At 51.0% G+C, this 103,511-nt stretch overlaps 5 protein-coding genes across 12 annotated transcripts; 2 read left to right on the top strand and 3 right to left on the bottom strand.

Annotated features, from left to right (window-relative positions):
- Positions 1-6,869: 6,869 nt before the first annotated feature.
- Positions 6,870-26,307, top strand: ASPHD2 (aspartate beta-hydroxylase domain containing 2). 3 transcript variants are annotated; one of them, XM_030582386.1, is made up of 4 exons: positions 6,870-6,924; positions 12,194-13,331; positions 17,425-17,538; positions 19,866-26,307. In XM_030582386.1, exons 2-4 carry the CDS (start codon positions 12,446-12,448, stop codon positions 19,871-19,873), a joined length of 1,008 nt encoding a protein of 335 aa, XP_030438246.1. In that variant the 5' UTR covers positions 6,870-6,924; positions 12,194-12,445; the 3' UTR covers positions 19,874-26,307. The 3 variants fall into 3 exon arrangements, with proteins under 3 accessions (XP_030438246.1, XP_030438244.1, XP_030438245.1); XM_030582384.1 differs by having other exon boundaries at positions 19,764-26,307; XM_030582385.1 differs by lacking the exon at positions 6,870-6,924 and adding an exon at positions 7,265-11,864 and having other exon boundaries at positions 19,764-26,307.
- On the bottom strand, positions 21,308-47,407 carry HPS4 (HPS4 biogenesis of lysosomal organelles complex 3 subunit 2). 2 transcript variants are annotated; one of them, XM_030582378.1, is made up of 14 exons: positions 46,901-47,079; positions 45,723-46,438; positions 44,246-44,336; positions 43,185-43,328; positions 42,045-42,152; positions 40,812-40,928; positions 40,594-40,688; positions 38,333-38,405; positions 37,234-37,270; positions 36,398-36,494; positions 34,863-35,793; positions 31,278-31,410; positions 29,927-30,035; positions 21,308-27,726 (listed from the first exon to the last, which is right to left on the bottom strand). In XM_030582378.1, the coding sequence occupies exons 2-14, from the start codon at positions 45,761-45,763 to the stop codon at positions 27,555-27,557; spliced, it is 2,148 nt and encodes a 715-aa protein (XP_030438238.1). In that variant the 5' UTR covers positions 45,764-46,438; positions 46,901-47,079; the 3' UTR covers positions 21,308-27,554. The 2 variants fall into 2 exon arrangements, with proteins under 2 accessions (XP_030438238.1, XP_030438237.1); XM_030582377.1 differs by lacking the exons at positions 45,723-46,438; positions 46,901-47,079 and adding an exon at positions 47,243-47,407.
- Positions 47,408-47,519: 112 nt separating this feature from the next.
- SRRD (SRR1 domain containing) lies at positions 47,520-55,467 on the top strand. Its single transcript, XM_030582387.1, has 7 exons — positions 47,520-47,656; positions 51,158-51,198; positions 52,221-52,483; positions 52,560-52,658; positions 53,098-53,249; positions 54,490-54,535; positions 54,963-55,467. Exons 1-7 carry the CDS (start codon positions 47,538-47,540, stop codon positions 55,143-55,145), a joined length of 903 nt encoding a protein of 300 aa, XP_030438247.1. The 5' UTR covers positions 47,520-47,537; the 3' UTR covers positions 55,146-55,467.
- A 944-nt stretch (positions 55,468-56,411) lies between these two features.
- TFIP11 (tuftelin interacting protein 11) lies at positions 56,412-66,344 on the bottom strand. Of its 2 annotated transcripts, none has more exons than XM_030582375.1 (13): positions 66,227-66,344; positions 65,577-65,779; positions 64,521-64,674; positions 63,671-63,827; positions 62,993-63,120; positions 62,285-62,437; positions 61,058-61,567; positions 60,247-60,353; positions 59,835-60,003; positions 59,362-59,605; positions 58,858-59,000; positions 58,335-58,500; positions 56,412-56,874 (listed from the first exon to the last, which is right to left on the bottom strand). In XM_030582375.1, the coding sequence occupies exons 2-13, from the start codon at positions 65,771-65,773 to the stop codon at positions 56,519-56,521; spliced, it is 2,484 nt and encodes an 827-aa protein (XP_030438235.1). In that variant the 5' UTR covers positions 65,774-65,779; positions 66,227-66,344; the 3' UTR covers positions 56,412-56,518. The 2 variants fall into 2 exon arrangements, with proteins under 2 accessions (XP_030438235.1, XP_030438236.1); XM_030582376.1 differs by having other exon boundaries at positions 66,247-66,341.
- A 1,006-nt stretch (positions 66,345-67,350) lies between these two features.
- On the bottom strand, positions 67,351-98,935 carry TPST2 (tyrosylprotein sulfotransferase 2). 4 transcript variants are annotated; one of them, XM_030582382.1, is made up of 8 exons: positions 98,852-98,918; positions 81,296-81,381; positions 80,475-80,542; positions 75,790-76,706; positions 72,931-73,129; positions 70,405-70,455; positions 69,409-69,455; positions 67,351-67,809 (listed from the first exon to the last, which is right to left on the bottom strand). In XM_030582382.1, exons 4-7 carry the CDS (start codon positions 76,635-76,637, stop codon positions 69,426-69,428), a joined length of 1,128 nt encoding a protein of 375 aa, XP_030438242.1. In that variant the 5' UTR covers positions 76,638-76,706; positions 80,475-80,542; positions 81,296-81,381; positions 98,852-98,918; the 3' UTR covers positions 67,351-67,809; positions 69,409-69,425. The 4 variants fall into 4 exon arrangements, with proteins under 4 accessions (XP_030438242.1, XP_030438240.1, XP_030438239.1 ...); XM_030582380.1 differs by lacking the exon at positions 81,296-81,381 and adding an exon at positions 80,699-80,774 and having other exon boundaries at positions 98,852-98,912; XM_030582379.1 differs by lacking the exon at positions 81,296-81,381 and having other exon boundaries at positions 98,852-98,935.
- Positions 98,936-103,511: the final 4,576 nt, after the last annotated feature.

The following is a 103,511-nucleotide window of genomic DNA, read 5'->3' as shown; positions in this document are numbered from 1 at the left end:
CCGAGTCTAACACAATAATCTTGCATGCTGGAGCTGTGCATTTAAAGCAGGCTGTAATGGGAAATAGGAGGATAGCCTCATTAACAGCTGTCAGACGAATGTGCTGGAGGGGGAACCGAAACTGATGCTCAAACATGGAACGCTCCCAGGGGAGGCAAATTAGGGTTATTTTTACTCACAGATTGGGGTGAAGAGGAATAAGGAGAAAAATATCAATGTTCTCAGTTCTCCAGGGTGACGTGAAATAGGAACTAATCTCCTGCCTTGTGCCGTGGCTTAGCCTTTGTTCTGACACCAGCAAAAATGGGGATTGGCCTCTGGATTCTCCTTCTGTTTCACACTTCACCTGAAGTGGAGAATCTCAGAGCATTTATCTGCCAGCAATCTTGTAGGCAATGGGGCCCTGTGCTGGGTCCAGGAAAAGCGACTGCATGGCTACAGGAGTCCCCCACAGGTCTAGTGGTGATGGGAGATCTCCTGGGACCTCATTTCCCCCAAAAGGGTTGTGCTGCATTGGTACAGAGGTCATGGCAAACTATGCAAGGTCTCAGCTGTATGTGCCCTGCACACCTCAGGCAACTGATAACTAACTGCCTATAACCCCTGGAATTCAGTTGCACCAGGCGGGACCCAGCTGCTCTACCTAGAGCAAGTGGTGCCCGTCCTCCTCCTCTGCCTGGGGTCTCCACAGAGAAAGCAGAACCTGACATAGAAACAGCAAAATGCTGGCCTACAGAGCCACCCCAAGAGCCACCAGGGGGAAACCCTTTGTGGGGAGCTGAGGGAAAGAGAACCAGTAAAGAGATGCAACTGGCAGGTGGCTGGTTTGTCAGCCATGTCAGCAAAAGCCGTGGCTTAGGAGGAACCTTCCCTGCAGACTGCAGAGAGGCATTCAGCAGATGCTACCCCTGTACAATTCCTTTGCTTTAAACAGCTACCCCTTAGCCGGGGCTGAGGACAGTTCATTGTCTCCTGCATGTCGGACACCTTGTGGTTTTACCCCTTATTAATCTTTGGCAGCTGTTTGCCTCCTGCCTGAAAACCAGATCCTGCCATGCAAGAGGCTGGGTGTCTTGGATAGACTGCCTCGGGCTTGGGCAGCTCTCTGCAGAAGAGCAGTGGCTGTCGCTGTCTTTAGCAGGTGTACTTTGAAAATCCCACTTGCCATAATGAGCATGAGCTAAGCATGGGCCTCCCACCACTCCACCAGGGCATCAGTCAATGGAATAATCTTCCACTCACTCCTTCACATGCTCACAAAGCTTCTCCTGACAGACTGCCTAAAGCCCCCCCCACCTTTCATAAATTCATCCAGTTATTCCTAGTTACTCTCCCCCAATGTGCTGCCATAGTCAGCAATCCCACTACCCCCACAGTGGTGTAACTTGGGCTGCCAGATGCTTTGCCTAGGCATCATCCAGCGAAGTGACGTATTTAGCTTTTCCAGTCATTCCTTCATAACAGCCCCTGGAGTGTTTCCGTCATTCTTCTGCAAGAACCCTCTCATCTGCCAGTATCTCATCCCAGAACCGGATGCATGGCCTCATTACAGCTCAGGGGCTGACACTGGAGCATTTAATTCTTTCCCCTTCTGCCCAGCATCCCCAAATACAAATAAAAGTACAAACATGTAGATCCAAAGTAATCCCCACATTCCAGGCACGGGGAAGAAGCTGCAACCAGCCCTGTAACTGCCAGCCCCTATGAGTAGGCTCCTTCCCCCCTCCATTCCTCCCAGATCAGCTCATTCCTCAGCAAGCATTGCTTAGGTTAGCTCCATTTCTAGCTAAAAGAAGGAAGTCTCGAGGAGCCCAGTGACCCTCCCACAGTTAGGTTCTGCCTGCAAGAATTGGATTTGCTTTCCCCACCCAACTGGAGCCTGAATGGCTGGTGGTGCTGCTCAGGCTAACCAAGTGCACCTGAGTGATCTAGCAGCCATGAGTTACTAACTGAACTCAGCTACCAGCCACTTTCAGCAGGGCGGGGGCCAGTACTGCTCCCAGACACTGAAGGAGGCCATGATTCACCCTGGCCTTATGCCTGTTTTTCCAAGGTGCTTCAGTGAGCACCTGTGGCTCCCACTGACTTTAGCAGGAGTTATGGGTGCTCAGCACTGCTGAAAAGCAGGTCCAAGGGGGTCTCAAGTTGGGCTTCCCAAAACAGAGGCCCCAGACCCTGGGGCTGCTTTTCAGACAGTGGCTGCAGATGAGTCTCATTGTTCCCTCCATACTTCCCAGGCAGCTTAGTGAGTAACAGCCACCAGTACACAGGGACTAAAACAGGCAGTTGGGGATGAGGTGCCCTAGGGCAGTGACTGAACAAGAGATGAGGCTGAGAAGGGTTTAACTCCTGGTCACGTCATGATAAAGTCCTTAGGAAGAAGGAGGATGGGGGTGTGTGCTGCTGTAAGAAATCCATGCAATGCAAACAACAGTCTCCTAAGTACTAATAAATCACACTACAGAAAAGCTCCTTTACAGGTGCTAGTAGCAAGTTCCTTATCCTCTCTGGCCGGTCCACTAGAGGCCCCATCACCCAGCCTGAGTCTGTGCATTAGCCGCTGCAAGATGGAATACGATCTTCCCCAAACCCTGCCTCCTCGGGCAGCCCCAGTAGGTGTGAGTGAGTCTGCCACGAAGCAAGGCTGTGGACTGCGTTGCTAGTGGAAACGTCATACCTGTTCTTCAGGGTGCTTTGTAATGTTCATCCAAGTGACTCACTGAGGGAGTGCGCCCCAGGATTCGATCTGCTGTGAGTTATTCATATTGGCTGCTGTGCCGGCTCTTGGGATGTTTACTGTATGAGCACAATGGTTTAGTTTAATGGAAGCTGTAAGGAAAAACAAACAGGAAGGACAAACAAAGGCCACTTCTCCACAAACTCTTGAGGGTTGTTAAGCAACAATGCCCAGATCATTATCTGTGGATGATTTTACCTCCTCCCTAGCCAACCCAGAAGGGCAAAAGCCTGGGAACAGTCAAGATCAAAAGGACTATGGCAGTTTAAGAAGGAACTGAGAGGAAGAAAGCTGTTCGGGGGTGGGGTTGTTTGGGAGAATCAGAGTAGGACACAGGCACCTGCTCACACATCTGAAGAAGCCAGGTTACGTTGGGGAAAGATAAACCTTTACATACAATAGACCTGCGTAGAGGTTCGTTGCTGTTTTAAAATCCTTTTTTCTCTAGTGTTTTGGTCCTACTGCTAAACTATACAGTGCTTTTGGTGTAAGACAGCTGTTCAGTGACCACAAACACCACTGGTCACAGCCACCCAAGAAGTGCAGGTGCCAGAACTCCGTGGGAGGGCTGGGTAAGCATGGTGGATACACAGGGTGCTGTATCCCAGGGCCTGGTCTAAGAGTGGGAGATTGCCGGAATTCCAGCCCAAGAGAGGTGAAGGCACCAGGCTTGACACCTGAGGGGATGCACTCAGAGACCAGAAGGGACAGAGGTGCAGCTAGCCCTGTAACTACGGCAGATGGGACAGCGGGGGATTGGCATGTCTGGGGAAAACTCAACTAGAAAAGTACCAGGATTGTCCATTCATGCTTCAGGCTACACCTTGTCTTTCCCCTTTTTCCTACCTCATGTTACCCAATTGTCAGAGCGGGGTAAGCTCCTGTATGGACTGGCTTGGTTGGTCCCATGCTGAAGCACCAGATTCTGATAAGTACTTGGGATTGGAATCATACCGTTTAGGAGTCTATTTGGAGCTAGAATTTCCTAAAAGTGAAGGACTCAGAAGTCAGAATATGTCCAGATTGTCAGTGAATGCATAACATCCCCCACTCACCATGCATCATCCATAGGGTTTGAACTCAGGTTACGTCCAGACTACACGCCTTGTCGGCGGGTAGCGGTCGATTTCTCGGGGATCAATATATCGTGTCTCATCTAGATGCCATATCTCAATCCCTGAATGCGCTCCCCGTCGACTCCGGAACTCCACCAGTGCGAATGGCGGTAGTGGAGTAGATGGGGGAGCCGCGCATGTCGATCCCGAACTGTGAGGACCCAAGGTAAATCGATCGGAGATACTTCCACTTCAGCTACGCTATTCACGTAGCTGAAGTTGCATATCTTAGATTGATCCCCACCCTTAGCGTAGACCAGCCCTCGGGCCCTTCAGCACAGACCTCTGTCATGTGAGAACTGAGATAAAGGAGGAAGCACATTTGCTACCAGGAACATAAAAATTGCCAGAATGGATCAGGCCTATCGTCCATCTACTCCTGTATCTTGTCTCCAACAGTGACTGGCACAAAGTGCTTTAGAGGAAGGAGCAAGGAACCCCGCAGCAGATACTTGTGTGATTATTTACTCACTCGGGAAGTCCCCTTCTAGGGATTTATCATTTAGAACTAACTGTTACAATACTGTAAAAGCAGCAAAGAGTCCTGTGGCACCTTATAGACTAACAGACATATAGGAGCATGTGACGCATCCGACGAAGTGGGTATTCACCCACGAAAGCTCATGCTCCAATACGTCTGTTAGTCTGTAAGGTGCTACAGGACTCTGCCGCTTTTACAGATCCAGAGTAACATGGCTACCTCTCTGATACTTGTTACAACACTGAATATTCTTGATAGCCTCCAGTCCCTCTCTGAATCTAGCAAAGTTCTTGACCTTGACTATGTCCCGTGGCAGAGGGTTCCACAGTGGAATCACACACTGAGTGAAAGTATTTCCTTTCATCAGTTTTGAATTTGCAGCCTTTTTGTTCAGTTGAACATTCCCTGCCAGCTGAGCTCTTACATGCTAGGTGGGTAGGCACTAGAAAGACCTCCTCAGTGCATTACATGCGCAGGGCAAGTGGAGTCCCAGGCTGGGCTCTACTACTCTCAGGAACATCAAAAGCTGCCCATGATGTGGTGAGACCAAGGGTCCAGTAACCACTCTGGCCATCTGGCTCCCAGTGCCCATCGCTCAGGTCCCCTCACGCAGTCAACTGCGGACGAATTCATTCCGACAAGCCACCGCTGGGACCTGTTCCTGTTCACTTCCAGCCTGGGGCTCAGGCCATGGTTGATATAGGACATGGCTGCTGTGCACTGTTCTGCCTAGACCTGCCAAGCCACATGCCCAGGGCCTACTGGATCTTCACACTCACAGCTTTGTGCTGGGGATTCCCACAGCGACTCCTCCCTGGATGCTGTGGTACCCCCCTCCCATGGCTCCCTGCAGCCCCAAAGGGGACAGTGTCTTGCAGCCAGGGGATGGGCTGGGAGCCAGGAGACTGGGGTTGTGTCCTGGAGGGAAAGGGACCCACTCACTGGAAAAGCTATTGTGGGGCTGGGCTCCTGCTCCCCTGTGGGACTCGCTGTCATGGGCAAGGAGCGTCACAGGGGAGCCCAGCAGCTTGGCCTGCCCTACAGGGGCTGTTCCATGGGTGAGTCAGAGAACAGGAAAATTAGGCTGATCTCTACCCCAAAGGCGACTGTGGGGGATGTGAACTGAGCTCTGCCCCCAGGGGGTGGGATAGAGGGAACGGGGATGGGGATTCTGAACTCTGCTGGGGGGGGGGGGCAAGAGCAATAGGGGGCCAAGCTCTGTCCTCGGGGGGGGGGGAATAGGGTAGGGGGAATGAGGGGCCGAGATCTGTTCCTGAGGGGGAGGACAGGGGTAATGGGGGGCTGAGCTCTGATGGGGGGGATAGGGGGAATGGGGGGCTGAGCTCCACCTGGGGGGATAGGGCCTGGGGGAAGGGGGGGCCGAGCTCTGATGGGGGGGGATAGGGGCAATGAGGGGCCAAGCTCCGCCAGGGGGGGATAGGGCCCAGGGCAAAGGGGGGCCGAGCTGTGATGGGTTGGGGGGGGATAGGGCAGTGGGGGGCCAAGCCCTGTCCCTGGGGGGGATGGGGCAATGGGGGGCCAAGCTCTGACGGGTTGGGGGGGGATAGGGGCAGTGGGGAGCCGAGCTCTGATGGGGGGGGGATAGGGGCAATGGGGTGCCGAGCTCCGCCCGGGGGGGATAGGGCCCAGGGCAATGTGGGGCTGAGCTCTGACGGGGGGGATAGGGCCCTAGGCAATAGGGGGCCAAGCTGTGATGGGTTGGGGGGGGACAGAGGCAGTGGGGGACCGAGCTCTGCCCGGGGGGGGGTAATGGGGAGACGAGCTCTGATGGGGGGTATAGGGGCTGAGCTCCGCCCGGGGGGGGATGGGGCAATGGGGGGCCGAGCTCTGCCCGGGGGGGGGACCCATGGGGGGCCGAGCTCTGCACGGGGGGGGGATGAGGCAGTGGGAGGCTGAGCTCCGCCCGGGGGGGCAATGGGGGGCCGAGCTCTGATGGGGGGGATAGGGGCAATGAGGGGCTGAGCTCCGCCCGGGGGGGCAATGGGGGGCCAAGCTCTGCACGGGGGGGATAGGGGCAATGGGGGGCCGAGCTCCGCCCGGGGGGGCAATGGGGGGCCGAGCTCTGCACGGGGGGGCAATGGGGGGCTGAGCTCCGCCAGGGGAGGATGAGGCAGTGGGAGGCCGAGCTCCGCCCGGGGGGGCAATGGGGGGCCGAGCTCTGCACGGGGGGGGGATAGGGGCAGTGGGGAGCCGAGCTCCGCCCGGGGGGGCAATGGGGGGCCGAGCTCTGCACGGGGGGGGATAGGGGCAATGGGGAGCCGAGCTCCGCCCGGGGGGGCAATGGGGGGCCGAGCTCTGCACGGGGGGGGGATAGGGGCAATGGGGGCCGAGCTCCGCCCGGGGGGGGCAATGGGGGGCCGAGCTCCGCCCGTGGCCAGGTCCCAGGGGCTCAGGGAGCTCCCCGAGGTCTGGGCCCGGCGCCGGAGCGGAGACGGGGGGTGTCGGTGTCGGCCCCGCCCGCGCGGGCTGCCTGCCGGGAGTTGTGGTCCGCGCTGCCGGCGGAGCGGGCTGGAGCCGGGGCCGGGCCGAGCCGAGCCGAGCCGCAGCCCGGGAGCGGCCGCGGGCGGCAGGTTGGTGGCGGGCGGCGCGGGGAGCCCGGGGGCTGCGGGGGAGCTGGGCCCGGCCCCGCTGCGGAGCGGAGCCCGCGGAGCCGCGCCTCCCTCCCGGGCCGGCCGCGCAGATGTGGGGCTCGGGCAGCGCCCCCCGGTCACCCCCGCCCGGAGCCTGGCCGGCTGGGGGGCTGCCCCCCCACTCTGTGCCTAGGGCAGGGGGCGCCGGCTGGGGGGCTGCCCCCCAACTCTCTCTAGGGCAGGGGTCGCTGGCTGGGGGGGCTGCCCCCCACTGTGTCTAGGGCGGGGGGGCTGGCTGCGGGGGGGGCTGCCCCCAACTTTGTCTAGGGCAGGGAGTGCTGGCTAGAGAAAGATGTCCATGCCTCAGGGTCCCCAGCCTACAGCAGGGGTACTGGCTGGAGGAGGACTCTGCCCCCAACTCTGTGTCTAGGGTAGGGGGTGCTGACTGGAAGGAAGGGGCTGCACCCCAGGTCCCCCCAGCACAGTGTCTAGGGAAGGAGGCATTGGCTGGAGGAAGATGTCCATGCCCCCAGGGTCCCCAACCTAGGGCAGGGGCACTGGCTGGAGCGGGGTACTTGTGCCCCCAGGGTCTCTGCATGGTGCCTACGGCAGGGAGCCCTGGCAGTCAGGCAGCTCTGAAGCAGGGGGTCAGGGCTGCCAAGGGATACCCATCAAGGCCAGGGGGTGGCTTGTCCTGTCCGGGTGTTAACCTGGCAGTGCCAGTGCCCTGCCTGAGGCAGGGGGAGAAGTGGGAGCTGGGGCTGCCAATACCGTAGGTGCTGCCCTGGTTGATTGTCTCCTGACCTCCTGTGCCTCCAGTGAGGGACACCGGCAAATGGGGCAGCAGGTTGGCCGACAGGTGCCCCAGAGCAAAGGAGAAGGCTGTGCCTCATACTCAGGCTGTGGTTTCAGATTCCCACGCTGAACGAAGGCTGCAACGCCTGCTAACAGGGTATCAGGGTCGTGACCCGCCTTCTGGCAAGCAGCCACACCAGCACAGGTGGCTGCTGTAACCCTGCATTGTACCGGAGCATCTTCATGCCTGGGGGTGATGCTAGTGAATCCGTGTCATGCATTCCTCCATCGGAGCTGTGGGTGCCTGAGACTGGTAGCTCACAAGACAGGTGTCAATCTGCTTTTCTGCAGTGGATGCAGGATGTTAATGGGGCCTTAATATTGGCCCTGCAGGTGTAAATCAGAGGAAAACCCAGAAGAGAGTTCCTTTAAGCTGTTGTTTGAGGCTGGAGAGTTGTGAATGTGTCTGCCGTCAGCATATGTCTTGCTGAGGCCTATCATCCCATGCTTGGCTGGGCACTTCATGACACCAGCACAATAGAGACGTTTTGAAAAACAACCCTGCTGTTTCCAGCACTGTGGTAACAGACAGCCTTCCCTGCCTCACCCCAACCCTTGTTTATGGTGAGGAGGTTCCCTCCTCACAGCGAGAACAGAAGATTCCTCGAATGCGGGGTCTGGGACAGCATAGCAAATGACGACAAAATGCTCTTTGCTCCACGGTGATCAGATCCAGAACCCACCAAAGTTGAGACCATGCTTGGTGCAAAGGCCAGTCTGTCTGAAAACTGCCTATCGCTCCCATAAGAATCCTTTAGTTTAACTTCTGCGGCCTCTAATCCTGCCTTGATTTGTTATGTAACGTTTGACAGCAAAGCTACATTTTACAACGTGTGCAGCTTCCATGTAATTTTAAATTGATTGTCTCTATTTTGAACTGATTCTGTGGTTTATTATTAACTGATGCTGAAGCTGCTGGATCTCAGGCCACCAGGTGCCTTTAATTAATAGACTGAGACTCAGTATTAAGGTAGAGAACTTGCAGTTTCATTGGATGCATCCAGCCACCCCTTAGGCAGTGGTTCCTGTGTGGTCACCCGGTTTTAGTGGTCCCAAATCCTGTTCTGAAATAGAAAGGAGGTTCTCCTGGCCTACCAGCGGCACACATGCTTGGGAAATGGTTCTGAAGGCATTTTCTGCTGAGCAGGATGCTCTATTGGGGGTGTGGCTGAAGGGTTATCCTTGAGGGGCAGGGCTACAGGTGACTTTTCTCTGTGGTGAGAGCGATGCCCATGGGTTCCGGTTTGGGTGGTGTCTGCATGGGATAGTGCATTGTGATACCTGGAGCAGGCACTTGTACCAGTCCAGGGAGAGGCGTGTTTTTAACTCTGTTGATCAGACTGTGACAGTTAGTGGGCATGGGTGGGGATATGCTGCCAATGGGCCACTGGGGCATAAGTGTGCCAGGCGATCACCCTGTAGTAGTCAGATGGACACCCCCGCCCTTTGCCTCCTCTGGGATATTAACTTTATCAACCCATTTGTTAAAGAAAAGCTTTGCAGTTATCTTTAACCAGCAACTTCTGAAGATGTCACCTTGAAACATAACAAAAATGCTTTCAGTACAAATCCCTCCTATGCCAAGTGCACCTGCTCACCACACACCCCAGGCAGCCCCTGAACACAATTACTGATTTAAAGCCAAGACCTGTGTTCCGGGAGTCAGTATTTCAAAGGGATACAACTTGTGCCTGCTCCAGCTCATCACAATACACAGTTCCTTTGCAGACACTACAGAGATGCCATATGCACGCTGAGGAATTCCCATTAAAGCCCCGTGGCTGCACACAGTGTGAAAACTGGGAAACAGAATGGATGGAAGTTAGTTTTGCTAATGTACTTGTTCTAAAAGTGCCTTTTTCTAGTTTGGTTTAGAGCTGCCTCAGCCTTGTGCCCAAGCCTGCCAGGACCACAGCAACAGCATCACCGGGCAGCCAAAGCACGTAGCCTGCTAGGCCATTTCAGCAAGGGATAAGCAGTTTGTGCCTTACATATAACTTGCTTTGGAAGATAACAGCACAAACACCCTCCTGCTCCTCTGTACTGTTTCACCACTGCTGGCACAAGAACCTTCTCCCCTGCAACTTTTGCCAGACTCTCTCTCTCCATCTACTTTAAAATATTTTCAGACAGCCCATCTCTCATTATGTACATCTACTGGTGGCTCTTACATTTGGTTGAAGCTTTGGGGGGATACAGTTTGTACAGAAAATACTATTACAAGATAAATCATCTCAGTATAGCTGAGTAAAGTTATCAGCCACTTTATCCTCCAGCTGCTTTATGGCATCTAGATGGCTAACTGCAGTGGATACACGTCCATTCTCTGCTCTGGTACTGCACTTCCTTTCCCACTAATAGGAGTTACATTTTTGAAAACCCCAGTTGTGCTTGTGCCTTCCTTCCCCCATCCCCTTCCTGCTCCAAGATTCCCAGGGAGAGAATTCAGAGCAAACCAATGTGATAGTCAGAGTTGTTCTCTCCTGTTAAAGGGAACACTTACACTCAGACCCACTTTGTAAAGTCTCCATTCCATTTTTCTATCTGGTGCCTTCAAAAGATCCTTGACAAAAGTACAGGAACAGAGCAGCCATCTGGCCTGGAACTTTGTAAGTGTTGACCTTTAAAAACCTTGGTTCTTTGTTAGTTTGCCAAAATAATTCTCAGCTGCCCCTCTCCCTTGGTGTGATAGTATGAAGGGGCATAGCCTTCCATGAATGCACCTAGGCATCTTTTCAGCTTCCATTTACTGAACAGGGGCTGCAGCCCCACAGGATGTTTAAAGGGCAGGGAACTGCGATCGGCCTGCCTAAGCCAGTAACTGTGTGTTGTGGTGGAGAGAGTTACAGAGTGGAATAGCACCTTCGGCCTGGCGGAATGGTTGGACTTTGGGGGCAGTCTGGCACAGTGGGCCCTAGATTTGCCCTAACCCCAAAGTGCAGAGAACCCCAGTCCAGGATTATGCATATTGTGGCAACTCCCAGAGGCCCCAGTCAAGATCACTGCCCCGCAGTGTGGGGTGCTATATAAAATATTATGTATAATAAGATAGGTCCTGCCACAAAGAGCCTACAGTCTAATTAAAGACAATGCAACAAGCGAGTAACAGATAGAGGAAATGGGGAAGGAAGAATAGATGGCGGCAGAGACGTGCTATGGGCACACACAGCAGGATGGCGTCAGAGAAATTAAATGAAACTGAGATTTTTAAAATAAGATATAAACAAAATAGGTCTAAAGTCTGATTACCAAGCAGGTGGGAATGAGGTTCCTATGACCCAGTTCTGGTGTGAACCCTTGCCCAGGGTGCACAGCAAACCCGACACCTCATTGGCACTTAGATAAGTTTGGTTAATTAGATGAAAAGGAAAAAAACCAACCTTCACCCCTCACCCACACTCACCAATTTATTCTTCTGCCCTTTCTGGTGTCCCCTGGTCACAGCAGTGCCCAGCTCTGTCAGAGTGACCGTTCGTTCCCGTGGCATTTCTAGCCCGCCCAAAGCAGGCAGTATTGGGATCCTGTGAAAGAGCCTCGTGACTTCTGCAGATTACAGCTTTGGGTACTTCCTGAAGAGCACAGACATCAGGGGTTTGTCCGAACAGACCCTCTGATCTTTGAGGAGCTCACCTGTTTGGTAACTTCAATCCCACTGCTTTGCTATGCAGAGCCACGGAGCGCGGTCTGCTCCAGGGCGTCCCTCTCCCTGCTGCCCTACAGGGGCACTCATTTCCACTTTGTGTGTCTAAAAGGAGAAAGGCTGGCGTTCCACCAACATGGATTCTGTTTAGTAACCACCTGAGCGGTATCATCTGTTCTCAGTGGAAAGCGCTCTATTCCCTGAAAGGCGTGTCATTTCAGAGCATTTAGATCAAGGTATAATCTGTGATGTGGTACGAGATACATCTGTTAAAAGAACATTTCCAGCTTCAACCCAGCTATGCATCAACCAGATTGTAGAAGTGATGCTGTAGCAGGCAGGAAGAACGGATCGGGGAGCAGCACTGGTTACTGCACAGCGCTCCAGGAGAGAATGGACGAATGTGCACCAGTAACGAGGACAGGAGGGACAGAGGCTTGGCTGGGTAATTACGTGATGCTCCCCCAATCGGGTTCACGTCCTGGAATAAAATGTGGGTGGGAGGGATGGAGAAAACACAGCACAAGACAATGTCCATCATCTGGTTAAGATACTTGGGAGGGTTGGGTAGGGGCCTCATTTCCTGTTCTATCTTTATTGGTCCAAATACTTTCACTTAAATGACCCTTCCTCCTTTGCTGAGTTCCTGCAGCTTGTGGAATGGGATGCAGATCTCCTGCTCAGAACAGCAAGCAGATGCTGAATCCGACACACAGTGAGTAATTCCAGACTGAAAAAGCCCTAATGCCCATCTGGGTTCTTATTTTTTTTCAGACCCTGCCTATCTGCTGCCTTTGAGAACGAATGACCTCAGAACGTTGGCAGGGATGCCACAGCTGATGCTTCACTAACGATAACAGCACCATAGGGCTTCCTGGTCCTCTGAGGCACAGGCCTTGTCAAACATGTAGATGTGAACACTAACAACTCGCCACTCACTAATGCAGTGCTTGTAAGTGGCCGGGGAGCAGGTACAACTGTGCTTCCCCATGGCAAGCCCTTCCCTCCGTGCCCCTACTAACCTGCATGGTGTGGGTGCCTTTAGGAACCACGAGGACTGATCACCTGGCCCTTTTATACACCTCTAAGAACAGCTTCACAAAAATGTCTTTGGAGTGGCTGATGGACTGGAGCTGGTCACTGGATGGACTCCGGGACTTTATAGCTACAGGGATCCAGTCCTTCCGGGACTGTGACACCACTGCCCTCAGTGCTGTTGCTTGCCTCTTGGTGCTGTTTGTTTGGTACTGTTACCACGTTGGCAGGGAGCAGCCCCGCACGTATGTCACTGTGAATTCCCTCATGCAGAGCTCTGATGCCAGTGGCTTACAGAATGGGTATGCTTACTGCCACTCCCCCGAGTGTGTGCGCTGCACACGTAATGACGGGCTTAACCAGAAACTCTATCACAATCTGCAGGAATATGCCAAGCGCTACTCCTGGTCCGGCATGGGCAGGATCCACAAGGGCATCCGAGAGCAAGGGCGCTACCTAAACAGCCGACCATCCATCCAGAAGCCAGAAGTCTTCTTCTTACCAGACTTACCAACAATGCCCTATTTCTCACGGGACGCTCAAAAACATGACGTGGAGTTACTGGAACGCAACTTCCAGACCATCCTGTGCGAATTCGAGACCCTCTACAAAGCCTTCTCAAACTGCAGCCTCCCGCAAGGATGGAAAATGAACAGCACGCCCAGTGGGGAGTGGTTCACCTTTTACCTGGTGAACCAGGGCACGTGCATTCCCAAGAACTGCAGGAAATGCCCACGGACGTATCGCTTACTTGGGAGCCTCCGCACCTACATTGGCAACAATGTCTTTGGGAACGCATGCATCTCTGTGCTGACCCCGGGCACGGTCATTGCGGAGCACTATGGACCAACCAACATCCGCATACGATGCCATTTAGGTATGTATCCAGCAGAAGCAGAGAAGAGCTACAGGTATTTTTCCTCCTCCTTTCTTGCTAAAACTGAGAGCAGTTCTTCCAGGGCTGCGGAACTCGCTGAAGAGCCTGCTGTATTTCAAATTCTGGCACATTTAGTCTGTTCTCATCCAAGTCTGAGGAGGATTTAGAGACCATCCTATGAAGGGGAAAAAACTTATACAAGGATTAGACCTGTATAATAATAAGGCTTATCCTAAACCAGGATAGTCGCAGAGGGGTCATGATGGCAGTCTAAAGGGGAAGGAGGGAATAATTCAGTCTCGGAAGATGCTGCTCAAGGCGCAGTGGCCCGGAGCTAAGGAAGGAAACGAAAGCTCAGATTTTAGGAAACTGGAGCCAGAGAAACTGGGCAATAAAGAAGCGACTCTCTGGGTGAGGGAGCGTCACTGCAAACACTCCCGAACCAGTGAGATTAACTGTTAGGATGGATGGAAGGGTCGTGCACGAGGCTTAGCTTTTCTCTCTACTAGCTCTGAGCCTGCTCTCAGATTGCACACGACACCAAAGCCACTGAGGAGCCAGACATTGGTATCTGTGTCTCCAGGAGCAGATCCTGATGTTTTGCTTGCACCATAGGAATGTTATGTAGGCCAGAGCTCCCACTGGGTGCTGCATCTTCCCTGCGAAATGCAGGAAGGGCTCCGGCCACCCCATTCTGATGGGAACTCTCCATGGCCTCTAGCTCAGCAGCCAGGGGGATTTCTCCTCCCCTTCCCCCCCCCACATTTTTTTCAGACCTTTTAAAATGGTACTGATAGACAATGCTTAGCTTGACTGCAGGCAGGGAGTGGGGATAGGGGACGACACACTCACTGCCTGGGAGGCTCTGACGTGACGGGGCCTTTCTGGGCTGCCCCAAACACTCCAGCTACTTCCACCTGACCCATGAGGGAACTCTGAATTGGCAGGGAAAGTGGCAAACCATGGCTTTCGATACCATCCCTCCTGGGCCACGTGCACGAGAACAGGATCTTAGTTGCTTCAGAGCCTGTGCCCCTCCTGCAGCTTCATCATCTGGAGTGGGGCTGCTGGTAGTGACTCAGGTTTTGCTGCTGTGAGATGACTGTCATGCAGAAGGGTCTGCCTCCATGCAGCAGCCTCAGGGGGCAGCTCTAACCAAAGCTGCAGGAGCCTGTTTTTGTGCACATCAGCCATCCTTTTGAAAAGCAAGGAGAAGAGAGGCCCAGACAACATCTGGCCTCTGCAGATTTGTCTCCGAGCAGAGCCCAGTAGCTACAGCTCAAGAAGCTGAAAGCCTGGATTGCTGACAGTTCTTGGGAGCCCTCTAGCCCTTGGGAGAGCCTGGCTGGGAAAGTGTGTCTGCTGCGCACAGCCAGGTTTCTGGAACATAGAAAGCAATAATATTTGTTGTGGGGGAAGAATCTGCTTGTGGCCCTGCTGGCACACCCCACACGACTGGTCAGCCACCTCTGCCAGGCACATGCACACTGGCACTTGCGTGTTAAGTTAGAGGCAAGCTTCGAAGCAGCTCTCTTGCCCCAGAGCTTCACCAGATCAGCTAGAGCCATGCTCCCCTTCCTTAGGCTAGCTGGAGAGGAGGAACAAGTAGGGCTCTTCATCAACTTCCCCATCTCCTCTCCTCTGGAAGGGACAGGCCGAGGCACCTAGGAGCAATGCAACTATTAGACACCACCTGCCTAGGCTTCCACTTGCTCAGCCTTGCTGGCTGTTTATCCCCTCCCAGAAAGTCAGGGCCACAGCGAGGGGCCCGGCTATTGGCACTACCCAACCCACCTTTGTCAGGCCTTGGCCCTGGAGTCCAGGCCTCACTGTGCCCCCAGGGTGGGAGCCACGTGCCCAGCACTGCCTCAGGCTGGCCTCCAGGCTTCTGAACTTTAGCTCATCTGACTTGTGCACAAGCGAAGGGCCACTTGCAGTTTAAGCCGGTCTGCCCAGAGCCACTCGGCAGGGGAATAGCCCAGCAGGGAACGGGCTAGCTCTGACATCGGGGAACCAGTGAGCAGGGCAGCACAGCCTGGGTTGTGGGCTCGCTGGTGGCTCCCCTCCACCTGGAGTTGAACAGTGGGGAAGAGTGCACCGGTAGGGCTGGGCTATTCTCCCCCTTCCCTTTGGCATTTCCCAGACTCCCACTCCACGCGCTCTAAGGTCTGAGCACAGGCCACTGTGCCTAGGTCAGGGCACCCCAGAGTGCTCTTTCCCTGCCTCAGTGCTAAGGTCCCAGCTCCCCCAGTGGAGAGCAGAGACTTGTGTGTGTTTAAAGCCCCCTGGGAGACCCTACCTTGCTTTTGTGCACTGGTCAGCTTGCTGTGGCGCCCCGGTGTGCCCTGCCTCGAGGAGCCTGCCACTGGGGGACCTGAACCTCTGGTTAGAGTCAGCTTCTTGCACCATCTCTAGGCACAGGTTCCCCGGCTCCCGTCCCTGGATGCCCAGTGCCAAGAGTGGTGCATTGCATCAGCCTGTCCCCTACAGCCCAGAGGGGGTCAGCCAGACATTGCTAACCCAGTGCCCATGCCATGATCAACTCTCTTCCTCATGCCCATCTTATAGGATGGAGCTTCTGCACTCCGGACAGTTTGTGTGGAGGGAACCAGGTTTTGTTTTGCAGTCTGTGAAACATACATCAAAGAAACATAAACAAGCCTCGCTCTCCTGGGCGGCTAGGAGCCCCTGCTGTGCCCACGTGTTTTTGGCACCAAAGTCAGTCTCCTGCTGTGGGTGTTCTGAATGCCTGGGGCTCTGAGCAGCAGCGGAACACATGCCATATGTTACCATTCGAGACTCACAAGTCTCCCCCCAGTTATACACAGTCTATTGGCCCCATTGTAGCAGCTTGATCCCCAGTCTGTAATGAGGGACGTTACTTTCACAAACCAAAAGGTATCCTCAAGGAGCCAGCTGCTTGCTGGGGGGCCTTGGTGTATTAATATCTCAATAAAAGCACAGGTTTCTCAGTGGCATTGGTCAGTCCATAATAGCCAGTTTAGCTGGGGCTGCCTGGATTTCTACCCAACTCGGTATATGTAAGGCCACTGTCACCAGAGTATCTGAGCACCTGGCAATCATGACTGGATGTTGTCCTCATGGAACCCCTGGGAGATGGGGCACCGCTAGCCCCATGGTACAGAAGGGATCTGAGCCACCAAGCAGATTACATGACTTGGCCAAGGGCACACCGGGAGTCTATGGTTGAACCAGGAACTGAATCCAGGTCTCTCGAGAGCCCCAGTTCAGCGCCCTCCCCATCAGACCAGTGGAGAACATCTCTGCTTCCCTCACACTTCAGATCCAAAGCCAGATAAATGCCTCAGGATTCCTGTGCCTTTGCTTTGGGCACTTTGCGGCCTCAAGGCTCCCCCCAAGGAAATGTGTCTGGGTATCACGCTAGTTCATGGCAGGCACTGAATACAATCAGCCTTCAGTTACCACACAGGGTTGTATGGCTGTCAGGCACTGGACTGAGGGGAAAGCAGTGCAGGGAGTGAGGGAAGCCCTTGCTGAGCTGGGGGGAGCCAGACCTGGGATTGGATGTGGAAGCCCACCTGGGCACTGAGTACGTGCCTGAGTTCCAAGCACTGCAGGTGGAGTGCAGCATTTCTGTCAAGCCGAATTCTGGTTCAGCACCAGCCCTGCTCAGAGCTATATACGTTTGGGACACAGAAGGAAGCGGCTCCTGACTCTTCACCCCCACTGCAGCACAAGCCACATCACCATTCACCACTCACATGCAGCTCACTGCTTGGATTTCATTCCTGGGGGTGAGAGTTAAATACCTCACAGGCTCTCCGAAATGTGGCTCGCTAACACGGCCATTAACTGCCAGGGCAGGCTGCGCTGGGCAGCAGCTTGTGTCTACGCACTGCACCTCCCAGCTCTGGCTTCAGGCTGGTGAAGCTCAGCATGATGGGAAAGTGATGCAAACTCCAGGGCTTGGCCCTGTATTGCCATCTCTCAGCCCATGGCTCAGACAAAGGGTTCCCCTGGTCCCTAAAGAAAAGGGAGGCCTTGGCCACCTAGAAACAGCTCCCCTGACCAACACCTGTCCTCTTTTGTCTCCTGTGTTTCCTGCCTGAAGGTCTGAAGACTCCCAGCAACTGCGAGCTGGTGGTGGGTGGCGAGCCCCAGTGCTGGGCTGAAGGCCGATGCCTCCTGTTTGACGATTCCTTTCTGCACACTGCATTTCACGAAGGCAAGTACAGCATGCCCAGCTCCTGCCAGGCTCACGCCTTCTAGACACCCCTGCCGCCTCACCTCATCTCACTCAGCTATTGAAAACATGTTTACAGTCAGGCTCCTCCAACCCCAGGAAGGGAGGGGTAAACTGGGGCAGGTACAGCAGCCCCTCCTCCAAGGCCTGGAAAAGGTTTGGATCAATGATTTGGCTTTCCCTTTGTCTCCCTGCACTCAAAACCCTGAGAAAAGGCAGGAGGTCGGTCCTAGCCAAATAACCAGAAGGAATCTCAATGAGGCCTCTTCCAGATTCTGCACCCAGCCCCCTCCCGCAAAGAGGTGTTAGGTATTTCTCCAACCTAAGTCTTTTGGGGCTTGCACATCACTAACCCCCAGCTGCTCCTGAAGAGGGGTGGCGCACACACAGCTTCCAAAGAGCCCTGGGCCCTCTCCACCTCACAGTCAGCTGCTTGGCCTGACTTGTGTTTGTGACTTTATTTCAGCCTTGCAAAATTGTCACAAGCCTTTACCAGCCCAGGCCTGAGGCCTCTTTGTCTGTCTTTCCCATGGTGACAGGGAGCATGAAAACCAGCATGTTGCTCTGCAGATGGACAGACGGTTTTGCAAAGCTGCTATAATATAAATGCAAAGGGTAGCTGTGTCCTGATTCCCCACTTCCCCAGAGCAAGGTTCCTTGCCTCGGAGCCACCCAGTGCCACACAAGCCACTTTTATGGCAGCTAACAGTAACAAACAGCATTACTGACAGGTCAGGATGTGGCAGATGGTGTGAAGTGTTTGATATGCTTTGTGCCAGGTAGTCTCTTTGCCTCAGTACAGGGAGGGAAGCTCAGACTCTACCCACTACATCCCACCCAGCCTCAGTGAACACTCTTTCCCAACCAGTTATCCAGATCTTCTGCCATTTCCCAAGTACTCACACTTGGAAGCAGGAAGCAGAGTTTCCTGGTAGGTCTGGTCTGACTCCTGCTTCAGGCACAGGTGCTCCTGTGGAATCTGTCTTCTCCTCCTGGGGTCAGGTGTCCTCTGACTCCTCCTCTCTGACTTCAGGCTGGTGCAGCAGGAGTAGGGCTGGGTCTGCTGCTGGAGCTCTCTTTCCCTTGCTCAAGCCTGGTTTGTGCGCTCATGGTGCTCACTGCCCCAGGGGAAGGGATGGGAGCTCTGTACCTGATTTATGTCCCTTTCCCCCCACTTGGGCAGAGCTGCATCTCAGTACTGTTTCACTTATGGGCGCTCTGCTGAATGAACATGTATGAGTGGGTGATGGCATAGGAGCAGCTGTCATGTGTTTTACACAGGGAGTACTTTGGGGAGAGTGGGTGCTGCTCCCCACATACACTCGCCTGCAGCAATGGGAAAACAGCCCATTCCCAGAGACCTGGGGGATTGCCAAGGACAGATTAGCATGCTGAGGTTCCCAGGGCATTGCTCATTTTATGGGACTGGTCTTGGGACAAAGCAAGGGTCTTGGGATTTGCATGCTAAGCAGCACCAGGTGCACTCAGGGTTTGGCTGGGAAACCTCCAAGGACATTCGCTGTGGTGCTGATGACTCAGTAGGGGGCACCTTTCCCACCCAGTCAGCACTGAACCAATTCCACCAGCTGGGGCGGGAGGGGGGGCACTGTGCTGCTGGCAGGGCTCTGTTTCAGATGAGAGCCTAGCCAATGGTCAGTAAATAACTTCTGTCCCTTTCGGTTGGACACAGATGGCACAGCGGGCACAGCGCTAGCACCTCACTGGAATAGACACTCTCTCCCTACCCCCCAGCGTTCTGGCCATAATCTAGAGGGTCATTACATGCTGCCTCATTCAAATGCCCTATGCAGTTCCATGGACAGGTGGAGTTTCACGTCGTGTTCCCAGTGGTTCTATGGCACTGCCGGGCATTGTACACGTGGCTGAGCGTACCCACCCCTGTGGAGTGGAGGAAGCAGGGCCATGGTGCAACCATTAGCTTGAAGCTGTTGGGCTCCCTGTGGCTGAAGGACCCTCTCAAAAGTCTGGGGTGGCAGATGAGGCCAGGGGCCCTGTGGTACAGACTCGTGGGGTGGGGGCAGGGGCAGAGCCATCTCTGTTGCCCCATGAGTACCCAGTCACTGTATCAAGAACGAGAAGGGAGATGTGTATGTGGGGGTTCCTGAAGCCAGCACAGTGCAGCACCGTGGCCTGAGCACCAGGACCCCTGCTTGTGCCTCATGGCTGGGCTCTTGTGTTCTGTGTAGGTCCCCCCGAAGAGGGCCCTCGTGTGATCTTTATGGTGGATTTGTGGCACCCGAATGTTGCAGCTGCCGAGCGCCAAGCCCTTGATTTTATCTTTGCTCCAGGACGATGATCGTGCTTCTTTGCCCTAGTGGGTTTAAGGGCAAGTGGCGGGCCTGCCGGGGCTTTGCCTCATGCAGCTCCACTGCGGTTCCATCTCCACCCGTGGAAGCCTCTCATAGCACATCCGGTGTTGGATTTTCCCCTCTCGGGGGTTATTGTAAATGGAAGCTTCCAGCTTGCATTAACTTACAGTCTCTTTCTTTCCATCATTGCTTCAGGGATTTCTTTCCGCCATGAGAGTGCATTATTTTCACTCCGTGATTTAGCTGCGGTACCACTGTAGTATGTGTTATGTTGCTACTGTGTTTGCAGTGTTCAGACTTAAGAGTAACAAAATCAAGGGTGTTTGAATGTAATAATGTAACATTTCTTGTGGTCACCAAAAAACGTCAGCAAAGTGCTGTGCTCAGCCTGTCTTTGTCACTGTTTACAGTCACCGCGTGGACAACTCGGAGAGCCAGATGGAAATGGCCGAGGAGCATGGTGGTTTCCCTGCTCCTTTGTGCAGAATAACTTCTCTGGGGCAGAGAGCGTTCAGACCCATTGCAGACCCAAAGCTGCCGAGGGTGATGGTGCTTTGCAAACACAAGCTCTGTGCTAGCACATGGCATTGGGGCCAGAGGCTTTTAAAAACATTTTCCTCCAGTGTGTGACTAGCACGGCAGGTGGCTGCCTAGGGCTGGGATGATGGCTCCAGTGCATTCAAGCAGAAGGTGTCTGTCCCTGAGCCTGCTGCCACAAGCCCTTGCTTGGGCAGAGTGGCTGGGAACACACCCAACAGCAGTTCTGGTGCTTTCAGCTGAGCTGAAAGTGACCAAGGGGCTCCGCCCCAGGCAGCTGAGTAACAGACTCTGCCAGGGAGAGTTACACAGAAACCTGAACCTTAAGTTTGACTAAAGGTGTTTGTTAATTGGCCTAAAGCCCTCATAGAGCTGTTAACTTGCACTCTCAGAGCCCTGGGCTGGGATATACACGCCAGCTGGTGGGACGAAGGGATGAGTTGTATGAAAGTAGAGAGTAACCGCATGAGTTGCCCAAGCACCCAAGGAAGTTGATCTGCGTCTGGTTCTCAGTCTTCTCTCCCAGTGCACGGAATGGTAGAGCGTCAGCCTGCCCTCCGCAGGCGGGGTTTAATAACTTCTCCTAGTTCTAGAGCAGAAGTGAAATAGTCTTCTGCCTACCTGTAAGAGTTATGTCCACCAGCTCAACTGTGTGTTTTTCTTGGAGAGTATCTAATTGTCTGTGTGTCTCAGTACAGAGCTAATGTCAGGTGTATAATGTGTAACGCAGCATGTCATGTATACAGCCAAATATACTTACTGTTCTGACTGGAAAGCAAATGTGATGACAGGTAACTGCTGGAGGAGGAAAATGAGTCCACAAGGGTCCCTGGATTACCCACTACTGAATGATGTACAAGAGAAAGTATACACCTGACTTCAAATGAGTTTTCTACACAGATTTTTTCAGTGATTAAATTGCAAGATAAGGCAGAAGTTTCAAATACATGAAGTATTTTTACACAAATATCTTAAAAGAATATGTGACGTGCATGATTTCTACGCACATTGAATACTTTGTGATAGAATTACAAAGGAAAGGCTGACCCGGTAACTGTTACAGTTTGGTGCCATTCGTACCAGTACATAAGGAAGACTATCAATAAACAATTGTGCTGAAAAATCGAACAGGCTGTGTGCGTGCTGTGGGGGTGGGGCGGAGGAGGTCCTCCACTTGCCACTGAGATGGCTCTTTTGCAGTGAAAGCCTGGGACTTTGGATCCTTGCTATGGTGCTGGCAGGTGGGAGGTATTGTACTAGGGAGAGAAGCAAGACCAGATTTGGAGCAGAAGCTCTAGGAGGAAAGACTACAGGGAAGCAGGGGTGGCTAGGACAGAGACAAGGCTGCCACGCGGGGCTACACCTGTACCGAGATGCCGTAAAGGGGACAGAGCAGCTGTCAGAAGAAACAGACAGATTTAGTCCAATACCGAACACTGCTAAGAGGAGCATGGGCTAAGGAGCAAGCTCAGGGTAGGGCCAACACTGCAGCTCCCCTTGAGCTGTGCCAGGCGAGAGCAGACACCGGTCAGCCCGCTGAGGCGAAGCCTAGATACCACTGACTGGCACAGAACTGTCCAGACTAGCGCCAACTGTTTCAGAGGAGTTGGTTTTTGGAGGAGCAGGAAAACCTCCAACCCCCATCTTCATCAGTGCTGAACAGGGCTGATGTTTGATTGCAACCCTTCCAACATGCAGGATGGCAGCCACAAGGTGGGGTTTGCTGTTTGGGGCAGGAGCAGGGCCCACAGCTCCCCTCCTCCACGTGCTGTGGTGCTGCTGCTTAGCAGCTGGTGCAGGAACAGCACATCCGGCGTCAGGTCCCGCTGCCAGCACTGTGGCTGTGAATCCCAGTGCGCTGCTAGCTAAGTGCCAGGACAGGCATGTGAGGGCAAGTGAAGCAGGACAGCAGCAACTCAGCCTGCCCCTGGAATTACCTCGAGGGGCTGTGGGAAATGGTAGCAGGGCCCAGGGCAGGAAGTAATTCAATCTATAGCAGTAAATAACTCTTGTTTCACTGCTGCCCCAGCTCATCTGAGCACATTTGCACCTGTTACCCTCTGGCAGGCCACCCCACATGCACCAGCCCAGACACACTCAGAGCGTGTCACCCTCTGGCCTCCTGGGGCTGTGGCTGGCTCAGCCTGCTGCGAGCTACAGTGACTCTCGGGGGCAAATGCTGGGAGCCCCCCGTCTTCTGCTGGGGAGCACCTGCTTGCCTCCCTATCACCCCCCACTGCACTTATTCCCCAAATGCAAGCCGTTGCCCCGCCCACGGCCAGCTTCCCCAAGGCCCTCAGATTGCCGGGGAAGCTTGTACTCAGCTTGACGTGCCTAGGCACTCTCGGCAGCATAGCTCAAACCCTGCCATTCATGCCTAGCTGGGCGCCTCAGATGAGAGCTGGCCATGAGTGCCCAGTATTCGCTTGCACTGGCTGGGCAGCCTGTGCCAGGACCTGGGACTCAGGACGGAGCTGCCAGTGTGGAGTGCGCCCCGTACCTGGCTGCCACAGCTAAGAGGTTACACCACCCTGCCCAAAAGCAGCAGTGCCCATGGACGTAGGGCTGTGTGAACTTCCTGGACAGCCGTGGTACAGTCCAGCACCCTCCGCTACACCCCCCACCCCCCAGCTCAGAGAGCTAGTACCATGCCCAGCAGGAACGACATGACCCAGCCCTGGAGCTGCTGCCCCGGCAGCCTCTGCAGAGGCATATGGCGTTACACAGTCAGGGCTGCAAATGGCCAGGCGCAGCGCAGCTCCAAGGGAAGCTCAAACAGCTGAGTGGATGGAGAATTCCAAACTTTTCCACTTGCCGTTCAGGGAGGGTGAATAGCAGCTCTGCTTCAACAGTCACCCAATGCCTGTGTCCCAAAAGATCCAAACGGACACGAGAATCACTGTAATCCAAAATGCAGCCAGCTCTAGGGTAGAACACGGCAGCAGCACTACTACATGTCAGATGAGACTATACTGCTCTTCAGGATTCCAGCATCCACTATACCATGCTAGTCACCACCAATACACGTACCAGCATCACCTGACACTGCAGGAGAGCAGAGGGAGGCAGAAGGCAGTTACTCGACTGGAATCCAGCAGGGCTGATGCACACTCTTCTTAGAGGCATCACTGGCAAGTCTGCCCGTGCCTGTTAAATTTAATGACACTCAGATGTGCACCAGCCCTGCCTGTCCTCTGTCAACTGCACAGACGAGGTCAGACACCATGTCCGTCAGAAACCAGCCTGAAGTCCATGGACCCTGAAGTCAATGCAAACTGCAGTCCAGGGACTGTGTTGTGAACTGGCAGAGTCGGACAGATCTAGCGGTTAGCGTTTGGAATTGAATGCCAAATCTGACTTCCACCCACCTGCTGTGTGACCTTGGAAAGTCAGCCCCTCCCTGCATCACTGACCACTGAAACCACCCAGGACTTGCATTTCAGTTCACTAGGCAAGGGATGGGCCTAGCTCCCTAGACAGGTTCCACTGCTCCTTGTGTTTGGGGCCAGGAGGAAGGCTACAGACTGAGCCCTCTGCCCTGAGAGCAGCCTATTTCCCAAGGGGCAAGGACCCAAACCAAGCCCATCTCATTCTCCCAAGAGCACACACACCCATCGATACAGTGCCTGGCTGCTGGGCACTGCACATTACCACAGAGAGCGTCAAGAGCCCATGGCTTGCCTCACCCTGCACTGTGGCCCCGAGCAACAAACCCATTCGCAGCCTCTTCTGAAGGCCAAGCCACTGAGATGTGGGGCTCGTCTGCTCCCAGTTGGGTAGGGCTCAAATGCACTCCAAGAGGCAGAAAATTGCTGCTGGACCCACCTGCCACAGCCTGTGACTTAAAGCAACACCATGGCATGTGCCTGAAGTGTGCAGAGCATCTCAGCGACAGCCACACAGAACGCAGTCAGCAGCAGATGCAGAGCTAGAGGGCAGGGGAACTTGCCAGCTACCCCAATTTGTGTTCTCCATGCTTAGAGGAAGGGCCACCAGCTTGCAGGGAAGGGTTTCCCAAAACTATTTGGGGAAGCATGTCCAGCCCCCTGCTACACTGCTTAAAGTCCATCAGTGGCCTTGGGTAGGGGAAACCTTAGGAAGCAGCTTGCTACATTGCTGGTCAAGCATCTGTTACTGAACAGTGAATGATCCAAAGTACATGGGCAACGAGGTGAAGTGTCACACACATCACTCAGCTCCAGAGGCACCAGGCCCATTAGCACTGCTCCCCAGGCCGGGAAGCACTCGGACCACTCTCTGTCCTTGCAGCAGCTGCTTTTTAGTGGGTTTTTTAAACACCACTATTTTTTCCTTTTCTCGAAGCACAGCAAACTCCAACTCGACAACCCAGCGTTATGCTGCTGCTGAGACAAGTGTCCTCTCCATAATCACATGCCTGGGATGGGCCTCAGACACAAGGAGTAACGGAAAACAAGGGCATCACCGCTCTGAGCGTGGCTGACAGATGGCACAGCAGCTTGTAGCAGACGATTTCTGAAGACAGCAAATTAATGTATTTACTTTGTTTCCTTACTGTGCAAGAGCTCCCGTCTGTCTCTAGTCAGGCCTTTTACACAGCCTCTCTCCAGGGCATCGGTCCCTGGCTTTTCATAGATCTCAGTCACCCACTTACAAAAACTTCCAGGGTGGGAGGCTGCATGAGGGAGTATTCTGACAATCCCTAGCAGCTCAGCTTGCTGTCACACAGCTGCTTTGGCCAGACTCAAAGACTTCCCTGCCTCATGCCTCAGAGAAAATCTGGCTAATTTGTTGGGGAGCAGCAAGGCTGTGGAAAGACACAGAGTGACCAATGTCTGTGCGGCATCAGGACACCATTTGGCTGAATACAGGCAGCAGCCCTTCAGCCCAGAATGTCAGAGGAATGCTGCCTGTGGCGCTAGGGCTGAGACAGACACAGGATTCTTTGCTCACCTGCAGGATGGTCTGTGCTCTTTCTGGCTCCAGGACGTGAACAACGTGCAGGCTGGTTGCAGTGCAGGGAGAAGTGCCTTGGCACTGTGCCGACCTCACATCAGTCATCACTGCACGTGGAAGATCAGCTTTTCAGCCCATGCCAGGAACCACAGCAGATTAGCTGCTGCTAACATTTCTACACAAGGCACTTTCTACTCCAACTCTCCCAGCTACTGGACCAGTGTTAGTGGGGAGCTTGGCAGTGTGTGGAGCAGAGAAGCCTGGCCATGGTTACCTGGCTGCCCTCCTGTCTGCTGAAATGCTTTTCTGCTGACAAAGTGGGAGCCAGACTCCACCACACCCAGCAAGCCAGGAGCTGATTCTTCCCAGAGCTCACTGAGCCACTCAGCTAAGGGCTGCACAAAGATGCCCTGTCAACAGGCAACAAGGAAAATGGGGAGGGGGCCCCACTGGAAATCATGGTTGTTCCAGCAGAGCCTGAGCCTGGGCTGAGATTCACCGGGGCAGCATTTACCTACCTAGCTCAGAGGGGAAGAGAGCAAACAGGACTGGCCAGAGCAAGGTTCCCAGCACAGCTCTGGTCCGGCACCTCAGTCCTGGCCTGCAGCCTATACCAGCAGGCCAGTAACACCTCTGTCCACACCCACTGCCACACAGTGCTGGGCTCCCACACTCCGCCACGCCTTCAAGAGGAAAGGCCACCAAAGAGTGAGTTCAGATGGTGTCTAAGCAGCAGACACACCCCACTGAACTTGCACAGAATGAGAGTGCAGCGCTGGAGACACGTGGTACTATGGGAGCCCACTGGTCAGCCAGCCACCAGAGTTAGAATTCACAGGTGAGAGGACTGTGCAATAAATAGGAGTCTACCAGTAGTGACTAGTAGTGAATGGATGAGTCCTGGGGTCTCCTCTTTATTTTACTTTTTTATTTCAACTGCCACACAGATGTTCATGCACAGAGCAGCTGCAATCTTTGAAATGGTCTCAGAGAAACGACAGGTGTCAGTCACATAGCTCAGGTCTACGCTGCCGTAATTGCTAATCAGATGCAATCCAAAAAGTTGCCAAAAATGGAGTTCAGTTTGTTTCAGCAAAGATGGCAGCTGCAGAGGAGCTGTAAAGCTTTTTGGCGTGACCAGCTAATGGGCTCTCGCCTTTTCTGCAAATACAGTACAGCGGAATTCAGGGAGGTAGCACGAAAGCAAGGAGGTACGGTCAGCTTTGGCAGGAAAAGCTTCTCCATAGGAGGACTGGCAGACAGACAGAAGTCCTGGATGCAGGTACAGCGCAGGGCTGGGTTCTGCACCACAGGCAGCGAATGCAGCATGTTCAGGCCTGTGAACTGATATCGTAATGGCACTCATGGAAGGCAGGGATGCTGCAGGGAGTCTGCAGGTTACAGTGGGTTTCTGCTCTTGGTGGGCAGTCTGAAGGGACAGCGTTAAGCAGCTCACCAAAGGAAGGAATGCTGAAGACAGATGGAGGGAGTAGGAGACCTCCCAGACATTGCTATTATAAAACCCTAAGTGCTTCGTGTTACTGCGAGAGAGTTGTTTGCTCTCCTTCTATTCCTGTTAGTCTGACACTAGGCAGAGCACTGTAAATTCAAGGTGAGGCACTACCTGGTGACAGGATCATTTCCGTAGCTCCAGAGATGTAAATAATTCTAAGTCTGACTGACTAGGAGCGTAGGCACAGGAATCCCACAGCAAGAATCAGGCCCCGACAGACATCTCACAAAGCAGGTATTGCACAGCAACCTGTCACCATGTGCAGCTGAGAGCAAGCAAATTGTTGGCTTTCAGTCAAGGCACTCCAGGTGCGTCACGCGAAAGGAGGCAGAGGTGAGTCATGAGCAGCACTGTGCCACTGCAATAATCTGCCTCCTTAATTCTTTGGAAACAGTCAACATTTCCCACCATCCCTCGACAATACAAAGTGGCCCCATAACAAGCGCACAGCATGCTGGGTTACCTGGCAATACAGACCATCACCCAAGGGCTGAGCACTCAGTGGCTCCAGGTTACTCACTGTTTAACCAACCAAGGATATGACATGCAAATAACGCTTTGTGCCCCCAGGTTCTTTGAAGAGCAGCTGGCATGGAATAAAAGTCTTGGCATCTTAGCTTATTAGAGACAGAGCATCTTCTGGCTTGGATTTGGGCAGGCCATTCCAGGGAGTCAAACCACCCTCAGAGTAGATTCACTCCATGCTTCAGCAGCTTTTGTTTGGCCTTGCCTGGTAAGCTGAACGCACTGTCATGAGGGTTGGGAACCCCTGAGTTGCGCAGTGGGGTGGCCAGCTGCTGGAAGAACGTTTCCTGGACCGGGTTCTGGCAGGCATAGACAGCAGTGGAGGCGTTCCTATTGGGGCAAGAAGGAGAGCAAAGGTCAAGGCTCTGGTAGGCAGAAGCAAGCACCCTGATGTTCTTTGCAAGTTCCATGAGAACACATGGGGGCATGACGCTAAACAGCCAGCTCCTAGGACTAGAATAAAGGGTGCGCTCAGAGGCACGGGCAGCCCTGACTGGCTCTCCTCCTGCTGGCCCACTTCATCAGAGCAGGGTGCATCCATGTCTGACAGCGTGAGCAACAAACGTTGGGTACTAAACCCTGGGAAAACAAAACAAAAGGCTGACAAGGTGCCCCGCCATCAGACAGGTCCTGATCTCCTCCCAGAAAAAAGCCCACCTCCCCTCCTCACCCTGTCAGCTGGGATTAAACCTTCCAATGCCACAGCTACACCACATATTCACCCCTCCGAAGCATTCATTTGGCTAGCTGGCAGGCAAACCTAGCACACCGAGGGCTGATGGATAAACACTGCCCACATGTCTCAGCCTCCTTCTCTGGAGAAGTCAGAGTCCCTATTGCTGGCCGAGAGCAGCTCCCCCGCATAGTACCCCTGAAGCGGGGAGGTGCCAGCATGAATATGTCAGCCAGCTGTTCCAAGGGACACTATGCCCCAAGGCTGGTCTGACTCAGCCAGCCAGTTCGAGGTGGCAGCCTCCCTCTCCATGGGGTCTGTAGCCAGCGAATGATGTGGTCTCTCTGCGCATGCTGTCCCCATAGTAACAGAGTCCTGGATTCCGAGGCCAGAAGGGACCATTGGATCATCTAGTCTGACCTCCTGTACAGCTCAGGCCAGAGACCTGCCCCAAAGTCATTCCTAGAGCAAAGTGTTTAGAAAGACACACAGCCATGATTTAAACATGGCCAGTGATGGAGACTCCACTCTCACTTGGAGAATTGTTCAGGGGGTAACTACTATCACTGCTAAACATTTACACCCTGTTTCCAGGCTGATTTTGTCTAGCTTCAGCTTCCAGCCACTGGATCATGTTACCTTTCCCTGCTAGCCTGAAGAGTCTCATTAAATATCTGTTCCCCAGAGGTACCCACAGACTGATCAAGTCACCCCTTCACCTTCCCTTTGTTAAGCTAAACAGACCGAGCCCCTTGAGTCTATCACTAGAAGGCAGGTTTTCTAACCCTTCTGTAACTCTCGTGGCTCTTCTCTGACCCCTCACCCATTTATCAACTGAACGCGCTGACCCCACTGGTGGCAGCCATGGCAGCTCAGCATGTCCCCAGCAGAGGCCTGGGCTGGCTCACAGTTTGCTGCCTGAAACCATCTAATACACATGGGTTGGTTTGTTACAGTGGGGACAGGCCACTCACCCACACCTGTGTAACTCAATTGCCTGGATCCTCCTCCTTCCCACAGTGCACTGCTGCTCTCACTGTGTGCATCCCCTCTGGGCAGGGGCAGCCGAGGAGAGCTGCTCGGAGTCTCCCAGGACGGCCAAGGCAGCAGAGTAGCCCTGGGAGTGCAGGCATGGCTGTGAAGGCCAAGCTGTTGGTGTGGATGCAAACAGAACCAGTTCCTTGGGATCAGTTACAGGACAGGCTGGAGGCAGTCACTGTGACACTGTGAAAGGCTCTGACTGCAATAAGACCATCTTGCTTGCAGCATCAGAATTTAGTTTGCCACACACATTACAGCTTGTTTCCAACCCAACAAGTCTTGCACGAAAACAAATCTAGACTGCCAATTTCAGGCGCCTCTGGCTCTAAGCCAAGACCCACGTTTACTAGGAACAACTATATTTAAAGCTGTAGCTTAGAACCTTATGATGCCAGGAGATGGCAACATTCTATCACTACGTCTTCATCCAAACCTTTGGCACTACTCACTCTGCTGGGAAGCTCAGGCCTAGAGACACAGCACCTGGCCCAACTTGTGAGTGACAAATCAAACGGCTTGTGTTTAATTACTGAGCTTCAGGAAATGGTCTTTGGTGGGAGGCAGCTCTAGGATTATGGAGCATGCAGAAGAACACAGCGAGCCTCAGAACAGAGTTTGTAAGGTCGCCTTGCCTGGCTCTCCTGGGTCCTACAAGGAGCTCATGGGCCGGGATTTCCAACCAGCACTATTGTGCCTCTTGCAGACAAGGAGCTTCAAGCCCCTCATCTAAAATGCAAGTGTGTTCTGAAGTGCTCCCTGCTTTCCTCCGAGCGGCTCTCGTGGCTGAGGAGAGGAGGGGCACCAGGCAGCCCTTACCTGATTATCATTTCAGAAACAGTCGGGAGCTGGTTGAAGTCAGCATGGATCAGGCTAGCAGCTCTCAGGAAGTGCTGATCCTGAGCGCCCAGTACCTGGGGCAGGTTTGCTGCAGAGAAGGAGGAGGGATAGGTTAGGAAGCTGCCTGGGCAGGGTAATTTGCCCCAGCTGGGTCCGCAGGAGAGGACGCTGGATTTCTGCACCCTGCTGGGGCGGTCGGAGAACAGAGCCAAAGGAAACCCCATGTGACAACACTGGCATGATGGGGATGAAGGTGTGTTACTGGCTCACAGTGTGCTCACGCACTGCACAAATATAAAGCCAAAGTAATTCCCCGAAGAGACTGTGATACAAGAGGCATGGACAGAACGGAAAGGTGACCAGGAAATCTTCAGGCAGAGATTGCCAAGACTCATTTGGGTCTCTCTCTTTCCTAGTCCCTCTCTTCTGGGCTGGAGAAGGCGTGTGGTGTCTGTGGGGCTGGCAGGAGAAGGGAGACACAAGGATGGACTGGAACGAGGAGAGGTGGTCTAGGATCTATACATTGGCCTAAGGGGACATCTACACAGCCCAGGCTACAGTCTCCGAGCCTGGCTTGACAACTAACACTGTGTAGACAGTGCAGCTTGGGCTCTGAAGCCTAGAGAGTGGGGCAATATGCCTGTCTGAGCGGTAACATCTACAAGGCTGTTTATAGGACCGTAGCTGAAGCCCTGCAAGCCAGAGTCTGTCAACCCGGGCTCTGAGCCTTGCTGTCATGGGCTGCTGCTCGCTATGTAAGATGTCAGTCCCATATCACTGTTCCATCAGCTGCTTCCTACATCCAGCATCATCCCTTCTCACAGCCAGAGACTTGCTGACAAGTGCCCTTTGCTGCTATACTCAGGAGCTGGGAGGGAAGTTACACCACTGGGGGAAGAGATGCTTTCGAGACATATTGGTGATCGAGCCCTCAGGAGATGGTCAGGCAGAATCTTTACTGCCCTGGAAAGGACACTGCCCAGAAGCAGATCCCTTCCCACTCTCCATTGGCACTTAGCTTGAGCCTGATGTAGGTTGATCACTGGCGATCAGAACTTCTGACTGTGATCATGGTGTATAAGGCACAGGAAGAACACACCCCACACAAGCAGGGCAGAGCTCTGTGCCAGTGGGATCTTAAACCCAGCAGGAACCCAGGCTGTTTTTGAAGGAAGGATGAGCATGGCTGTGCTAACTGCAAACAGTGTTTCAGGCAAATGTCTGGAGATGTGAACACACAGAAGTTAAAGCAAAGCCTACTTTCACATCTAATCCTCTTCTGGGTGTGCTGCAAAACGGCAAGCCTAGAACCATGAAGACAGGCCCTCACCTGTGAGTACGTTCTGAATGCAGTCGTAGTGAGTAAAGCTGTAGGTGGCTTTGGCTGTTGAGGAATGGTCTTTCGGCAAAGTCTCCTTCAGGTGAACCTCCAGGCCATTGAGAGAAGCCAGACTGCTGTGATACTGCAAATAGTGCAACACAAATGTGCATCAGAGCAGAGTTCACTGTTTAACAAGAGCTGTTAACTCACCTGGACAACAAACATGGATGACATGCAAACAACCCCAGGGACTGCGAGAAGGACTGAAATGCTGGGTCTGATCCAGTCCAGGTTGCCAACACCTGGAAGCATTATCACCTCAAGCCTGTGTGGTGTTAACTGGTGGATCTCCGTCCACTCACTGGGCCACAGCTCAGTGATACAAGCGTTTGGCAAAGGACACTGCAGCACCAATTGCCATTCACCAATGGAAGGATGCAAGACTCTGAGTTTACTACCGTCCAGTGCTGTTCTATGGGGCTCCCATTTTCACAAGGCACTGTCAATTACTTTTTGTAGCAGTAACCGAATAGCCTATTGATTCCTGGGATGGCACAAGCCACCTGCTACTGTAACTGAAAATTAGCGTTAGGTGGGTTACAATGTAATACAGTTGAACTGTGTTTAATTGCAGAACCAGGTGGTAGATGTGCCCTGTCCCTGGATGTCCCACTGCCCCCACTCTCCCTCCAGACAACAGAGCTTTTCACAGTTTCAAAGGTGGTTTCAACCCTCCCCCCACTGAGCTGGATGAGCTTCTGGAAACAGCTCTTCTGCCCCCGACTCCATTCAAACCACAACACCTCAGACTAAGGTCCTCTACAAATAACTCCCGGGCTACCACTGATCCCAAGAACACGCTGCCTCAGACTGGGCATTAGCTGATGGGACTGCTGCCCAACAAGGCACTGGAGGACCCCTCTGTCTCTTACTGCAGTGGGGTGCACAGACAGGCTGAACTGCCTGGATGAGGCAAGGTGGACAAGATCTCCCACTGCAGTCTGCTGGTTGTCAAGTGCTAGGAAGATTAGTTTTCTAATCCCCAAGGCTGTCCCTGTTCTTTCCTCAGCCGCAGGGAGGATTAAGCCTCCATTCAACATGCTGGTGATACCAACCCTGCTCCTGACCCTCCTGGTCTCAGAACAGGTTCTCTTTTCTGTACAACAGAATGAAGGGATAAACGCAAAGTTGCTTCCAATTGTCTGCACAGTGAAAGACCTTGCATGACACTTTCTGCTCTGTTCCGAGGGTCTGTGTTGCAGAAACACCCTCCCACCTCAAATAGAATGCTCCACACTTCCTGTGCCTATCAAGCTACGTGATTAGAATGCTCTGGCCTTCTCTGGTGTCTGCATTCAAAGGCTTTCACAGAGCAATCCACGCACTCATTCATTCAGGCTCCATGCCCCTGGGAGCTGGGTGTTAGTCTATTTTACAGATGGAGAAATAGTACAGAGAGACTGAGTGGTTTGCCAACAGTCAGAGAGGGTGATGGAGCCAATGCTAGGACCCAGGAGTGCTGACATACAGTCCCCCAATCCCACCTAAAACAGCAGCTGGGAGGGTGCACTTCTGCCAGCAGGGCCCAACATGTATCCTGCACCTACAGGAAGGGTCCAGCCAAAGGGACCCCATCACATCAGATCTGGCCCAAAATTTAGACTATGTAAAAATAAGCTCTTGAAGCTGCAAAGCATAAGATCAAACCCAACGTTTAAATGATTCAACTCCAACAGGAAGAGCTTTGGTAAACAGCTCTCTACAACATCCGTCACCCATCCAAAACAGCAGTGCAGAACTGCAGGAGAGCCAGAAAGGGAAACGGACTCGTCCGTATTCACCGCCCAACAGAAATGCAACCCACCCAGCTTAAATAGCACATATGGGGATACTAATTATTCGATGCCTCCCACTCAACCACAGGCTTTAATGCTGTGGGTAAGGCACTTTGGACCCCACACAGGCCCCATCTCTTGCGTTAAGAAGTTTTGCATGGACTCCAAGGGGAGAAGTGGGTCAGGTGTCTCTTCAGCTAGCAAGTGGCAATTTAAAAACAAAGGCACAAAGGGGCAGAGTTAGCTGGGCCTGCTTTCCCTTTCAACTGCTCTCTCTCTCTCTCTCTCTGAAGAGTGAGACAAACAGACCAGGAGGCAGTGGGGAGCAGACAAAGGTCTCCAGCCAGCCGAGTTGTGGCCAAGCAGGATAGGATCGGAATTGCAGAGCTGTGGAGCTGGTGAACACGCACTCCCTCAGAGCCATCTGCAGGACTGCAGTACCAGATTGCAGAGCCACAGCATCCCTGGCAAATGGGAATCAGAAGCGAGGCTCAGATACCATAGGTGGGGTGGCATCTGCCTGAAAGCCAGCACTGCCCTTGCCAACCACTTGGCTGGTTTTGCAGCATATCCCTTTCTTGGCGAGTCACTCCTCATTTACTGCACTGAGGTGGTGCCCCTGTTTACAAGGTGACAACCAGAAGGTCACAAGTCCTGCATCTTATTGAGCACAGCTCAGAATGAAAACAGCAACTGACAGTGGGGGCTGGCTTAACAGTCTGGGCTGGAGTCTGACCGCTAAAGAAATGAGCTTGTTACTAATGGACAAGGTCTCTGTGGAAGGGAGCAGCACAGAGTCTGTAGGGCTAACACCCAGGCTAATGCCTTAGGGAGATGGCATCAGCTGGTGTCCCCTTCCCCAGCAGCCCAGAGCATTTCACTGGATCTCACCACTAGACAGTACAGCCTGCACACTAACCAAAGCCAGCAGAGGGAGCGAGAGAGGTATATGGCTTTGGCACTGGATCCTGGTACCCCACCTTGCTGACGCTGAGTGCCCTCATGATGCCCTCTGTTCATGTGTCACGGCTCCCCTGTAGAATGACACCAACCTGCCAGGTCCCGTGGGTAAGGAAGTCAGCTGCATGGGGCTTTGAGCTGTCACCATTTCAAACACTGTTTCTTTTTAGATGGACTCACCACCAGACACACAACTCTCTGGTATCTCAGAGAATCTCAGGGTTGGAAGAGACCTCAGGAGGCATCTAGTCCAACCCCCTGCTCAAAGCAGGACCCCAACTCAATCATCCCAGCCAGGCTTTGTCAAGCCTGACCTGATCTCTAGAGTCACAAGCTGTAACGTGGAAGGTGCAAATTAAACTTCAGAAGCAGGGCTAGCTCTCTGCTGCTGCTCTCCCTGCATGAACACCGGGCAGGTGGTTAAACCCTCCCAGAAGAACACAGACCAGGAATCCAGCATGAGCCATCTTGTGATCTCTATTTGGGAACACTGGAGCAAGGCTGGCTATTTAGTCAGCGGTTACAATTACTCAGTCACAGCAACATTCATACTTTGCTCACCTATAAGCACTAATTAGGGAAGGTCTGGACCCTTGTGAGGTAAGCTAGAGGAAGCTGAAGCACATGGAGGTAAAGGAACTTGTCTCCAAGGTCACAGAGTAACCAATGGGAGAGCTAGGAACAGGATTCAGGAGTCTAACTCCCATTCTTCAGCTCTGGCCACCATCCCACACTGCCACAAGACAGGAAGTATATGAAACATTTTCTAATGTAAAAAGGCAACCTTCTTCTTACTTACCACATCTTCAATGGACCCCTGGTCATCCTTAAACTGCTCCTCCGCCAGCAGCAAGAGCACTAACTCTTTAATTCTGTGAACATACAAGATCATCTTAACCAGCTTGGCCTGCTTGCCTGACACTGTGCAATCTACTGCTGCTAGACAGTCCATCCCGGTAGTTACTTGCGTAGGCAAACTGTTCTCTCTGCCCTTGGGAGAGCCTGGGCCTTCTGCAGTGCCACTGGGTAGGCTCCCCTGGACTTCAGCAACAGGAAACTGATTCCTACCACAATCTTCAGCAGGGAACTTCTGCCCCACCCATACAGCACTGGGCAGAGGCTCCTGCTCGGAAGCATCATCCCTGGCTGCTGCATCTCCTCTTTTGAAGGTTCTGTTTTGGCTGCTGGTGTCTTGACTGGCTACACTTGACAGATTGTCACGTTTGCTTGAGCTGCTTCTCCTCCTCGTCTCTTTGGATGGCCAGCAGGTGGGAAGGCTGCCACTGGCTGTGTGACGCCTCTGGAGGCTGCGGCATTCGGACTTCATCTGCTCACTGCTTCCAGGTTCCGTACTGCTTCGACCCTCCTGCCCCACGGCACAAGGCTTTGGAAAGTCAAAGGACCCTGAGGCTGCACCTGTGTCTCGAGTGCACTCTGCAGCAGGCAGTCTGGAATTGCTGGGCAGGGCTCCCAGCTCTCTCTGCGATGGAGGGGATGGTTTCAGGGGGGTAGAACTCAACACTGGGCTTTTGCTGCCTGGGCTGCTCCGTGCTCCAGCTGGGGGATTCAGAGCATCCTTTGCTCTGGCCGCGCCTGAGGCCTCTGTGGGGGGCTCTCTCACCACCAGGGCATGCTGGCCTCGAACTTCATCAACCCGGGCCGAATCCGAGAATGCCCGTGAGCGGAGGGTGTTCTTAGATCCTTTAGGGTTTGCTAGAGATGTGGGCAACCTAACAGGAGACAAGAGTAGACACTTGGTTAACCAGTGAGTAGCAGTCACTTGGGGAATTGGGCCAGGAATGATCAGAAAAATAAACCACCATCTCCTGTTCAAAACCTGATCCACCATCCATTGGAGACTAAATCCTGTCCCAGGACTGGAGGGGCTGGCTGATCCCATACGTTGTGCTCACCTCCAATTCTAGCATCCTCACTGTAAGGTTAGGTAGGGAGTGAGGGACGTGCAGAGTAGCACAGTCCCATCACCTGCCCTGGGAATGCGGCTCCCTTACACTCAAGCAGAAAGCACAGTGGGCTGAGAGATGATAGCACAGTCAGGCAGTCTGAGGCAGGGAAGTGGTTTTGCTTCACATAGAGCACAGCAGCAGAGAGCAGCACAAGTCCTTTCCTCAGAGGGTGGAATATGGACAGTTAGAGCTATCCAGCGTGACAAGCAGACACCGGTAGTTTTAACAACTTGACAGTACCCCCTTATCTGGGGCTCACATTATTCTTAGGGGAAATGGCAGCAGAAGCTGGTGAGCCCTGGTTCTGCAGTGGGATGAGCTCAGCTGCTGAAAAGACCCTTTGCTACATCAGAAATTCACATCCTACCTAGTCATCCACTCTACTGGAAAGTCCCGGAGTGCGGTGGCTTCGTCTTCCGTTAGGAAAACTGGAACGATGCAGACATCCTGAGGCAGTGAGGGATCTGCAAGAGCAAAACCGCACGCAGACCCAGCGAGATGAAATTAAAATGTTTGTACAGATACCAAAGACGCCCTGTGGGAGGAGAGGAAGGAGGCCTCTGGCCAAGGCCTGCAGCCTGGGTGTGTGGGCTATGGCACAGGATTAACCAGGCAGCCTTTTCCTGATCACCTTAGCAAACAGTGCTAGGAACAGTTGAATACCCTGTCACTTTTCTGACTGTCCCAGAGACACCGCAGGGGATGCAAGGAGTGGGCAGAGGAAGAGCTGCCTGACACGAGCTGAACATTCTCAGCTCTAACTCAGCAAAGGGACTAGGGACAGAGTCAAGAAGTCAAGTCACTGTTTGGAACTCGAACTCCCGCCTTACGCCCTAAGCTCTGCTTTCATGGTTTCATCACTGACCAAGTCAACACACACCACCGTGTGGGACTGAAGTTACACACATCTGCTGTTAAGGAGTCCACACAATCTGTGGGAGAACCTGCCCCTAGATGAGGAAATAGTGCCTAGATTCACCTCACGGTACCCACTTCACACGCTCTGGGCGGGAACTGTCCTACCCAAGTGGATGCACATGGAACTTTAGCTGGGGCTTTAACAGAAGCAGCATGAAGATCTGCCCTGCAATGTTTTAATTGCAGTAGAGGGTAAAATTGGGCTCTCTGAGGGAAACCAGGCCTGGAAAGGGCCGTATGCTCCTGGGATGCTGCTCCCCATTTACACTGTCTAGTGTGGCTTACCATGTTCCTGCAGCACCTCCCCGCCTCCAGGTACGCTCTGAAAGTAAAGCATAGTTATCACTGGCCTACAGTAAGACTGTGCTCAACATTAGCCACCAGGCCATCACACAGGCCCAATCCCAGGGTCCCTGAAATCACTGGGGATCTTCCCACTGGCTGCAGTGGGCTCTGGATCAGGCCCTGAGGGCAATACCGTGCTAAGGCTACTCATGGTCTGCAGTGACTTACTCCTCCAGGAGCCATGCTGAGCTCCGTGGAGCTACCCAGAAAGCAAACATAGGATACAAGATGAGGGAGAGTATCACAGCCTCACCCAGACTGTCTCTGCATGAATATGGCAGGGCACAGTCCTTGTTCATTCCCGGAACCAATGTCAAAGCAGATGCAACAGATGCTTTCCTAATCCCGTGGCATAATGCAACTGCACACAGATCTGCAAGCATGTGGTCTCTTGAAAACTGTATCAATTTAGTAGCAAACAGAACAAGTAAACAAAGGGATTACACATGAATAGCAAACGCTGAAGACAACTTACCATCAGATTAACATATTAATAATAGCAGGGTAAAGTTAAGAGTTATTTTGATGCAAGAGCTGGGATACTCACCTAGGAAGTTACTATACAGAACAAGGAATAGGTCTATTTATTTAATATATTCTTATCAATCAAATTGTGTTAGGCCATACATTTACAATTCAGCAAGGGACATTTTCCATGTTCCCATTATTATTTTAAGAACAATGAGCACTGAATTAGCTATGAGCATTTCCCCCTTGTTTCTTGGGAAGAAGAACTGAAATCACATAATAAGCATTTAATTTTTCAGCCCATGTAAGTGGTGATCTCTATGTTCATTCATTCTGCATGCTGCTAAACAGCAGTCTTGGGCCAGGTTCATCGCAGGGTGACAGGAAAAAGATCCCAAGAGCAGCAGCACTGACTTGATTCCTGAGTGTCAACAAGAATTTTGAATTTCATTAGACAGTAGAACCATTTAACATCAGCATCAAGCAGCCCCGTAAGTGCTGGCTGGACCTATGGTGCGAGTAACACGCAGATTAGGTCCTGATGCTGCTGGGCTTGGGTTTACCACCATACCTTGTCTGCAGCTTCAGTTCCTTGAAGGAGAACCTTGGCAGTGAGAGGAGGTGGAAGCTGCGTGCTCACAATCCTAGCAGGGTAGAACAAACACAACCAGCCCTGAGCAGAGTCACTTGCTGAAGCTCAGGCCCCCTTCCCCGTTAGTTTAATGGAGCAGGCAGGTGCAAGGTGCCACTCCAAGTGGGCAGCCACAGATGTTCAGAGCAGAGTTTCAGGTGCTGCTCAGATCTGTTTCATGCCTATGCAGTCCCAGTAGGATCCAAAGCCTACACTGTATCATCTCTCCAGGGCTGTGGTTCTTGCTCTCACAGCCCCAGTACACTCACTGGGGGGAGCTGTGCTCTGCTCTTGCCCCACCCTGACAGCAGGTTCCAAACCCCCTTCTGCTCGCACACGGACACCCCAGCTGAACCAAGGGATTTCATGGAACTGAGTCACACACTGACAAGTATGTTCTGAGGTCAAACTAGCACCTGCAGGCAGCAGTAACGGCCCGTGGATCTGCGAGGCCCTGAGACACTCCTGCGAGTCCCAGGGCACCTCCTGGAGACGAGTAAGGGGAAGCCACATTCCCCTAGCAAAGCACACAGGAACTCACTGCACGCGCACAACAGTCTGTGCGCAGGGCCCAGATCCCAGTGCTGCTAGGATGTGCCTATGAGCTGACAGAGCATTCTAGGTAATAACATAGAGAGTCCTACCCAGCACCCCCTGTCCTGCAAACCTGTGTCTTTTTGTCCCCTGCACTGGGGGCCTCCTCACATTGCATGACACACAAATGTTCCAGAGAACTTCCTGTGGACTGACAGGCCATGGCAAAGAGGTTCCAGGACAAAACCAGACAAGACAATAGATCGGGGCTGCCGGCTCTCGGGGAACATTTTGTCTGGCGGGCAGGTGAGGGGATGGGGTATTTAATGTAAAGTACTATAGACAGGTGGGCAGGGCAGCCCTTTAAGGATAGTTTGCTGTTATTGAACACTGGGGCAGTTCCACACTGGATCAGCAAAAGCAAAACTTGCCTGCTGGGTATTTACCCTTCGTTGGGGGGCCTGGCTTTGGCGAGTGAAGAGTAACAGTGATCCAAGGCAAATAAAACCCTGGGCAGACAAAGCCCTCCCCATTACCACTGCAGAGCTGGGCAAGGGTAGAGGAAAGGAGCAGGAAAAGCAGCACTAATGCTGTTGTGACACAGGCCTCTCCGGCAGGCACACCAGCAAGCCCAGAGAAAGGACCAGCCTGGTCCCTTCACTTATCCCCAGCAGAGATGCAGGTTCTGCAAGAGACTCAAACACAAGGCGCTCTCTCTCTGTGGCACGGGGGTGAGGCTTGCAGGTTCCCAGGGGTCTGTTTGGGAATTCCTAGAAGATGTTGCAAGGAACTTGGTGGCCAAGTGGCCCAGAGTCTTTCTGGTTTGCACAAGAGAAGAGCTTCTGCCCACGAGAAAAATCAATACGCTGGAGAAGACGGAGGCACATATCAGTGATGGGACCACATGGGGAGTTCAAGGGCTCTGCGCAACTCACACATGCCTGCAGGACACAGCACATGAACGTAAGGCCCAGTTTCAAGCCAGACCTCCACTCCCATAAGGGTTTTGCACTTGCAACAAGATGCCTGGATGCTAAGAACTACAAGGCAAACATCACCCATGTGATTTGCTGTGCGTGTGAAGCCACCCCTATAAAAAGGATGACCTGGCTCTGAGATCACTCAGACTTGGTCAGATGCACTTACTGCAAAGCAAGTTTCCACGTCTTGCCAGATATGTCACTGACACACATGACACAGAGGTCTTCTAGCAGCACCCAAAGAAGGACTTACTGACTTCTGCCACAAAGAACTGCCTGAACTCCCTAATCCCCTGGCTCTGTAGGATGTTCTCTGTCCCCAGAGGCTCTCTTTGCCCTGGCCCAATGCCACAGCTGTAGAGTCTTCAACTGTCCACAGATAATCTTTGGCTGAATAAAGCCAGCATTTCTCATCCCTTTTCCTGCATCCATTTCGGTCAGTGTGGATAGTGTCACCTGGCCAGCAAGCTAGTCATTTTAAGAAAACAAAATCATTATTGGCAAGGCAGGGGAACAGCAGGCTAAGAAAGGGGAAAGGGCAGATCTGAGGTACAGTCGCTGCCCCTCCTCTGCCGAGAGTTTGGGAAAGCAGCACAGGACTGTACAACCCAAGGAGGGGATTGCCTGCAGTCGACTCAGTTTGAGAACTGACGATCTGTGACTGCCTGGAAGTCCTTGGCTACTCACCGGCCTTTGTAGAGGATGCAACCTGCCAACACTTGGGGCGAACGCTGGCAGGTCTGCAAGATGAGAGCTGCTTTCAGTAACAGCAGGGGGTCCACCTGTGCAGAGAGAGGAAGACAATTAAACCATCAAACCCCAGGGAATAATCCAAGGAGCGAACAGAACTAGATAGGGCACGTCTCAGTATAACAAGCTAACCCTGCAGAGATCAGGAGAGCTACCTTGGTTTTGTCCAAGTTCCAAAGGGAATTGAAGATCTTGTGCAGGTCACTGGTGTTTTTCTGAATATGTTCGATGTACTTGTCCCACTGCGTGCTCAGCTCCTCCCAAGAAAACACCTGAAGAAGAAAGAATCCCCATGGTTAGACAACGCATGGCTGGAGTCGACACAGGATCCATAGTGCCCAAGGTGGTTAGGTGTCATTAGTTCAAGGAAGCATGTCTCTAAGCAGCAACTCTTCAATGAAACTTCAACCAAAACCAGGAACTGAATCCAGTCTGCCCAACAGCAAAAGCCCAGCCTAGAGAGGATTTACTGTTGCTGGACGAGAGAGGGCAGATAGCACAGGCTGGATACCATAGAAACCCTGCAGCTTAGCCCTCAATCTCAGCTGTCTGCACTGTGCTTTACATTATTGAAAAGAGAGACCAGGTGGAGAAAGACCCCTCCAACCTGGGATGGGATGCTGAGAGCCTCACTAGACAGACAGAGGGAAGAGAGAGCTCAGACATGATCCAGTTCACCCTCGCAGTCCAGTGACAAGGGGACAGCCCATAAGACCCCAGTGTCCAACATGGATGGCAGCAAGATGAGTGCATGTGACTTTCGGTTGCACCTTGGCATGCAGCAGCAGTTTGTCCTGGGGCAGGAAGTTGCCAGACTTTCTCTACATGCCTCTGGAATACTGCATTTAGATACCATTCCCAAATCTGAAGGTATCTAAGAGGCAGAAAGATACGCAGAAGTGAAGCGAGGCTAGAGAAACAAAGTTAGGTTTGCGTAGCTAGGCTGAGGGGAATGGAAACCACCTGCACATTATTTGAGAGGCCTAAATTCTAAGGAGCAAGAGGAATGATGTACACTGGGGTAGGGACAGTGAGGGGACAGGATGAGGGAACAAGAGAAGGATACCTCAGGCTGAACACGAAGAATCTTCCTTTGAGGGCATATGTGGGGTCATCTCCCAAGGGAAGTGGGGAGAACCTCATCACTTGGGACGCCGATGACAACAACACAGAAAAGAGATTCTAGGCACTGATCTTGCCTTGTGGAGATGGAACCTAAGGACTTTCCTAGCTCGCGTTCCTGTGATCTCAGAGCTGCACTGGTGCAGGAGGGGCAGAGGGAATATGCAAGTCTCCACATAACTGGGCAGGCTTCAGCCGTTCCCAGAGAGGTTCATGCCCTCATCATGATCAGGGAGAAACCCTCAACACTGTTAATCAGCAATTACCATGTAAGCATGACACACAGATCCATTGTAAAATCTGAAGAGTCCAATCAGTAGATCCAGAAATTGTCCACAGCTGACATCAGGGAGTTCAATGGTACAGCCCAGCACCTTCAACACACAAGGTTACAGAAAAAACGTTCCTGAAGCAGCCAGGTGACAGGAGAAGCAAACAGTTGCTGCACTCCCCAAAACTCAGTTTGGGAAGCCTCCTAGGTAGCCATATATCTGGGGAAAAGCAAGGGGCAATGCACGAGAGCCAGGGGGGTCCCTGGCAGCAGAGGTAGAAAGCCAGAGCTCAAGACACACACTTTCCATTCCCTCACAATCTCAGGGCCCTGACCTCTAGTTTAATGGCTGAGAGCATTGTCCCCAAATGGAATATTTCAAGGCTCAATTCACTAGTTAATGAACTCGAGAAGAGGGTTTCCACTTCTTCCACCAGGGAGCAACGCGGTGCATCAAACTTCTCAGAATCCATGAAAGTATCTAGACTGTTGGGAGGGTTCTGCCTGTTCGGGAGAGCTTCCTGCTGCGTGGCTTTATCCCACCTGAGTGGGTCTACCCACTGAACGAGTGGAGAACGAGCCAGTTCTCAGAGCATGTGACCACATCACATCAGAGAAACCAGATCTGTCCCTAAAATGAGAAGTCCACCATCACCGCCAATGAACTTTGTAGCAGGGAATGAGCATCCCAAGCTCTTTGTTGTAAGCTACATTCCATGGAGCTCTGTTTTCACACTTCTCCGCTGGCCCACAAACCCGCTCTAGCTGTCGAATCCTACAGCTGCAGGTCTCTGCTGAATGCTGCCAGGCCATTGCCACTAGCACCCTAAGAACATAAGACCGGCCAAACTAGACCAGACCAAAGGTCCAACTAGCCCAGTATCCTGTCTGCTGACTGTGGCCAATGCCAGATACCCCAGAGGGAATGAACAGAACAGGGAATCATCAAGTGACCCATTCCCTGTTGTCCATTGCCAGCTTCTGGCGAAGAGGCTAGAGACACCATCCCTGCCCATCCTAGCTAATAGCCATTGCTGGACCTATCAAACAATACAAGTACTTAGTTTGATACAATAGCAGATACTTTCTCTTACTATTCGAGCTCCTCACATGCCTCCTGTTCGCTGTAACTCACCCAGAGATACTCTCCATCCACCCTTACTGCAAACTTGAGCTTTCTCAGCCGAATGAGACTGGGGGGAGCACTGGAGATCTCCGTTACGCAGCGCACCACTCCTGCAATCTGTCCACACAGCAGTTCCTGCTGGTCAAGGAGAGTCTGTGAGAGGAGAGGGAAGAGGAAAGAGTGAATTCTGTAGCATTCCTGGCAAGCTGGAAAGGCACACATTTACACAGAGCATGATGGAACGGGTGATGATAAAGTAACCGACTGTGTTTACTATACTATATGGAACAAAGGCTTGATAACACCATGCAAAATGCACTGCCTTTTCATCCCAGTCTGAGGCTGAAGTCTTATTTAAGCACTACCAAGAGAACAAGAATTAGTGAGTCTTATCCCTAGGGGATATTTGTCCATATCCCCACCATAGAATGGGGCATTATGAAGAGGCCCATAACCGAAATAGCAGAGTGCTAAAGAACAGTGTAAGGTGCGCTGCACAGAGCCATATAGAGTATGTCTACACTGCAATAAAATCCAAGGGCTCGGAGTCTTAGATCCTGAGAGAGCTGGCTCAGACTGCAGGGCTAAAAACAGCCATGTAGACACTCGGGCTGAAGCCTGGGCTTGGAGACCCGCCCCCCATCCCTGGGTTTCAGAGTCCAGGCTCCAGCCTGAGCCCCACCCTCTACACTGCTATTTTCACTCCCACAGCCTGAGCTCCATGAGCCTGAGTCATGTGACCTAGACCAGCTGTGGCTGTGCCATGGTCTTTTACTGCACTGAAGGTGAACCCATAGGGGCCTAAGGCTGGAAAACAAGAAGTGCTGTGGATCAAGACTAAGGTATGTTGGCAAAGGTGCACTATACATGGCCTTAAAAATACAAATAAAATATAAAAAGTTTCTTTATTTTTAAACACCAAAGTTACAAATTTAACAAAACCTAGATATTTGCAAGCCCCACCATTCCAAGAACAGAAGGTTGGCTTTGCATGTACTTTAGAGTTGCAAACAATTTTATATATACAGACAGACAGACATTTGGGAAAAAAATCAAAAAGCAGGCATTACCTGAGAGGGATAAAAGTAGCAAATGCCAGCTCTTGTGGGATCCCCTTCTTCCTTTACCTTTGAGCCATCATAAAGGAAAAAGTAGTTCCACCTGCAAAACCAAAGTATTGACACGATGGAAGATATTTGCTGTCTCCAACCAAGTCAAATTGATATTTCTTCCCACCCCCAGTTCTCTCAAGCAGATCTCTGCTATTTACGATGCAATACACAAGTGTTTAAAAAAAACAGGAATGGCAGATGTGCATCATTCCTGGATGGAGCCTCACCCGCTGATTTTGGAGATGGAATCGGGGTGGAGAAGGAAGACTCTAAGGATCTGGGCTATTAAACTGTCCAAACTTTCTGGGTTTAAAATAGAGGACAGGAAATCTGTGCTAAGCCTAGAGAAGAAGGATCACATATCCAGGCCTATTTTCCAAGTCTGATAACACAGAGCATTGATCACTACGTATTTGGGAAAAATTCTCAACTACACGCAGCTCGGAATGGTTTCCAATAACTTAACTGGCTCTTACTTCATGGTGAACCATCTCCACATGTGCAAAAAAGCACTAAAATGGGAGGTTCCTCCTGACCGGTGACGGTCTTAGTTTTGGGTCCTTACTGATTTACTAGACATCTTTTAGCTACTGTTTTCATTGGAAGCTGCATATTCCAGTCATAAACATTGTGCACAACAGCCCACAAGCAAGAGTGCTAACTAAATCTCATGAAGTCTGGAATGAGACAACTGTGCAATTCAAAAGGTAAAGCTAAAGAACACAAGTTATTCTCCACCAAAAAGCAGAGACTAAACTTGTAAAAGCAGCAAAGAATCCTGTGGCACCAGATGCATGCATCTGAGGAAGTGGGTATTCACCCACAAAAGCTCATGCTCCAAAACGTCTGTTAGTCTATAAGGTGCCACAGGATTCTTTGCTGCTTTTACAGATCCAGACTAACACGGCTACCCTCTGACACTAGACTAAACTTGGGCTCTTAGAACATTCCTGGAATGCCCCACCAGTGAGACAGGAAGGTTGGTAAGGTATTGCTTTAGAAATCAGATCTCAGTTCTATCCTTGACTCTATCACAGATTCCCTATGACACCTAAGGCCAGTCGTTTAATCTCTCTGCCTCAGTTTCCCACCTGTATAATGGTGACAATGTCCCTGTGAGGATAAAATTCATCAGTGTTTATGTGGCATTCACATATTACTGGGATGAGCACATTAGAGCCCATAATTGATAATCCTGCATAATCCATAATTGTGATCCTGCAGCAACTAGCCAGAGACTGGGGGATTCTTGCACCAACACCTCAGGGAGTCTCTCTCCCATTCTGATGGCATGTGGGCACTATACATGACTCAAACATGCTAGGATGATGTGCATGCACATCTGTTGGCCTGTTGTTGACAGGCCCATTCTGGCCTCCATGTCAGTCTTGCAACATTCCCTTGCAACTCTAGAGGAATGATGAGTGCTACTCACCAAGAAGCTGAGTTTGGTTCTGATAAAATGGGGCTGGCCATTTACATCAGATTATCTTAATCATGTCTTGTTGCCCTCACTTTCTCCTCTGAAGCAACTGATGCAAACAACTCATTTTTTTCAGCAGTAAATGTATTGTTCCACAAACGCAGACTGTGGGAACTTCAGTGGGTTTTGGCTTTACGTGATGAATATGTTGGAGATTTTCTTAAAATACTGATGTCAACAGTGTTCCTTGTGGCTTATTTACATAAGGAGTAAATCCACCAAAGTGCCTTCATTTTGGAGATTTATCCCACAACTACATGGAAACCTTGCAGAGCTTAGGCAACGTTAAAGTCTCTTCAAAACTTGTGCTCATCAATTCTGAGACTGAACCAACAAAGCTACTTTATGAGAATGTTCCAAACAGGAGGAAAACCACCTTAGTGCCTCCAATGAATGAGAAAGCTCAGAAAGCATGAATATGGTCATCAGAAACAAAGAGCTACAAGAGGCAGATCTCAAGACACTACACTGATTCTTTCAAGTTTATTATTTTGTATTTAAGTAGCTATCTGTGCAAAAAGTCATCACTACACAGAGATTACTCTCAGAAGAGCTCCCATTTAGGGACCTTCTGCTGAAGATACAGTTCCTTGAATATGTCTTTGCTTGTGCGATACAAAGCTGAATGGTTTCCTGTGGTCTCCAGTGTTGATGTTGCTCTTCTAATCCTAGAACAAAGAATGAATGGATTAACGCTCCGATGCCTTTGCTCAACTGACACGTGATCCTACAGAGAGCAGCTGACAAGCATTCAACAAGAAAACTAACTTGTGCATGAGTGACACATGGGACAGAAACAAGCCTTCCATTTAAACAGCAAAATTACATTTAATACATTTGGAATATCACCTGGTTATATCTGGGCTTAATCATGTATGTCACTGACAATCTGATAGAAAAGATCCTAACAGGAATACGAGGAGCTAGGAAAATGATGGAATAGCTAATATAAGGGCTGCACTGGTCACTTAACTGAACCAAATTTGATTTTTTATCTTAATAACAGGAACACAGGGATTGCTATAGCAGATCAGATCAGTAATTTAGTTTGCTATCCTGTGTACAACAGTAGCCAGTATCAGATTCTTCAGAACAGGCACAAAACCCCTGTAATAGAAAAGCCTGCTCACAGGAGAAGTTTTTTCCGAACTCCCGTTAGTTAGTGGTTGCCCTTCGTTGCTGTCTCTCATCCAAGGGCCTGAAAGGGCTCTGTCAAAAGTTATGCCTCACGGCACGATTGAGGCAAGCAGGAGAGGCACAGTACACCACGCCCTTCCCCCCTCCGGGGTAAAAGCGTTACGGCCCGAGGGGGACAGGAAGTGAAGCGAGACCCGAAGAGCGCAGTTCGGGGGCAGGACGGAGTTAAGCAAAGCGGAAGGGTGAGAACAGGGGCCTGACGCCCCCACTCTGGGTGCCGGTGACCCAGCGGAACTCGCCCATCAGCCCAGACTCGGGCACTGCTCGGAACTGACCCAGCGGGGAGACGCGCCCCGGCGGCACCACTGACCCCGAGGTGTCCGCTCCGGCCGGACGGGGGCGCTGCCGGGAGACGAACGGCTCCGCAGCCCGCGGGAAAGGGCAGTTCGCCGCCCCCGCCGCGACTCATCCGCAGCCTCGGCAGCTCCGCTGCGGCCGCAGCCCCGACCTGAGCGAAGCCACTTCCGGGCTGGGCCCGCCGATCACATGATGCCGACACGTGACCGCCTCCCCTACGGGTCCCGGGCGGGCACAGCGCCGCGCGCGCCGCGCTCCCTCCAGCCGGCAGGGATGGAGCAGGCCGGGCCCTGGCGCTGCGCGGGCCGCTTGAGGCGAGGCCGGGCCCGCGGGCAGCGGGCGAGCGAGGCTGGGCCCAGCGGGGCGGCGCAGCGGCGGCTCCGGGAGGCCCGGTGAGTGCGGGGCCGCGGCCAGCGCCGCTCCCAGCCCGGGTCATCGGCGGCCCCGGAGCCCCCCCGGCCCTACAGCCCCTCCCCCCTCCGGACACCTCCCCCCCCCGGGCCCTCCAGCCCTTCCCGGCCCCTCCCCCCTCCGGACACCTCCCCCAACCCCGGGCCATAGAGCCCTTCCTGGCCCCTCCCCCAGCCCCGGGCCATACAGCCCATCCTGGCCTCTCCCCCCTCCGGACACCTCCCCCCCCGGGCCCTACAGCCCTTCCCGGCCCCTCCCCCCTCCGGACACCTCCCCCCCCGGGCCCTACAGCCCTTCCCGGCCCCTCCCCCCCCGGGCCCTACAGCCCTTCCCGGCCCCTCCCCCCTCCGGACACCTCCCCCCCCCGGGCCCTCCAGCCCTTCCCGGCCCCTCCCCCCTCCGGACACCTCCCCCAACCCCGGGCCATAGAGCCCTTCCTGGCCCCTCCCCCAGCCCCGGGCCATACAGCCCATCCTGGCCTCTCCCCCCTCCGGACACCTCCCCCCCCCGGGCCCTACAGCCCTTCCCGGCCCCTCCCCCCTCCGGACACCTCCCCCCCCGGGCCCTACAGCCCTTCCCGGCCCCTCCCCCCCCGGGCCCTACAGCCCTTCCCGGCCCCTCCCCCCTCCGGACACCTCCCCCAACCCCGGGCCCTCCAGCCCTTCCCGGCCCCTCCCCCAGCCCCGGGCCTACAGCCCCTCCCCCCTCCGGACACCTCCCCCCCCCGGGTCTCCAGCCCTTCCCGGCCCCTCCCCCCTCCGGACACCTCCCCCAGCCCCGGGCCCTCCAGCCCTTCCCGGCCCCTCCCCCCTCCGGACACCTCCCCCAGCCCCGGGCCCTCCAGCCCTTCCCGGCCCCTCCCCCCTCCGGACATCTCCCCCAGCCCCGGGCCCTCCAGCCCTTCCCGGCCCCTCCCCCCTCCGGACACCTCCCCGGGCCATACAGCCCTTCCCTGACACCTCCCCCAGACCCGGGCCCTCCAGCCCTTCCCGGCCCCTCCCCCCTCCGGACACCTCCCCCAACCCCGGGCCCTCCAGCCCTTCCCGGCCCCTCCCCCCCCGGGCCCTACAGCCCTTCCCGGCCCCTCCCCCCTCTGGACACCTCCCCCAGCCCGGGCCCTCCAGCCCTTCCCGGCCCCTCCCTCCTCCGGACACCTTCCCCCCCGGGCCCTCCAGCCCTTCCTGGCCCCTCCCCCCTCCGGACACCTCCCCCAGCCCCGGGCCCTACAGCCCTTCCCGGCCCCTTCCCCCTCCGGACACCTCCCCCAGCCCCGGGCCCTACAGCCCTTCCCGGCCCCTCCCCCAGCCCCGGGCCTACAGCCCCTCCCCCCTCCGGACACCTCCCCCCCCCCCGGGCCCTCCAGCCCTTCCCGGCCCCTCCCCCCTCCGGACACCTCCCCCAGCCCCGGGCCCTCCAGCCCTTCCCGGCCCCTCCCCCCTCCCGGGCCTACAGCCCCTCCCCCCTCCGGACACCTCCCCCCCCGCGGGCCCTACAGCCCTTCCTCACCCCCTCCTCCGGACACCTCCCCGGGCCATACAGCCCTTCCTGGCCCCTCCCCCAGCCCTGGGCCATACAGCCCTTCCTGGCCCCTCCCCCCTCCGGACACCTCCCCGGGCCATACAGCCCTTCCTGGCCCCTCCCCCAGCCCTGGGCCATACAGCCCTTCCTGGCCCCTCCCCCCTCCGGACACCTCCCCGGCCATACAGCCCTTCCTGGCCCCTCCCCCAGCCCTGGGCCATACAGCCCTTCCTGGCCCCTCCCCCCTCCGGACACCTCCCCGGGCCATACAGCCCTTCCTGGCCCCTCCCCCAGCCCTGGGCCATACAGCCCTTCCCGGCCCCTCCCCCCTCCGGACACCTCCCCCAGCCCCGGGCCATACAGCCCATCCTGGCCTCTCCCCCCTCCGGACACCTCCCCCCCCCCGGGCCCTACAGCCCTTCCCTGACACCTCCCCCAGACCCGGGCCATACAGCCCTTCCCGGCCCGTCCCCCCTCCGGACACCTCCCCCAGCCCCGGGCCCTCCAGCCCTTCCCGGCCCCTCCCCCCTCCGGACACCTCTCCGGGCCCTACAGCCCTTCCTCACCCCCCCTCCGGACACCTACCCCAGCCCCGGGCCATACAGCCCTTCCTGGCCCCTCCCCCCTCCGGACACCTCCCCGGGCCATACAGCCCTTCCTGGCCCCTCCCCCAGCCCCGGGCCATACAGCCCTTCCTGGCCCCTCCCCCAGCCCCGGGCCATACAGCCCTTCCTGGCCCCTCCCCCCTCCGGACACCTCCCCGGGCCATACAGCCCTTCCTGGCCCCTCCCCCAGCCCCAGGCCATACAGCCCATCCTGGCCTCTCCCCCCTCCGGACACCTCCTCCAACCCCGGGCCCTACAGCCCTTCCCGGCCCCTCCCCCAGCCCCGGGCCCTACAGCCCTTCCCGGCCCCTTCTCCCTCCAGACACCTCCCCGGGCCATACAGCCCATCCTGGCCTCTTCCCCCTCCGGACACCTCCCCCAACCCCGGGCCATACAGCCCTTCCTCACCCCCCCCCCCGACATCTCCCCCAGACCCAGGCCATACAGCCCTTTCTGGCCCCTCCCCCAACCCCAGGCCATACAGCCCTTCCTGGTCCCTCCCCCCTCCGGACACCTCCCCCAGCCCCAGCCCATGCAGCCCTTCCCTGACACCTCCCCCTGTTCCGGGCCATACAGCCCTTCCTCACCCCCCCGCCAACACCTCCCCCAGTCCCAGGCCATACAACCCCTCGTTCCCCGCCGACACTTCCCCCAGCTCCGGGCCATACAACCCTTCCTCACCCCCTCCCCCGGACATCTCCCCCAGCCCTGGGCCATACAGCTCTCCTCCCCCCCCTGCCCCAGGCCAGGCTCCCCCCCCCCGGACACCTCCCCCTGCTCCAGGCCATGCCGCTTCCCCCCACGACATTCCTCCCTGCTCCGGGCCACGAAGCCCTTCCTTCACACACACCCCCCCCGGGCCATACAGCTTCCTTCTCTCTTCTCCCTCCCCCGGCCACCTCTCTCTTCTCTGGGCCATGCAGCCCCTCTCCCCCACAACATCTCCCCCCTGCTCTGGGCCATGCAGCTCTTCCTTCGCCTTGCCCCCCCAACACCCTTGTGCCCTGCCATACCCTGCCCCGCCTCTGGGCCATACTCCCTGGCAGCTCTTCCTCTGCCCCCCCACCCCCCAGCACCCTGGGCCAATCCCCCCTACACCTCCCCACTGCCATGCATCCCTTCCTCTGCCCCCCCCCTTGCCACAGGGCCCCAGGACACCCCCCCCTGCCCCGGCTCCCCCTCCTCTGAGCAGCCCCCCAGGCACACAAGTGGGTCCCCACCAGCTCAGCCTGACTCTCCATTCACCCCGCTGGCCCAGGCCTGGCTCCTCCTGCCCTGCTAGGTTGCCCCAGACCCATTCCCGTCTGCATGGCCACCCTGCCCCCGCCGCCGGTGACAGCTGCCCTTTCCCTCTCCCAGAGAAGAGTTGCTGAGCTCCCCCTTCTGGGCCTGCGGTCAGAGTAAGTAGAACCCGCTGGAGTCGGTCACTGCAGGCTGGCCCGGTTCTCTCACTGCCTGGTGCTGGGTTGCTGGCTGGGGAGAAGAGCCTGCAGCGGGAACTGATGGCTGAACTAGGAACCGTGTCCCTAGCCTCTCTTTGTCAGAGGGTGGAGATGGATGGCAGGAGGGAGATCACTTATGTTCTTTAAACCAGGCCCAGGCTCCTTCCAGCCCAAAACTCCTGTAGCTGGCTGCTGTGGTGGAGTGGCCCCATGGAGAATGGGAGATGGCTAATGTGTGATGGTCCTGCTTCAGACTCATGTCACCAGCAGGACAGGTTGAAATGAGTGCACTTGAGGGCTAGATGTAGAACTGACTGAGCCCATACCTTTCTCCTGCAGTTTTTGTTTGACTCTGTCATCTGTGGGGTCACTTCTGAATTTAGACCACAAGCTCTTTGGGCCAGGTTCTGTACCTTGCTTCATTTCTGTGAAGCACCTACCATGTTTTTGGCTGCCCCATAATAAAAAAACATGGACACAACTGAGAAGCCAAAGAGATATCGCCTTTATCACAAGCATAAGGTTCACCTTTGCTCATCTCCACCTCTGTAAAATCATGTCTAAGGGAATAAAAGCATGATAAATGCTCCCCAATGGGATTATACACCATTTGCAAAATAATCTGTTCGAAAGTTCTTGCATGTGGCTCTATTCTGCAACTGCTCTTACAGGGATGTGCTAACTTATTCACTGACTCAAACTGTTTGGGGTTGGGAAATTAAGAGGTTTTCCTCAGTTGCTGCCCATCCATCTATTTTGTGCCCTACTCCCTGAGACAGTGAATCACATCAATATTCTTTCTACCAGGGAGAACTGGGATGGTCCCAACAGCGCAGTGAGTGGGGTTTCCTTCTGGAAAAAGTGTGCGCTGCCTCAGCAGCAAATGTGAGGTTTAAAAGATATACATTAGAACAGGACGTATATAAGCACATCTCATACTTCTGCATTTCTGACACCTGCCTGACATTCACTTTCTCCAGGAGCCATCCAAGAATCCCTCAGCAAATGCTTAGTGCAAGGGGAAGAAACACCAGGGTCTATGTCAGAAGTCCTGTGTTCATTTGAAAACCTGCAACTCGAACCATCCCATCGGTCAGTTACGAAACCCAGTTCGCATCCAGGAGAGGCAGCTTGCAAAAGCGGTCACTTGCGGTGTGTATGTTATGGCATTGGAAGCTTTTCCTCGTGTGTCATTTCTCGCTACCAACTAGCATTCTTGCTTTTGTTACTGGAGAAGTTACAGGTAAGAACTATACCCTATGTTTAAATAGCTGGATACTTGGCCCTGTAACTTCTAACACTTTTTTTCTTTCTTGCAGATTCCCAAAAGTCAGTGCTATATTTTTGATCCTTTATTTTCCGAATTGGAAATTAGTGTTCTGAATCACCTCGGTGTAACAGTTGTCCTGGAGAATGAGGTAAGGTGGATTAAGGCTGGGATCTCTAAAATTTAAGTAACATTTATTCAAAGAACAGAAAAAAGGCGCACTCCAGATAAATTAAAAACAGTCCTTCCTACATGTGCATTTGATGCAGACATATTGCAGGGTTTTTGCCTTTCACTTAATTCTAGTCTGGTCAATGCAAAGTTTCTCCTGTAGCCATTTTATGGTTCTGACAGAGGGTCTAAGTGTCACATTTTAGTTATGCAGCACTTCTATGAAAGTGGCATGTTTCCCATGTCATCCACTTTTCCCTGGGAGATGCGTTGGAACTTTCAGCCAGCCAAGAAATCTGTTGGGCTTAAACAACGTTGAGCACTTTTAAATGACCTTTGAGTGCCACTGAGTGGGCCCTAGTGCTTACAGAACCAGGGAAGCTGATCGAGTAACCTTAAGGAATGCTGTTTATCTGCAGGAGGGAAAACACCACATTCATGAATTCACCATCTTTTATATGATCCACTGTGGAAAAGCGTTGTATAACAACCTGCTCTGGAGTAACTGGTCTGTAGATGCACTGTCCAAAATGATCATTATTGGAAACAGTTTTAAAGGGATTGAGGAAAGGTAGGTACTCAAAACAATTAATGTCCTCCCATCTAAGGCAGAATTTCATTCACTAACTCTCACTATAACAGTAATCCTTTATGCTTACCTGCTTCTGTGATATCTTCACAAACACTGGACGAGCTGTCTTTTCATACAGAACTTAAAATCATCAGTGCAAATGTCTTCTGCAGCTTAAGGTTTTAAGGTTCAATCCATCAACAAAGCTTTGACTTGCTGCCAAGTCTGTGGCCTTTCAGATAAGATCTAGTCAATTAAACTTCCATGCACCCTGCTTTGGGGATTACAACACTGCTGAGGTGAGAGGCTCTTTTCTGTGACAATTTGGGAGGCCTCTAGCTTCCTGTTCTTGAGACTGGGCAAGGTTCGGTCACCGGAGCAGTGCAGGTCTCAATGTTTATACATTTCTCTTTTCTGCTTGTGGGCAGGCATAGCAGGAAAGATTAATAATGTATCTGTGATTGAAAACAGATCCTAAAGTGTTATGTTATAAACCAGTTTTAGCCACAGAGCTAAACCTTGCTCCTCTGGCTCATGGGATGTGGCCATTGATTCAGTTGGAACAGAACTAGGCTTCAGTGGGCATGAGCAGGCCCCTCCAGTGAAGTCTGGGAGTGTCTACACTGTACCTCCAAACTGACTGTTTTGCAAGATACAAGCAGCATCACAAGGGCAGATAAAGAAATTGTTTATCCTATTACATTACCTCAACCTTCCCCACTGGAGTTGCCAGATGTCTAGACCACTCCTTTACTACTCCTCACACTGGACAGGTTATGGGCGAAGATCACCACCTGGAGAGCAAGACCATGTGCTTGTAAACTTGTGACATGTCACTTTCTAAACATGCAGCCTCTGCCTTATTGCTGACTTTCTCTGTGACTTGTTCTTTTTCTCCATACTCCTGTAAGGTCTGAGCAGATCTCAGAATAACCTGAGTTCATTACAAACCAATATTTAAATGTGTTCAAAATTGCCCCTTGTACAGGCCCAGTTGCTTTTGCTAGTTTTCACATGCACACACAAATAAGTAGTGAGGTAGACTCCATCAAGCTAAACTAAGCATGATGCTAAGGGCTTCATCTGTGCTTTCCTTCCAATAGACGCTTCACACATTCTGTACAACTTGCCTTGTGTGTTAACTAACTTCCTGTTGACTCTTAATACAACATGCTTCCAAAACACAAATCAAACAGTAAAGTCAATTGGTTCCAGTACTAATGTTTGTCTTTGTTTCTAGGTTGTTGGCAAGAATATTAGAGCGAGATTATTTGTACATAGCAAAGGTACAATTTACTATTTTAACATGAATACATTATATTGGATAGTCACCTCAGTCTCTAGATATTGAAGATAAATTAATGAGAACAGTTACATAATTTGTGATAATCCCTTTTGTTGGTTCTCCCATGCCAGAGCAGTGCTTTTCAACCTTTGGTAGTCCACAGATTGTTTGAGGTTTCACACCTCAAATAAAAAATGTTTAGGGGTCCGTAAATGGGAAAAAAGACCACTGTGCTACAGCTAAAGGGGTCTGGCAGGAGCCCAGCTTAGCTGTTTAAGGGCTGGATGATGCATTGCATGCAAGATTTTAGCTTGGCTTCCCGGAGTTTCATGTGTTCTAGTTTCCACACATTTTACCAAGATTGATTTTGATTATGGAAACCATGTTCTATTGTATCTTGCATAATTATGCTCTTCAACCATGTCTAGGTTTTAAAAGGGACGGAGGAAGCTGCATTTCCAATTCATCCTCAGTATATGGATATATTTAATGACACCTCCATCCACTGGTTTCCTTTACAAAAACTCAAGGAGCTCCCAACAGAAACATGGCAGTTTCAGGAAGAGCCAGTGTACCAGGAATGTGATGACCTGGAGATTATCAGGAAATAGGACAAATGGAGTTGTTTCATGCTAGGACCAGACTGAAATGGAACCTTTAATTACTCCCTGGAGTTTGTGCCTGTTTTTACAGGGCTACATTCACTTATAGTAAGGGGATGTTAAGTTCACTTACCACAACTATCTATATAAAGTGGGGGCTGGCTAACACATTTAGCCAGAAATCTTGAAGGCAGCAGCAGTGTCTGCAACCAGAGCTTAATGCGACAGATTTTTCTCAGAGGTAGTGACCTTTTTTAAAAAGTGAAAACTGTATGTTAGCTTACACTCTATTTATTATTCACTAAATAAAGTCATATTAGTTCTTTTTTCATTTTGCTTAACATCTGTGTCTTGTGCTTTAAAAAGTGACAGGCTGTGTTGAACTGACCAGTTCCTAGAAGACTGGGCCTGCTTTCTATAACCTCCCCAGAAAAAGGCTGGCCTTCAGCGAGGTAGAAGTTTAGATCTATATTTTGTATCAGCCCCCCTACAGAACAGAGAAAATGAGATGTTAAGGGGATCTCAACCACAGTTAAAAATACTGCATCAAGAAGCCATGGACTACAGGGGGCCTTTCCCTGTTCACTGCCTTGGAAAGTCAGCTATTGACTGCATTCTTGCATGATGATCCAGATCTTGAGTACCTCTAGACAGGAAGAGTTAGGCCTAAAACAACTCATCACTAGTATATATACAGATACTGAGCAAGTTCTTCCAGGCAGATGTCCTTTAAGTTTGCTGAAGCATCACCACCCACCCACTCTGAGGCCTGTGTATGAAATTACCTATCATAAGGCTTTGCCTGTAGGATTCCAGTGCAAGGATGAAGCTAAAACCAGAAAGAAACACTGAGTTACCCACACACTGAATTGGAATTCAGGAAGCATGATTTCGTCAGCCAAGCAAGTTGCAGAAACATTTTTCTTGAGGGTTTTATCGGTGCAGCTGTTGCCTCATGGGGAAACTGAGTTAGGTGACAGGTTTCAGAGTAGCAGCAGTGTTAGTCTGTATCCACAAAAAGAACAGGAGTACTTGTGGCACCTTAGAGACTAACAGATTTAAATTTGTTAGTCTCTAAGGTGCCACAAGTACTCCTGTTCTTTTTGAGTTAGGTGAGAAATTCTTGATACGCTTGCTAATCTAGTTTAAAGTGTGACAACTGTTTGTATCTCTCACTCAACAGCACCTTTTAAATGCTAACTTTACCAACATGTGCTGTCTGAACAGCACTGTTAAAAAAAAATCTTACAAAGGAACTGAAAAATCCGTCAGATCTACAACGTCAAGTCACCTCTTTACTGTTAGTCACACTAAACAGCTGTTAGCATGTGAATCCTGACAATACTTTCTATGTACAATGCTCCTGGCACAGAGGAGGATCCTTATTTAGCCATATCAATGAGACTCTGAAGAGAAGTTGGCACCCATGTCTTTTCTCCTTGTACAAACACAACGCCCCTGTCAATGTAAATCACAATTCGTCCAAATGTGTACAATTGTTTTCCTTCATGCCGCTTCCCGATCACAGGCATGAAGACGATATTGTGTTCTTCTGCTTTTGTTTGAATGAGGTCTTTAAAATTCATTGGCACAGAGCTAGCAGCCATGCCTATGCCCCGTTGGGCCATGTTCTCAGCCTCTCGCCGCTCCTGCATAGCTTCGTACTGGAAGTCTTTCCTCCGCTCTGTGTGAGTGAGATAGGCAATGTTTTCCCGAGCACCTGGTTGCATGTAGCCACCTGTTTGAGGAAAAAGTGAAATAGGTGAAGGCAAGGTTCCAATCCATTTTTGAACAGGATACAGTGATGAACCTAAATGCTGAATGTCAGGGGTGCAGCATACACCTAGTCCAGTGGGACAGAGTCAGAGGGGCAGTCGTAAATGCTGTTGTGCATCTTTTACAGTATTTGATGCTAAAGAGATAGAGAATGTTTCACCTGAACATCCTGCTAAATCAATTCTATTGAACTATGACAAATGGCAAGATTTAAAACAAGCCTTTGTCACTGAATCTCGCCAGAGTGTCTAGAACAGCTTGGACATGGACGCTTGTAGGAAGTTGCTCCACTGCAATGCCATTAGATACGGAGGGAAATCTGGGCAAACATGCCATGCTCCATCCAAACCCCCAAGTCCCTGCAATCAGACCAGCTGTCTATTAGCAGGTTAGACAGAGTGACTGCTGAGAAGCCAGGCAGTTCAGTAGCCTTAAAGAGCTCAACATCAATCATCAATTCCACACACAGAGAGAGGCTTTATGTCACTTGGTGGCTGTTCCGAGTACCATGCTAGGAGTGTCTGAGAGGCGGTGAATTCCCAGTATGGTACAATGTATGCCTATAGCTGTGTATCTGGTTCATTATTTTACTATAGGAATATAATGCAGCCTTCAAGACTGACTCTTCTGTACTGTGCCATGGGCCCACAGTCCTTCCACAGGACTATACAATGACACTTTAAAAGAAGCAGGGTAAGAAGTTGATTCACTGCTGAGGCAGGACACACACAGGGAAGTGGGTTTCGGAGACAGTTTATTCATCTCTTAAGTTCTGCACTTTTATGTGTCTAGTTCTCCCTCTACAATCCTGTCAGCTGCTAACAAGCTGTACTAATTCCCAAGAGTACTTCCTACTGGACGCTTCCATAGTGCTGGGAAGAAGCACCAATTTTCACCACAAAGCTAAGATCACAGACTGTAGCTTTCGAAAACAAGTATTTGAACAGTGGCCCCTCAGGGATGGTGGCCCTGGCCAGTTTGCCAGAAGCTGGGAATGGGATGGATCACTTGATGATTACCTGTTCTATTCATTCCCTCTGGAGCACTGGCCACTGTCAGTAGAAAGGATACTGGGCTAGATGGACCTTTGGTCTGAACCAGTCTGGCCGTTCTTATGTTAATCACTGACATACAAACACACAGATACAAGACATCTAATATCTCTATACCTCTGCCCTTTACATATGAAAACAGCAACTGTTCCAAAAAAATTATAGTTCAGTCAACTGCAGCTATCAGAAGAGCAGTCTAGTGCCACACATTTCTGGAACAGAAGCAAAAGCATTTTTACATGAGTGGTGGCAGGATCTATGGAAATTGTAGTTAGCAGGGGTTCTGACTGAATGCAAGAATCAAGTACTGCTATACTGGGAAGCACCAGTTAGGACAGAAATGGTGAAGCCTTCACAACAAGTTACTTACCGACATTGGAAGAGACAGCCCGGTTCATGATATCAAGAGCTTCATTAAATTTGTCCTTGATCGATGGATGTGCTAACACCTGGTCTGAGAACATAGACTTCCAACCAAGGTACCACTTGGTGATCTCTTCATAATTGGGGCTATTACTTAGCCAGGAGCACAGCACCTGCAAAGAAATTGAAAAACACACATCAATGGGGTGGCACAAACATGGATCAATGCCTCCCCCCAGTATCAGTTAGTTTGATTCTAAATGTGCTTATACTAAGAAGAAAGGACTGTAAATCTGTGTCTGCTAAAGAAGCACAGTCTCCATCACTAAGAAATGTCTGCATTTAACATTCAAGCCATTTCTGCCATGCAATTTACACTGGGCAGGAATTGGAATTCTGAGCTGAACCAATAAAATATTTCACCTGGCAACAGCCAGAGAGCCAAGTCCCTCACAGCCATTCACCACCACCTTATCATTGGTTTGTTCTTTAAAGCAAACAGTTCATTGGTTAGTCTCTTAACTACACACCTGCAGCCATTTGGGGAAGAAGTGTTTCTCCAGAATTCCAACAAGGCTGGACACAGAGACCATCCCCTCCCAGTCGATCACCCAGTAAAATGCATCCATATGCTGCTGGTGTGGGTTGATGACGAGCTCATTGAGACACATCCCTGGGGACAGAAGAGAGAAGTCAGAATAGGAACTGCTCTGCTGGCACACTGGCTGCTTTAAACTGCAGGAAGTACTTCAACCTATTCAGCTAGCAGTTTAAGTGGTCAAAGAGGACTTAAATCAAAGATGCTGCCTAACAGGGTTCAAACTCTTTAAACTGTTTGGATAATCTGAATAGCTACAGAAGCCATCCTTGGCTCCAAAAAGGCAAGTATGCTAAATCTCTACTGGGTGCTACTCTCTGCTAGAAGCATCCATCTTAAAACAGTACACTGAGTTTTACTTTAGGCTAGAGAGACTTTAAACCAGTTTGGATGGCATCAGCAGGGTTGTGGGTGACTGTTCTTTGGCTGGCCTCACCGAGTTTAGGCACAATGTTTTTGACCATGAAGGCCTCCCAAGATCCTGGTGTAAACACTTCTTTCCAGGGCTGAAGGATCAGTTTGGCTGAGGAGTCACTGGGGTGCCATTTCTGCAGTGCATTTGCCAACTTGTTTCGGATTGGAGAATATAATGGCTCTAATCGAGACTGCATCAGTGGAAGCCAGGGGTGAATCCAAGAGTGGATTGGGACAGTGTCTGTCAGAGGGTTCCAGTTTTCAACCTTGAAACAAACAAAAAGTTACTGCAATAGAAATAAATCTACCCAGTGACTCCTAAGCAGCTGAGCCCCTCTCCACCAAATGCACGCACAATTATAATGAAAGCATCCCAATGTTGTTAATGCTGCCCTGAGGCTCCAAAATGAAAAAGTTATCCAATATTCGTAACTCACGATGGTTTGAACATTGGTTCAGAGTGTGGCTTCAGGGTAAATGGACCTCTCATCTTACCTCCTTCTGTAGTTTGGGGAAGATAAGCTGATCCAGAATATTATCCAGTATCCAAACAGGAATAACATGCACCCAGCTGTCCAAGAAATCTACCATTGGTCCACAGTTTCTCGGCTGCCACTGTGTTATTATGTTTCTTACATACGGCATCCACATTTCCCACATGAGCCTGGAAGAATCAAAGTCAAGATTAAGCTACAGCCTAGGTCTGGTAGATGTTAAACATTTGCTTTGTCTTTTATAGAGGACTTCAGGGAATTAAAAAGGCTACTTTGTTTACATTTGACAGCTGGATTTTAACAGACACTTCAGTTCATAAAAGGGCATCATCTGGAAAGTGCATTTCCACCCACTTTTCTCCATCCCAAGAGACCATCATTTGAGAGTGTTGCATACAAGTACCATTGGTTACCTGTGAAAAGCATCCGTTGCTAGATCCTGCCCACTGTGCGATAACAACTGATCATTTTCTAAAAGCCTTTTCCACTTAGCTATAATTTCTGTGCCATACATACAGTCCTGAAAAGAAAAAATGAGCCAGGGCAACATTTACTACTTTCATGGTTGCCTATTAGCATGTAAAGCAGAGGGGTGGTAATGTGCTGAGGGAGAGAGACCTTTTCCCTGCCTCCCCTCTGCCGACAAACTGATAGGATGTGGCAGTCAGTCTCCCATCAGGGTATAACCCTGGAGTGGATTTAATATAAACCAAAGACACCAGGGCAAGGAGAAATAAGATTTGTAAACGCTAAAGCTACATACTACAGATATGATACTGTATGTTTTATCTGTCCATGTGCTAAATGGCATGACTTGCTGGACAGCACACCCTTTCATTGCCAAGTTAGGCAGACTTCCCATGCAATAAAAAGAAAGGGACCTGTCTCGCCATTTACTGTTTCTTCTGAGCCACCACCAGCCTCTGAAAATCAGGCCCCTTGATAATGGGTCTCCAGGCAGGCACCCAAACACTGAGACTCTCACAATCTCCAGTCACTTTAGAAAATCTTGGCCTTCAGCTTTAGCAAGTAATGTCAGCAGCTCTCCTGTTCTTAGCAGGTTAAGAGTGCTCCCACATTTTGCATGCATACATTTACTGCAACAGACCATGAACAAACTGTATGATTTCCTATGGTTGTTTAGTCAACTTTTCAATCAAGGCAAACTACAAAAATCGTTTCAGTCCTAACTGATAAAATACTGAAGCCAAACCCAGTACTCACCTTGAGGGGATCCCAGTTCTTGAAGTAATCTTTCATGAGAGGAAAGACGATAGCTACTGCTAGGTCCACTCTATCGGACATTCTGTATTCCTCATAATACTTATCTTGGAGGGTCTCAAAAATCTTTGCACATTCTTCCAAGGTAAGTGGATTGTCACAGTTAGGCTGCATTCGCCTCTCGCATTCCTCCACCAATTCCAGGACCTTGCTTAGGTTGCTAATTGCTGTCTCCTCATGCGAGAGGATTTCAGACATCTTCTGTATCTCATGGGTCAGGTTGACAACCATGTCTCTCTCATACTGCAGCTGCCGGTCATTCTGGATGATCTCCTGCTCTGTGATATCGATGAGAAGTTGCAAGTTGTGCTCCAGTTCTGGCAAGGCAAATGCTTGGGGCTTGGAGTCTTTGCCCAGTGGTTGCTGAGGATTGTCATCTGGGATATTGTGCTTATGGCTGATTTGACTGTAACTGTAGTAAACCCTTTGTTCCCGGCCAGTCATGTCTATAACCTTCCAATAAACAAAAACAAATGTGTCTAAACAGCCAGAGTTCAATACTACTATTCAAAGGAAACCCATTACCCAGGATTGAGACTGGAAGCTATCCTGGTAATTCAGCAGCTTCCAGTTGTTATTAACATAACCAAGTTATTTGAGCAAGAAGACTGAAACTGAGGATGCAGCAGTTTGGGTCTCTCTCAAAAGCAACTGCACTCCATGCAGTTATAGCCTCGCTAAGGATTTGGTGTCACAGGAAATTAGGAGCTGGAGGCAGAAATAAAGAGCAGAGAAAAGGTCTTTTCTATCTGCCTGTATCTGGAGAGAAAGGATTATGTTTTCCCCTCTACTATTGCACAAGACCATAAATACAAGTCACTTTATAACGTAAGAAACTGCATCTGGAGGAAAGTCTTAAGCAATTCTGTTACCTCAAGAACTGTGATTTCAGACAAACAGACCAAGGACAAGTCCAGTCACTATCCCTCAGGGGTTGAGAATTTGGTTCTCATTAGCCTGTCAATAACCAAAGCTTCTGATTCTTAAGTACTCCCAGAACCAGCACTTTTGCTGAAAGAGGCAACAAGATCCTGCCACATGTTCTGCAGATTTTCTGCTAAGTATCTTCATTCTGTCTTGTATGGATGATAATGAGGATAATGCACACCTTAGGCAGATGCGAATCTCCTAGAGATTTAAACATATCATTGCTTTGGATATTGGTCTTACCTTAACTTGGGATAGTTCCTTTTGAGGAGTTGTGAGCTGCTTGCCAAGCCTGCCTTTGGCCTTCAATTCTTCTACTGTCTTGTAGGCATATTTGGGTTTTTTCTTGCCTCCATTAGGATCCTTCCTCCACTGACTGAGCTCTTTCTGAAATTCCTAAATAAAAAGCCAAAATCAGACCAGAGATTCAGGTTGCTGGATAGCCATGCAAGTCTGTCATAGGATTCTTTACACAAGAATATTTCAGCTCAGGTCCTTTAAAGAATGCAGTATATAAAAACAGTGGGCAAAGATTAAAGCTTAATGGCAGGTTACTGGCTGAAATTCTGTGGCCGAGTCAAACATATTACAGATTGTCCTAATCAGTACATTTCTGGATCTTATTCCCAGGACAGAGGGAAAAAAACCCTTCAAATGTTCCCATTAGCCCAGCCAAACAAACAGGCGTTACAGTCCCAGAGCATTAGCAAGTCAGATTCCAGCAGCAAGGGCAAAGCCATTAGCATAAGTCTCTCTTTCAAGGGATAGGGAGAAAAAACAAAAAAAACCACAAGGAAAGGAATGGAATCTGTAACTTCAGCTTCCTGCATGCCAGTGAGCTGAATGGCTTCCCCGACATGGGAGAATGCCCTAGTACTGCACATTGCGATAGGAGTCTTCAACACAGTGGGAGCCCTTAACCCTGTGACACAGACAGACCAAGAGTCATACCTCTTCAGCCTCTTCCTCGGAGTCAACAACAGGGAAGTCCTGCAAGGACTGACTGGTTCGTTCAGAGCCATATGCTCCCAAGGCCCCTTTGCCTTTCCTTTGCTTGGCCTCAATCGGATTGATGATACCTGGGGGTGGGGTTCAGAACAGTCTGTGAATGTCAGCTAGGAAGTGGGGTCTAACCATTTGAACAGGAAAAGCTGTAAATAGGTCACCATAGGAAAGAGAGAGTTATCAAACTGGCACAGATCATCCAGTCTGGCATTCTGTCTTCAGCAGTGTCAGTATTTTGCAGTTACACATTGTTATTGGTGGCCCTAAAATTTTCAGGCACTTTTAAAAACCTGATATAGCATGTTCCTCTGACCACCGATGCTAATGAATTCTATACACTGCACAAAATAGCATTTCCTTTGATTGTTCCAAGTTGAATGCCTTTTAATTTAATCTCCCTCCAATTGTCTCCTCCTCATGTTACATAATCAGAGATTGTGCACTCTCCCACCATATGTCAATTTCATCTAATTACTGCTGTCATTATTTAAAACTAATACAACTGGATTTGATCTTGATGATCCAACTTGTCTGAAGAAGAGGTGGGCAAACAAGAACCAAGTGTGCAGTTTCCTTAAAGAATCCCCATCTCAGGCCCACGCTCTTGGGGAAAACACACAGTACCTTGAGCATTCTTTCCAAGCCCTCTGCCAGGGACATAACCCATTTTCTGAAGAAGCTTCTGCCCTATTCCCTTTGTGTGTCTCTCCCAGCTGCCGAAGTCCATGAAAGATTTGGTCCCTCCTATAAATCCTTTCTGGCTGGGTTTGAAATGACCACCCTGTTAAAAAGAAAAAGAAAAAGAAACCAATACCAGATAAGTGATATAATCACCAAGCTCCTGGCCATCTGTCTCAAGATGAGACTGCCCCTGAGGAGCCTCAGCAGCCTGCACTCTGTGCTGCTCTTCGAACTCTCTGTCAGAGAGCTCCCCAGGCCCACTGCTGGAGTTGGGGGTTTGTAGCCCCGTTCCCATTATGGGCTGATCTGTAAGGCTGTATTGTGGGCGGAAATAAGTTGGTTCCGGATATTTTGCATCTGAACAGTCGAAAAATGGATTTGGATTTTTAATCCATTTAACTGGTAATTTGCTTATGCTAATCACATTTAGTTCTGTGAAAAAAAATTTGAAAAAATATTTATCATTGATGGGTAGAAGCAAAAGCTGGATATTCATTTACTTCAACCTCATTCAACTCAAAATGAGTATTAATGAAGGGAAGGGGCTTAAGAGGCCTGGGGAGGAGTGAAGCTCCCAAGAACATATGCAATCCATCAAAATACACTAAGAAAAGCCAAGGGAAACTCCTCCCTCCACTGCAAACCAGTATCACAAGTGGCTCTGTAATCTTACTCAGCCATTGTTCTCCCTTCTCAGCTGCTGTATTACTGAGCCAGTACCTAGACTGTACCATGGCTGATACTCCGTAAATAACTTAAATAGGTCTGGTAGGTAGTTTTATGAATAACTCACTGTTTTTAATTTCTTTGGTACAAACTCTTTAGGGAATTCTTCCTGCTTAATGGGCTTCTCATCCTCATCTGAATCTTCTTCTATCACTTCCTCAGCTGCAGCTTTTCTTAGTCCCGCACTGATGAAATTAACAGGGGCTGAGTAGTCCCGAGAGCTGCACAAAAAAGGGATTTCACGGTCATGCTGTTGTAACACTGTTCCATTGAATCAGAACTTGAAATGCACACACTCAAAAAAACCTTGGTGCAGATTTTCCTGATTTCAAAATAAACACAGTGTTAAGAAATAGCATTACAAGCTGTTAAATTTAAACTTCTGATATTTCAGCTATGGAAAATGTTGGTTTTGAGTGTGCACGCAAGGCTCTCTCTAATGAGTTGTGACCTAGCACGCTGGTGATCTCCCTCACAAACCACTTACTAACCGGGCAATAAGGAAACAAGTCTTGGAACCAAACTACACCTCTACCTCGCTTTAACGCTGTCCTCGGGAGCCAAAAAAACTTACTGCGTTATAGGTGAAACTGCGTTATATCAAACTTGCTTTGATCCGCCAGAGTGCACAGCCCCCTACCTCTCCAGAGCCCTGCTTTACCGCATTATATCCGAATTCATGTTATATAGGGTCACATTATATTGAGGTTGAGGTGTATATATGAAGAATTCAGTCCATTTGATAACACACTGAACTAAATATTAACCCCTCTCCTCTCTACACAGATACCCTCCAAAGCCATTACAATCTCAAACTGGCCACAGTAGCACAATTTCTTAGAGAGCTTCGCCTTCTGAATCAGGCTCTTTACATCAAGTCACTGAGTTACATTTATAGGAAAACATACAAAATCAAATATCCTATAGAACATGTAATGGAGTCGCCCTTTGCAGACTGACAAAGAATCAAATGAAAAGTGAGAAATCGGTTGGTACTGCATTAAGGAATCAGTCTCTCATTTGGACTGTTATTTTAGCTTATCGGCTACGCTAACAACAAAGAGACGATTCTGTGTGTTCACAGTACTGCCAAAGCTTGCAGGGCACTGGTATCTGCCCGTACCGTTTGCCTCCAAAGCTGGGCCTCTCGTCGTCCGAGTCATGCTCGGCCCACACGCCATAGGTGGCCTCCTCCTTGGTCTGCCAGTGGCGCTGGCGGTTGGGGTTGAACTCGTTCTGCAGGTCCCAGTCCGTGATTTCAAATTTCTCCATCTCCACATCACCATCATCATCTTTGCCGTAGAGATGGGACATCGACATGATGGCCTAGGAGAGAGCAACAGCCCGGGAGAGTCAGCGAGCTGGCAGCAGGGTGGGCACGATGACCGGGGGGGGGGGGCAGGGCACTGCCCATGCGAGGCAGTGACACGAGAGGGGGTGGAAATGGCAAATCCCATGCAAGGCGGTGAGGGGGGGGAAATGGCACAGCCCGCGCGAGGCGGTGACACGGGGGGGGAGGGGCAGGGCACAGCCCGCGCGAGGCGGTGACACGGGGGGGAGGGGCCGGGCACAGCCCGCGCGAGGCGGTGACACGGGGGGGGAGGGGCCGGGCACAGCCCGCGCGAGGCGGTGACACGGGGGGGGGAGGGGCCGGGCACAGCCGGCGCGAGGCCGTGACACGGGGGGGCAGGGCGCTAGTGACGCCCCGTTACGGGCAGTGGGGGCAGCGCGAGCACAGAACACTGCGGCGGGGGGTGAGGGGCCCGCGTCTACCCTGAGTGCCGGCCGCTCACCGCGCCGGGAGAGCGGGCTCCGCCTGGGGTCACACGGGCCTCGGGACTCCGGCTTCCCGCCAGCACTCGGCTCCGCTGCGCGAAGGCGACCAGCGCTGCTGACCCGGAAACAGGAAGCGGGGGCCTTTACTTCCGGGCTGCGCCGCGATTGCCCAAGCCACGCCCCTGACCATAGAGACATAGAGGCAGAGCGGCCAGCCCAGCTGTCCGTCCTGGCCTCGCCTCTCTATGGTGCTGGCGGACTGCGGCGGGAGGCGGAGCAGCCTGGCCCAGCCCCCCACTCCTGAGCGGGGGGGCCAGGGGGCCCCAGCCTCTGCCCCGGTGCCACTGCACGTGGTCTCGCACCCACCGGCCGGGGGCACCCGGCTGCCCCCGCACGTGCCCCTGCCCCCTCCAGGCCTATCCCAGGGACACACCCCCAGCCAGGCTCACCGGCGAGGGGCACCCGGCTGCCCCCCAGGGTCCACGGGCCCTGCCCCCCCACGTGCCCCTGCCCCCTCCAGGCCCATCCCCTGGGCGCACCCCCCAGCCAGGCAGGCTCACAGGCCGGGGCACCCAGCTGCCCCCCAGGGTCCACGGGCCCTGCCCCCCCACGTGCCCCTGCCCCCTCCAGGCCCATCCCCTGGGCGCACCCCCCAGCCAGGCAGGCTCACAGGCCGGGGCATCCAGCTGCCCCCCAGGGTCCACGGGCCCTGCCCCCCCACGTGCCCCTGCCCCCTCCAGGCCTATCCCAGGGACACAACCCCCAGCCAGGCTCACCGGCCAGGGGCACCCGGCTGCCCCCCAGGGTCCACAGGCCCTGCCCCCCCACGTGCCCCTGCCCCCTCCAGGCCCATCCCCTGGGCGCACCCCCCAGCCAGGCTCACAGGCCAGGGGCACCCAGCTGCCCCCCAGGTTCCCACAGGCCCTGCACCCCCACATGCCCCTGCCCTGGGTCACACAGGCCTGGCCCCGCTCCAGGCCCATCGCCTGGGTGCACCTCAGGAGAGTGAGCAGCGGCATGGGGGCTTGGCCCAGCACACCTGGGACACTTTCTTCTGTACTGGAGAACACTCGCATCACAGGAAATAAACCAGACTGAGCCATGCCTGAAACAGAACGGCCTCATATATTAACTCTTCAATAGATTCTGTACGTTACCAGTGAAGGAATGATAGACAGCAGGTCTCTGATTGTCACTTGTACAACAAAGGCTCTATGCGGTTATTACACCTATTTCTGGTTTCAAATTAGAGGACAAAATTACAAGACAATTTTAATGCAACTTTAAAAAGTTCTCAAGTAACTGAATATAAAATCTCATTCCAATGCACTTCTAAGGTTCAGTCCGAAAATTCATTTCCACAGATTTTTCTCTTTACCACAGAGTGTTCGGAAAAGGTAGACAACTGGTACTTGAAGTGTGAAATGTCTGACCTTTGCAAATAAATGCAAATACATTCCTGGTACAGCAGTCACATTTTGGCAATATTAGTAGCAAGCAATATGCTTGGATAACAGATTTCCACTTCTGCATTTGCAAATTCCTTCTCTGCTGGGCAATGAAAGGCCACTTGCAACTTCCTGCAGGGGGAAAAAGCATTTGAGACAGAGAAATGAGCTATATACCTAACACAGCAAATCTATGATCATTTGTACCCAGGGCTCTTACAAATGACTTTGAGAGAGACCTACAAACTCCCAACCAGGAACCAAGACTGGTGCTACATCTACACGGCAGAGCCTATTCCTCAGTGTAGATGCACCGCATACAGACAAGAGGAGAGCCGCCACTATAGGAACTCCTCAAACTGCTGCTTCTCTTGTCAGCATAGCTCCGTTTCAGAGGGGGGAGGGATTCAAACCCCTGACTGACAGCACTATGCCAGTGTAAGCTGGAAGAGTAGACCAGGCCTAATATACTCTCTGTTGCTGTTCAACGCTTTTGTTTCCTTTATCACAATCATTATGATGTTGATTTGTGTCTCAAACTCAGAACCAGACAACATTTCCAATTCAATGGACATTTGAAATGTCAGGCCATGTCTACACTAGCACTTATGTCAACACTTCTGTCGCTCAGGGGTGTGAAAAAATACCCAACTGAGTAACAAATTTTGATGGCATAAGTGTTCACATGCACAGTGCTATGTAGGCGGAAGACGCTCTCCCTCCCCCCAACATAAAACCAACTCAACAAGCGGTGGTAGCTATTATGCCAATGGGAGAGCTCTCCCCCATCAGCACTACACGAGGGCTCGTACAGCTGTGCCGCTGTCAACTTGTAAGTGTAGACGTGGCCTTAGATTTTACAAGTGCTCACAATTATTTTTACAACACAGTGTAGGGATTATTGTGTAAAAACATGGACCTTAAGCTTTGTCTCAGAAGAAGAGGGGAAAGCAAGAACTACAGAGATGTTCTGCTTGTTTTGTTTCGTTAATTAAAAAATAGTCTGACTTTTTTTTATTATTAATCCATGGAGGCCAATGGCACATCCTAGAGCAGGGGTAGGCAACCTATGGCATGCGTGCCGAAGGCGGCATGCGAGCTGATTTTCAGTGGCACTCACACTGCCCGGATCCTGGCCACCGGGCCGGGGGGGCTCTGCATTTTAATTTAATTTTAAATGAAGCTTCTTAAACATTTTAAAAACTTTATTTCCTTTACATACAACAATAGTTTAGTTATGTATTATAGACTTGTAGAAAGAGACCTTCTAAGAACGTTAAAATGTATTACTGGCACCCGAAACCTTAAATTAGAGTGAATAAATGAAGACTCGGCACACCGCTTCTGAAAGGTTGCCAACCCCTGTTCTAGAGGGTTATCAGAGTTTCTCCTCCTGCAACACAGAACTACTGCTTAGTTCATCTGGACATTTCCATGTTCTCAGCAATCCTACAGACTGGTGATGTTCCCGAGTAGTTTATTTACATTTTGGGCAAGTAAACATGTTTTCACAGGAAAGGCAAGAAATCAATTTTGAAACTCATCTGGCAAAATAACTATTATTCTGGCAAATTGGAGCAATAAACTGAACACAGAGTTGATGTGTCTCAGGGGCACACCTAGAGCCACTGAACTCTAAGCAACAGGCACTAGAAATTATGCAGGCAAAACCCCACCCCAGAGCAATGCAGATGGACCTGCAGGATTTCCAAGTAAAGCACAAGTACCTACCTGGAAATCATTAATTTTCAGTGAGAAGCAGACGTATTCTGAGTCACCTAAAACAATCCAAGAAAAACGATGATTAGTATTAAGTCACATACAAAACACAAACTCTCCCACTGCACTTCTCAGGGTACGTCTGTACTACCCGCCGGATCGGCAGGTAGTGTTCGATGTATCGGGGATTGATTTATCGCGCCTCGTCTGGACACCATAAATAGATCCGCTAACCACTGCCCGTACTCCACCTCGGCAGGAGGAGTAAGTGGAGTCGACGGGGGAGCCGCAGCAGTTGACCCGCCACCGTGAGGACCGTCAGGTAAGTCGAACTAAGATACTTCGACTTCAGCTACGCGAATAGTGTAGCTGACGTTGCATATCTTAGTTGGAACCCCTCCGCTAGTGTAGCCCAGGCCTCAGAGTAAGTTGAGAGGGTGATCTCCTGGCAAAAGCACAACCTCTCCTATATATGTAGGCTTCCCCAGTGACCCAGACCTTCATCACTGCAATGGGACTACACCTGACAACCATTCAGGATCTGCAGCTGGTGCCTCTTGCAGGGAGCACAATTACACCCCCACCCGGCAGGCTGCACGAGTTTCTGAGTCTGCTAATTCAAAGCAATGGTTTTCACTTGTGAATCTCTACATGCTTTTAATGCTGGCTACCTGAGAGGTGCCTCTCTCCCCACATGCTACTGTGATAGCCAAAATCACGGCTTACTTTAACATTTCCCATATTAAATAGGCAGTCTTGGTTGCCCAAGCCCTCCTGCTTGGACACAGCCCTAGTGTGTTGACCATTAGGTTATTGTGTGTCATAAGAACATGAGAATGCCTGTGCTGGGTCAGACCAATGGTCTTTCTAGGCCAGCGCTGGCCAATGCCGGGTGTTTCAGAGGGAATGAACAGAACAGGATAATTTATCTCGTGATCCATCCCATCGTCCAGGCCCAGCTTCTGGCAGTAATAGGTTTAGGAACACACAGAGCACGGGCTCTCTCACCTGAAGATGCCCTTTCAGATTGGCTGGTGTTTTAAAATCCCCCTTCATAACCTATGGAAGGAATGAAACCAGAGTGACTCCACTTTGTACAGACTAGCTGATGCTTAAGCAGGCCTTCTGCCTCATTAGCTTCCTGGCATGTCACAGTGTGTCTGAACCAGAAGCAAACCTCGAAGGCCTGAGCAATAGCCTGGTGTGATTTCGTTCTGCCCTGCTGGGCTGATCGCTAGTGTTCTAGGCTGACGTACATTTCCGCACAGACGTGGCATTTGGTGTCAGATGGTGGCTGCGGTGCTGTCCTCAGGACTTCTGCTAAAAGTGGTTTCTCTGGGCTGCGCCACGCTCCCTCCCTTCTCACCCAAGGGGGCATTTTTTTAAAATTGCACTAAGAAGGGATCTTTTGTACAATGACCATTTTCCATGTTCACATTGGCAAAAACGGAAGGGCTCCACTTTGCTGAACTCAGGAATCCTGCAGGGTCTGGATCCTGGGAGAGCCTCTCATCCCACTTTCCACTGCTGTTAACTATAGCTCGCAGGGACTGGAACAGTCCTCAAAGCCAGTGCCACAATCAGAGCAAGCCAGGTCCAGGGGCAGGGGCTGGGATTTCAATGTGTCATGCACAGAGATGGCATCACACCTCCTAGAACATGAAAACAGTCTGCCCTGGGTTCCGTGTGTGCCATAACTGTGCCCCCTGGGCATCACTGCAATAAACCACCAGCACCACCTCATTGCAGTCCCTGGGCCAGTTCTCCTAGTACAGGAGTTGCCTGGTCCTCCTCGAGTCCTTTCTTTGAGGGAGGAGAGTTTGACCTGGGCCCACGCAGAAACAAGGACATGAGAAGAGTCCCTTCCTTCAGTACAGGGGTGGGCAAACTACAGCCCGCGGGGGACCATCCTGCCCAGCCCCTGAGCTCCTGGCTCAGGAGGCTCGCCCCCAGCCCCTCCCCCCGCAGCCTCAGCTGGCTCGCTCCGCTGCCGGCGCAATGCTCTGGGCGGTGGCGCTGTGAGCTCCTGGGGCAGTGCCGCTGCAGAGCCCAGTGACCCAGTCTCTGTGCTGCGTGGTGGCTGTATGGCCTGGCTCCAGCTGGGCAGCGTGGCTGTAGCGCCACCAGCCACCAGCGCGCCAGGCAGTGCACTAAGGGGACTCGGAGCAGGAGGGGTTAGATAGAGGGCAGGGGAGTTCAGGGTGGTGATCATGGGGAAGGAGTATGGATGGGGGTTGGGGAGAACAGGGAGTTAATGGGGGCAGAGGTCCCGGGGGACAGTCAGGAAGGAGGTGAGGTTGGATGGGGCAGTGGGGGGCAGTCAGAGGACAGGGAGAAGGGGTGGTTGGATGGGCAGGGATCCCTGGGGGGCAGTCAGGAAGGAATGGGGAGTGGAAGGGGCGGCAGGTGGATGGGGTTCCGGGAGAGGACAAGGAGAAGGGGTGGTTGGATGGGCAGGGATCCCCGGTGGGGCCATCAGGAAGGAGGGATGGTTGGATGGGGCGGCAGGGTAGCAGTCAGGGGACAGAGAGAAGGGGTGGTTGGATGGAGCAGTCAGGAAGGAGTGGGGGTTGGATGGGGCAGTGGGAGGCAGTCAGGGGCAGCTGGGGGCAGTCAGGGAACAGGGAGAAGGGGTGGTTGGATGGGGCAGGGGTCCCCGGGGGGCAGTCAGGAATGAGAGGAAGGGTTGGATAGGGCGGTGGTCAAGGAACAGGCAGCGGGGGTGTGTGGATGGGGCAGGGGTCCCGGGGGGGGGGGGAGGGCAGATGGGAGGTGGGGGCCAGGCCACCACCCCGTCCCCTAACCGGCCCTCCACACAATTTCCAAAACCCAATGCAGCCCTCAAGCCAAAAAGTTTGCCCCCCCTGCTTTAGTAACTGGCTCGTGGCTCTGCAGCGCCCCCTAGTAGGGGCTGTAATTTCCAGAGCAGCACACGTAAACGTCTCCAAGACCTTAGCACAGCCTGAGTAGGAGCACTGTCCCAGGAGATGACCTTGCATCTCTTCTGCACCCAGCCTCCCCTTGACTTGAGTGAGTTTGGGGTGAGCTAAGGAATGAAGCATCAGTTTCTAGGTCTGCCACTGGGTAGAGACCAGAGTTTTCCAGCTTTGCATTTAGGTGACTTTTAACTTGATCTTAATTAAAAAAAAAACCCAATACACTCCTGAGGCTTCCAGAATTAGCTGGCCAGAACGGAGTAGTGCAATATCTGCCCTGCGGAGGCACAAGACCAAAAGGAATTTCATCTCTCTCACGTCACAGAATCTGTCATCTGAACCAACATTATGAAAATAAGGAAAATGTATCTGGCATGTCCCCTTCTGTAGTTTTATCATCTTTTAAAGAGGGGCAGTGGTTTTTAAAGAGTTCTCTTTGGTATGATTTAGTGACTTCTCCAACCCTGGAGAGATATGTAAGTCAGAATTACATATAGTAAATCCACATTTTTGTGGCTATTTTGTATTTGTAACTTGCGCCACTCCCACCATCATCCAGTGACACTCAGCATTCTAAGCAGACAGTAGCAATACTCACCCTCTGGGTGTTGTTGATTACCAAGGGGTCTGGGTTGCCATAGTTGGGTGGATTTGCATATGGGTCATAGCCAAGCCTAGCGAGCATTGGTGCTATCTGGGCCATGTCTTGCAATACGTCCCCTGGAATGTGCCCGATCCATTTAGACAAAGCTTCCAAGTTTACAGGCTTAATAACCTGGTCTGTTGATCTTTCTATCCTGAAAAGAGAGTAGAAATGAGTTGCTTGGGGTTTGGATGTATGTTGCATTCATACGTAGGAGCCTGCAGCTGGGTTATTGCCATTTGAATTCTCATTCTCAATGCCTGAGAAACGCATGTAGCTCAGATATTTTCCGCGTCTTCAGGATACAAAGCTCATAAAACAGAGGCTTTAAATCTATCGGTAAAGCACCAGTGCCTTCACTAGGATGGTAGAGTTGCAGGACCGAAGACCTAACGCTAACACTCCTAAGGGGTCAGCTCCACGTGTTTCAATACCCAAGCGCCACGCATCCTTCCCCACTCTGCCTGGCCTAGGGACACTCCCATCCATCCTGCCCACCTTGCTGTGCCTTCTGTGTTAGATCATCTACAGTTTCTGTTTTCACTACAGAAGGAAAGTGTGTCCCACTGCAATCCAAGCATCGCTGCAGGCAGGGACAGTCTGCACCCTGCAGTCAAAGCAGAGCAGCAGCCTGTCACTACACAAACTGTCCCTTTATATTTTGAGACAGCAAAGTTAACATCTTGTAATTAGGCAGATTTACATAATTAGCATGAAATTAGAGCCCTCCCTAGAGACAATTCTGTTTATTCAGGACACGTAAATCTCTGGCTCACGCATGAGGAGCAGAGGCTGCAGCAGGAGTGCAGCAGGCGCCGCCAAACCATGAAGGATCCAGGGAGCCTGAGGCTCTAGAGATTAAGCCTCCCATCCCCGACCTGTCTCACGTCAGGCCTTGGCAGGCAGTCACTGATTTCTACCCTCCTCTGAAGGGACGGGCATTCCTATGGCCAAACCTCTCACTCCAGTTACTGCAAGAGAAAAATCAAAGGAATTTGTGGCTACCTGCCACATGGCCCTTGGGAACTGGGCAGCATTAACAGATTAATTGGCTATTCGTTAGTCAGTTAATGGGCTATTTGCTCTCAGTAGATTTTTAAAGATACAAAGCCCAACAGAGGCCATCAGTTCGCCTAAGAAATAGGCCTGCATCTACCACAGTAGCTGCTCTCTCCTTCCCTCGCTACCACAAACCACAATTCCTTTGGCTGGGGAGGGTTTGGAGTAATGAAAGACAAGGCCATAAAGGAGAAAAGCTCTAGCCCAAGTCATGAGTGAACTGCATGCTCTGCATTCCCCCTGCTCAGGGGCGCCCAGTTCCTGCACAGCACATCTGCAGTGTTCACGCCTTCCACACCATGGAGAGCCAGACTCGAAGAGGCTCTCCAGACTCACGACAGCCACTGGTCAAACACCCCCATTCATGCGCATCAGCAATGTAGTGACTTGCCTTGGAATTGACCACCAGAGCCAGAGCCAGAGCCCCTAATTCTGGAAAATAAAAGTACTCGTCTGTTTGTACAGCACCCAGGACAATGAGGCCCTAATGCCCCTTTGCAGTCCTTAAATAATATGGGACTCTAATCACTATTCCCGTCTCTCCTGCCCTCCCTCCACTAAGTAGCCAGGGCCTCAGTTCCACAGCGTGGCACACTGGGGCATCGGTTCAGCTGTGACTCAAAGAGAACCACACCCAGTAAAATGCTGATTAGCGTGAGCCAGCATTTTGCAAGGGTACTGAATCACAAATCACATGCAGCGCGCTTCCCCTGCTCCTCTCTCTTTGGGAAAAACTTCTTGGGTAAGTCTACACTGCAACGAGGCCCCTGCCAGCTGACTCAGGCTCCGGGGGCTCGGGCTTCAGGCTGTTTAACTGCAGTGTAGACCTCTGGGGCTCAGGCTGGAGGCCAGGCTCTAGGATCCTGCGGGTGGGATCCCGAACATCTACATCACAATTAAACAGCCCGGCAGCCAGAGCCTCCTGAGCCCGAGTCGGCTGGCACAGGCCAGCCACGGGTGTCCCACTGCAGTGCAGACATACCCTTGGTGTTGATGAAAATATGGCCTGACAATGTCCTCCCCTTCCCTTGCTCAGACAAAAACCGTACAGTGGGTTCTTTCTCCTCCACCTCCCCATTCTGGATGCACAGAACTAACAGAAAAAGACTGTTAGAAGACAGACTTGTCTGGCTACTTCCCATATATCCGTGTTCACAGTCAGCGGTTGGGTTCGGATAATCTAAAGTTACCAAGTAGCCAAAATGATCACTACAAACAGCAGCAGCAGGAAGCTCAAAATCTGGCACAGCTCTCGAAGACACACGCTGTGCGTACACAGTTCTTCGTGCCAGCACTGTGTCAGAACTACGTGTGGGAAGTCAGGGAACCTCAGCTGCATGCCACCTCAAATCACTCAGTGCAACTGGAACGTAATCCAATGTTTAAAGAAATATTTGGGAATGGGTAGAAAAAGAGAAAGGAGACAGATTACCCCGAAACTGGAGCTCCTTAAATAGGAGTCTGCCAAAGCAGAGCCTGAAATCATCCCCTTATTTACAAGTCAGATGACTGAGACCTCAGCATTCTTAAAAATCCTCACCTAAGCGGCCAACTGCCATTGTGACCCTCACGTCATTCTTCACTTAGACACACACCAATACTCTAAAGCAGAGTTGGGTGCATCGATCCCTCTGCTCCTGAAAACCAGGCATGAAAATAAGCAACATGGCCATGCCCCAAGGAGGTTTGGCAAGAACCCGCTCTGTCTCATCAGGAGTCTCTTTGGAAAGCAGCGGCAGCCATACGGACACTCACTTGGAAAGGGAGACTCCACCTGGTTTCCCTATTAACTCTTCATGGTGCAGCACTGCGTCGCTCCAGGAAATATCTAGGAACTGCATGATGACACGCATGGACTGCTCAGGGTGCAGCACCAGCTGCTCATAGTAGACGGGCAGGCACCTGGACTGCCCAATCTCTGCGCACTGGGAATACATCACCTCGATCGCTTTGTTCCACTTGGTAAGGCAGTCTCGGTAGCTGTTCAAGTCAAAGCCTGCAATCGTTACCTTCCTTGTGATCATGGAATGGACAGAAGCCCGGCCGTCTCGAACCATCAGCAGAAATTTGGAATTGGGAAAGAGTCTGGAAAGGTAGACAGAGGATTTTAACGTGAAGGGGTCCTTGTTACATAGATATCTGGCTGGCTCCCCATGCTTGGCGATGACTTCCAGGATAAAAGCCTGCATGGCAGAGTCCAGGACTTGGTCCGTCACTCCCGCTTCATCCAAACGCATCTTTTCGCGTCCAGATTTGGACCAGGCCTGGCGCATGGCCAGCACCCGGGGAATAATGCGAGTCTCTTCTCCACAGCGGACCTCTGGATGCGCATCCAGCATGGCTCTCATGAGAGTCGTGCCGCTCCGCGGAACCCCACCGATAAAGATCAGCGGCATCTCCTTGCTGTACCGGTACTCAATGTGACTGGAGTCCACCATAACCAGTTCTTCGTTTTCTGGTCTCATCAGCCCATGCGTCCGCTTGCCATAGCCCCTGCCCAGCAGCTCCTGGCACTCCAACATCTGCTGGCCAAGGTGCACAGTCACCATCAGGGCAACAGCAAAGCCAAGCCCCAGCAACACCCGCCTCATGGTGACCCGCATTCTGTTCCTCTGCACAGAGGCTAAGAGACCTTCAGCTTCCAGTTAGTAAGCAGCCAAGCCGGTGCGCATCTGCAAAGAAAACAGCACATGTTCAAAGAAGTCAGTGGCATACATCTGGTTACCCGGCCCATCTCCTACTGAGCCCCTGACACCAGGAGAGTCTCAGCCTCCAATAAATCACACAAAGACTTATTGATCACCTCAACTGGCCCTGGAGAGAACAGCCAAGCCATCTGTCTTGTCTGCTTGGAACTAACTCCAGCTTCCACTACAACTCCTGAGAGACCATTCCAGGATCTAATCAACCTCATGATTTATCACCATCCTACATCCCCAAAAGAAGTGCAAAGTGATTTTCAGACTGTGCGTAAAGAGATCGTTTCTTACTGCTGGAGATGAAGGCATCTGTTTACCAGCACTGCTGCACAGCAGTTTAGGAGAGTATCAGAGGGGTAGCCATATTAGTCTGGATCTGTAACAGCAGCCAAGAGTCCTGTGGCACCTTATAGACTAACAGACGTATTGGAGCATGAGCTTTCGTGGGTGAATACCTACTTAGTCGGATGCATGTACGACAAAGTGGGTATTCACCCATGAAAGCTCATGCTCCAATACGTCTGTTAGTCTATAAGGTGCCACAGGACTCTTGGCTGCTTTTACAGGTTAAGAGAGAAAATTAAGAATCACGTATCCAGGAAATCCTTAGGGAATTACTTTAAAACATCTAGACCAAATTTTCCTTGGCTTATCTTCATTCTACTACTTCCTTCTATTAAATGTGTATTGATTTGAAGCAAGGCCCTTCCATCAAAACAGAGAGAAACTGAAGTAAAAGCAGAATAGAAGCCTCCAAGCTCTCAGTATTCCATGCGAGCAATTCTAGAAGAGTAGGAGTGCAGCAAAAGCGCCAGTCTTGCTTTACTAGTCAATGGCAGAGCTTTTGTATGTACAGCCAGGGGCATTTTGGCTTAGCCAGGCTTTTCCCTCCTCATGAAGGCCAAGAAAACATCAACCTCCAAGGTGACAGACTGATTTACTGCCCTCCACCCCAGATGCCTCCCCAATCCTTTCTTGCAGTTTTCTTTTGTTGTATTACACTTATTCACTGAGCTACACAACACAACCCTTCTATCAGTTCCATAAACAAGAAGTTTCCTCTATGCATTTGTTTGCATTGATTAGATATTAGCTAGGACATAAGAAAACTCTTCTGGTTTGATTTCCAGGAGGTTGGTGGGTTTGCTTCAGCAGAAGCGATGGCCAATGAGCATCAAATTGGGTTTATTATTAAACAAACTATGTATTTGAAGGTTTAGTGTAAATACTAGCAACAAGCATTGCCAATATGAATACTCCCCTGCCAGAAACTGATGATAAATAAAGTTTCCTCTTGAAACACTGAAGATTTCATTTGGCTCTGCCATGAAGACGCAACTGCTCCGTAGGAGATTCCAGCAGGAGGATTGTTGCTCCGGCAAATCTGTCTCTTGCTTTGCTGATTCCACAAAGCTCCTATTAAAACTGGCCAACCATCCCTCTCCCTTTCCCGGCTGTACCCACTAGTGCAGGGTTTGCAATCCTGCCCTTAGGTCACAGAGGGCTTTTGGGGTAAATTCCTTGCAATGCATGGAGCTGGGCAGAAGTTGAACGTGGGAAAGGGGAAGGGGACCGCTGTGCATTTTATTTCACTGCCAATCCAAAACGCTGCCGAAGAAAAATATTTTCTCCTCACAAATTTCTTAATGGAAGCAACATTTACCCGTGGCCCGTGTGCCCATGGAGAGCAGTCCATTCTCACACCCAGCAGGGCACTGGCTGTGTCCCAGGAGCTGAGTCAGGCATGCTGCTTTTCTTGACATCATTACGTGTTCCGCATTGACTGTGCATGGTACTGTACGAAGAGCAGCAGTTCTGGGCTCAGGGACTTTACAATCTAGTTACAAGTCTTTGAAGTGAGGAATTGGTCATCTGACTTTTTAAATGTATATTCCTCTCCAAAAGCAATTTAAAATGCCCACTAGCCTCTGGCCTCCACAGCATTTACAGCTGGAATGGACAAATTCAGACTAACCGGACTGTAATAGGATGCAGTTCAGAAGTCTAAGGAGTGGTAAAACATTTATTTTAAAGGCAGGCTAGAAGTTTGCACTAAATGGGGTAGGAAAATATGGTTTATGGTTAATGTTTCCTCCCGGGATTCCCTGGCAGCCCCACATGCTCGTCAAGGTCACTCAGAGGTGAGGACATGGCTCATCTGGGCATCTGAAATGAAACTGACAACACAAATACGGGATTCCAGGACAACGGACCAGACGGAACGTGCCACCTGTCAGATTCCTGAAGTGAAACCTGCTGCATACATTCTGGGCCATCCACTGCCCAGGCAGCAGGACAAAGTCGCTTTAAGGGACTGTGATCTCAAATGTTATTCAGCTCTGCTCCTGCCCAGCCATGTGCTTGTTCAACTACTGCCAAGGCAGATGGCAAATATGCAGCACTTACAGAGACTGTTTGGCCTCTAATTTTGCCTGTTAGCCATTTAAAAAGAAAGAAGAGCTCTTAAAATACTGGGTCTATCAGCTTCAGGGTGACTGACACGCAGACAGCCTGCTGTCTGGGCAGACTAGGGAACAAGAAACCTGATCTGACACTGACTCCAGCTGTGCCTGGAACATGTCACTTCTCTCCCTGCTTCCCCAACAGTAACAAGGGGAATACTTGCTGGGCAGCCAGAGGGGTGGTTGCCAAGACCGGACTGCTACCCAAAGTGCTACCTACTATTAGGTGGGGTCACTAAAACCTCCCGAAACTCAGAGTTCCTAAACAAGCACAAGGGAGCCTACTCACTAAAGCAAGGTCAAAGCTGCAACTAAGTTCAAGCTGCTTTCTGCAGTCTGCTGCTGCAGAACGCACCGGCAGGTTCTAGGGCTTGGTGTTAATGTCCATCATGGGGAAGATCAATTCCCTCCACTGCAGACATTGCTGGATGAAATTCTATGGCCTGTGTCATGCAGGTGGTCAGACTACGTGGTTATAACACAATCCCCGTCGGCCCTAACATCCGTGAAAAAGTCCTGTTACCGTCTTCTCCCTGGCTTCGTCACTCCCACACAGGATCCAGGGACTTAAAATCATTGTATCTTTCAGGACATAAATTCATCAACAAGAAACCAAAAAGCTAAAGGCTTCACCAGCAGCTCAATACAACCCCAACACACTTATGGCTGGTGCTCGGATCCATGGGACACACTGACGAAGATGGAGTGCGATCCAGAGAGCCAGAAACTCCATCTTCAACCAGACTGAGAATTTAGTGCTGGCTTTAAAGAAAGCAAAATGCAACATGCAGAGTAACAGCTGAGCTGTGGCCAATGTGGTAATAAGGATCAATACAAATCCAAAATCACAAAAAATCCCTGCAATTAAAAATCTTCCCTGTTTTGCATTCTGATCAGGTATTAATGTCAGCAAGATTTGTAATTGTTTCTAGCAGCTTTTGAGAGTGGTAAAATATTAATAGAGCAGAAGCAGCTTTGCAGACACAAACATGAAATATTCAAGTATCAGAGGAGAGCCGTGTTAGTCTGGATCTGTAAAAGCAGCAAAGAATCCTGTGGCACCTTATAGACTAACAGACGTATTAGAGCATGAGCTTTCATGGATGAATACCCACTTCGTCAGATGCATTCTCCCACAAAAGCTCATGCTCCAAAACGTCTGTTAGTCTATAAGGTGCCACAGGATTCTTTGCTGCTTTTATGAAAGATTCATTAACTCACTCCCAATATGTCATGCAGGGTCCCACTGCTCTGACAGATCCTCTTTTGATACACTTACCTTTCCCTGGTAAATTCATTTTGCCGTTGGCCGATCTTTGCTCAGAAATACAGATGGCCGATGAATACCTAATGGGGAAAAAACCCACAATGCTGATTTGTTCAGAGATAACCGATATTCATCGGAATGGTTAGAAATAAAATGCTCATTCTCAGGATTCCATTTTCAATATTGCAGTTTTAATAGTCTATCGACACACAGATCATTAATCTTTTAATGCTTACCTGAAAGCCAAATGACATGCAGACACGAGATACAACTGTTCTGTTCATCATGCATTGTCTCCACCAAACCTAGCAACTGAAATCAGCCTGAATATCTTAACACACTGGCAGTGTCACTCGGCTCTCTCAGTTACAGACAAGGCATTAAAAACAAGACTATACACCTGGCATCATAACCCTGAGCCGATGAAGCAACATTGGCATCATATTCCTCTCAACCTAGGGAAAGGAAACCTTGCAAAGTCCATTGGGTAAATTACAACAAATCTCAGGAAGAGTCTTGGGGCACAGGCCAAGAGGGAAGCAGAAAGCAATTGAAAACCTCTCTCAGATGAGGCAGGAGGCTGGCTTCCCAAGACCCGAGACGGAGAGAGCAAGAGCCAAGCAGACGCAGGCAGGATGCGAGAAGCAAAGGGCATGGCAGACTGAATATATTACAGAGTCCCAGCGGAGCTTTTCTATTTCCCACAGGTAAACAGAACCCCGAAGCCCGCTCCAGAGGACATTGCACAGCACCTGCTTTCCCGTTTCATTACAGACTCTGAAATCAGGCAAGAGCAAATGTGCTGCAGAGGTTCACAAGCCTTTCAGACAAACCTGAGCCCAGTGTACGGTTTTGACTGAGGTCATCTGCAATCCTGAGCAGGCTCTGCTTTGAAAATTAGGCTCCTTTGAGCATAACACTAAAAACAGAGCAAAAGAAAACGTCAGCATGAGCCCCTGCAAAGCAAGCTGCAAGATTCCCCTGGCTGGGACAAACTCTTCCACCTTTTGCTCAAGGTTGATTCCTCCACCCTGTTGTCTGTGAAACTGATGTTTAGCACACGGAACTCCCTGAGGCCCAGCAGTGTTTGCAATCTACCTGCAGCATACAGACCCACAAGAAGTGATCCTAACACTGAAACAGAATGGGCACCCACGTGTGGTACACATGCGCCCCTCCCACTAGGAATCGCCTCCCACCGGTCTCTGGATTTCCAAGGAGCCCTGTCTTCTGCATCTGTGATTGTAAGTTCCCTCTTTTCATATCACACAACAACATAATAGATGGAGCTGCCCTCTGAGAATACAAAATCCTGTTCATGCTGGTTCCAGGAGATGCCTCTGAACCGGGGATAAAAATGTTACCAGTGAAACTGCTGCAAGAAGTCAGGTGCCTCTGAAGGGCAGCAGCAAGGCTGGCTCCAGTAGCCTAGAGGGTCTGTGGAGAAGGGGCAGAGGAGGGGGCAAAAAGGCACAAGGCAGCACGTGATGCTTGGCTGCACACAAGCGACCAGGCCTATCAGGCTGGAAGGGGATTTCCACCTGGCTCCAGCATTAGAGGCCACAGGATTCTCTCCACAGTATTTCTGGAGCACCCCCAGGTGCCGATCTAGGCACAGAAGCCAGGAGAGCTCTCCATGTACACTACAGGCCTGGGTCTCTGCGGCTGGCGGCGCTGACGCACTCACCCACAGTCTGGCGAGCACAGCTGGTAATAGTACACCTCCACCCATCACATCACAGCTCTCTGCAGGCAGCTCTCGTGGTCGGAGCACAGCACCGCGCCTCCCATGGCTGGACACTGACAGGTTCCCTCGAGGCCTGGGGCTTGACTGTCAGAAGTGCTGAGCAACCACAGCTCCATTAACTTCAACTGGAATTCTGGGCACTCGGCACCACTGAAAGGCAGGCCCTTGTTTGCCTCAGTTTCCCCCGTACACCAGGGATTTCACTCCCTGCATCACAGAACGGTGTCAGGACTGACAGTGTCTGTAGCATTGGGCCATTACAGAAGCACTGGAGAACTGCTAATGATTGGTACTGACGTGTGAGTGGAACAAGGCAATCAGCTCTGTCTCTACTCTAGAGCTAATTAAGAGCCTGGAGCGGAACTCCACCCAGATCAAGTTTCCAGAGAATCCCAGTCTGCCCAGAGGAGCAGGGCTGATTATAACGCATTCCTTCCCAACCAGAATTGCCCTGCATTGAGCCAGGTCCATCAACTGGGCGATTTCAAGTCTGCACTAGGCTGCAGGCTCCCTGGGGCAGGGACCACATTTCCTCAGAGATTTCAGAAATACCATCGGCGCTCAAATAGCAGCTGTTCACAGCCCACTGCCCACGCTCTTCCCTTAGGAACATAGCCTAACTCCTGCACTTGTGCTGCACGTACGCGCGCGCACACACACACACACACACACAGACTTCCTTCCTGACACCGCTCATGCAAACCACCACCAGGGAGCTGCTTTGCCAAGCACCCTTCGCACACATAACCAGTGACTTCTCAGAGAGGCAGCGACTTAGCCGAGGGCCTCTCTCTGCAAGAGCCTGACAGTTTTGCCATGTGAGGCGAACAATGAGCCATGAAGAGTGGAGCCGCTATCCACATATGACCATCAACTTTTTAGCCAGCTCTCCAGAAGAGAAGCTGGTGCACTGATCCGCTGAGAACAAAATTAAAATAGGAGTAAGCACTATTGTGGGTCCTGTACAGCTTGCCAGAACACAAGAAGCGGCTGGCGCCAGCTATTAGAGGTTACACGTTTTTTATTTACATCAACGTGACTAGATGTAGTTTTAGATTATTCATGCTCCAGAGATGGTGTTTATCCTTCTGGCTACAAGGCTTTGCAAGTACTTCGTGCTGGAAGCTGGACTTTTTATACTGCCTAGTTAACTCCAGGTGCCACCGTCCCGAATCACTTCTCTTTCAGATACACAGCAGCCATGGAAAGCAGCTATTCTAGCAACTGAGCACTAGGATTCCAAATTCTAAGTATTGTGCACCATCGCTGGAGTCAGACACTCCAAGACAGATAGAACCATTGTGATCTCGACCTCCTGCATAACACAGGCCAGAGAAGTTCAGCAAATAACCCCTAGGTCTGGGGGAAGCTGATTGTCATAGTTTCTTACCAGCTAGTTTGGCGACAGTTGAGTGGCCTGTGATTAAATGCACACAATAGCTCATAACTGACAGATGGGACATAGTTCATGAAACATGCCTGCCTGTGAGGCACTGTGTTACACAACACAAATGGAACTAGAAATACAGCACTGAAGCACACACACAAACAAATAGCTCATGGCAAACTAGGGCATGAATCTTCACCACTAGAGCCTGCCACGGACCGAAGGTCCACATCAGCGGCTCTCAACCTTTCCAGACTGCTGTACCCTTTCAGGAGTTTGATTTGCCATGTGTACTCCAAGTTTCACCTCACTTAAAAACTACGTGCTTACAAAAATCAGATATAAGAATAAAAAATATCAGAGTACACTATTACTGAAAAATTGCTTAGGTTCTCTATTTTAACATCTATTTATAAAATAAATCGATTGGAATATAAATATTGTACTTCAGTGTATAGTCTCTAGAGCGGTATAAACAAGTCATTGTCTGTATAAAATTTTAGTTTGTACTAACTTCACTAGCACTTTTTATGTGGCCTGTTGTAAAATCAGCCAAATATCGAGATGAGTTGATGTACCCCTGCGGGCAAGCAGAGGTCTTCCAGGGGGTACATGTACCCCTGGTTGTGAACCACTAGTCCACACGGACCCTGCTGACATGCACTAACAGTTCATTAATGCACTTTGATCTAATCTGTTTCAAAGAGGACTAGATCAAAGCGCATTAACGCACTGTTACTGTGCATCAGCAGGGTCCACAACAGTTAGTGCACAGCAGGCTAGTGGGGGGCAGATTCACACCCCAGCTTGCCATGAACTAATTGGTTGTGTAGGAGACAAGCCCCAGGACCGCAGCCGAGGTGAGTATATAGATAATGCTGTTCACTCATCTACTTTTCTTGGAAACCTTGTTATTACAGAGTCTGTGCAAATAAAGAGAAAATCCCTCGAGAGAGGATATTCCAGCTAGAGAAATCACACATAAGGGGCTAACATTTGGGTTTCCATAAACTGACCTAAGACGTTGGTCTGATTAAAACTGTTTGAATGTAGGGTGCATTCAACAGAATAAGAGGGCCTGAGGCTGAGCAGGGCTGAGTTGCGGAGAGAATTATTTGCATGTCCAGTCCCAAGTCACATGACAAGGATTCAGGCCCCTGTCACCTGAGAAGGGTCAGTGTTCAGACTCTGGTGGCTCAGGGTGCACTGGCCCAGATTCACAGAGGGAGCCCAGCACTAGAATAGCAGCAGGGGCTCCGGGACCAGCTGTGGATCTTCAGCAGAGTGGTGTGCAGAGGCCTGCCCCACACCTGCCCAGGCTAAACCAGTCATTCATTTGCAAGGGCACCAAAAATTAGCAGCAGAGATCTGGGACTCAAGAGTGGAACCTACAGCTTTCATGGGCTGTAATTCAACTCTCACCTCCACTATTAGTGAAATGGTGGATCTGGGGCGGGAGCTGCAGCCTGTCTCTGAAAGGCCCACGGAGCTACAAGGAGCAGCTTTCTGCTGGGGAAGGTGAACAGGTGCACTGCAGACATTCTTCCAGGAACACCCAGAGCCACCACTCAGGAAAGACCTTCAGGTTAAAGAGAGCTGCAGGATGAGGAGAGGGAACCGGAAAAAAGATGAAGGGGACAAACATCCATTTACAAAGTTGAAAACTGTTAGAATCTATGAGGCTGAATCTACAAACGTCAACAGCAATGCAGCTCCTCTGGGACCCTGGGGTGGAGCATGCAGTGAAGACAGGACCTCCAGCAGAAACAGCTATCACCACATCAAGATCTCGCAGGCCCTGTCACCCACTGTTGCTATGATCAGTGAGAATTACAGTTCTCAAAGTCCCTCTGCATGGCACATGCTAGTGAATCTTCAGGGAATGTTGCTGTCAAACAAATCCATACCGAGCATGTGCAAATTAGGGTTGCTCAGAACCTGGCTGACCTTTGGGTAAATTTTTATGGAGATGGCACCATGGTAACTCCCCCTGCCTAATTTCAAGTTCCCTCCTCTGTAGCATGGAAGTGCTAGATCTTCTCAAAATAAAATTTAAAACAAAATCTTACAGCCATTCTGTTATTTTCTAATATGGACAAGACAATGTATTTTTCTCTGACCTTCTTCTCTGGAAAGGCTGAACCATTTCAACTGAAACATCCCAAATAATTCAGACTGTGAAGTCACCCAGCACGGAAAATTTCAGTTTGAATGGTTATAGTGTGACAAAGTTACAAGCAACTGAAAACAGGGTCTTAGAATGGAAAGCATCAGATAACCTTAAGTATAAGCACTGCTACCTGCACTGCCTATAAAAATATAAGAACTATCATCCTGGGTCAGACCAATGGTCCAACTAACCCAGTATCCGGTCTCTGACGTGGTCCATACCAGAGCTTCAGGCACGGCATACAGAACACGGCAACTGGAGATAGCCTCCAGGCTTCTCTTCCCAGCTTCTGGCACTCAGAGGCTTAGGGTCACACTGACCTTGAGGTTGCATCCCTGACCATCTTGGCTAAAAGCCATTGATGGACCTACCTTTCATGAACTCATCTAGTTCTTTCTGAATCCAGTTATACTTAGGCCATTATAACATCCCATGGCAATGAGTTCTACAGGTTAACTTTGTTGTTTGAAAAATTACTTCCCCTTGTTTGTATTCAACCTGGTGCCTATTAATTTCATCTGTTTTTTGTATGTTTGGAAAAGATAACGTATCATTTCAGTGTTTGTAAACCACTTTGAAAATGACAAGTACTAGATAAGTTATTAGAGAGAAAAGGTGGGTGAGGTAATATCTTTTACTGGACCAACTTCTGTTGGTGAGAGAGACAAGCTTGTGAGTTCACAGTTTCTCAGACATGAAGAAGAGCCCAAAAGCTGCCCTGGGAACCGATATGGCTACAACACCATTGTGTACACAGAGAAGTTATCGTTAAACATAAGGTTTGTTTCTGAAGGGAAGTACTACCACTGAAACATATTTAACTCAAATCTTTGAAATAAACATCGTTTAGCACTGGTCAAGGGTGTGTCTGATGCTGGGAAATTCATTAAGGGCTATCTGCATGCAGCAGAGAGGAAACAAATCTATGCCCCATGGAGCTCTCAATCTATTGTTTCAATCCCAGGGAGCCCACCCACAACACACAAGTGAAAGGTCTAATCTTGTACTATTACAGATAGGTCTGTTCCCACCCCGTTTGGTGGATTAACCGTATAAAGCTTGTTTCAAGAGACCTGAATGAAGAAAGAGAAGTTGTTTCTGTAACAAGGAAGAGCAGAAGGGAGCAAAGGTGAGCGAGAAAAGGGACAAAAGGATGTTCCGAGGGAGGGAGCAGAGTGGATTAAAGGTGGGGAGGTGAAGTGGGAGACACAGGAGGCAGTGAGTAGAAAGGCATATTTTGTTTTCAAATCTCTGTGCTGATTTCGATGGGCCACCTGAATCCCAGCCACACACTTCAACAGGGGATTTGAAAATCAGCAAGACTCCTCAAAGGGCCCCTGCATTTGCTGCATACAAAATGCAGTGAGCCCGGCACAGGAGTGCAGAACTAGCAATGCCCTCACCTCACCACTCTCGGCACAGGAGTGCTTGCCGTGCTGCTGCTGACGCACTGACTCTTACCCTGTCTATTCTTGAAAGAAGGGGCTGAGAAAATGCTGACACAGCCCTAGGTCTGCAACTGACTGTGGGGCATCCACTGACAGCAGTGACATTGTACGTAGACCGCGCACCCTTGTCCAGTCAATGGCAAGACTGGGACCTTGGTTTTGAGACTGGGTAATTCCTTCTCCATACCCATGGAGAGAAGTTAGCTCTGAATTCTACACTGCCCAACAGCTAACGACCAAGAGCATGTTTGCTGCCTACCCTCAACAAATACTGCAACTAGCTACGTTTTCACTTTCTTACAGACTTCCAGAGAGACGCACAAATACTGCAACTAGCTACGTTTTCACTTTCTTACAGACTTCCAGAGAGATGCACAAAGATTTTCATTCTGATTTAACTGAACCCAGAGACCGTAAGGATGCCACTCACTGACATAAGGCTGCTTTCACACACATAGAATCAAGCTACAAAGAGGAAAACCCATAAAGTTCAAATATTCCAGAAAGAAAATTACTTTCAGGCCATCACCGTGAACAAAAAGTCACGGACACCGGACTGTTTGGTGCCATTCGTACTACATGTAACACTTGACTCTCCTCAGGGAGTTAATGCCCAAACTGGACAGAATTTTCACTGGATTTGGCCACTTATCTGCATTATTTGCCTTCAAAAGCCCCCTCTTAAATTGAAAAGCATTTCTATTTTCCCAGATTGTTGTCTTTGCACCTTCAACAGTATTTGTGGCTAGTCAGTCTCACTGGTTTGTGCATGGACAGTTCCTCTCTGTGTATATCTTTCACACCTTAGACTGGATGCAAAATAGGATTGTAAAACCATAAAAATCATCAGAGGGCTCAAGGGCCTGTTCAGTCCCTGCAACATCCTAATTTTAAAATTAACCAGATTTCAGCTGACAATGTTTATTTACAGCTCTGATTTCGTCTTTTTTCCTTTGAAGCATCAAACAAAGATGTCTTAGCCAAATTCCAGTTCAAGTAATTACATTCCAGCTACCTAAACCACTTCCTTTAACTTTCATTAAATGAGGTATTCCTCTTCAGTTCTTGTCCTAAACTGCATAGCAACACTATACAGCAGTCAAACCAATGCAGCGTGACAATCCAGAGGTGGCTGCAATTCAGGGATGTTGGAGCCACACATTCCTATCCTTCAAATGCTCTGCACAAAGGCAGGTGGCTCCCTGTTCATAGCCAGTTGCAGGATTGGGTCCACAACCCATTAAGTGCTCTGGACCACTTCAGGACAGAAGGCGCTACATAATGCAATAACCTCAGTATATTTTTCCTGTTCCATTTCCCTTTGGTCGTATTTATACTTCAGATGCTTTTCAATATTAACTTTACACTCCAGTCTTGCATCTTGCTGCTCATGCAGGGCACTGGTTCACAACTGCAGAGGCTCAAGAGATTTTAGATTTTAGGACTGTTTCTCTGTGGAACACTGATCTGAAACCTCAAGCACAATCTTTGACATTGGGACCTATGGAGGGGCTTACCTCCATTTTTAAATACTTTGCAAGAACAGGTTTGATGGCTTTGATCTACAGATTACAGAAGAGTGAGCACAGGCTTCAAGTACTTGAGTCTGTTGCTAAAAAATACTGAGAGGTAAAACCCTGAGCCAAGAAGAATGTTCACAGATGAGCATTTTAGAGCATTACCCAAGCTCCCAGGAGTCTGGTCAGGGAGGCAGGAACAAAGCCAGGCTGCTGTAACAGGCTTTACATTAAATCAGCAAAGATTTGACAGACATTTTATAGCACAAACATACTGTTTGTTTATTGACTCAGGGCTGCTGTGATTAGAAAACATTTTATTATCCTGCTTAATGCTAAAATGTTTTTGAAATAATAAAAAATCCACCAATTTGCAGCATCTTCCATTCTATTTTCTCCTGTTCCAAGTGAAGACAGTGACACTAGTTCATCATGTATGACGCGTGTTCACAGTATGACTCTGGCATGTTGATTTCCACTTGCCCTCCACCATGCCGACTGTAAGCCTGCTCTTCTTCCAAACCAAGTTATTAATTGTAAAGTACCTACAGTTAAAGAAGTCCCTGGGAGGCCCGCTGTTGGAGCAGCAGACCCAAACCGCTGGAATCAGCTGCCATCCCCCGCTCTGCTGAAATAAACCAACCACAGCATTTGTGTAAGATGTCCTTTAACACTCTCCTGCCCTTTTCTTCTTTTAAAGGTGCTTCATCAGTGTGTTATCACTGCCCCGGCATCTCTCAGGCAACATCACCTGACTAGCACTGCTAGATGTGGCACCTAACCAGCAGTTTGATTTAACTGGTTTCTTGCATAAACACTGGTCACAGCCACTGGGGTCTCTTCCTTTTTGAAATGTTCCCAGAAGAGCCAGCTCTGCCTCATGTTGGGCGCTGGATGCCTTCTCCATAGTGAGAAGCAGGACATACAGCTAAATTTTGTTTTTATTTTATTTTAAGCTCTCTCTGTACATCTCAGGATAGTTCCAGCAGACAGACAGACACATCAGCCAGTGCATTTGGGAACAAGATATTCAATTATTTCTGGGATCGGAATTGCTTCTCAACTATTAAGTCCTACTGAACCTTTAACTATGTTGAGACTTTACCCACGCTGCCAAAACAATGCATTCAAGTGCAGTCAGCTGTATGAGAAATACAAACCAATATGGAAGCTTCAGATTAACAGTTCTGAGAGTTATGCTTCTGGGATTAGCAAGTGCTAAACACGTAGCTACCGAGAAAGGTGAAGAGAGAGAGCATGCTAGGAACACGTCCACCTCATAACACTCTGCTGGAGCGTTCCCTCCTTGCAGTTCTGTTCCTGCTCTGGAAGATGAGACAGACGCAGGAGTCATTTAAGAAAAGAACAAAAAGCCCAATTTCATTCTATTTTAATTATGTATAATTACTGGCGCTCTCACAGCTATATGATTAAGAATAGTCAATAATGAAGGAGAATACGGACTACAGCACAGAGAAATACAAGACACACAAAGTCCACTTCAAGGTCTCAGATGGTATCTTCATGGTGCTCAATGGTCTGGGCTCAGGATACCTAAACAAGCTGGAAAAGCCAGAAACTCTAGGACACGGGTCGGCAGACAGCACATCCCTCAGCCCGCACCGCTTCCCACAGCTCCCATTGGCCTGGAGCAGTGAACCACGGCCAGTGGGAGCTGCGATCAGCCAGACCTGCGGACGCGGCAGGTAAGCAAACTAGCCTGGCCCGCCAGGGGCTTTCCCTAAACAAGAGGCGTCCCAAGTTTGGGAACCACTGCTTTAAACCGACAGTCAGGTGCAGCATGGGCAGCAGCAAAGCAAGCTACGCAACACCTTCCTCACCAAAGTATCTCAAGCCCTGTGCCACGGAGACCACTGCCAGGAGTTCAATCTGGGCATCTCCCCCGAAATTGCCAGCAAATGTGGTGATGGGGACGGCCGCTAGCATGACGCGAACACCTGCCCACTCAGTAAGGCAGCTGCTGGGTCTGCAGTCTCATATCAACTTTACTCCGGAAACGTTTATAGCATAAAACAACAATGGCAGAGGAAGAGACTCAGATGCAAGCAAGAGCTATGTTCCGGGACCCCCGGAAAGGAAACAGTGTGGCAGGAAGACGGCTCCCTCAGATAGTAATCAGTGTCTCTTGATGAACCTGGAGGTGGCAGAGCTCCACATCCTGTCCCCCAACCCATCCCTGCCCCCTTCATTACAATTATTGTCACTAATGCTGCCTCCTGTGCTCCGTCTCTGCATGCTGTTTTGGGGGTTTGTTTTCACGCCGGCACAGCTACCTACGGGTTCTTCAAGATGTTACAATCCCACTTTGCTGGAGGGAGGAAGAGGCAAAGGTACTGAAGCTGAGAGGCGTAAAACAAACACAGGTAACACTTAAAAGGAGGCGTGAGCTCCAGTGCCCTGAGGTTTAGATTAGGAGCGCTCAGTGAAAACCGGCCTTAGCACTGCGTCTACAGAACAAGGGCACGTGCTCTACTTTTACCCTTTCACAGCTTCTCATGTGGCCCCTGCTGAATTTTAGTCTCTGGCCTGGCCCGTCTGGGCATGGCTCCTGCCAACGGGATCTTTAAAAACTAAAAAGCAATCAAGGGTTTCTGGATACGGAAAGACCTGCAGCCTGAGTCTTGGTGAGGATGCTGACGATGTAGCTGTGTGGACTCAGTAATAGCAGCAGACCACTGCCTTTCAGTGCCCTCACCAAACCAAGCTGGCGAGCGGGCTCTGAAGAAGAATCCACTAGCTTAGACACTGGGTCTGAGGGAATGGGTCCCAAGTAAGCTGGGCCCTCGAGGAATGCAAACAGAAGAGGAGCAGAACTCAGCTCCCCCTGTGCAAAACCCATGCTCTCCTCAACTCCACTTCCCTGGGGAAATGAAGCAGTCGCACCTGGGGGGCTGGAGAACACAGAAGGGAACAAAGGAGCTGTCACAAGCTTGGGAGTTACCCCAGGCACTTCCAGAGAGTCCAGGATGTAAGTTGTTTGAAGAGCAAAAAGCACGTGTCCAGCTCTGCAAAAAGCTGAAACACACTGTCCCCACAGCACAAATTCATCTTCAACAAGGCTGCGTCCACAGCAACGCCTGGCCTGACACAGGGCACCACCTCATAAAGAACGGATGAGGCAGGAATAGCTTCCTCCATTCGTTGGAGAGAAGCAGGTGACCTTCCGAATGGGAGGAGAGCAACAACAATCACGGCTTTACAGAACTGTGTTAGGGGCTTCTTCCTTCACCCTCTCACTTCCCTGGTCCTTCTCGCATGAACAGAGAGCAACAATACCCAAAGTCCAAAGGCGCAAACAATTCGATGTTTATTGGGGTGAACTTCCGGCAAGCATGATTCCAGTTTCCTTCCTCAGTGTCCCCTTCCCAGCTGACACCACAGAGCCTTGCCTGTGCCCCTGTTCCTGTTCCCATCCCCTGTTCCCATTTCCCCCTTTAGCAAAACATGATCCCAATTCCCCCATCCCCAGTCCCCATCCCCCCCCGCTTACTTCCTGATTGACTGCAGACTATACAGTAAAACTTGAGTTCCGCTTAGCTATACCTTAAACAACCATTTTATTGAAATTTAACTAACCAATCCTAACATACTGCAGCATGATTATTTAACCAATTATATCCCACCACCTTAATTAGTTTATACCCCACAAAATTAATTATCCAGCAGACAGAAACAATCACAGAACCAGACAGAGATTATATAGACAAGCAATAGGAAAGTGGAGACTACAGCAATAGAACAATACAGAAATGAGGGTTTCACATCCCAGCTATTGATAAGTGAGTTCTTGCCAGACAGGATGCCATCAAACTAAGTTTCCTTTTACATCTTCTAGGCTCTTCCCTGTCTCTGGAGATGACAGGAGTATCAGGACAGGACTGTATTCCGAACAGCCCAATAGCACCTTATTTCAATGTGACTAGTTTGGAATGTGAGGATGTGACCATACACTTCCCAGCTTATATCTGCCTCTGCTGCTTAGCTGAAGGCCTTAGCCTGTCACAGAAAGAGAAGGCCATTACACAGACAGACATGATTTTGATTCTTTCTTTTATACCTCTATAACTAGCTAAGTGATAAGAATACACATAAAGTCTTAAAGTCTAGGCCTTTGCAGACAGGCCTGAATATCTATATCCTAACAAGCTGATCAATTCTCTCTGCTCTTGGATTAACCTAAAGCCGGATAGATGCACCAATGGGGCAAGAGGCAGGAACTAAGTTCCCTCTGACTGCTTGCCTCACTCATGCTCCAAAGGCTACCTGGGCTTTGCAATGCAGCAAAAGAAATGATTGAAGAAGCTGTCAGCCCAGAAATGGATAATAGCTTTTTCCACCTTTACTATCAGTGTGGGAGAAATAATTCTAACACAGTCACCAATCATGCAGGAGGGCTACTTGCTCTCCATGCTTCGGCCTCGAACAGACATTAAAAAAAAAAAAAAAGCAGTTTTGCAGACAATATAATGAAAGCTGCAGACCATTTCTAATTCCCCCAGATCACCCCCTTGCAGTACTAATTCCCAGGACTATGTCACTAATGCTAAAATCACCCCCAAAAGAGTCAGGTGCCAAAGAGCAGTTACTGGCCATTCATTTTATCAGATTCTTGCTCACAATGGCATATAAAAACCCCTTAATACAGGGGTAATGGCAGCAGCTTACCGGGCATCAGAAGTGTCAGCGTAAAAATTCTAGTCCATAATATTTAAATATTTTCTCTAAACAGTTCAGTCATTGTCAGTATCCAGGCTGAGCGGATCACTCGGAACACCACATTTATGAGCTGAACTTCACTTCCATTTACGAAATGTTCATGAGCAGAGTGTGAAATTCTCGTAAGTATTAGTTATCTGGGAAGTCGCTCCCAAATCTGTGTGGCACTTGTCTTCCTATCTGAATGGGTCACAAGCAGTTTGCAGCAAAAATATTCAATACCCAAACTTCAGAGCCTGGGCCACGCTGCTCACCTTCACAGGCGATACGGTACCATTTCTGTTCCCTCGTGGGATGACAGACGTAGCTAGCCACGGGAGGGCAAATTATATTCAAATCTGGCTTTTCATGGAACATTTGGTCTGGGCAAGATTTCATGCGAGTTAAGCTGGACTGCTGTATTAGTCACAATGAAGCGACCACAAATTTGTTTTTGAATTTGGATGTTATCAGAAGTCTTCCTCAACTTTCCACTTGAATCTAGTCACCACTCTCGTGCGAAACCCCTTCCGACAAGTTTCAAAACTCTGTTGTGTGAAGGGGAGGGGTAAATCTAGGAAATGGCACAGAGTACGTGAGACCTGCTTAGAGTGGGGAAAAGAAGAGGGAACTCAAATTGTGAAGCAGCTTTTAGAGAACAGACAGGAAAATGAATATAGCAGCAGGGACTGTTGTGACAAAGTGCAGGCCCAAATGTCTGAATATCCCCAGTGACCAACAGGCAGTCAGCAGAGAAAAGAGCTGGGAATGTGCCACAGAAGGGCTGTAATTCTGGCCACAGGCACCAGGAATTTGAAGTTGTGGAGGGAATAGATTGAAATTTGTCTCTCACCTCCTTCATACACAGCATTGCGAGATGCTGGCCAAACAGAGAGCGAGCAGCAGATGCAGGCACAGTTTTAGTGAGAGGTTTAGGGAGGAAGTGGCTGGGGGTGGTGAAAGAGCTCCAAATAGGGGGGGAAGCAGCATGCTCAGTGTTAAAAAACCTCTCAGATATTCACAGTTGAGTCATGCGAAGGCACAGCACACAAGCTGCCCTGTGTCAACAATCTGCATGTGAAAGAGGGAAATAGAGACTACAGAGCATTCCTCCATTGCAGGAGGAAAAATTAAGCCCAGATATTTGAGAAGAGTCATTCCGCAGGAGCAACTCAGTATGGTCCATAGCACTGAGCGAGCCCAAACCTAGACAAAGCTTCTCAGCATCAAGCTTCTTAAATTCGCACTAGGCGAGAGAGAGTTAGGTGATGTCCCATAGATCTGCCAGATCTAGTCTTAGGCCTTGGCTACACTGGCGCTTTACAGCGCTGCAACTTTCGCACCCCCGAGTGCTGCAAGATACAGCGCTGTAAAGCCTCAGTGTGGAGCGCTGCAAGCTGCACCCGTAAGGGACGTGGAGTACGTACAACGCTGGGAGAGCTCTCCCCCAGCGCTGGCGCTGCGACCACACTCAAAACTAGTGCAAGTGTAGCCATACCCTTAAACCCTGGCCATCTTTGGGCTGCTCTGCTCAGTACGCAGAGTACCACTGGGTATGTGGTCTGGACCTGCGGATTTAGGAGGAAAAAGATGGGCCAGGCACTTCCGCCAAGGTCAAATTTCTGTTGTCAAACGTCATCTCCCTGTCCCTCTTGAGCAGAGAGTTAGAACGGTCACCGGCAGTAGTTGCACTGATACTCTGAAAAAAGCAGCATGCGAAATAACCTGCCTCCAGCAAGGGAAGGGGTGTTGCTCCTTCACCCTTCGGTAACTCGTAAACTAGAATCCTACCTCCACCGAACAGAAGTTTGAGGGTTACCGGTGGGTCATCAAGTGCAAAACTAAACATCTTTCTACAGAAAATCCCGAGTTATGCAAGGCAGGTTTGGTTGGGCTACCACATCACACACATTCTGGGAACCCTCCTACCCCATCCCAGTTACGTGTGTTCACTGCCAAGTTCCAGAGAGCTCGATACCTGAATGCATCACCTGCTAGAGCCAGCCAATCATCTCTCCCCATTTGCAGCAGCGTCAGGCGATATTCATTAACTGGCTCTGCTCGTTAGTTAGCTAAACTACATAACAAAGGGCGCCAGAGACTGAGTGATGGGCGATGGTGCCCTTCAGACTCTGATCTGCCAGTCCGCAGCTATTAACACGCCTGCTTGTACAAAGCCACCAAGAAAGGACACGTGTGAGGGTGGAGCGGGAGGGAACGGGAGAAGCAAACTGCAAGGCAGTGTTAATTAGAAAGCCCATGCCCATCACACGGTGAATGCTTTACATCATCCTAACACAAGAACAAAGATTTTCCCCAGCCTGAAGTGGAAAAGGGCAGTGCTCGGAGGCAGCAGAGTGAAAGGAGAGTGATTTGGAGGGATACCACCTCATGTTCTTAGCTCTCTCGCTCTACCAGCACCTGCACATTAGTGTCCTACAGTAAGAATTTCCAGCCTCTCTACTGAGATTCCAGTAGGCCCCACTTGGATCACAGATTGTAAAATGTTCCAGAAATATACCGTCACTAGATTTCCAGCCAGGCCCTGGCAATCAGGCTCAAAGACTCATATGGGGGGGGGGTGTATCTGTCAATACCCCTGCCAAGGACATTGGGGAAGCAAAGACACCTGGTGTTAAGACTGAGATTTAAATGAGAGCTCAAGTAAAGCACTGGCTGAATCTACCTACTGTCTCCTGAGATGCTGGTCAGTTTCAGACAACTCCAGTCTGGCTTGCAGAGTCTTGTTCTAGGCAGAAGCGACCTGCTGCGCTTCAGAAGAGGAAGCTTCAGTACAGAAGGAAGACTGAAGGAAACCAAGTCAAAACACAACTTTGAGGGAAAAGGAAAAGCTCAGGCTTTTTGGCACAGGTCTTACAGCTTCTCAGTTCCTGCCGTATTAGAAGCATATCCCAAGAGGTGTGGGAGTTCTCCCTGTCTACGGAAGGGAGGCAGAGCTTTCTTTGCACTAGGGACAGTCCTTCCTGAGATAAGTAAAGTGAAGAATGTTTGCAAGATTGGAGAGTACGGGAGTGGCTCTATATTACAACTTACATCAGTTTAACTAATTTTTTAAAAAATATTTTAAATACACCAGAGCAAGCCCTTGTGTGGACACACTGAAGTTAATTTAAACTTGGCTTATATCAATGTAGCTTAAGTCAGTAAGGAATCTCAGTCTCTTTTGAGAAAGCAGAAGGCGGGGGAGGGAATGGCAGACTGTTGATTTCTGGTCATAGACCTGGTGAACCAATATACATCATCCTGTTTTAAAAAAAATAAGTTAGTCATTTTCTGCTCATTTGCACATGCATCAGTCTGCAGTCTGACCCGCAGCGAATGCGTGAAGCTGGGGCTGCAAACTCAATTTGAGGAAGAGGCAACCACAAAACCACCCTGTACTTTAAATACATTTACACCAAAAGACTGAGTGGTCTCCTGCCTCCTGTTCAAATCAGCATTTTGCACTGGAACACTGTTAGGGCTTCAAAGAGATGCACATACACTAAAAACTGTGAGTGTAATGAAACTGAAGGGAATATTACATCAGAGTCAGGTCAGACAACAGATAAAAGACACATGCTTGTCTATACTACTGCATTCACTTTGCTACCACCAGTTCTGGGTTATGGCTACCACGTTTGCTACTACAGATGCAGCCTATATGCTACTAGTAAGGCAGTGGAGAAACACCGGGCAATAGCCCAAAACTGAATGATGGGAAGTGTGTTGTCACATTTTGAGATTACATTACTCTTTTTTGCCGCGCCTTCCTCTGCTCACTTTCGGCGCCAGCTGTTAATAAAAGCAACAAAGACAACACTGCTGCACACCACAATTTGTCAGTCAGAAAAAATACCAACATTATAATATGGATTTAAACCCTCAAAGCCAAAACCAAGTGAATTCACAACAGGCTCTCGCCTTCATCCTCCCTCCCCGTGCCACGATATTAAAAAGCATGTATTATGCATGCTCTCCTGCTGTTTGAGAGCCCCGAGAATATGGAGATATGTAGACACTTCAGCCTGACCTGCCAGTGCCATTGACTGTGTGCACCTCAGACAACCCCTGAACACAGCTGGCTTTGGGGAGGAGGGAGACGGAAGGTGCCTCTGTTGCACCAGAGATTTAGGGGAACTGTGCAGCATTCCCCATTCCCAGCCCTTACTCTGAGTGTTGCTGATCTGCATGCACATTAACTGGGTGTGTTAATGCTGGGCGGTAACGGTGCCAGGGCTGCCCAGGAGAGACTGGCAGCTGCGGGGAGCAGTTATCCCCACCCCCACATCTGCACACACGCCAGCCCCGAAGCTGAGCAGGGGCTCTGGGCTTGGCCGTACCCCAAGCCCAGCAGCCTGCCGGGGTCCCTGCCAGGGCAGGGCAGCAGAGGGGGAGCTCCAGCCAGTGGAGCGTTGACAGCCCGCGCCAGGCATCGATCCTGCGGCCAGGGTAGCCAGAAGGCGTAGGCGGAGGAACAGCCGCCCCGGCAAGAAGAGAGGGGATTAAAACTGACCTAGGAGAGGAAGTGCAGAGGGGGGTGCATAAGAGCTGCGTGCAGGGCAGGGGGTGCAGGGGAAGGGGCGCAGGTAGGTGTGTGGCTCCGGCAGGGGTGCATGGGGGCTCTGCGCAGGGGAGGGGGAGAGCACAAGAGAAAGGGTGCAGGGCAGGGGGCACATGGGGGCTTCGTGCAGCAGAGGGAATGCAGGGACGCACAGGGCTCTGGGTGGGCACAGAGCTTCGAGGGGGCGCACGGGGGAGCACAGGGCTCCCAGCGGGGGGGCGGCGCAGGGACACACAGGGCTCCGGCCAGGGACTCCGTGCAGAGGGGGGGCGCGCAGGGCTCCGAGGGGGCGCACGAGGGCAGCGCAGGGCTCCAGGCGGGGGGGCTGCGCAGGAAAGCACACGGCTCCGCGCAGGGCTCCGAGGGGGCACACGGGAGGAGCGCAGGGCTCCCGGCGGGGGGGGCGGCGCAGGGACACACAGGGCTCCCGGCGGGGGCTCGCGCAGAGGGGGGCGCGCAGGGCTCCCGGCGGGGGGGCGGCGCAGGGACACACAGGGCTCCGAGGGGGCGCACGGGGGGGGCAGCGCAGGGCTCCGCGCAGGGAGGGGGCGCACGGGGGCAGCGCAGGGCTCCCGGCGGGGGGGCGGCGCAGGGACACACAGGGCTCCGAGGGGGCGCACGGGGGGGGCAGCGCAGGGCTCCGCGCAGGGAGGGGGCGCACGGGGGCAGCGCAGAGGGGGGGCGCGCAGGGCTCCGAGGGGGCGCACGGGGGGCGCGCAGGGCTCCCGGCGGGGGGGCGGCGCAGGGACACACCGGGCTCCGGGCGGGGGCTCCGCGCAGAGGGGGGGCAGCGCAGGGCTCCGGGTGGGGGGGGGGGCTCCCCCTCGCTCGCTCACTCACCAGCCCGGCAGCCGCCGCAGCCTCCAGTCGCCGGCCCGGAGCAGCGCGAGACGCGGCGACGTCACACGCACGGGGGGCCGGGATCCCCGGGGCAGGCGCCTCCGCCCGGCCGGGCCCGCAGGGGCGGGGGCTGCGCCCGGGGCCGTCGCCGTGTCTGCGCGCGCGCATTCCGGGGGTGCGCGTCCGTGTGCAGGCCCCCGAGAGTCTTCGGTGTGCGCGCAGTGATAGTGCCGCGTGCGCGCGCAGTGCTTGGGGTGCACGTGCACCGATGTGTGTGCACCTGTGGATGTGTGTGCACGCAGTGCATGTGAGGTGGATGTGTGTGCGCGCAGTGCAATACGTGTGTGTGCACCTGTGGATGTGTGTGCACGCAGTGCATGTGAGGTGGATGTGTGTGCGCGCAGTGCAATACGTGTGTGTGCACCTGTGGATGTGTGTGCACGCAGTGCATGTGAGGTGGATGTGTGTGTGCGCAGTGCAATACGTGTGTGTGCACCTGTGGATGTGTGTGCACGCAGTGCATGTGAGGTGGATGTGTGTGCGCGCAGTGCAATACGTGTGTGTAGCCATTTCCAGGGTACACGTTACGGGTTCCACAACAGCCAGAAACCAGGCTCCTATTCCTGAGAGCCATAGACTGGCCCCTTATCTATGAACTAATTGTTACCTATGGCCAGATACAGAGCAGGCCCCTAACAATGGGTGGGTCCAGGGCTGAATTAACCTTTGGTGGACCTGGTGCAAAACATATTTGTGGGCCTCCGTGGGGCAGTGGAGCATGGTGCAGGGGGGTCAGTCCCCAGAGCAAGGGGCCAGCCAGGGGCATGGCACGGCAGGAGCGGCCCCGCTCCACACAGCCCAGTACGAGGGCACTATTTGCAAACCAGCAATTGCCAGACGCACAATGGCCGCCCGGTCCTGTGCTGCCAGCGTGCTCCTTCCCCTTGGGGGTGGGCCCATGCCCATGCCACACAGTGAACTTCAGCTGAAAAATACACTGCCCCAGCTAGGATGTTTAGTGAGAGGGTGCTGCTGTGGTGGGTGAGCAGCAGGAAGGGGTCGCTACCTCAAGAATGTGCCTAGCATCTCAGACGGGATCATACTCGGGGCAGCTAGCCCCTGCGACTGCCTCCTCCCTGGCAGCTACACCCATTATCTTTAACACACTGGCTGTAGCTAGCACAGGGCTGTCTCCTCAAGCTGCTCGAAGTACAGGCGTTCCACAGATAGCGAGATCTCGGCATCCATGACGCTGCATTGCGTAGTGCCCCAGATGCCTGACCAGGGCATTGGAACAAGCAAAGAAGAGACTCTGGCTAGAGCTACACTGCCACTGATGTTGCTACAACTTACATCGCTCCAGGGGGTGAATAAACCACACCCCCCGAGCAACATAAGTTACACTGACCTAGGCACCGGTGTGGACAGTGCTATGTCCACAGCACCTAGCTACCGCTGCTCAGAGGGGGTGGATTAATTAAATCAACAGGAGACCTCTCTCCCGTTGGCTTAGAGCAGCTACACTAGCGAACTTACAGCGATGCAGCTGCAGCACTATAAGCTGTCTAGTGTAGCCATAGTCTGTCAGACAATCCGTCGCGGGTTGTATTCTATACTACGTTTCTCCTGGGGACGGGCCTTGCGGAGCTGAATGGGTTTAGGTGTAATCAGTCAAGCTTATAGCCACATGTCATTCAGTGGAGTTTTAGGCCTGGTCTACACTAGACAATTAGGTCAGTTTAACATAAAAACCACCTCAGTTTTTGCCTTTGGTTGGTATCAAACCACCTAGACAGCAACGGTTTAAATCTTGCCTTTGGAACATACAATCAGAAGAGGAATGACATCTGATAACTAACCCCCTTGTCCAGGTGGTGGTTGCCAAAGGTACTGAGAGTATTATACCACCAGTACTGTCCCTGCGGATTGTGTCTCTCCACTGGATTTCACATACTGTAAGGGCAGCAATTTAACAAGTTTTCCTTTCCCCATCTGCAAGCCTGTCCCTTTTGTGTCACGGTGACAAATTCAATCTTTGCCAACTGCTTCCAAGTGTCTAATTTCTAAGTGCTCTGCTGGCAATAGCAGTGACAGCAATTACCTTTCAGAAAAGCAGACTTGTGCTGCTGGCAGGCAGTGTGCGTGCTGGGGAGGAGCAGTTGGACACAGGAGGGGAAAGTGCGGTAAGGCTCAGATGAGATCAAAACCCCTTAAGAACTGAAAAAAAGCTAAAATGGTGACAGACCCAGCTTTGCCACTGACTCACTATGTAACTGTGAGGCCTTTGTTTCAGTTGTCCTCTATAAAATGGGGGTAATACTACTCACCTGCCTCCTCTGGGATTAGTTCACTAACTCACTGTGAGGATTCAGCTGTTAACGTGTGCACAGTGCTTTGAAGTATTATAAACAGCAATTAAAAAGCTCTCCAGAGAGAAAAGGAAGATGTCACTACACAAAGCACACCAAAAGGGGAGAGGAGGCGATGCTGGAAAAGCAGACTCAGTAGCCACAAACCCATGTGCTGTGCAGCAAGGGAGAGGAAGGGCTACATCCTGCTCCGGCAGCCTGCACAGCCACCACTGGGCGGAAGCTAGGGCAGAAATTAGCCCCAGTTATGAGAAGCAGAAACACAAGGGACACAAGCTGGAAGAAAAGCTAAAGAAATACAAGGGGGTGTTGGGGTGGAGAGAGCTTAGAATCAAAGAAACAAGAGATTGGCTTAGCAGATGAAACCCAAGTGAGAGACACAGGCACAGGATGAGGAATGGGTAGAACAGGTCCCAACTAAACATGAGTTAAGGAAGAAGGCAAAGAAGAGAATAAACATGAGAAAAGAGGAACAGGAACTGTCTCTGCTCCCTAGAAAAGGGGAAATGGGGCATAAGAAGGCAGGAGGGGAACATTTGGAGAAGAAATAAAAAATGCTGGGGAAGAAAACTCCTTGGAGACCAGAATGCTTTCTGACTGATTCTAATGATTAGTGGTACAGTTCATTAGTTATAGTCTTCAGTTTAAATCAAACCAGCCAGTTACTGCAGATCTGCAGATTATGGGCCAGAAGCTCAGCTGGTGTCAAGTGGCATAACTCCACTGCGGTCAATACAGCTATGCATTGTTAGCTGAGGATCTAGCTATGAACACCAATTGTGCTTTTGCTGTTGCAGTGGAAGGGAACAGCTGTGGGTGATGCACAGAGGGAGAAACTCACTAACGCATCAGGTTGGGATATCCAGAAAAGTTCACCCGACTGCACATTCCAGGCGGCATTTGGCCATGACCAGATAGCTGCAGAGTGAAAACAGCTTGTTTGCCATCAGCAGCTAAGAGCAGCACAGCGAGTTTGACACGACTTGGTGAGCGTTGTCAGAGGACGCATATCACCAGGCAGCTCTCTTTAACGCTTGCCATTCTGGGAGGAGTGTTTTGGACCAATTATTCTTTCATGTTTGTATTAGTAAGCACAGGAAATCCTGTTGCTATTAAAAACGACAATCGCTAGAGCCCAGGCAGCACTGTCATTATCACTTACGATAACATCTACAGCACTCGGGTTTTATGGGGGATTTTGCTCATTTCCTAGAATCATAGAATCATAGGACTGGAAGGGACCTTGAGATGTTATCTGTCCAGTCCCCTGCATTCAAGGCAGGACTCGGTATTAGACCATCCCTGACACGTTTTCTAACCTGCTCTTAAACATCTTCAATGATGGAGATTCAACAACCCCCCTTGTGTTTCCTAATGTCCAACCTAAACCGCCCTTGCTGCAGTTTAAACCCATTGCTTCTTGTCCTCTCCTCAGAGGTTAAGGAGAACAATTTTTCTCCCTCCTCCTCATAACAACCTTTCATGTACTTGAAAACTGCTATCATGTCCCCACTCAGTCTTCTCTTCTCCAGACTAAACAAACCCATTTTTTTTCAATTTTCTCTCACAGCCCATGTTTTCTAGACCTTCCATAATTTTTGTTGCTTTACTCTGGACTTTTTCCAATTTATCCACATCTTTCCTGAAATGCGGTGCCCAGCACTGGACACAATACTCCAGCTGAGGCCTAATCAGTGCATAGTAGAGCAGAAGAATGACTTCTCGTGTCTTGCTTACAACAGTCCTGCTAATACATCCCAGAATGATGTTTGCTCTTTTTGCAACACTATTACTTTGTTGACTCATATTTAGCTTGTGATCCACTCTGACCCCCAGATCTCTTTCCGCAGTGCTCCTTCCAAGGCAGTCATTTCCCATTTTGTATCTGTGCAACTGATTGTTCCTTCCTAGTTTACAAGCAGACAGGGCTCCAGCTTTTTTGCCGCCCCAAGTGGCGAAGCGAAAAACAAAACAACAACAACAAAATATAAAGCCGCGATTGGCGGCACTTTGGCAGCAGCTCAACCACGCCTCTTCATTCTTCAGCGGCAATTCAGCGGTGGGTCCTTTGCTCCGAGAGGGACCGAGGGACCTGCCGCCAAATTGCTGCAGAAGACCTGTACGTGCCACCTCTTTCCATTGCCCGCCTTCCTTCGCTGGTGCGTGAGGCTGGCCCTGCAAGCAGAGGTGGAAATTTTCAAAAGCCAGACTAGACATTAAAAGTGTTTGCAGCCCTGAGCAGTGAGCACTTCTCAAGATATCTGGAAATATGGCAGCAGTCTTTGCTTTCA

Source organism: Gopherus evgoodei, chromosome 13 (genome assembly GCF_007399415.2).
Source record: "Gopherus evgoodei ecotype Sinaloan lineage chromosome 13, rGopEvg1_v1.p, whole genome shotgun sequence".
NCBI classification, from domain to species: domain Eukaryota; kingdom Metazoa; phylum Chordata; order Testudines; family Testudinidae; genus Gopherus; species Gopherus evgoodei.
This window is presented reverse-complemented; position numbering and strand designations above follow the sequence as displayed.

Coding starts and splice junctions, on each gene's coding strand:
- ASPHD2 (XM_030582384.1), top strand. CDS start 12,446: ATGGTGTGGGTGCCTTTAGGAACCACGAGGACTGATCACCTGGCCCTT. Junction 13,332..17,424: donor CCGCATACGATGCCATTTAG/GTATGTATCCAG, acceptor TCCTGCCTGAAG/GTCTGAAGACTCCCAGCAAC. Junction 17,539..19,763: donor GCACACTGCATTTCACGAAG/GCAAGTACAGCA, acceptor TGTTCTGTGTAG/GTCCCCCCGAAGAGGGCCCT.
- HPS4 (XM_030582377.1), bottom strand. CDS start 47,376: ATGAGTCGCGGCGGGGGCGGCGAACTGCCCTTTCCCGCGGGCTGCGGA. Junction 40,929..42,044: donor CTGTGTGTCATGCTTACATG/GTAATTGCTGAT, acceptor TTTCTTCTTCAG/GTGTTTTCTTGGGAGGAGCT. Junction 36,495..37,233: donor GGAGGTGCTGCAGGAACATG/GTAAGCCACACT, acceptor TTGCTCTTGCAG/ATCCCTCACTGCCTCAGGAT.
- SRRD (XM_030582387.1), top strand. CDS start 47,538: ATGGAGCAGGCCGGGCCCTGGCGCTGCGCGGGCCGCTTGAGGCGAGGC. Junction 47,657..51,157: donor CGGCGGCTCCGGGAGGCCCG/GTGAGTGCGGGG, acceptor TCCCTCTCCCAG/AGAAGAGTTGCTGAGCTCCC. Junction 54,536..54,962: donor ATTATTTGTACATAGCAAAG/GTACAATTTACT, acceptor AACCATGTCTAG/GTTTTAAAAGGGACGGAGGA.
- TFIP11 (XM_030582375.1), bottom strand. CDS start 65,773: ATGTCGATGTCCCATCTCTACGGCAAAGATGATGATGGTGATGTGGAG. Junction 63,828..64,520: donor TACCAAAGAAATTAAAAACA/GTGAGTTATTCA, acceptor TCTTTTTAACAG/GGTGGTCATTTCAAACCCAG. Junction 59,606..59,834: donor TCCCCAAACTACAGAAGGAG/GTAAGATGAGAG, acceptor GTTTGTTTCAAG/GTTGAAAACTGGAACCCTCT.
- TPST2 (XM_030582379.1), bottom strand. CDS start 76,637: ATGCGGGTCACCATGAGGCGGGTGTTGCTGGGGCTTGGCTTTGCTGTT. Junction 73,130..75,789: donor GGTGGAGTCTCCCTTTCCAA/GTGAGTGTCCGT, acceptor CTCTCTTTTCAG/GATAGAAAGATCAACAGACC. Junction 70,456..72,930: donor TAATCAACAACACCCAGAGG/GTGAGTATTGCT, acceptor TTCCTTCCATAG/GTTATGAAGGGGGATTTTAA.